The 144,179-nt window shown below is 41.0% G+C and overlaps 3 protein-coding genes across 6 annotated transcripts; 1 reads left to right on the forward strand and 2 right to left on the reverse strand.

Annotated features, from left to right (window-relative positions):
• The first annotated feature begins 29,075 nt into the window (after positions 1 to 29,075).
• Positions 29,076 to 48,347, forward strand: BOD1 (biorientation of chromosomes in cell division 1). The gene is made up of 4 exons (XM_087709611.1): positions 29,076 to 29,403; positions 37,052 to 37,176; positions 45,177 to 45,379; positions 46,686 to 48,347. The coding sequence occupies exons 1-3, from the start codon at positions 29,212 to 29,214 to the stop codon at positions 45,376 to 45,378; spliced, it is 519 nt and encodes a 172-aa protein (XP_087565737.1). The 5' UTR covers positions 29,076 to 29,211; the 3' UTR covers position 45,379; positions 46,686 to 48,347.
• LOC148048081 (uncharacterized) lies at positions 40,409 to 115,190 on the reverse strand. 4 transcript variants are annotated; one of them, XR_015695969.1, is made up of 4 exons: positions 44,308 to 44,587; positions 42,999 to 43,078; positions 41,062 to 41,117; positions 40,409 to 40,964 (listed from the first exon to the last, which is right to left on the reverse strand). XR_015695969.1 is itself a non-coding variant. In XM_087709612.1 (4 exons), exons 1-4 carry the CDS (start codon positions 114,925 to 114,927, stop codon positions 40,590 to 40,592), a joined length of 519 nt encoding a protein of 172 aa, XP_087565738.1. In that variant the 5' UTR covers positions 114,928 to 115,190; the 3' UTR covers positions 40,409 to 40,589. The 4 variants fall into 4 exon arrangements, 3 of the variants coding, with proteins under 3 accessions (XP_087565738.1, XP_087565740.1, XP_087565739.1); XM_087709612.1 differs by lacking the exon at positions 44,308 to 44,587 and adding an exon at positions 114,920 to 115,190; XM_087709614.1 differs by lacking the exon at positions 44,308 to 44,587 and adding an exon at positions 72,083 to 72,224.
• Positions 115,191 to 130,669: 15,479 nt separating this feature from the next.
• Positions 130,670 to 131,374, reverse strand: LOC148048082 (uncharacterized). The gene has a single exon (XM_087708233.1). The coding sequence runs from the start codon at positions 131,372 to 131,374 to the stop codon at positions 130,670 to 130,672; it is 705 nt and encodes a 234-aa protein (XP_087564359.1).
• Between the last annotated feature and the right edge of the window lie 12,805 nt (positions 131,375 to 144,179).

Consider the following 144,179-nt stretch of genomic DNA (forward strand, 5'->3'; position numbering starts at 1 on the left):
CTAGAAAAAACAAGAGCAACCAAAAGAAAAGGATGAGGGAGGAGCATGCAAATAAGCAGAGAACATCATCTATCTCCAGTCTACAACACAGTCTTTTCAACAGTTCGAAAAAGGCTGCAGACCCATTTGCCCTACTCAGGTGACCCTAATGACACAGATAAACCTCCAGGTGGCCTCAATGACTCTCCAAAAGAATGCAAATGACCAGCTATCTGCAAGGAGTATAAATCCTTCCATTCCTCAGCATACAGTCAGAGCTGAAGGAGCTTCTTGGATGAGAAGCGAAACATCTTCAAAGAAAAACCAGAAAGTCCAGTTGCCTCTTGAAAAAGCACCTGGAGGAGGAGCCAATGTCACGACGATATGGTCGTGCAGTCTCAACGCTCTGAGACTGCAGCCAATACTTTTGCTGCTGGATGGTCCAAACGGACCTAAACCATCCCGAAGAGACGGTGAACAGGAATAATACGTCTTGCTGATCTCAGGGATATCGCAAAATCCCTGAAAGAAGCAAGAGAATTTCTTCAAGCCGGCAACAAAAATCCAGCCATCGCTGAAAAAGTCAGGGTGGCTCCAAAACGGAAGGATACGGAAAGAGAAAGTGTTTCTAGCTGGTGAGGAACTTTTACTGTTTTAAAAAGAGACTGTCTATAAAAACTTAAAAATTAATTTAAATTGAAGAATAGGATAATCAAGCAGCGGAATTAAATTTGGAAGAGTTTTGGACAGTGGTTATCTTACTTTTTAAATGCTAACTTCATGGATAGAATTTATGCAAGCCTTTTGAAACAGATGGATTAAGTTTTCTTCTTCTACTTTTTCTTTATTGTACTCTGTAATCTATAGACTAAAGTTTTCCTCTTTAATTGCTGTGGGTATTTTTCTAATTCATTTAAATTTGGACTCTTTTTTCTAACTTGAAATACAAAAAAGATACAAAAGGAAACTTTTTAACAGTGTTACCGCTGCTCGGAGGCTGGAAGGTTTTGTTGATCGGAGCTTTGTGTATTGAAAACAGAACACATTTTTCTTCTTCACGGATTGTTTTGACTTGGCACCACAAGGTTTTACTGCTTGGCTACAGAGAGTGATAAGAAGGGAAGCACACAGATGTCCCTATGAAGTATATTTCTAATCAGAAAAAAGTGGAAACAATGTTCTTTGTGAATCTATGCTTTAATTTTATTAACCTTCCAAGCTAGAGCAGCTGTGTTTGTTAGAATTTCACAACTTCAAAAGAAAATAGAAGTCTCAAATTTGCAAAAGATACTTTCAGAAATACAGAAATTATCAAATATATATGAAAGAACAGAGAAAAATCTGGAATACTTAGAGCACATAACAATAAAATATGATGAAAAAAATGAGGATGTTTATCAAATGCAAAACAGGGTGATTAAAACTCAAAAAATCAAAGTGGAAAATGAATATAAAGAGATTAAACCTGGTGATATTTATGGAAATTGGTTTGTTCCTGAAAATGGAAAGAATGGAATACTAAAAAAGGAATGAAATGGAGAGGAAATCTATTCCAGAGGGCAAGATACAAAAGAAGAAAAAACTAAAGAATCTATGGACTTAAAGAAAGAAATTCCATCAGCAAAAGCATTGATAATAATGCTGACAATCAATGATAAGCTGAATAAGGAAACAGAAAGAGGGCTAAACGATTATATGAGAGATCTTACAAGCAAGGAGTTGCTAAGAGAAGTCTATACAAAGCTGATCAAGAAGATGATTAGAGGATTGGTACCACAAATGGCAGAAGCTATGAGACTGTTTTGTTATTGGAAAGATACAGGTTGATAGATGGAAGAATATAGTTTAAAACTAGTTAAACTTAGTGAAATTTATTGATAATAGATATAGCTTAAATAAATAACTGATAATGTTACTAATATATACAATGTGTAGTGTTATGATGAGTATAAATGGATATGAATATTGAATGGTGCCCATGTAAGGAAGATTAGCAATCCCTTTGAATTATACATAAAGGATAATAACAATAATAATAATAATAATAATAATAATAATAATAATAGAACTAAGTTAGATACAATTAAAGTTTTGATTATCAGGGGAAAAATGTTATGATACAGGATATAGTCAAATAAAGGAGGGATAAGAATAACAACACATATATAGATATGGGTATAACATAAGGAAACTGGATGTAAACTTTAAACAGTGATTTGGAAAGGAGGATTAGAAAACTTTGTTATTAAATATTATGGATGTTTAGCTAGAACAGGACATAAGGATTTAGTGTTAGTGGAGGATTTTAGAAATAGTAATTGAAAGGCCAGTATGTGGTTATGTATTAAATTTTGGTATATTTTATGATGAAAGACGCTTAAGCAATTATAGTCAAATGAAAATTGAGATATAATGATGGTGACATGTATAAATATTTGAGTTAAAATACTTAAGTTAATATGAATTATGTTTGTTGACTGTGGAAGAGATGCACGAAAGTTTTTGGTTTTTTTGCAACCACCGATACACTTTCTATAGCATGTAAAGAGGGATGCTGCATTTGTTTTAAATTAAAAATAATTTTTAAAAAAGCACCTTTGGGGCAATCATGATCTGGATGACTCCATAGACAAGCAGAGAATCAGGACTGTTAGGTTCCATTCCTAATAACATCAGACGCAAGGCTCTCATTCATTTTACTCTAGTATTGTAGCTGCCAATCTGCTCAACTTCCATTCCACAATCTGAGTAGGTGGCCTTTATTGTAATATTAACATCATATTCTGCTAAAGGGGGGAAATAATCAGGATTTGTATTTATATATTCAATTTCTATAGCCATCCATCTCAACCAATAATTCTGGTTTTACGTCAATAACGGAGTAGGCTTTAGCCCGGAGTTAGTTGAAGGGCATATACATTTAAGTTTTCAGTCCCTGCAAGAAAGTGTAATATAACACATGGAACCACTTTGCCTTTTACGCTTTGAAGGAGAATTTGAAATGCTATGGAAGTTCCCCATGTTGAAGATAGACTATATACAATGTGCAGAGACCGTATTCCATGAAATGAGTAACATACCGGAGAGAAGCTTAACTTGGTTTGACTCCATGAGTTTTGGTTCTTTACAAAGGCCGCCAAGGTCAACAGAAACTCTGCATTTGAGGGAAAAGAATTACGAGCTAAGTAAACATCCCCTCAGCTTCTCAGCAGACGCAGAGATTTTTCACTTTCAGAACCAGACTTTTTACTCTGCAAATCTCCAAGTTCTTTTTTAAAAAAACACTTTATTTTTCCTGTCTGCCAAAGAAAAGCTGAGGTCTTTGGATCTTAACCTTTCAGAACATGAAACACATGTTACTTTAACCAGAGAGATGTACAGTTTGAAGATTAAACAGTGTGCATAAAGCATGAAGGATATTCAATGTAAGGGCAAAATGCTTGTTTGTCTGCTGTGGTAGCCCCTAGACTCCACTTCTGACACTTGCCTATTATTGCCACTCCCCCTCTATCAGTTGATGCTAATGAGTGACATACTTCTGTTCATCCTTTGAAAAGTGTCACCTGTTCATTTGTGTAAGTGAGGCACAGCAGCTATGCAGAGTGGAGTTTTTCAGGTAAGCTAAAAGCCTTACAAAACAGATAACGCAATGCATGGTTCCCTCACATGTTGCTGATCTCCTATTCTCAGGAGCTGCCAATGCCAGCAGAGCGAGAGTTGCAGCCCAACAACATCTGATGACCCAGTGTTGCCATTTCTTGCTTTAAAGGAACAATCCACAAAGATGAATGGTTCCTGTCGCCAGAGCAGTCATTCACCTGACTGCTTTTCTGATTGAGAGAAATAACCCTGGAGGGAGTTTAGATCAGAGCTCCAAAGAAGGGAAAATGAAGTCTTGTGCAATTATATCCTTAGGACTTTCTTACAACTGGGCAGCACAGATAGTCCTTGCTTAATATGGGAATAGAACTGAACTGAACTGAACTGAACTGAACAGAACAGAACAGAACAGAACAAAACAAAACAAAACAAAACAAAACAAAACAAAACAAAACAGAATTATTTATTGGCAAGTGTGATTGAACACACAAGGAATTTGTCTTTGGTGCATATGCTCTCAGTGTACATAAGGAGAATAAAATACATTCATCAAAAATCATAATGTACAACACTTATCTATCAAATTGTACTAGTAAACAATAAAAAAAATATAAATTGAAAGATACAAGCAACATGGTTGTAGTCATAAGTGGGAAGAGACTGGCACTAGGGCGGAAGAGAAGAATAATAGTAATACAGTCTTAGTAAATTATTTGACATTGTTGTGGGAATTAGTTGTTAAGCAGAGTGTTGTTAAACAGTCACAGCAGTGACTGTTCAAAGTTATGGTGGTGCTGAATGACTTACGGAGTCTTTGTACTTGTAGCTATTGCCATGATTAGTTGTTTGAGCACATGATTAGTTGTTTGTCAACCAGCTCCCAATTACTTTGTTTTAGTGACCCCCATATCATGTAATCATCATTTGCGACATTCATTGCCAGCTTCTGACAAGCAAAGTCAGTGAGGAAGCTGGACATAAGTTGCAAATGGTGATCACATGACCACAGGGTACTGTAACCATGCAAGATTCTATTAATTTGAGAGACCGCCCGCTGCCAATTACCTCCAACAGACCAATTAGATCCCACAGATTAGGCCTCCTCCGAATTCCATCCACTGGCCAATGCCGACTGGCGACCACCCGGAGGAGGGCCTTCTCTGTGGCTGCTCCGGCCCTCTGGAACGAGCTCCCCGTGGAGATTCGGACCCTCACCACCCTCCAGGCTTTCCGCAAAGCCCTTAAAACCTGGCTGTTCCGACAGGCCTGGGGCTGATGAGTTCCTGTCCCCGCTCGAATGGTGTGGCTGTTGATTGTTTTTAAATTGTGGTATTGTTTGTCCATGTCTTTTTACCCTATTTGTATCCCCTAAACCCCCCCCCCCCCCGACTTGGGTTGTGAGCTGCCCTGAGTCCCTTCTGGGAAAAGGGCGGCATAGAAATATAATAAATTCAAATTCAAATTCTATTAACGATGGCAGTTGGGACTGCTGGGACTGCTATCGTAAGTTGACACAGTCTGATGAAATTACACTTTATGACGATGTCTCTTAGTGATAGAGCTCCTGGTCACAATTACTGTCAGTGTAGTGAGGACCTGAGATAAGACCTGATGAATTCCAAAGCTAGACAAAACAGCAGAAGATTATCATGGAGAGATCATCCTTTCTCATATTAATGAACATAAAAGCGCTCAAAAGAGCCAAATAGAAGGGCTTTCAATCCTAATGCAAAGTAAATGCAGATTGATATTGTGTGAAGAAGTTGTTCAAGGAACTTAGTCTCAGGCAATTTAAGATTTAAACACTGGCGATGACTTTGGTTTGGATTTGGAAATGCTCTGATAGCCAAGGGAGTCTGGAGATCACATATTCCAATTGCCTCTCTCCTATAAAAAGCAGCATGTTGCAGCAGCAGGAGCTAAAAATGTAACCTTTTAGTAGTAACCTAATAGTAACTGTGAGAGGGATCTTGAAATCCTAGTGGGCAACCATTTAAATATGAGTCAGCAGTGTGCAGCAGCTGCCAAAAAAGCCAACACAGTTCTAGGCTGCATAAACAGAGGGATAGAATCAAGATCAGGTGAAGTGTTAATACCACTTTATAATGCCTTGGTAAGGCCACCCTTGGAATACTGCATTCAGTTTTGATTGCCGTGATGTAGAAAAGATATGGATACTCTAGATAGAGTGCAGAGAAGAGCAACAAAGATGATTAGGGGACTGGAGATTAAAACATATGAGGAATCGGGTATGTCTAGTTTAATGAAAAGAAGGACTAGGGGAGACATGATAGCATGTTCCAATATCTCAGGGGTTGCCACAAAGAAGAGGGAGTCAAACTATTCTCCAAGACACCTGAGGGTAGAACAATGGGTGGAAACTAATCAAGGAGAGAAGCAACTTAGAACTGAGGAGAAATTTCCTGACAGTTAAGACAATTAATCAGTGGAACAACTTGCCTCCAGAAGTTGTGAATGCCCCAACACTGAAAGTCTTTAAGAAGATGTTGGATAGGCATTTGTCTAAAATGGTATAGGGTTTCCTGCCTAGGCAGGGGGTTGGACTAGAAGACCTCCAAGGTCCCTTCCAACTCAGCTATTGTATTGTATTGTAGAACCTGGAAACATAGGTCTCCTTGCATGGGATGGGCTTAAAAATCAGCAAGATGATGACAATGCATTGTGTTGTGAGTCTTCCCCCTTTTGTATGTGCATAATACGTATGTTCCAAAGGAGTCAGGCCTCCATTGTGATGGACCATCCTCCATGTTACTGATTTTAACTCTCTGATCATGCCTGTGCTTGGAAACAAGCTACAGATAACTATAGCTAAGATCCATTCCCCTTATTAATGGCGGAGGTGAAGAGTGTGTTCCAAAAATAGATGCAAGTGCAAGCTTTGCACCTACAACAGAAAATGCAGAGATGTCAAAACAAAATCTCTTTAAAAGATACATTGCCTCTAAATAGGATGACTGGTCTTGTTATACCAAAGGAGGTCACCTAAATGTGCTGCACTTGATATTTCATGTTGGGGTTGTCTTAAGATAACTATTGCACCCTGCAGGTGACAGACAGATGCCGTGTGATAATAGAATGATTCATTACAAGGCTTGGTCTCATCCACACTGTGATTCAGTTCTTCTTTTGTTAGGAGTGAGCTTTTCAGAAAACTACCTTTTACAGATACTCATGCAGCAATGCAAGGCAGTGCTTGGTTTACAAACCCCATTTTCTGTCAACTACAGAGAGTTCGCTACAGTGGCCCCATTTTACAGCTTACTTTCCTTCATCCCTATGAAATTCTGCAGGGATGTATTGCAACTAAATACCCCATCTAAGGTTTTTCCTGCCTCCTTCCTAACATAGCCGTTATCTTGCTGTCTCTTCTCTTCAGGGCAGCTAAAGACTTGTTAAGCCTTCCCCAAACTGGACCCTTCCATTGTCCTAGACTCCAATCCTCATAGTCTCAATCCTTTGGGATGTGGCACCAAGTTAGGAAATACTGTTGAACACATGTCTTTCATCTATCCATACATTTTATGTAGACAGCAAAAGTTGTCTGCTCTAAAGAAATTCAGGAAGTTTTGGGGTCATAAGGCCAGAAGAAGCCACATCAGTGGAGTTTCTCATCAAAGTGTACCATCCAAACAGTTCTGTGCCAGTCTTATTTGTCTTCTCTTGTTTCCTGTCTTCTGTTCTCCCTCCAAGTTAGACAATTAGTGACTTGGCAGAATCAAATCCTTATTGGCTGTTAATAGGGCCCTTTTTTTAGGCCTCTGTATCTACATAGCATCCCACACTGTTCTTTCTTGACTTTTTGGAATATTTTCCTATTGGATGAAACTGATTTTCATATTTTTCCATTGACTCTTGCATTTTTATTAAGAAGCACCTGTAGAACCTTCTAGCTAATAGATTGATCCCACATCAATGGAATATCTAACAGTGCATTATTTACTTGCAAATATTTAGTAAATATAGATGATGACTATTTAATGTACATGAAGATTTTTTTTTAAAAAAAAACTTTGCCTAACAAAGAGAAAGTGTATTCGCATGCTCAGCGGAATCCCAAGCTTTGCAAAAATAGAACAAATGTTGATAGGAAATTATTCTGACCCCCCCCCCCCCGGCCTATGAATAAACCAGAACACAGGCTTGGCTATTTGCCACTGTTCAATTACTGAGATAACGAATCCTTTGGCTGAGGGCCCAGGCAACTCACGTTCAATGGAATAGCTCTGCAGCAACCCAGATAGTTCAAACGAAGCAACGCAGATAGCCCAAACGAACAGACACAACTATAATACACAGATAGATTTTCTTAACTACTAATTTGAACAGTTGTTTCCTGCAAATGTCCCCTCCCAACGCCTCACCTATAATCTCTCTTGGGAGGGGCCAATCAACAACTACCTGTGCTTAATCATCTTCTGTGAGTCTGCCTCTGGAGTTGCTGCTTCTGCTTCTCAGCCCTTCTCAATCTAGCATCAGGGACAAACTGCCTTTGATCCTCCCCACTGCTCCATGCCTCAGGCACCTCCTGGTGGCCAACCAGCCTCTCAGGTCCCTGCTCTGAGTCTGAACCCTGCCCAGGGTCCTCCACATTGTCCAGGGCAGACTCATATGGTTCCTCGCTATCCAAGTCCACCAGCAGCTCAACCGGATCCTGTTGGGCCACAACAGGAAACTATATTAAGGAGGCAAAAATCACAAAGCAAGTCCAAAGAGAACTGAATTTGCTTAGTGGTCAGAAAATGCTGTCTGTGAATGGGGGGGAAACAGCTATTCAATCCTCATAGTCACACAACTACTTAACAGCAAAAATTGTATGAACAGAAGTGTAATTATGACTAATTAAAAAAATCTATCTGAATAAAGCATTATTTGAGAATAGTCCATTTTGACTGGTAAACCTTTGCCACCTACAGGGCCAGCCTTACCATTAGACAAAGGAAACGAGGTAAGCAGAAGAATTAAGCTGGCTTTACACCATGCTCTGAAATATTTCTGAATGAATGAACGAGGTAGTTCAATGAAAGAGCAAACAGATAAAGCCCAAGGTTGGTGTCAGAAACTCTTAACTGAAGAAAAGTTCTTGGCAAAGAAAATTGCATTATGCTGAGTCAAACCATTCTACCCTGTAATTTAATATTGCCTGCTAGCAGTGACTCCTCAGATGCCAATCTTTCTAGCCCAACTGGAGATGTCAGTGATCAGACTTGCCACCAGTTCACATGGAAAGGATATGATCTAACATAAAATGACAGCCTACCCAGTGCAGTCATTGAACATGGAAGCTCAGCACACCAAGGTAGAAAACTAAATGAGTGAATTTGCTGTTGAAAGAACAGCAGGCATTACGCTGTCCCTGGTGTACTAATCCATGTGCAATGCAGAGGTGGTATTTAGCCAGTTCTTGCAGATTCTGGAGAACCAGTAGCCGAAATTTTGAGTTGTTCAGAGAACCTGCAAATAAGCTGGCTTCACCCCCACTGCCTCCCAGCTGCTTTTCTTTCGTTGCCCTGAACAGGAGAAGGAAACTGGAAATCAGGTTAGTGGGGTGGGGTGAGGAGGGAATGGGGATTTTGCAGTATCATTCCCCTGCCAGGCCTACAATTCCACGCCCACAAATCCATGCCCACAAATTTTGGTGGCAAACTAGAATTATTTTGATATACAAGAAATTGTACTTCGATGTTTTACTGATTGAGGAATGATGAAATGTTTGCCTTAAAAGAAATAAAACTTTTGAAATGAGGAAAAAAATCCACGCCCACAAATCCACACCACGCCCACAAAGCCATGCTCACATAACTGGTAGTAAAAAGTTTTGAATCCCACTACTGGTGCAATGCATGCGCAAGATTTTTCATGACTTGCCAGAGCAATAGCAGATACAGTGCTGGAACTAGCAGGGAATGGCTGATGGCAAACGTCTTTGTGTTCTCCTCCATTCCTTTCTCTTTATGAGGAAAATTCAGTCATAATTCCAGATTTGATTTAAACAATTGTAGATTGAGAGGATGTACATTACCAGTCCAGATTAAGATTCCTGGGCCATTTCTTCCCCTGCAACCACACATATGTTTTCCATAATGTATTTTCCTCACCCACTCACCCACATTCTGTGCCTTTTTGTTCTTCTGTTTTTATGGCAGCATGTCCCTTTCATTGACGTCGGGGATCCACACAATAAGAGGTAAGTGCCGTATAGGTAACCATCAAGAGGTCTTCTTGCCTTTAAAGCTTTGTAGTCTTCCTGTCCACCTTCTTCCTTGCTACTAGGCCAGAGAGATTGCCCAGATTCACTCATTTGTATGTGACAGATTGTTTCTGTGGGCATTTTATGGACAGAACAGCTTTCTTCTGTGATTTCTTATTGAGTTTCAGCTAGTTTTACAGCAGATACAAGTAGCAAATGAAGTCACCTATTCCAGATTTCTATATCTAATCATTGGCAAGGACAAAGCCCTTTGAAAGTCAGTCACTGGCTTTTCCATTTCATGACCAGAGGTTGTCAAGACAGTTTAGAAAAACCTGCCAATTACATTTCCAAGACAACAATTTTGTCACTGAGGTAAGAAGCAACAGTTCAAAAGGTTTCCTCTGCCTGTGGTTTTAAACAAAAACAAATATTAATTCACATTGATTTCAATTCACTTGATATCAGGGTAGTTAAAAAACCCCATTACTATTGTGGTGTGCTTCCTACATACCTTAGTTAGCTGACTAGTAGATGAACTTTTTGCTAGTCAGCTAACTAAGGTATGTAGGAAGCATACCACAATAATAATGGGGTATTTTAACTACCCTGACATCAACTAGGTTTAGGTTTAGGTTTAATTTATTTGTATGCCGCCCTTTTCCCAGAAACTGGGAAACAAACTCTGCACCAAGTGGAAGATCCAACCGGTTCCTAACAAACCTAGCAGACAACTTTGTTTCCCAAAAGGTAGAGAAGGGAACAAGGGGATCGGCCATATTGGATTTAATTCTCACTAACAGAGAGGACATTATAGAAGGTGTTGAAGCTACAGGAACCTTGGGGGCAAGCGATCATGCAATACTAGAGTTCAACATTATGCAAACACAAGTAGCAGAACAAAGTCAAACTAGAGTATTGGACTTTAAGAGAGCTAATTTCAATAAACTTAGAGAAAGCTTGGGAAGGATTCCATGGATGAGAATCCTCAAGGGGAAAACTACTCAAGAAGCTTGGGAAATTTTGAAAAATGAGATTACAAAAGCCCAGCCTAGCACAATACCAATGAAGAAGAAAAATAACAGCTCCCAAAAGAAACCAGCATGGCTGCATAAAGAACTCTCTGACAAATTGAAAGACAAAAAAGGTAAGTATAAAAAGTGGAAAGAGGGGGACGTAACTAAGGCAGAATATCAGCAAATAGCCCAAGCCTGTAAAGATGAAGTGAGGAAAGCTAAGGCTCACAATGAAGAAAGTCTTGCCAAAAAAGTAAAAAAATAACAACAAAAAGCTTCTTCCAACATGTTAAATACAAGAAAAAGGTTAAGGAAACAATTGGTCCATTGCTGGGAGAAAGTGGCAAGAAGATGACAAGCAACAGGAAGAAAGCAGAACTATTTAACTCACTTTTTGCATCTGTCTTTACACAAAGGGGTAAAACATTCCAACCTATCAAAAACAGCACCACAAAAATCAAATTAGGAACACAAGTTGAAATAGGGAAGAAAATGGTAAGTAAGCACCTGTCTACCCTAGACGAGTTCAAATCATCAGGACCGGATGGATTACACCCCAGGGTTCTGAAGGAACTGGCAGATGAGATCTCAGAACCACTGAACTATATCATTCAGAGATCCTGGCGCACCGGGGTACTGCCAGAGGACTGGAAAAGAGCTGATGTGGTTGCCATCTTCAAAAAAGGAAAAAAATAGATCCAGGAAACTATAGACCTATCAGCCTGACCTCAATACCAAGGAAGATTCTGAAAAAGATAATCAAGCAACGAATTAGCAAACACCTAGAAGTAAACAAAGTAATAGCCAAAAGCCAACATGGGTTTGTCAAAAACAGATCATGCCAGACTAATCTTATTGTATTCTTCGACAAAGTGACAAAATTAGTAGACCAGAGGAATGCCGTCGATATAATTTACTTGGACTTCAGCAAGGCATTTGATAAAGTAGACCATAACCTACTACTAGATAAAGTAGAAAATTGTGGGTTAGACAGCATCACTACCAGAGGGATTCGTAACTGGCTGACCAACCGCACTCAACGTGTAGTCCTCAATGGAACTGCATCTACATGGAGGGAGGTATGCAGTGGAGTACCCCAAGGGTCTGTTTTAGGCCCAGTACTCTTCAACATCTTCATCAATGATCTGGATGATGGGATAAATGGGGAACATCAAATTTGCAGATGACACCAAGATGGTATGAATAGCCAACACTCAAGAAGATAGGCTTAAGATACGGAAGGATCTTGACAAACTTGAACATTGGGCACGATCTAACAAAATGAAATTCAATGGTGAAAAAAGTAAGGTCTATACCACATGTATGTATTATGTGTATATTGTGCTCTTCAAGATTCTTGGCTACTACCTGGACTCGTCCCTGCAGTTTTCTCAGCAAGGGCTTTTTGTTTTGTTTTGTTTTTTGGAAGTGGCTTGCCATTGCCTGCTTCCTAAGGCTGAGAGACAGCTGGCTTTGTGCCTAAGGCAGACTAGAAATTATGGTCTCTGAGATTCTAGTCTGGTGCTTTAACCACTACACCAATCTGGCTCTTTTTATACTATGATGTCATCTAAATGTTAGAGTAAAATTTCAATCTTCCCAAACCAGCATAACCAAGAGTGGTTAATCAAATACATCTAGACAGCTTTCAGGTTGGTTTAGATTCTAATCTTGCCTACTAAGAAAATACTATAGGAGGAATTTCCCAAAACATATTATTCTTTCCTCCATCACACATGTTTACAAAACAGCAATACTTTTTAATTGGAGTCCCAAGCAATTTCCAAAAATAATCTCTTCATTTTAAAGGTGCCCATTGTGGTTTGAGCAAAATGGCTATCCTCTCATTGCTCAGATCTCTAAATCCACTAGAGACTGCTGTCTTGCAGTCTCTGCATGAGGAGCAACTGTCTGGAGCAGTTGTGAGTGATCTCAAGTCCTCTCCTTGTCTGGAGAGAAGTTATGAAGAGGCAGTCCTTTCATCCTATAGAACAGCTGCCTGGCATTATGGGGAGGTGCTAGCTTTCAGCGAGGTTTACCATTGTATGCTATGATTAGGTGATGATCTCCAGCCACTGGTGACATCAAGAAAAGGGACAGCGGCAAACTTAAAGGCTTTTTCTAATTGCCTTGTTTGGCCAATCAAATGCGGAGATAGAAAAATTTGCTGGCATACATTTCTACTTTCATTTTATCTAATTTTACTTCTGTTTTAAATAATTATTGTAATTAAAAACTAGACATTGTTAATGGTCTACTGCAAATTTTCTCTAAGAAATATACCAGTAGATCCTAATTTACTTTTGGGGCATCTGTGTTATAAAGGGTCAGCACAAATGATCAGCTGCTAGGGAACATTAACTGTTCAGAGTAAGTGTGTAGGAAAACCTACTCCCCCACCCTCATGCACACATAAATTGGTATAGAAATATAACGTAAGGCCTTTGATAGTGTTGAATTAAAAGGTCAAATTCCCTTGTCCAGATAAATAATGATTCACTTTTCACATATACTGCTTTTCTGATCAAATCTTGCATTTAGATCAAAAGGGATTTTTTTCGGTATATAACTGTATGTCTTTTTATATGGCTATATTACACCCCACCCCCACCCCCACCCGATTGCTACCAGATGGTATGGGGTAGCTTGCAGTGCTGCTCAGGGCCACTGAATTTTAATCAGGCACCAAGGATGGTGCTCACATGTAGAATTTTGCCCCTTGCCACCTGCTTTCATCCTCAGAGGAGATGTTACTCTAATACTTAAAGGTGTACATTTTAGACTGGTGTTCTATCCACTACAAGCTGAATGCCCAAAGATATGATTATTTCTACAGTATAAGGAGGCCTGAAAGGAGAAAATGCTGTCAGGAAACTGCCACATCCAGGGATAGACGGTGCTATATTGTGTCCATGAGTGAGCCCAGCTTGAGCACATCACTTTTACATAGAGGATCTATTTATTTTATTAAACAAAACCAAAAAAAAGGAAAATAATAAAAAATGAAAACAGTAAGAGAAAAGAAACCAAGGGGAAAAAAATATAGTATAGTGCTTCCCGTACATGTACAATATATAAATTTTGCAAAACAGTTTCAGTAAAGTTCATTACCATATATTATTATTCTTATCCATACATAATTTGCATCTGTAAGCAACTCATTCATAAGTCATGAGTAACATCAGGTCTTTGATTCATTGAATAATTTGGGCTATAAATTTGTCTTTTTAATGCTGAGAGACAAGTGTCTTAGCAATAAGAGGGATGAGAAGAATTCATTTCCATTGTTCAGCCATCAATTTACACATAATGGGTATGCCATTCCAAATAATATAGTTGTACTAAAGTATCAGACCCCATCTAAAAACCCAAGTAATATGTGCAATGACTCCTTTCCAGTTTTTAATAATATTAGGCCATTGCAAAAACATGTTTTAATGCGCATTATTCTTATTCTATCTCCAACAACATGAAGATTTACTCCTCTCCTTGGAATGGGGTCTTTTGCATCTTGGAGCGAGGGGAAAGGACGCGACAAACGGGTATGCAAACAGCAACCTTTATTGAGAACAGAGTGACTACGATTCAACGTGGCGTGGTTCGCACCAAAGATTTATACCTCCGGGTTTGAACGAGGAGCCAATGGGCGTCGAGTAGCTCGACCAATCAGGGCTGAGGATTGAACCGGCTCCGCCCGGGAACCAATCAGAAGGGGGTCCTTTATTCCCGCGCTTGTATTTCCCGCGCTAGTATTCAACACCCCTCCCCCCCTAATCAAAGAGTTCCCTTAGGAAGGGCAAACATAGTCTTGTAAGTAGGTGGGACGGTGACGTTCTCGTCCCGACCTTCGTGGCTCCCCGGCGGTTGTCGTCGGGGGGGAAACCGCCGGCGGAGGTGTGTCCGTGGCAGGGCGGTGAATCTGCGACGCGGCCCCGTGAGATGGCGCTGGCCCCGGGTCCCGTGCCCGATGTCCATTTGTCCGGGGTGGCGTCTCCGTGGCAACAGGAGTGTCCGACAGTGGCCCCGTGCAGTCTGGTTGGGGTGTAGGTTCAGAGTCTCGATAAGGGCTTCGAGGAAAGGAGTAGCCAGGTGAGGCGCGTTTGTCCGAAAGGTTCGCATCGGCTTGTCCCCCGTTCCCCGGGTGGAGGCGGTCCGTTGGGGGGAAGGTCATCGAGGGTGGCTCATGCTGAGAGCGGGTGTCTGAGAGGCTCGGGCCGTCTGTTTCCGCGGGGAGGCGTCGCCTTAACTGGTCCACGTGGCGCCTCCATTGTGTTCCGTCGGCCAGGCCGACCCTGAAGGAACAGGGGCCAGTCAGGGCTGTGATGGTTGCGGGAACCCACCGTGGATCCCCAGAAAAGGAGCGGGCCCATACAGGATCCCCTAACTTAAACGCGTGGGAAGGGAGGGCCCCCAGGTTGCTCGGCAGATCCCCTGCGTAAAGTGGATGGAGCCTGTCTAGGGGGGTTCGCAATCTCCTACCCATCAAGAGCTCCGCGGGACTTTTATTAGTCGTTGGGCAGGGTATGGAGTGCTGGCTCAAGAGGTAAGCCGCCACTCTTTCTTGCCAGTCGCCCTGGTCCATGCGGCCCAAAGCTTCTTTGGCTGAGCGAACTGCGCGCTCCGCCCGGCCGTTACTAGCTGGGTGATAAGGGGCTGTGGCTGCGTGTCTGATTCCTTGTTCGGCCAGGAATTCTTGGAACGTGGTGGAGGTAAACTGGGGCCCATTGTCTGAGACTATCACATCCGGTAACCCATGGGTGGCAAACATCTTACGAAGGGCCCTCACTGTACTCTCTGCTGTGGTGGAGGTCATGATTACCAGCTCCACCCACTTGGAGTAAGCATCGACTACTATCATGAAGTTTCGGCCGTGGAAGGGGCCGGCAAAGTCAATGTGTAGACGGGACCATGGGCCTCTAGGGATTTCCCACTCACGAGGGGCGGCTGTGGGGGGATTCGGCCTAGAGTTTTGGCAGATCCTGCATCGGCCTACGTAGTCTGCAATTTCCGAATCTAGCAAGGGCCACCACACATAGCTACGGGCTAAGGCTTTCATTCGCGCTATGCCTGGGTGGTTTTTGTGGAGTGCGGGCAGGATTCGTGCCCGCAGAGCTGTGGGGATCACTACCCTATCCCCCCAGACAAGACAACCCCCGTGAAGGGCGAGTTCGGCTTGTCGTGCTTTAAATGGTCGGAATCCTTCCGCTACCTTTTCCGCGGGCCAACCCCTCAAAACCCATGAAGCTACTTGGGATAGGACGGGGTCAGCCTTTGTGCAAGCTGCGACGTCCGCGGCAGAGACGGGGAGGTCGGATTCGGCGATGGACAAAATAGAGAGAGCGGGCACGTGGGCTGTGTCCGTCTCTGGCAAAGGGCAACGGCTCAGGGCGTCTGCGTGCCCTAGCTGCTTACCCGGACGGTATAACAGCGTATACGAATACGCCGTTAGGAACTCCGTCCAGCGTGTCATGCGCGGAGACAAAATGGGGGGGGTTGGCTTGTCGCCTGCCAGTAGCCCCAGGAGCGGCTTGTGATCCGTGACAAGGGTGAAATTCCTACCATAGAGGTAGTCATGGAACCGCTTAATGCCGGACACTGCAGCCAGGGCTTCTTTATCGATTTGGCTGTAGTTCCGCTCCGTGGAGGAGAGTGTCCGGGAATAGAAAGCTATGGGGGCCTCTGAGCCGTTCGGGAGGGCATGGCTCAGGACCGCCCCTATACCATAGGGAGAGGCGTCGCAAGTCAGAACTAGGGGCATCCTATCGCTATATTGAATTAGGACTGCCGACGAGGTCAAAATGTCTTTTATAGCCGCGAACGCCTGCGCTTCACGGCTACCCCATTGCCAGGCCGCTGACCGGTCAAGCAGTCGGTGTAGCGGCTCAGCTAGCGACGCCTTGTGGGGAATAAAAGGGGCGTAGAAGTTTAAAAGCCCCAGGAACGCCTGCAATTCCGCCCTAGAGGTGGGTGCGGGTGCGTTTTTGATGGCGGCGACTTTGGAAGGAGTGGAGTGGATGCCTTGGGCATCAATGAGGAACCCCAAGAATTCTACTTTGGGAACAGCAATTTCGCATTCGCTGCGCTTTAGTTTCAGTCCTGCCTCCCTAAAACGTGTGAGAACCTCCCGCAGTATTTTCAGGAGTTCCGAGTGGCTGGGGGCTGCGACCAGGACGTCGTCGAAGTAGGGAACGACGCCTGGGAGCCCGTGGAGCAACCGCTCCATGAGGCTCTGAAAAATCCCCGGGGCAACCGAAACGCCGAATTGGAGGCAGCGGCAACGGAAGGCCCCGCGGTGGGTGACGATGGTCTGGGCTGTAGCCGCATCGTCGTCTACGGGAAGCTGCTGGTAGGCCTGTGCCATATCTAGCTTGGCGAAAATGCGGCCCTGCCCTAAGGAGTGGAGTAGGTGTTGCACTACGGGAACCGGATATGGATTTGCCTGCAGGGCCAAATTGATGGTCGACTTATAGTCGGCACATATTCTCACCGATCCGTCGGGTTTGACCGGGAGGACTATGGGGGTTTCCCAACGGGCGTGATCTACGGGCTCGATTACCCCCTGCTCTATAAGCTTATCAAGTTCAGCGTCTACCTTTGCTCTCAATGCGAAGGGGACCCTGCGTGCCTTCAGCCTAATGGGAGCGACCTGGGGATCGAGGCAGAGGGAAATGGGGGTGCCCTTATAACAGCCCAATTTCCCATCGAACACATCTGCAAACTCATCTAGAACGCTATCTACGGTGAGGGGGACTACCCTGTGCACCCCCTCTATGGTGAGGCCCAAGGCGGGAAACCAATCCAACCCAAGGAGAGCGGGCAGATCGTTCCTGACGATTAGAACTGGGAGTTTCCCCTTAAAGTCTCCGTATTCCACCTGGATGTGGAATATTCCTGCCGTGGGAATCCCATTTCCCTGGTAGTCTAGGAGGGAGACCCCGACGGGGCGCAAATGGCTCTGGGGAACCCCGGGGCAAAGGCGGGAAAACAGGGCCCAAGATAGGAGAGAACGGGAAGACCCGGAGTCCACCTCCATTCGACAAAGCTGACCTTCGAGTCGGACGGCGGTGCTGATTTTGCGATCGCCGGCGGGAACGTGGGAAGCCTGGTAGACCACGCAGTCGGCGCTGGAGTGCTGGTAGGTTGAGTGGCAGTCCTCAGCTCGCCTCGCAGGACGTGGCTGTTGGCGGCGTTGCGGTGCCTGGCGCTGGTCGCTGGGCTGCATGAACGATGGGGCTGGCACGAGAGCCCGGCAGACCCTGGCGAGGTGTCCTTCTCCTCGGCAGCGGCGGCAGACGGCGGAACGGAACGGGCAGGATGCACGGCTGTGGCGGCCGCCGCATCCGCGGCAAGGTGCGTTTGAGACTGGCTGAGCGGGCGTCGGTGGTTGCTGGTGTGGCCTCCGCTTCGGCTGCGTCCTCATTTGTCCGACGGTTTCCTCCTCCTCGTCTTCAGCAGGAGAGAGGTCGTCGACGAGGTTCGTCTGGGTGGAAGGCCCCGCAGCGGTTTGCGCGGGGGTTTTCAGCTGGAGGCGTTCGATGTCGGCCGTGGATTGTTCGGAGAGCTCCGCTGCTCGCGCGGTCTCTACGGCTTGCACCAAGGTGATTTTGTGGTTCCGGAGCATGCGGCTGCGCAAATGCACGTCGCGGACCCCGCATACAAACTGCTCCACGAGGTTCTCCTCCAGGTCTGCAAAATCGCACTGGGCGGCCACTGTGTGCAAAACCTCTAGAAACTGACTGATGGATTCGTTGGGCTTCTGCACTCGGCGGCGGAAGGTGAAGCGGCGTGCGATCAGAGAGGGTGAGGGAGCGTAGTGGTTCCTCAGCCTGGACATCAGCTCGTCCCACCCAAGTTTGTAGGCTGGCCTCGGGGCGGCCAGGGCTCTCGCAGAGGCGAACATGGAAGGCTCACAGCAGGACAAGAAGAAGCTGCATTTCTCCTCGTCGGTCTGTGCCTGGTTCTTCGATGCGATTAAGTAGCACTCGAAACGCTCCATGAAGCCGTCCCATGATTCTCCGGCGGATCCGAATGGCGCGAAAGGAGGAAGCGCCGATGCCATCGTGGTGTGGAGCCAGAGAGGGGGAGGAAGAGGGCGGAGAAAATTTTGCGTTCGCTGCCGGAGTTCTCAGCCTGAGGATAGCGTTCGTGCTGGTTCAGACGCGGTGGCAGCTGGCTTGTTCTTTTCCGTGGTCACGGGAATCGGTATCCCACCCTCGTCGCCAGTTTTGCATCTTGGAGCGAGGGGAAAGGACGCGACAAACGGGTATGCAAACAGCAACCTTTATTGAGAACAGAGTGACTACGATTCAACGTGGCGTGGTTCGCGCCAAAGATTTATACCTCCGGGTTTGAACGAGGAGCCAATGGGCGTCGAGTAGCTCGACCAATCAGGGCTGAGGATTGAACCGGCTCCGCCCGGCAACCAATCAGAAGGGGGTCCTTTATTCCCGCGCTTGTATTTCCCGCGCTAGTATTCAACAGGGTCAAACCTTGAATAAGCTATATTCTAAGAGCTACTGAATTTTTTTTTATTTAGATGTTGAGATTGTTTCTCACTGCTGGATAAAATGGAGCTCTCCAATTCTTGTTTCATTCATTCTTTAAAATTTGTATCATATTGGTTTATCAGTAACAAGTACTTATAAAGAGTAGCTGATATTTTTTTTATCTTATAAGATTTGGTAATTGCTTCTAATAGGTGTCTCTGAATTTTAAACCACTACTGGATGAAATTGGGATAGATTTTTGAGTTGTAGGCAATAGTTGTATAATATTTAACTTTCCACACAGAAAATGATTAAAACTCATTATCATCATCCAATCATTGATCTAAACTCACTGTCCTAATATTTTCCATATAACAGTCATTTTAAAAACAATTTTAAGGTATGGTCCTAACCTATAGAGTCAATTCAATATTCTTTTTAAAAAATGCAAATGCTTTTTTCCAAAAATTTCACTATTTTTGAATCAATATAATAATGACAAGAGATACATTTTTGTAACTCCTCCAGTGCTACTGTTTAGATTGAAGACACTTGGGAATAAATATGCAGTTACAAGGTTTATTCACTTTCCAAAGTAAAGACTTCATTAACTTTCTCTTTCACACACAGAACTAATGACCAACTCAAAATCTGGCTTCTTGGGGCAACTTTGAGTTCCAGAAAAATCAAGGATGGAAGGAAACCACCCATACAAAGTAAGTATTCTTTAAGATGGTGCTGAAATAATATCATTCTCATCCAGTTTCACTAATTCCAACAAGACTTTATCCAATCCTATCTTGGTGCTCTTCATCTCTTGGCCATCTTCCGCTCATCCAAAACCCATGAGAACCATATCATGTTTTGAAATTCATCCCTTTCTCAGAGCTCTCTCTCTTTAGGTATTTTTCCATAAGCCACACAGCTGAAATCTTCCACCACAAAGCTTGATTGAGCCTCATGTAGTCCATCTTTGTAAAGCTCAGTTCATACTTCACGCAAATTCATAGCTCGAATTGGAAAGGGTGTGTGAAAGAAACTGTTACAAATCAATAGGTATAGAGTTACATAGCAAAGCTGGTAGCAACACAGCCACCTCACAATAGATTATACTCTGCTTTTAGAAGGCTGAAGTAGTCATCGAAAACACAGATATTTCAAGTCACATCAGCCAGCTTCTCTTCCAATTGTACTCTTCTACCTGTACTACAAGATTTTGTAACGCCAATATATCAGAAACTGTCACAGGACAGGCCCCTCTTCAGTGGTGGGTTTCAAAAAAATTTAGAACCTATTCTGTAGGTGTGGCCTGTTTTGTGGGAGTGGCTCAGTGGTCATGTGTCTGGGTGGGACTGGCGTGGTGGTCGTGTGATCGGGTGGGCGTGGCCAACTTGGAAAATGTGGTGAAACTCACTTAACAATGCTCCTGCTTAGCAACCAAAATTTTGGGCTCAACAGAGATCATGTTCTCTTTCTTTTTCTTTCTTTCTTCTTTTTTTCTTTCTTTCTTTCTTGTGTGTCTCTCTACCTCTATCTTTCATTCTTTCCTTCTTTTTCTTCCTTCTTTTTCTTCCTTCTTTTCTTTGTTTCTTTCTGTTGTCTCTCTCTCCCTCTTTCTTTCTTTCCTTCCTCTTCCTTTCTTCCTGCCTTCCTTCTTTCTTGTGTGTCTCTCTCCCCCCCCCTTACTTACCACTCCTCCTTCTCTTCCTGCACTAGATTTCTTTTCTTCCAGAATGGCAGAGGGGCAAAAAACCACACCTCACCTCTGAGCTCCAACACTGCAGCTCTGCCACACCTCAGAAGGGGGGGGGAATGGGGGACTCCTGCTTGCCAGCGGGGATTACTGGGTCTTGACTGCCCCCTGCAAGTACTGTAGGTGTGTCATTCCTCTCTCTCCCTCCCTCTCTCTCTCTCTCTCTCTCTCTCTCACACACACACACACACACCATTTCCCTCATGTGTGCCACTGACAGGTCTCAAACAGAAGGAAGTGTAAGGACTCCTGTCTTGGGAAGGGGTTGGACTAGATTACCTCCACATTCCCTTGCATCCCTTTATGTTCTCTGTTCCATTTAGTCACAAACAGCCCCACTCACTTTGAAGTTGGTCGCATACTCCACTCATCCCGCGCGCACCCTGATCCCACCCAAGGAGGTGAACTGTGGCGAGGGGGGAAGGGGGAACTCTGTGGCTTCACATCTCTTGACCTTTTTCTCTGCCTCGGAGCTGCGGATCGGGCACAACCAACTGCCCTGCCCCTCCTGGAGTTTTGCCTTTCTCTGGCAGGCGGGCAGGGGCTGCACCTGCCATCTTCTGCCCTGGAGCTGCGAGTGAAGGAGCGGCTGGTGCTCAGGCCAGCCGAGATCTGTGGGACTTGGTTCCCCCCACACCCCAACTCTGGGTGCTGAAACTTCGGTCTTGCCCCAGCAGGCTTCGGGCACCAAAGGTGGCAGGTGAGGTTGTTGGGTCTCTCCCAACAGCCGAAGAAGGAACAGGAGGGGAGTTCGGCTGTTGGGAGAAGCCCACGTGGCACGGGCTGCTCCCTTCTCTTTGACAGCTGCCTGGTTTCCAATGGGGGGGGGGAATCCATGTGTTTTTCCTTCCTCTCTAACACATGGATTTCTTCCCCCCCCCCATTGGAAACCAGGCAGCTGTCAAAGAGAAGGGAGCAGTGTATGCCACTTGGGGTTCTCCCAACTGCCGAATCCTCCACTCCAGCAAAGGAAGTGGGTGGGCGGGGCAAGCCTGGTGCAGACAGGCGGGGCAAGAGAGTGAGAGAGCGATGACCATTTGGGCGGGGGCAGCGAATGGGGGGGCAGGCCAGGGGAGGGACCGTTCCGGTACGGGGCCTCCTGAAGCCCCGGTACGTGAAGACACGCTAAATTCTTCGATTTAAATGGTATTTAAATGGGAAACATGATGTGACAGCACATGAATTTAATTTCTGGGGAGGGGTGACTTTTAATTTGGTAGCATTCATCCTGCAATTTGATTCCTGTTATTCCTGCCCTTTGCCCTGCTGATTTGCAAGTGGTGAGACTTTAAAATTCTCGGTGATTTTGACAGAGTTTCAGCTTTCTGCCAGGATTCCTTTGCCAATGGCACCAATTCCTCCAATTAAAGTTTTGTTGACCTTAAGAAGCATCTTGTAGGAGAGCATTCTTCTGCATTTCTTCTGCTCAATAACCTACACCAAAAACAGACATGCAAGTAAAATATCTACAAATTTTACTACAAAAGGCAACTATTATATTTCCGGGGTGGGTGGGTATATGCATCGATGTCCACAGAGGGGCAAAAACAATTAATGTATGTGATGAGGTCACCTGGATTCCTATTTGATGCAGCTTTTCCTGTGCATAGAATTTTGCCTCTGTTCTTCTATCCAAAATTTTGACTCATCCTGGAAGGACAAATGATTAGCGGTTGCTATGAGGACTGAGAAATGTCAGATTTGCCCTTCGCTTTGGAACAAAGCATCCCGCTTCGATAGCTTTCACTGTACACATACAATGACGATATTTTGGTTTCCTATGTTAAAAACCTGAAACAATGGCATTACCAGCCAAAACAACCCACTTTTGCATTAAAATTGACTGGCCTGGCAAGCAATTCAGTGTGCTGTAAAATGGAGGTGTACGCCCTTCTGTTTGAACATTCTGCCTTTTTTTTTTCATGCATAGATACCCACTGTTGCAGACTGCAGATTTTTTTTTTATATGTAATTACTAGCCACCATTCAGAAAGGGGTATAATGTGGGCAATGTCCATTTGTGCAAAGCTTGCTATGTTGTGCAGTTGGGTGGGTGTCTGCATTGTATTTGTCTTGTTCCTGCAGCAGATTTTCAGGATTGTTCTCGTGGATTAGTTGCCATGCAACAAGTGCACAGTCATACAGCTCGTGATCATCTGTCTTCCCTGTGGTAATCTGAGTAATGTTAAAATAAAGATGTGGTTTGCTTATGGAGTGGCTGGGTGACTTGCTTAACATCTGTGTAAAGACGGCATCTGTCCCTGACAATTGGAAGATTGCCATTATTGTTCCCTTGTACAAAGGGAAAGGTAGCAAGAATGAATGCAAAATCTTAGAAAGGGCTGGGTGCATCTTAATTTATTAGGTATTTTGGGGGAGATGTTTGGCAGAATTCTGACTGAAAAGCTAAAAGAGGTGACAAGGAACAATACCAGGGAAATGCCATATGGCTTTATGCGTGTATCTTTTTTATATAGTGTGTGGTTGTATGAGAATATAAATGAATTGCAGCCAAGACGAATAGCAACGAGAAACATGAAAAACATGGTTTGACTAAAAAATGTTACACGTTGTACATAGGGCAGGTTGATAAATAGATGTACATTAATGTATACTAAAATAGAGAAACAAGAATTTTAAGACATGCAAATGCTGGTCAAAAGGTGGTGGGTGGCTTATGGTTTGTAGAGAGAAATGAATGTAAATCAAAAGTAGGACAACCACTGTTGAAGAACAGGCTTCCATTTAGCTCATTATATGGAAATGATATTTGGATTTCTCGGGGAAAGAAAGGAAATTGAATGCTGTAGGAATTAGAACTTACATGTGTATGAGAGAAAAGAAGCAATCTTAATGCTTCCTATCTCATATCTTTATTTCACTTCACCAGGTGCCCTGGCAGCATAGTGGTTAAATGCTGTATTGCAAGCAAACTCTGCCCACAGTCTGGAGTTCGATCGTGATGGACTCAGCTTTCCATCCTTCCGAGGTCAATAAAACAAGGATCCAGATTGTTGGGAGCAATATGCAAATAAAGCTGATTTTTGTAAATCACCCAGGGAGAGCTGTAAAGCACAATGAGGTGGTATATAAGTCTAAATCCTATTGCTATTATTATTTCTTTGGCTCATTGTTAATGCTTCTCTGTACTTTGCATAATAGGCATGATAGGTGAAGGTAAAGTTTCCCCTCGCACATATGTGCTAGTTGTTTCCGGCTCTAGGGGGCGGTGCTCATCTCAGTTTCAAAGCCGAAGAGCCAGCACTGTCTGAAGACATCTCTGTGGTCATGTGGCCGGCATGACTAAACGCCAAAGGTTTCCGGTGTTTTCAAACTGCCAGGTTGGCAGAAGCTGGGACAAGTAACAGGAGCTCACTCCATTACGCAGCGCTAGGGATTCGAACCGCTGAACTGCCAACCTTCTGATTGACAAGCTCAGCATCTTAGCCAATGAGCCATCGCGGCCCTAGGCATGATAGAGTATATATAAATGCATGTAAGTTGATTGTGCCATCAAATTAATATTGATTCAACAGAATTTTTTCCAGGACAATAATCCTCATCCTGGTCCTTCAGGTCTTCCTGAGGCACCCACCATAATTGCAACTGAGTCCACCCAGTTGATGCTATTTGTCATCTTCTTTTCTTTTCTTACGCTTTTCCCAGCATTGTGGTTTTCTCCAGGGATCTGGGTCTCGGAATAATGTATCCAAAGTATGATAATCTGAGCTTAATCATCTGTGCCTCGAGGGAGAACTCTGGAGTGATTTATTCAATGGTCCATTTGTTGGTTTTCTTGGCTGTCAGTAATATTCTCAGCAATCTTATTCAGCACTAAAGTTCAAAAGTGTCAATACTCTTTTCATCCTGCTTCTTCAAAGTCCAAGGCCTATACGTAGAATTGACTAAAAGACAAAAGGAAGCATATTGGTTTTTGTGTGGCTTTGAATACTGTAGCTCCTTCCCCCAACTGTAAAATGTTTCTCTACACTGCTTGAAATTAGGGTTACAAGAGAAAAAGCTTTGTCAACTGCAACGCCCTGGTGCCCTCTCATGGCCAGTCTATAGATCACACTTTGCAGCTCCTCTGTAACTGACATTGTGGTGAATCTGAAGTGTTCTCAAATGGCCATATTAGCTGGAGAAATATTAGCATTGGTGGGATTCACCCAGTTCGCACCACTTTGGGAGAACTGGTTGTTAACTTTCTGAGCAATTTGGTAAACTGGTTGGTGGAAGAAATCATTAGGGCAAAAAACCGGTTATTAAATTATTTGAATCCCACTACTGAATATTAGTTATAATCCAACACATCTGAGAGGCATCAAATTCGGGAAAAAGTGGTTTAAACTGAGAGAAAAAATAACAATCAAACAGTGGACGTCCCCAATTCAAACTGAATGCATAAACTCCCAAGACAAGTCCTCCCAACCACCTCTGTTTATTTGTTCATTTTTTTGAAGCAGAGGTGCATAAAGAAAAATAGGAAATAGTGTAGCAATAGATGAAAAAGAAAATATTTAGGTAGCACCTCTGATAGCCATATTTTGAACCAATGCCACAGAGGGATATTACTCAAAGCTTTGATTTCTATGTTAGATGCATTAGGATGTCAGTGGAAGATTGTACACTCATCTGTCTGACACAGCCATCCCAGTATAGACATTAGAACAGATCATACTGACCCTGAAGATACTTTCATACCATTAGATAACCAGGATTCCAAACAGGAAAACTTTTTACATTGTTGAGTTCCGCTTAGATGCATCTTAGGTGGTAATAACATTGACAAAAAAAAAAATCAGAATACAAAATACAAGCTGGGCGGATATGACCTGATAGACAACCTCCACTCTCTCAAGGACCTTGGAATACTCATCTCAAATGATCTAAGTGCCAGAGCACCCCATTCCTAGGAGGTCTTGAAGGGGCGTGCATAAGCGCACCAGCATGCCTATCGTCCCTGTCCTAATAGCCCCTTGTATTCGTATATATTTACTATATTCATAACCATGTATATACATATATCTGTTACCTATTTTATGCTTGATGAAATAAATAAATAAATAAAAAGCGAGTGAGCAAGTAGACCAAAACCATATTTTGCTTCCATCCAAGCCACTCATAAAATACCTGATATTAAGGGCAAGTGCCTCTTTGTCACGTTCTTAGCATAAATGTAATAAAATTATATTATTATTCAGTGGTAGGTAAATCAGTGCAAAATATAAAAATTTTAAAAACCCAAAAACTGGTGTTTGCAAATGATACATATAGTATATTGTGTATATCCAACTTGGACGGCTAGTGTTTGATTTACTCTGTTGTTAGAAGTCAAAACATAGATTAATTGAATAAAGCGTAGTTATAAAAAACAACAGTGAAATATGATAAAATAGCCATGGTTCTGAAAAAAAAAGAATAACATCATAAATATTATGACATTCCAAAATAAAATATAAGTAATTTTCAAAATACCAAAAACCTCTTTTGGTAGAAATCATCAATGAGCAAAACCCCATTTTGGATAACAGGCCAATCTTTATTAATGGAGTCAAAATTGTAGCATTCATCTATGGTTATATCTGGGATGTTTTACATACAGTGGGGTTCTCTGTATCTACAAATCCAGGCTGTGTCCTAAGTAAGTACTTGACCATTTGCCTAAGTGACTTTGTGGGATTTTCTTTTCTTTTTTGTGCTTTCGGGTCAGTTTCTGACTCTTGGTGAATGGCTGGACAAGCCCCTGTAATTTCCTTGAAAGGATGATTAGGTGGTTGGCATGGCATCCTTTTTTAGGGCTGAGCGAGAGTTCTTGGTCCAAGGGAACACAGCTGGCTTTGTGCCTAAGCAGGACTAGAACCACTGGGATTCAAATAATTTAACAACCGGTTTTCTGCCCTAAAGACCAGCAGGGTAGGTGTGGCTGGGTAGTCATGTGACTTGGTAGACGTGGCCAACTTGATGTCACTCACGTCAAGGGGTGCCTCGCCACGCTCAGCCATGCCTCGGCCATCCCCTCCCAACCACTCCTTGTCATGTCCAGGGGCTCACCTCGCTGGAGTAAGTAATTTTCAAATAAAAAGAATACTCACCTTGTGCAAATAAATAACAAACATCTTGACTTCAGGTTTGATTCATCTTGCAAAGAATTACTGTTCATTCTAGTCTCCTTTCCTACTAACAGTTCCATCTTGGATTGTAATTTGCTATAATCTCTCTTGTCTTTTGCATCATTCTATTATTCTGAAATGTTCTGTGATGTTTGCAGCTTTACAAGTTAGTTTCCTCCAACCCTGTTTTCGCATGCATTTTTTACAAGTTATTTTGACATTTCTTCCTCCTTTTTAAACAGAGTAGTGGTTAAGGTGCTGGCTTAGAAACCAAGAGACTCTGAGTTCTAGTCCCATTTTAGGCTTGCAAAAATGGCTGAGAAACCAGTCACTCTCTCACAGCCCAAACCACTTCTTAGATTGTGGTTGTGGGAAAATTAAGAGGAGGAAGGAATATTAGATAAGTTCTCCACCTTGAGTTCCTTATAAAGTAAGGATAAAAATCTAACAAAATAAATAAATCATTTGTGAAAATGATGTTCTTCTAAAGGAGAAGGGGTGCTATTGCCTTTATTTCATTTTTATCCACTTTATTTTTCTCTACTTTTTGGTTTATTCTTTAATGATGGCCGAACCAATGCAAACCAGCTGAATCCCACCACTGAATAGAACTCATGTCTCCCAGTTGCTCGCCTGGGCTTTAACCACTACATCAAACTGGCTATCTCATTAGGATTTACTTTCCCACAAATCTCTACAATTCCATAGGGCACTTAATGGAAATTTTATCAAACTTCCAACAACATATTTCTCAATTATCATGAAAAAGCCACCAAGTGTCAACGCTTTTCCATGCCCTCCTGCAGTAAATTGTGTTATTTTGCTCAGCAATAATTTTTCTCTCATTCATTTGGTGGGGGGAAACCCTACATTGGTACCTTTAAGAAATGTTATTAAGAGAATATAATGTACTGGTAGTATCCCTTATAGTGTGTGATATGGCAGGCTGGACAAACAAAGCAGCTTAACTGCTACTTTGTTAGTGTTTCTCCATGGTGTCTTCCACCCAGATGATTGCCAATTGGATTTTAGTCATAATATTGCTCTGGGAATATCTATACAATATGTGAAAGAGTGCAAGAATGATTTTTCTGTCCACTGATATATTCAAGGGAGTGTTATACATTTTGGGTGTGCTCATACGTGCTGTTGAATGTGCTAATATGTGTGGCCCACTAATGACCACTGCACTGCTGTAGCTTCGGGTTGCTTCAGCACATTTAACAAAATAGAGTAGAGCTATTTGCAGAATAATTTTATTAATAAAACGTGAATTATTGCAAAAGATTGGCAAGTGCTGGGAGGGAGGCAGGACAATAAACAGTGCAGAGGTCTACAGCTAGTACTGGATTACAACTCCCATTATCCTCATAAAAGGTAAATATAAAGGTCCCCCTCGCACATTGTTCTCGACTCTAGGGGGCGATGTCCATCTTAGTTTCAAAGCCGAAGAGCCAGCGCTGTCCAAAGACATCTCTGTGGTCATGACTAAATAGCAAAGGCGCACGGAACGCTGTTACCTTCCATCAAAGGTGGTTCCTATTTTTCTACTTGCATTTTTTACGTGCTTTCAAACTGCTAGGTTGGCAGAAGCTGGGACAAGCAACAGGAGCAGCGAAAAGCCGACGCTAGGGATTCGAACTGCTGAACTACCTACCTTTCTGATTGACAAGCTCAGTGTCTTAGCCACTGAGCCACCGTACCCTATATATAGAGCTTTGCAAGCCTATTTCTCTGCCTCCCTGCAGCCCCGAAACTCTTCCCCCGCGCTTCATCCATACAAATACTACTCCCATTTCTAGCCAGACCTGCTCCTACAATACCCAGCATTCCCGCGCCTCTCCCTGACGCCGGGTTGGAAACGTAATAAACACGCGCCGTGGTCGCCTTTTCTTTGCGTGTTCCAACCTGCGGCGGGAAAGCGTGATGCAGAATGCCTGCGACAGCCGTATGAACGGCGCCAACAGCTGCTGCCGTTCCCACTCGTGCTGTGGCCGCCCCCGGCGCCTTATCTCTTGCCGGGAGTAGAAGGGCGACGCGGCCGGGGGGTGGGGGGATGGCGGAGCCCGGCGGGACATCCTCAGGCGCAGGCGGAGCTGGTGGGAATTCCTCGGGGCCGGGCGGGACCGACCCAGGTTCGCTGCCCCCCGGCGACGCGCAGCTCATCGGCCTCATCGTGGGCCAGCTCAAGAGCCGCGGCCTCTTCGACGCTTTTCGCCGAGACTGCCTAGCCGACGTCGATACTAAGGTACGGCTGCTGCCCTTATAGGGAGCAGGATCTCTGTTTTGGGATATTGAGAAAACTTCGGGGAGACACAAGCAGCCCGTCCTATAGGTATCCCCAACCAGGGACCTCAGGTATTGTTTCGTTTCAGAGCGGAGGAAGCGGGGGACAATAGCAACTTGTGTATCTAATCCAGAAGTCTTCAAACTTGGCAACTTTAAGACTTGTGAGACTTCAACACCCAGAATTCTGGGAGTTGAAGTCCACAAGTCTTAAAGTTGCCAAGTTTGGGGACCCCTGGTCTAATCACACTTGGACAATAGAGAATTCTTATTCTAAATCTCCTCGTGTTTTCTTGCCCTTTCCACCTGTTTCTTCTCATTCCTCTCCCAAACAGTAAATTTATTTGTTGTTTTGGCCCTGGGCTATCCGTCCAGAAGGAGCCCCGTTCACTAGACTGAGGCTGTGCTACTACGCACGGCGATCCGGATTTGGAGGGAAAGCAGGGATAAAAGAGCACTCTAGTCTCTGCCAGTAACAAAGGACTGTGTTTTTAGCTGGGCTCCTGTGTTGGTTTGAATGGGGGCAACTTTTCTCCTTCACATCTGGACCGCACAGCCATACTCTATTTTTCAACTAGAACTAATCTAGATGGGGTGCTTGTAAATGAGCAATAAAATAAAACTAAGCCCATGGGGAAGGTGAGCTTTTGTCCTCTTTCATGGTGCCACTCAGATTCTTTCAGTGTTAAGTCACTTATATGGTGAGATTTAAAATAGGGGACATTGAGAACCAGTGTTCTGGATGTGAGAAATTACTGAACTTTGTATCATATTAAGGAGTAAGACTAGACATTAAATCTTAGGCATTAAATTATTATAATTCCCATAGCCTGGCAGTCATATAGGATCAGACGTCTTAGTGTTCTTTCTGTGCAGAGTAAAATTCAGTACAGAAATTACTGCCTCTATAATAAAGAACTGAAACTGCTAATTTTGTTGGTAAAAGTTACCACATTGTTAAACTACCTATGCACTTAGCATTTATACTGTAATATGGATGGGGAAAGATAAAATTTTGTAAAGTGGTCCTCTTCTTGTAAGCAGCCAAATAAGTTACTGTTTATTTAAGTCAATGCATAAGCCTTGGGTTCATAGTTATTTAATTAGATTAGTGAGTTAATTTGTATGTTTCAAAATCCAAACAGCTTCAAGGCAGCTACCAGAATATAGAAAAATGGAAAATGGATGGCAGGAAAAGAGCCAATCCATTGAATCTGTGCTTTGAGTTTTAAAAGTATTTTTTATTTATTTTATTAATTCATTAATTTTATTTGATAATAGACAAGTATTCCAAGCAGGTTTAAACTCGGTTACTGATTATTGGCCCACTACTTCCCCTGAAAGTTGGTTCTAAAATTTCTCTACTCTTTCTGTGAAGAAATACTGTCTAACCTTAAGCAACAGTAAGAGCAGCATAATAAAACATATTTTATTGTTTATTGTCCAACAGCTTAAGGAACAGAACAGAATAGAATAACAGAGTTGGAAGGGACCTTGGAAGGACACTTCTGACAAATGTTTATCCAACATCTTTAAAACTTCCAGTGTTGGAGCATTCACAACTTCTGGAGTCAAATTGTTCCACTTATTAATTGTTCTAGGAAGTTTCTCCTCAGTTCTAAGTTGCTTTTCTCCTTGATTAGTTTCCACCTATTGCTTCTTGTTCTATCCTCAGGTGCTTTGGAGAATCCCTCTTCTTTGTGGCAACCCCTGAGATACTGGAATACTGCTATCTTGTCTCCCCTAGTTCCTGCAACAAATAAAATAAATAAAACATATGCAATAGAGATAGCCAACAAAATACCTAGAGTACATCTAACATTTAAAATGTCGATAACATCATCATCCAAGATAATTATAGAGGGCTTTCCCATTTTTACTGCTTTCAGGAAGACCTGCATTAGTAAATGATTATCTTTTATAGATATAAATAACTTCTTGTTTTGTATTTGTATTGTAGTTGCTCCTTAGCCACAGTGCTTAGTTTTGACCTTTTGAAAGATGTTTAGCAAACTATGATGTTTTTAACAGCACTTGCACTGGGAGAGTGCATGGGATGTGATATTCTGCATTTAATACATCAACCATTACTGGGTTAATACAACTGAACAAGAGTTGTATCCCTAAATAGTACTGTCTAAAATCCCAAAGAGAGATTGATTTAATTTATATAACACAGCAAGCTAATATAGCTGAACTGGCACATTTTAGTTTCAAAGACCCTTGTTAAGCCTAAGACATTTAGTCAGATGAATGTAATCAATAGGACATTGTTAAAGAATCTACTTTAAATCCTTGCACTGGCTGCATATACACTACATGATCCCCATTACAAGCTCCTTATTTTCCCTTCTAAGCCATTCCAATAGTAGTTGTATTATGACCATTTGAAGCCTTCTGCTCTTTCAGAATCTATTTTGTCTTATAAACGCTTTCACTTTTAAGAATTTAGGCAATATTTCCTGTCAAGTCCTCATCAGCTGTGACTTGGTCAAAACCCAGTTTAGGAAGGCTATGTATGTTTGCTGAAAGTTAGTATACATAGCAAAATACATGAAAAAAATAAACAATACATGTTTTATTAAAACTGTATTGATCAGTAAAATAACAACATATTGAGATTTTAGTTATGGTCACATGACAAAACATGAAGATAATGCACATTAGGACATTTCATTCAGTTACAATGCCCAGATCATGAGAATGTAAAAAAGGAGAGCATAACCAACAATAGTCTAACCAAATATATGCCTTAAATATATTAGTACATGTTCTACAGTGCATGACTGTAGAACGTGTACAAATCAGAGTGCATGACCGTGATATGGCAATGTTTGTGATCAGTGTAAACAAAAGATTGGGTATGATTAACCCTAAGCATCCATTGAAAAATGATTCCTCTTTCTGATCAAATGTCCTAAATCTATTTGTCCTAAAGAAAGCACTAGGTTTAATGTCCTATGTCAGTGACTCCCAATGTGTTTTAAGAAGGGAGAAAGACAGAAACATAAGTGTATTCTAAAGATTTAAATTAGCAGAAATGATTAGTAAAGAGTTTTAAAAGATAAGGAATAAAATGTAAATATATATGTTAGATAGCATATACATTAGTGTACATATTTGATAAATTCCATGTATAATTAATAAAACTTAACAGACTATCAGAGATTGTAAAAAAAAACTTCAGGGAAATACATGACAGTATTAGTCACCGATATAATAGAATATGCTTGGGGTTTACGCCTTCACCACAAAGGTCTCCTGTCAATGCCACCTTTACTGTCACATGTCTGAGCTACCAACTATGGTTAATGAAAGGAAAAAGTATATAAAATAGCCCAAACAAGTGGGGAAATTGATTTAAGACAAGCTAGTAAAAAGAAAAGATAATAACCTTCTAGATAAGCAAAGGTAAAGAATTGAGCAGAAAAAGAATAAAATACCTATCAAAGAGAAGGATTTAATATAAGATAAGAGATCAAATACAAGATCACAGAGTTTTTTCATACTGACCCAATAATATCTAATGATTGAATATATATTATATCATGAGAGGCTAAAAATAAAGGCAAACAGATGAACTTAACCTTTATCAAAAACAGATAATTCAATCTCTAAAACCTTCTAACAACGCAGTCTCTAGTCTTGTGATGAACAGTATACAACTGTTTTTATTATAAATTCTATTTCTAGTGTATATATAATACTATCCAATTTCTGCTACAAGTCTTATTCCCCTCGTGGAGTTGAGTCTTATTTCCTTGTACTACATTTTGTGAACACACTAATAACACAAATAATGTATGTACCGTGTTTCCCTGAAAGTAGGACAGGGTCTTATTTTCTTTTGAACCCTGAAATAAGCGCTTGACCCTATTTTGGGGGAGGTCTTATTGTTTTTGAGGTGCAGGGGGAGGCAAGTGTGGTCACCTCATGGCTGCTACAGTGTTGCAATATTTTGGGGAGGGCTTATTTTCATGGGAGGGCTTATTTTAGCACATGCACTCAAAAGTTCGATTGAGCTTATTATCCGGGGGGTCTTATTTTGGGGAAAATTAATATTTTCTGAACTCCAGATACAGCCAGAGAGCAAAATATACTGTATTTTTCGGAGTATAAGATGCACCGGAGTATAAGACGCACCAAGGTTTTGAAGAGCAATTTTTTTAAAAAAGTAGGTAGGTAGATAGAGGGATAGAGAAAGAGAGAGAAATACAGTAGGTAGGTAGAGAGAGAGAGAATAGTTAGATAGGTAGGTAGATAAAGGGAGAGAGAGAAATAGAGATAGAGTGGGTAGGTAGGAAGAAAGACAATGTGTAGGTAGGTAGAGGGATAGACAGAGAGAGAGAAATACAGTAGATAGGTAGGTAGAGAGAGAGTAGGTAGGTAGAGGGATAGAGAGGGGGAGGGAGAAATACAATAGGTAGGGAGAGAGAGAAAGTGTAGGTAGGTAGGGAGAGAGAGAAATTGAAAGAGAGAGAGAAATACAGTAGGTAGGGAGAGAGAATAGGTAGATAGAAGAATAGAGAGGGAGGAATAAATACAGTAAGTAGGTAGGAAGAGAGACAGAGTAGGTAGATAGATAAAGGGAGAGAGAGAGAGAAATACAGTAGGTAGGGAGAGAGAGAGAGAGTAGGTAGGTAGGTAGAGTGATAGGGAGAGAAATACAGTAGGTAGGGAGAGAGAGAGGGTAGGTAGGGAGAGAGATAGAGAAATACAGTAGGTAGGGGGAGAGAGAGTAGGTAGGTTGGTAGGTAGAGCAATAGCAATAGCAGTTCGACTTATATACCGCTTCATAGGGCTTTCAGCCCTCTCTAAGCGGTTTACAGAGTCAGCATATCGCCCCCAACAACAATCCGGGTCCTCATTTTACCCACCTCGGAAGGATGGAAGGCTGAGTCAACCTTGAGCCGGTGAGATTTGAACCGCCGAACTGCAGCTAGCAGTCAGCTGAAGTGGCCTGCAGTACTGCACCCTAACCACTGCGCCACCTAGGCTCATAGAGGGATAGAGAGAGAAAAATACAGTAGATAGGTAGGGGGGAGAGAATAGATAGGTTGGTAGGTAGAGGGATAGAGAGAGAGAGAAATACAGTAGATAGGTAGGGGGAGAGAGAGTAGATAGGTTGGTAGGTAGAGGGAGAGACAAAGAGGGAGAGAGAGAAATACAGTAGATAGATAGGGAGAAAGAGAGTAGGTAGGTTGGTAGGTAGAGGAATAGAGAGAAATAGAGATAGAAATACAGTAGATAATTTCCAGGTGTATTTATCCATGTGCTGGAGAAGGAAGTCGCTGACAATCTACAGCACCTAACTTTGTTCCTGCTGGCACAGCACTTGATCAGTGTAATTTTCATCTATCAGTTAAAGAGCTTTCCAAAAGGGGGAAAAAAAGGTTTTGCATTATGCAAGCCTCCCCAAAACGGCCCATTTTTTGTGAAAACAGGCCTTTTTTTTTTTCAAATAAAAGGCATGAATAGCTTTGGGGGAGGCTTGCAGAGTGCTCCGGGGGGGGGGGGGACAAAAACAAGCAAAAAAACAGCCAGTTTTTCACGAAAACAGGCCCATTTTTTGTCAAAACAACTGCATGCCTAGCCTTATGGAGGCTTATAGAGTGCTGCTGGGGCTGGGGGGGGTGACCCATTTTTTGCTTATTTCTGCCCTCCCCAGTCCCCAGGAGCTCTCTCAGAACCTTCATAAGGCTATGCACGGCCATTTAGGTGAAAGGATGGGGCTTCATGAGGCAAAAAAATGCTATATTTGATGCATAAGAAGCACCCAGATGTTCAGCCTCCTTTTTGAGGAAAAAAGGTGCATCTTATACTCTGAAAAATACGATAATTGATAAAACTGTACAATAAATATTCACCACCTTATCATTAAATGGCTATTTTAGATAGGATATTAAAAGATTGTATACAATATCAGTTGAATAGAGTAATATTCTGAATTCATGACAATTTGGGGGGAATTATATTCTATTTCAATTGCCCAGCATGATCAGTCTGTATTTCTGTACTTTAACAAATATTGTACAATAAGTATAATAACACTTCTAAATGTGGAAGTTCAGAACATATATTTAGTGAACAAATAGCAGGGTCCTTCAGGGTGCTTCAGTTGAACTCATGAGGTTTTTTTTTTACAAGGGGCTTCCCTGGACGAAAGGGCAAGTAACTAAAGCTAAAGGGATGGTGGGGAAGGGAACCAGGCAGACTGCCTTTACCATTGGGGGGGCGGGAAAGGTAGCAGGCTAGCAACAGGCCTTGCATCCCATTCCCTCCTGCAAAAAGAACACCTCCCACCCACCCCCAATGGTAACGGCTACCTGCCTGGTTCCCTTCCCTGCCATCCCTTTAGCAAGGGGTAGCAGGGGGGGGGGGGAAGAAGCGAGATGCATGTCCTAGCGCTACTAGAGACTGACAGCTCCGCTGTTTTCCTTGCCGTTTTGTCCAGGGAAGCCCCTTGTAAAAAAAACCTCACAAGTTGAACTCATGAAGTTTTTTTTTACAAGGGGCTTCCCTGGATGAAAGGGCAAGGAACACAGCGGAGCTATCAGTCTCCAGTAGCACTGGGACACGCGTCTCACTTCCCCACCCCAACCTGCCACCCTTCGCTAAAGGGACGGCGGGGAAGGGAACCAGGCAGGCTGTCTTTACCATTGGTGCGGGGTGGGAGGTGTTGGGCCGCGAGGCATGCCTCTTTCCTTTCCAGCTCTGTCGTGTTCCTTGCTATTGTGTCCAGGGAAACCCCTGGTTTAAAAAAAAACTTATCGCAAGCTCAAGAAGTTTGATTGAATTCGTGAGAAGGGGGTTTTTTTTACCAACGGCTTCCCTGGACACAATGGCGATGGAGGAATGCGATGAAGCTGGAAAGGTAAGAGGCACGCCTCGCTTCTCACCCGCCCCAGAAAATAATCCCCCCCCCCCGATAATAAGGCCAGGGTCATAACCTGTCTTATTTTCGGGAAAACAAGGTACTATTTCTTCTTGTTAAATGCCAAGCTTTGCTTTCATTCTTCTACTTATTATAGACAGATCTTTTGAATTTTATCAGGAATATATGGGGAGCCTTTACCAGAAATCCTACTTGACAAGAATTTATTTAAATCAATACAGAAGTACTGTACCAGGGGGAAAGGTGCTTCAGAGCACATGGAGGCATGAATTTAACATCCAACTGCAGCCCTTTAAAGTAGACCTTTGCCATAATTGTGTGTCTGTCTTCGGTAGTGAAAAGAGTTTGTTTTAAAAACAGAAACTGACAGGGCTACCTTAGAAGCCTTACATACTCTGAAGTATCTTTTTTCCTTCAGAGCTAAAGCACTGCATCATCTTATTTGAAGAATATTCTTTGTGTGTGCTGTTCCAAAAGAGTGGGTGTAAAGCACGCTCTTAACAAGCAGAATGTGCCTTAGGAGGCATTTTTGTATGCTTCCATGGTTTCCCCTGCTTGCTTCATTTTCTTATGTTTCAGTTTGCTGTTAGGCTTTATTTTGTCTTTCTTTTAGAATTGCTTGTCAAGAGTTTGACCAGGATAATTTTTTATCCCCAGGGAGAGTTTTATAGGAAACCCATCAAGTTTGTTATATTCATTATGCAATTTTGTTTAGCCAGCCTATCAGAATTTGAGACAGAAAGTGGACAACTTTGTATCTACCCACCTGGATAAGCAAGAATGGAACCCAGCAATGAACAAAAACCAACTACGGAATGGGCTCAGACAAAGTGTGATTCAGTAAGTAGAAGGTACTAAATATAAAAATCGTTGAAGATAAATAAGCCCTTTTATTTGGAAAGAATTAGAAGAATTCTTCCTGCTGGTTTATAGGCCTTCATCTATATATGTTTTACCTATTGAGGTGTTACTTAGGTATCTTTGCAGTCTGACAGATGCCTGTGTGGACATTTTGATATGGTGCAGCTATATGTGCAACCAAATGGACATGAGTTTGCTGCCCTGTAAGCTTCTTTAAAAAGACCTGCCTTTTCGTAGGTTCATGCTGTAGTCATACAGTATCAAGAAAACAACAGTCTATAGAGATTCCCATAGACTTGGTTGGATTTTCAAAGAAAAACTGAACATACAGTATATGCAATATATTATACTAATGTAATGTGATGGGGCATCTGAGCATTGTTACAGGTCTCGTGTTTCTAGAGCAAGTGGCTACATAATGGAGGATTACAAACAACCCTTCTTTTGAGAAAACAGCATATTGGTAATTTGCAGCATTTTAAATCTCCTCCTCTTTTATCACCTCCAATCCCAAATAAGACTCAATAGTTTTATCAGTTTAAGGTTGTACCGTGTGCTTTTGTCCAGCAGAGTGCAGTGGTAACATACTTTTTGTACAGTTTCCTGAGTAGTTATTGCACTTAATCAGTTTACACAGCACAGCATGTGTTCTTTGTAAATATATAGAGACTATCCACTAGTTTAATTATATCCTGTGGTTTAAGTAAAATTAGATTTTAAATGCCTTCTGTAACTTTTTAATTTTAATATATTAAATTATTCATGAGAAATGAGAGAAACACATCTTCTGTTTGAAGCATGCAATGAAGAGGAAATAATGGATTACAATCTGTTGCCATACATGTGCTAAAAATGTATATGTACTTAGTAGCAAATATTTTAAAACATAGCCAAGAAAAAAAAAGAAACAGAATAAGAAGAACTGAACTAAAGTAGAAAAGAGATATAAAAGCTATACAAAACTGAATAAAAATTCAAAGTAACATAAATTAGTGTTGCATATTAAGATGTCTTGTATCAGTTTAAGACTTTAAAACCATTATGGAATGAAGCCAATGTTCATTAATTTAAAAAGTGATCAGTGTAATATGAATAATAAAAAATAACTATTAACTGAAATATTTAATATAAAATTGTATATTTATCAAGCTAAAATTAATATAAAAAACCTATGTTAAGAAAAACCTAAACTTCAGATGTAGTTCATATCCATATGTAGAATTATACAATCCACAAATGTTTTTTGAGCTAAATTATGTATCAAAGTTTTTTTTCAAATATAAGATTATTTTTAACAAGATGGATACTTCCATAGTTTAATTTGCTATTCTTCTAAAGAGGGAATTATATGTGATCTCTAGTAAAAGGCATAAAAAATCTGGGCAGCTGTTGCCATATAAAAAGCCAACTTAATGTATTTTGTAAGATAGAGGTTTGGTAATGTTTAATGAAAACAGTTGGCAGAAAAGAGAATTCAGCCTTTAAAGCCGTTTCATTCTGTAATATATCATCTTTCAAAATTGTTGAGCTTTACACCAGTGCCACCAAATAAAAAAATATTATCTGACCTAATTGTTGCATTTCCAGAAATTTTTAGAAAATATGTCTATCTTGGCAATCTTCACTGGAGTAATATATCAGTGTTAAAACTTATTGTATTAGTTTTCTCTGAGTGTAACATTCATTTGTCTTCCATTTAACAGCCATCCTATTGTTGCTTAGCAGTTGTATAGTTTAAATTCTGTATTCATTTAATATATCATCTTTCATTTGTTCAGTTTCTAATCATATTTCAATAACATCTTCTAAATGAGTCCAACAGATGTTCTCAAATAGGTTTTTCACATATTGTCATAACTCTAACCATTCGCCTTGCTTATTTGGAGGTATCAAAAATAATAAAGTGAATCTGACCATTCTAAAGAAAGGATTTTGAAAGATTTAATCTTTGGGTTTTTATAAGAATTGTCTTGCATTCTATAAAATTACTACACATTAAATTTTCATTTTGTTGGAAATTTAACATTGAAACAAAGAAGAATAATCTGACCTGATTATTTTTCTGTGTTTAGATATGCTAAAACATATGTGCCATAATAATGTTTCATGAAGTTCAAAGATGGTGCCGATAAAGCCCTATTTTAAATTCTAACAGAAGTGAAAGATTTAAGGCTCTAACTGGAAATTTTAAAAATGATTTTTTAATTCAATTATATCTAAATGACTATGGAGATTCTCAATCATTTAGGTCATGGTTGTTCCAGAGGTGCTTTTTCAAAAGGCAACTGGACTCTTTGTTTTTCCTTGAAGGTTTTTGCTTCTCATCCAAGAAGCTTCTTCAGTTCCCACCTTTATTTACTTATTTATATCCCACCTTTATTATTTTATAAACTGATTATCTGGCCATAGACAATATAGCATTTGTGGGTAATGTTATTTATTCATCTAATGCTGTTTCAGTCAAAAAATGCTAACAACCTCAGTTATGCTCAAATTGAAAGTCTGTGTAACCAAAAACAGTCAAAAATATCCTCTGTGAAAATACATTGAAACCCAGCATACTGCTGAAATTTCTTTTTAAAAAAATTAAGGGGAAGTACCACCTCAAACAGGTCATCTAATCCCTTTGGAACACCATAATTGATGAGATCCACATTAGCCCTATTTAAATGAGCCCTTAAAACCTGCTACCAAGCAATCAATATTTAACAGTAATTGATTTTTCTTTTGGTGAGGTAATTCTTTGTTTTTACTCTTTTGTTTTTTACTTATATTTTGTAGGTTGCCCAGAGACATTGGGGCTGTTTATGAATTCAATAGAAAAATTAACAAATGTGGAAATGATCAGATTAGCTTTCTCTAGGAAAAAGGCAGCTAGCACGCTAACTGAAAATCACTTCTAGAGGTAGCAGTGAGAAGAGCTTAAATTCACAAAGTAAAGTAAAGCTGTTACCAGATTGTAATGTTTAATGTGACAGAAAAAACTATTTTCCAGTCATGGGTTTAATGTGTTTTATCTATTGACATATTTAATGTTAATTTAATGTTGGCTCAAATTAAATGGACATTAATTTTGCCCTACCTTTATATGTTATACTTTCAAATTCAGCACACGTTGAACCCACCTTGCAGTATAGCAAGTCCTCCAGGCCTCATTTGTATGAAATATAAAAAGAGCAGGAGCACACACTGAGTTCAAAATAAAGTTCAGTTTAGTTTATTAACTGTTGCACAGCTTAATCAGCTCAGAGTAGGGCAAAGACCCCTAAGCATTTCTCTTTATTTATTTCTTCACAGAAAGACACAATATAAATAGATCTACAAATAGTTTGCAACGCCAATCAATACTAGTTACCATGAATTTATTCCAAGATGCATTTTGTAAGCCATCTTTATATGTAGATATAGTCAGTTTGGGAAATCAAGAAATTTTTAATCTGAGGCAAACCTTCTTGATGTAATAGAATAAATGCTAAAGAGAAAACAACATCTGTCTCACTAATTCTTAGTTTTGCTTGTTCTGTGATTATCCTTTTTCTTGTTTCTTGGGACAAACTATGCACCACATAATGCCAGTGGTGGGTTTCAAACATTTTTGGAACCTCTTCTGTAGGTGTGGCCTGCTTTGTGGGAGTGGCTTGCTGGCCATGTGACCAGATGGGAGTGGCTTGGTAGTCATGTGACTGGGTGGGAGTGGCTTGGCAGTCATGTGACCGGGTGGGAGTGGCCAAGTCGATGTCACTGAATTCTTTGCCCCAATGGATGATCTACAAAAAGATATAAAAAAGGAAATTTATTATTTTGTGTACTTACTACTTAAATAAGATTAAAATAAGTACACAAAACAATAAAAGAGCTACTTACAGAAGGAAGATGACTGTCCTTGCCGGTCTTCAATATCACTGACGCGAATGAATGGCCTGCACAAAGAAGAGACACAGAAATGAACTCTTTCATTGCATGCACTGCATTAGGATGAAACCAGTACACAAAATAATAGAATAGGAAGATTACTGTCCTTTTGTGTGTTGAAGTCACCCACTGACCACCTTGCTCCAATGAATGGCCTGCACAAAGAGATACAGAAAGGAAGACTTTAATTGCTTGCACTACTATATTAAAGATGAAACAAGCACACAAAGCAATAAAACAGCTACTTACATAGGAAAGATGACTGTCCTAGCGGTCATATTCTGTTGCCTCTTCATCCTGTTAAATAATACTAACTGTAGAAGAAATAAAACAATATTGGATTCGATTGTAGTTGTAAGCTGAGGACTACACTACAGGTAACAGAAGGGACCACTGTTTTCACCCAACAATGTATAGTCTTTTCAGGAAGGATGTCCCCCAACAAACAGGAAAGATAGTTTTTCATCTAAGAAGTTAGATCAAGAATGAATGTCATAGGTAGATTCACAGAGCAATACAGATTTCTTTTTCTGAAATTTATTCCTCAGTTCAAAAATCAGGAATATATGAATTAGGTTCAGTACTTGGGACAGACCAAGTAGCTATTCAAGAGTTAGTGGTGTCATGGTTAGAAGCAATGGTAAAGCAAGATATGAATTTAAAACCAGTAATATTTGGTTGGACATTTCAAAGGGAATACAATACATATTTAATTTTACACATGTTAACAGCTGCTGGAATTGTGTTTGCACAACAATGGAAAAACAAAGATATGAAAATGAATAAATATTAGAATGTGCAGGAATGAATAAATTGACAATTAAAATCAGGAAGGCTTCGAATACTTTTTCACATGAGATTTGTTTTATCAATTGCTAACTAACAGAAACAGAAATTAGAAATCTAAAAGTATGAAAGAAAACACCAATTGTATAAGGAAAGTTCACTAAAATGTATAAGGAAATATTAGTACTTGATCATTATTAATGTTAGATAATTGCGGGACATTACACATCCACACACACAAACTAAGACAGTGCCAGGAAAACACAAAAAAATAACAATTTTCCCCCAAAAGACTGCAGATGAAATCAGTTTTTTTTTCCCTAACCCTAAGGACAGGAAAGACAAAGCCACTGGAATAAAAACCATCAAGACATTGTGGGAAATTATAAAGGATAGTGCCAGGAAGCTCACAGAACCAGGAACCACAATTACCTAAACAACCAGGTATCACACAGAAACACACAAAATCTGGCAAAACTGCCTTGCACCAACCTGGCCTGCCCATAGAAAAGCAGCCACTTTGAGACACATAAACCATGCACCAACCTGCACACTTAAAAGCAACATATTGCATCACAAATAAAACATTTGCAAAAAGGAATAACATTTCTTGTAATAAACATTCTATAAATAATAAATAAATAAAAAATCCCTAAAAATATTTTAAAATATATTCTATAAATAATAAAAAATCCTTAAAAACCATTTAAAAATATTCTATACACAATAAATTAAAATAAACCATTTAAAAATATATCCACAACTCTTAAAAATATTGAGTATTTGAATATTGAATATTTTTAAATGGTTTGTTTTAATTTATTGTTGATAGAATATTTTAAATAGTCTAAAACAATTTTAAAAAAGATTCTACCAACAATAAATTAAAATAAAACCATTTTAAAGTATTCCACACACAATAATTTAAAATAAAACCATTTTAAAGTATTCTACAAACAATAAATTAAAATAAACCATTTTTTAAAATTCTATACTCAATACTTTTAAATAAAATGATTTTAAAAAATTCTATACACAATAAATGAAATATTCTTAAAAAAAACATTAAAAGCATAAAAGAAAAGAAAAACTGGGTCACTTACCAGCAGGCAGAATCAGCAGCTCTCCGGTGCAATGGATGTAGCAGGGAGCAGGCAGGTGACGAGGCAGCAGGTAAGCTGGACTGAAGGGACAAGGGACAACCGGGTCAGCTAGGCCCACCGCCTGGCAGGCTTAGCCAGCCAGGCGAGGCTGGGGATTGGGGGGCGGGGGGTAGCAGGAAACCCCCTTTCGGCCATGTGGCGTACACCAGCTCGTGGCTTTCGCAAGGGAAGGCCTGAAGGCCTTCCCACACAAAAGCCGCAGGCTGGCATACGCTAGCTTCCCGCCATCGCGCCCCTTTCAGCCATTTGGTGTACAGCCACCGCCCACCCCCTTTTGGCCACGCAGCGTACTCCAGCCCACGGCTTTCGCAAGGGAAGGCCTTCCCACTCAAAAGCCGCGGGCTGGCATATGCTAGCTTCCCGCCGCCGCGCACCTTTCAGCCATGCGACGTACAGCCGCCTCCCACCCCCTTTCAGTCCAGCTTACTCCAGCCCACGGCTTTCATGGGCTGGCATACAATAGCTTCCCGCTGCTGTGCACCTTTCGGCCACGCGGCGTACTGCAGCCCACGGCTTTCACAAGGAAAGGCATGAAGGCCTTCCCACGTGGAAGCCGCGGGCTAGCATACACTAGCCTCCCGTCGCTGCCCTCCCCCCTCGCACTTAGTTGCTTACTTGAGGGTAGCAGCAAGCTGCTGGAAGGTGAAGCGAAGCGAGTGCCCAATCAGCAAGCGCGATGCGACAGCTGCTCGGGATCGAGAAAAACTTTTCAAAAGAGGAATCTTGGCCGTTGGCACCACGCTTTTAAAGGAATGTTAGAGGCAGGCGGGTCGACTCCAGCCCGCTCACTGATTGTCTGGACTCCAGCCAGTCAGTGAGTGGCGGGCTGGGCTAGTTTAGTGCGGATGGGTGGGGGAGCGAACAAGCTGCGATGGAACGGGCGGGGCGAGCGAGCGACAGGGCCGGGGTAGGCGTTCCGGAACTTACTTCCGGGTCCACCGGTGGAACCTCTTCTAACCGGTACGGTAGATTTGATGAACCTCTTCTACTGAACAGGTTAGAACCGGCAGGAACCCAGCCCTGCATAATACCCTTCTTTTTCACTTAATAAGTTTGCCTCAGAAATAAGATAAATATAACATCATCAATTGAATTCTGCCTGTGTTAATCTTGTGGATTCTCAGAGCACCTAGGGATGGTTTCTAGGTATAGTTCTGCTACAATAGAAAACTTTCCCACTATAATAGCAATATTGCAGCCTTTATCTGCACTGCATAGAGCTACTATTGCAGAACAAGGCACGACTCACCAAGTAGGAGGTAGAAAAGCATTGGCGCAGATCGGAGTTCATGCCAGATTAGGCCTGTCCTTCTGAAAGGCTGAGTGTCAAAGAATACTGATCTTCTTAAGTGCCCACATAGCCTCAAAATAGCAGGTACTGTTAGTTTTCTGCCCAGGAGGTAGGGTCACATTAGGTTTGCATTTGCGTTCCCAAATGCTCTTCAGTGTCTGTTTTTGCTTCCTGGCTTGTTGCAGACATGACTTAACCCAACCAGACAGCTGATTCCCTGCTCTCTTTATCCAACACAGCCTTGAAGCAATTTCACTGCTTGGGTTTTGACACACTGTTCTCAAAAAAGCTCTTTGTCATGTGTTGCAAGTGTTTGTTTTTGTCTTGTGAAAAAAGTTCCCATATGTCTAGACTTGGCAGAGGTCAGCGCAATTGACAGCGGTAGAGCCTGGGGTGAAGGCCACCTTTCTCTCCTTCTCTTGTACCAGACAAAAAGGTCACTTCCCTCACCCACCCACCCACCTATCCTTCCCAATGGGTGTGCTTCCCCCCTTCTGCTTTGTGTGAAGGCATGTTTTTATTTGTTCTTATTTGCATCCCACAAGTCACCCTAACGCAACGTCTAACCACAATAATTTTAAGTGGTTGGCCGACCACATATCTGTTGTCCATTTTGCAAGCACCCGCGAAAGTGCAGGTTCAGAGCCATCTGGGTTTTCTTTACAAAAGTTTGGGTGCTTCTCCCATGTAAATGCTACCAAGAATGCTGTCATTCTTACCACTGTAAGACTAATTGCAGTTGACATGATGGCTCCAGAGAGCTCTAGGTGGGGGCAGCAGGGAAGATCTTTGACCAAAGCTGAATGGCTCTTTTGTCTCTGCCCCAGGTCAGGGATGCTGGAAGCTGGAGTGGACAGAATTATTTCTCAGGTGGTGGATCCAAAACTTAACCACATCTTCAGGCCACAGATAGAGAAGGCAATTCATGATTTCCTGGCTGCACAGAAGAAAGAGGACATGGTGCCAGCTCCTCCTCCTCCCCCAGAGCCTGAGACTCAGAATCCTTCTCCACCCCAAGATGCCTCGTAAGGTCTGGTATTGCGGCACATCTTTCTTTGCACACATTTGTAATCCATTTGTGAGCCACTCGTGTAAATTAAATAGCCAAAGGACAGTATTTGATTGTCAGGTCAGTGCCAAAATTACTGCAAAATTAAGAACAAGCTGTGACTTCGAAGTCTATAATATTTGTCATTAAAAGCACTGCAGTATTGTACTTGGTCCTCTTTGTTAGTAATAGTACATTTTTTTACCAGGCGAGGCAGCAGTTTGGTTATTGAGTAGCTACTCAAAGACAGGAAGGATTGCAGCTCAAATTATCCTTGAGTAAAGGCTTAATTATTAAGACACCATTAATCCTGGGGTGGGGGTGGGGGAGAGTGGACCAGTCATTAAATATGTGAAGAAAGACATAGATTCATGTATAGAGTGCTGTTTCAGCTGAGCCTGAATTATCTTAACTAACCAATTTGGGTAACTTACACAATTGATTAGGAGCCAATAGCTATCTCTCAGGTAGCTCTCATCTTTTAGGACATTGATATGTTTTGCAGACTCCAGATTGAGCATCCCAATGTTGGTAAATACTAACCATTTCTATTAGGTGCCCCATATAACACAACTTGTCAACAATTACGGTAATGGCAATGAATTTGAATGTGCATTGCTTTGCTATCATGAAGTTAGAGATTTAGGAAACCTCTTTTAGAACTTCGAGAACTAGATCTACAGTCCCTATTTTTAGCAAAGCTCCAACTTGCTCAAAGACAGGAATAGAAAATCTGCCTTTTGGTTTTTGAGCTTCCCTTCTTCACCAGACTCATGAGTTGCTATCCTGTAGGCTGCATCATAGAGAAAATCCGGCCTTTACTGCAGAGGGTTTTCTCTGTCTTCACACGTGGTGTGCATATAAAGTTTAGTGTGGTATTAAGGACATACCCCACCCCTTACTTAGACATAGAACTAGAATAGATTCTCTTTTAAAGCTACGTCTCAAGGCATTGGAAAGCACAAGGTCTTGTTGCTTCTAGGATTCTTTTAAAGGTAAGTCAGATGGCGAAGAAAGTCCACTTTTTAGTGTATTACATAAATCTGTATTTTAGTCATTTGTCAAGAGAAAATACGGCTCCCAAATCCTGATACAACATTGCGAACACACTCCTTAATCTTTGTTCTGTTATCACAGCATATTAGCACATCAATATTACCATTGATAAACCTAGTAACCAGGTTTATGCTGAATTTAGAGCCTTTTTGTTTGGCTATTAACTAAGTTGACGTAGCAGCTGGCTTAATGACAGTATCGCAAAACTGATTTTTATCTTTTCCTTTTGCAGTGCATTTCTGGATTTAAGGTGGCTACAGTTTCAAAACCCAGGCTGACAATTTGGCAACGGGCTACATATCTGCAGGAATACAGATTGTCAGCTATTATCAACTGCGATTGAGGAACAGGGTTGGCAAAAGTCACCAGTGGTTTCTGTTTGGAATGGAGGGATCAACTAGATGTGGAAGAGTATTGCTATTTGCTGAAGTAGCATCTGTTTTGCTATTTCTGTGTTTGGGGAATGGCCTCTTTTAAAGGAGCCACAATAGGGGAAAGGGTTTCGGGTGTGATGTTAGTGGATTTGGTGGTATTGGGAAATGTAGCAATAGGAAAGGATACATTTTTCAGTATGCTTGGTTTCCTTAGAGGCCGCTGTGTCAGAATTACCCAGAAGGCTAGGTAATTGAGCAGTGAGCATGCAAGTATAAAGCAGTTCAATTTACTAGAAAATGATTCTTGGGTCTAGATCATTATTGAATTTAAGTAATACCTCACTTGCAGTGCCTATCCAAGTCTCTTTCAACCACAAGAATTTTTCATAATTGGCTTTTTACCAGTGTCCAAAGCAAAGTCTCTGCCAGATTTCTGGAGGTGATATCTTTTATACCGAGATGCTCAGTTTCCTTACATTCTGATCAAAGAAATTGGCATGGGACAAGAAATGGCTTCTTCTGGGGGCTTTGCAGTAGGAGACTGTTGTCTCGTTTGTGACATTCTTCAGGTGCCTGTTCAAAGCTGCTTAGAGAGCTTCAGAAACTCTCTGATAGACATTTGTGCACAAATATTTGGCAAGCAAATATCTGAACACTTTTAATAATAAAATGTTAGAAAAAAAATCTCAGTTGTGGAAGTGTTTTTATATATGGATATCTATTCCATTACAATGAACTGATGTATCTGCTCGGTGGCATTTGTTGTCCATTTCTAAAGATTTGTTAGGAATTTGAAAGGGTGAGAAGACTTTGGAAATTGAATGTTCTGATCATATTGTGCCTCCATAAAGCAGTCTCTTAACACTAGTTAAATAAACTAGTTTAATGCAATACCAGGCCAATAGGTTAAGGACTATTTGTATTGTTTTTACTCTGCAGTAAGTATTTGTAATGTTTTGTTTCACTTTCCATATTTTACATGCAAAAAATAATACTAGTTCTATAATTGCTAACAATGTAGCTTAAACTTACATTCATTCTATATTTGTTCTTCAAATTATAATAGAGGTACAGTAAATTTTTAGTTTTTTAAGAAAATATCCATTATCTCCAAATAATTCGTAGAATATTTTTTTTGCTTTGAACATATTGAATTTATCAACTTCCAACTGAGGAGTAACAAGCTAACACATCTCCAAACAAGTAGAGATGATGTAACAGCCATGACCCTGGGACGGGTGAGTAGGCCAATCTATCTCACAGAATCTCTCTGGAAAAGGAGAGGAAAGGCGATTACCCATTTGTTCTCCGGATGACTGCTCCTCACAAGGAGACCATGGGACAGCAATTTCCCATGAGTTTAAGCACAAGGAGATGAAGAGAAGCCATCAAGCTCTCAACAGTGGTGGAGTCATGGATTAAGGACACTAGATTTAACCTCCTTCGAATCGCTTTTGGAAATTAACTATTTAACTATCTTAAGACTAATAGGGAACTTCAAAAATGACAAGTTAGCAAAATCATCTGGTGTGCTTACCTTCATTGCAGAATAAAAGAAAAATTAACTATAAATCTAAGATTTAAAGAATTTGAAATAAACAACAAAAAGCTAAATAAGAATTTAACTCAAAGTTATAAGTGAATTAAGGGACCACACAAATTTGGAATACTAGTGCTTTTGTGATAAGATTTTGGAAATAATTATATATAAATAGATAACACTTTTGTGGGAAGCAAATTGTTTAAAGTCATAAGAGAAATTTGAGACTTTGTGATTTCAGAAATTGGACACAAGAGGGAACTAAAGATTCCAGATAGAAAAGGAAAAACAAAAAGAGAAAAGCCTGCCTTTTCTTTTAGGTCAGTATTAGTACTATTTTTATGGTTTCTGTCCATTTAGTTTTTATTTTATACCCGTTCATTGCTAGGCCCTTAATTTTTGGGGAAATTCTGCAGTGACTGATTCTAGAATTGTCATTTTTAGCTTCCTGAAAGCTGTCTGAAATGTATTAGGAAGATTACTTTGAGTGCTATCCTGATACCTTTCTGTTGTGGGGTCCTTAGTGCTCTCTGAGCTTGGTTGTTTTCTTGCAGATGTTTCATTATCAAATTATTTAACATCATCGTGCTAGAAGGAAGTGGGATTTGCTCTTATTTTTATATATTAGTGGCTTAGTCTATCAGCCTATCTATTTTTTTCCCATATTTTTTTTATTTTCCATTTTCATAGCATATAATTACATGTATACTATTACATAGTCAATATCATGTTGTAATATTAAGTAATTACATCAATTCATCTTGCCATCAACTACCAAAGGGGGAAAAAAACAGTTATTGGCTCTTCTGCTTTCCATACACCATATTTATACCTTATCCGACACTTTCTTCCCCCTCTCTCCTCCCCCTCTCTACCTCCTTTCTCCCCTCCATCATCCTTTTCTACTCTACTTCCCCTTCCTTTCTCCTTCTCTCTTCCCTTACCACTCCTCCTTATACACCTCATCTACCCTCCCTCACCCTCTCTCCTGTCCCTCTCTTCCTATCTTTCTTCTCTCCTCTGTTTCCCACTCTTCCTCTAATTCACTTGGTGTATTTCAGCTTCTGAGCAAACTCCCTTTTGTGTTGATGGTATTTATAATTCCATTTCAATATACATAAAAAAGAAAAAATAGCAGTATACATATACAATCATGTTACCTTAAAATCCAACACCCCTCCTCCAACCTAGTATACTCCCCTCCCTCCCACCCTTCCCCCCCAACCTTCCCCCCCCCCCCCGACTTCCCAGAACCAATACAAGGTATAAATCTTAAACAAAAACAGTTTAAAATATACTTAAAGAGAAAATTAATAACATCTTTAAATTGAACTTAGCTCCTCCTTGTTAGGCTAACTATAAACAATTTGTATCATTCCTCATCTTAATCATAAGCTATCTGAAATTTCCTAGACCCATATTTATTTTGAATATAGTCAATCCATTTTTCCAGTTTCGTTTATATATCTCGTTTGAATAGTCCTTAAGATATGCAGATATTTTAGCCATCTCTGCTAAGTTTGTGACTTTCAATGTCCATTCTTGGAAGTAGACAAATCTTCCTTCTTCCAGTATTGCGCCACCAACAATCTAGCTGCAGTTATCAAGTGCAAAATCAAGTTAATCTCTACAGCTGTACAGTCAGTAATTATACCTAATAAAAATAGCTGGGGGGTAAACTTTATCCTTTTTTTAAGAACATTTTGCATAATCCACCATATTTTTATCCAGAATGCCTTAACCTTTTTGCAAGTCCACCATATATGAAAATATGTAGCATCCATACAATCATATCTCCAGCATTTAGGTTGTAAATTCAAATAAATAGAAGCCAATTTTTTAGGATCTAGATGCCATCTGTAAAACATCTTATAAAATTTTTCTCTCAAGTTTTGGGCCTGTGTAAATTTTACATTTCTCACCCATATCTTTTCCCATGTATCTAACATTATCAGCCTATCTATTGTTAGGCGTAGTCTTGGTGATTCCTTGATTAAGCTGTTGTATACTGTGAGCCTGTTTGTCTGAGTTGATAGTTCCTTGATTGAGGTATTGTTTGGAATAATAAAGAATGAAGCTTTCTGATATGTGTGTATGTATCGTATATATCAGAAGACAACACAAAACCATTTTGATAGGCATTTGAGTAAGCATATATAGCATTTCCTGCTTATAGTTAGTATTTATGAATCCCAAAAGGATAGTGCAGATGCTAACAAGAGCTTTAAAAGTTTTGAAGATTTGTCTCTTACCTTGAGTTTGGCCACAGTCCCAGAATAAGGTCAGGGGTGTGATTATTATTATCTGGAGGACTCCTATGGGGAACACTCCACTGTGAATAATGGATATTAGGTACTATTAGTGAAATTGGGAATCAGTTTGGACTGCTTCGGCTATGCCAGCTTCCCCAGCAGATTTGGTCAAATTTGACCAGATTAGTGGTGGAGTGTCCTAGTGTTATGATGCTGGTATAGTTCAAAACTGCCTTTTCTGGATGCAGAGTGAGAAGTGTTTTAGGAATGTATGTTCACCATGGCAACCATAGATGTAACCTAGATTATTGAGGGCCTAATGCACAGCAGAGGTCTCTAGAATTGTTTTTTATATTGGGATTGTGGTAAAATAATTTGGATATAGGGAAAATTAGAATCAGTCCCTTGTCATAATGAGATCACTTTTAGATGACTTTGAAGTTCTCTACAGCCATCTCCCATTTTAAGGAGGTAAGACCCATTAGATTATTCCACCCAAGTGGACCTGTTGAGAGTGAGTTTGAGATTTATTCTGAGGCTGCAGTAGAGTTTGGCTGAGATATTAATCACTAATTGAAAAGAGGGACATTTAGACTTGGCCACTGCTTGAAAAAGCTGGTAGCTGCTATAGCTTGGAAGGCTTTTGTATATATCCTTTTAGGTGCTAATTATGCATGCTTCTAGATTGAGAGGCACTATTTACCATCACTTATGCCCTGGTCACCGTCTGTCAGGGTTGTGGCAATGCTTTCTAGTAAGATTGACCTTGACGATTGTTTGAAACTAGCAAGTGATCTTGCAAGCAGAGCAGACAATTCTGGGGGTGCCTCAGTATTCCCATGTAGCCTCTATATTGTGAGCTGCATTGGGCTTCTGGGTGCAATTCAAGTTAGTGGTGTATCATCTGTAAAGCACTTCATGGCACAAGGTTGGGTAATTTGTAAGACTGTCTTGGGTCCAATTATTATTTCTGCAATTCCATGAGATCTAACATTGTGAGCATTATTAAACATTGTCCTCTGATGGGAATCCAGAAGTATGCCTTCTCTGTCATAGCCCTTGCCCTGTGGAACAGCATACCCTCTGAGATTCAGATGGTCCTGAACCTGTTGGCCTTTTGTAAAGTGTTGAAGACTAGTTCTCCTCTGGACAGTGAGCTAGACTGTCTGTCTTTGGTGATGTAATTGTATATCTTAAGAGTCATCCTGAGTGTGATGTGTTTTTTTAACCTTTTTTATTTGCAGTTATTTTAAGTAACAGTTGTGTCAAGTGGGCAGTCATAGAAACTGAGGTAATAGTTAATTAATGATAATTCCTCAGGCGGCCTTAGGCTATTGTATAAGTATTCTGATACCCCATAATGCTGCATCGAATAGCTCTCTTAATTATGATTTCTATTTTTAAAAAAATACCCTGCAACTTCTAAGAAAAGTTGGGCTTTGGGTGGACTTTGTATTATGGCAGAAATGAGAGGCATGAATTTTCAGGGAGAATAAGTATCTCTAAATAATACAAAATGCATAAATTTGCCTAATTAATATGAATATCCTTAAAGCTATTTTTTGTCCTAGTTTCATTTGGGTAGCCAAGGGTATTCTTAAAAACAAAATTTACATTGAAAATTGTCTTTCTTAGAGAAAGGCCTGTGACACTTGAACAGTAGATGTTATCCTTTAAGCATCTAGGAGTAACAGAGAGAAATCCACCAATTTGCCTCCTACTAAAGGTGTGGCATGGGGGGAGTTGACAATGGCCACTGCTTGTTCAAATGACTGGTTTTGTGATAGCGCCAGCAACATCCTCTCAAAATCCCAAAGTCCCTACTGGAACAATTGCTTAGTCCTGCCATGAGCTAAGTAAGTTAATTTGAGGAAGGTTTGAAACATTTCTGCTGGACTTCGCTGTTGTTATAGTTCGGAAGGAAGCAGCATCTGCTCAACCTTCAAAGGAAATTGTATCACAGGAAGCAGAGGTATCTATGGGTTGCGATCAAAACAATCAAGAAGGCAGCCACGATGATACAATCAAAGCACTGCTTGTTCTTTTATGTGCATTGCCCAATATCTTATGGGCAGCTACCCAATGAAACATTGATCTTGTCTGCTCATCTTTGAGAAAAAGCCTAAATTTAAAATGACCAAGCAGAAACACTATAGTTTGTTCACTCAAATGATGTAACTTGGGGAAGAAATAAGTGGCTATCCTTCCAAAAAGTGTCCCAAGAAACAGGAGGATATTTCAAATGATGTGGCTCATGGGATCAAATGGGCTGCTTCTTCCTAGAAGACTTCATAGGTTTTAATTGAATTGGTTCCTGTTTCTTGGAGCAGTCATTTAATACCTTGAATGTGCTCTCTTGGAAGGGTATGCTAGTGCCATTAATAGGCCTCAGGAAATTGCTGCATTTTTTCATCTGATACATTTATAATGTGAAAGAGCTTAAAAGATTTTCTGCCTTCTCAATTTTCTTCTGCTATGATCATATATATATATATATATATATATATATATATATATATATATATATATATATATATATATATATATGCACTTCTGCTATGATCATATATATATACACACACACACTATCCTGCTTAGTCATGAGAAACCAGCTGTGATTTAATTTTTAATTTATAAATAAATTAAACCTTGGACACAAACTGAAAATTGTATTTTTCAAAAGGGTTTCCTTTGAGGGTTTAATATGTATAAAAATAGGAAACAGCAAGACATCGTTGATATTATAGCTGCGGATTTTGCTAGCAAGTTTTTAGCAAAAGGGAAAATGTAGTTTTACTGTATCTCTTCCCTACATCTCCATTCCCTTCAGAAACTTCTTGGGCCTTTTGACTTTTTAATTTACCATATTTAAAAGTAGCTAATGTGACTGAGGTTAATATATAATCTGTTCAAAGTACGTTATATACTCAAATGAACTCTGCTTGTATTCATTTTCAAGCTTTAACTATCACTCTTTTAAGGAAGGAATGGGGTGAAAAATGTTTTATGCACCAGACTATTAGAATCCCTTTTAATTTAAATGACAAAGACAAACCCGGGGTCTTTGATGAGTCTTGTGATAGGTCAGGTGTGGGTTTGTCAAGTGAGGGTCATTGGGAGGTGAAGTGTTGGCGGGGTAGCTTGTGTGAGTTGGTTAAGGGTCGGTGCTATCTCTGGTCGGCTGTGTGGTTTATTTAGATTCTGAGGGGTTCGAAGGCTGGTTGTAGGTCAGTGTGTCTGTTGATGAAATTGCTTGTGAATGCTGGCTTCGATGAACTCACGAGCGTGGCATATGGTGCATGGCCGGTGATTTTTGTGTTGCTCCAATCAAACTGGTGCTATTTATAAGCTAAGGAATGGTGTGAGGAAAACTGTGGAATCCCATCTATTATCTTTGGATCAATTATTACCCTGTCCCTTGCCATGAATTTCCTAGGGGAGCCGAGCAAGATTTTTTTTTTTGTCTTAGGCTATGATTGGCAATTTGAATAGAGGAAGACTTGTATAGGAAGACTTGATCGTCGGTAATAAGGATTGTTGAATAAGAAGGACTTTGGCCACCACAAATTTTGCTTCTAAATAAGAATGTCCTTTCTTCTACCATGACCTCATAGCTTTCCTCTTTCTCTTTTCTTCTTGAGATTGTATCATCTCTGCTTTAATGAACCTTTCTGAGCCACCATTCCCAGTGGTAAAAGAGGGAAATGAGGGGAAACGTGTCTGGACTATTGTTAGCCAAATAAGTCTCCATGTTTAAGAGAAAAGCTGTCTCTCCCTTCCCAGCTTTCATCATAGTCTTCTGTTTGAAAGAAGAGAGGTGTTTTTTCTTTCTCAATAAGTCTATTTCAAATGCAACTACTAGCATTCACTGAGAGTTGGGCTCTGTTTTATTTTGCATCCACAACAATGGTTCTTTGGTTATTATAGTTTCTGAGATATCCTGCTGTTTAATCACTCAGTATCTTTTTAATACTCAGCTTAAGTCCAGCAATATTTCCTTTTAACTAGTTTTTTAGACCCTTAGATAGGTTCTTTCTGATCGTTTAATTCTTGGAGGGAACAACTTAGTCAGCTTTTACATGGTAAATAATAGTCAGGAATGGCAATATTGACATAGGATCATGAATTGAATATATAATATATAAGGGAGTAAATAGAGAAAAATATTAAAACAGCTGAATGAGGGCTTACATGGTGATATAGGGCAACTTTGAGTCCTTCCACACAATTGTTTAATTCACAAAAAGTATATAGATTGTGTCATTTTGAAACATCCAAGAAATATTCTTGTAAAAGGACTATGGAGATTTATTCACATTCCTTTCCCTCAAAGCAGTAGCAAATAAAACCCAGCAAAAGAAGAGAAAGCAATTGGCAAGCACTTAAAAATTTCTTCCTCTGAAGTGAGTGCAACATTAGGAGAAGGAGCTCCAGTTTTGTCTTTTTTAACAGGGAACTTCCAGACATCAAGAAGTTGCAAAAGCCATGGAAGAAATATGTGTTCACATGTGTTAAAGCTAACGAAGTGGAAGGGAATGGTTCCAGTTCCAGACTAAAATAGAATCAAAGCTAACTTCTTTCACCAGAATGTAGGTGCAAGATATTCTATCTATGGTCACCTGGTCCTAATTATGCAATGTGCTTTGCAACTCTCCCCCCCCCCCCCAAATATAGATGATTCTAGCCCCTGTGAAAACTGTTCCCACAATTGCAGAACCTAGGCAGTAGAATTGCAAGATGTGCCTTGATCTGTTTTCCTGTCCAACTGGCTCTGGTTCTTTCACTACAGTCCTGGGTGGTTTCTTGACCAATACTATATACCTTTAGTTATAGAAAGTATATCTTCAGTTATTTTAAAAGAAAAAGAAAAAACAGGCCGTCTCAGTTGTAACTAACATTAAAACCAGGAAGTGGGATTAAGTGAAAAGATACTAGCAGGTTCTTTCAGTAATTTAAACACTGGATATTTATTCAAGGATGGGAAAGGAGGAAGAGGAAAATGCCTACTAGTCTTGCCAAAAGAAAATGTAAGAAGGGCCTCTGTTATGGATCTCAAGAAAGTATATACAGTATTAAGTATAGTCCTCAACCTAGGGCCACAGTTGAGCCCAAAATTTCCATTGCTAAGCAAGGCAGTTAAATGAGTCACGCAAGATTCTACAACCTTTCTTGCCACAGTTGTTAAGGAAACCACTGCAGTTAAGTGAACCATGATAATCCAGTGTATCCAGCTTCTCCCATTGACTTTGCTTGCCAGAAGCCCCCTAGGAAGCTTACAGATGACAATTTCAGGACCCCAGGATGCTGCAATCATAAATGCATGCCAATTGCCAACTATCTCTAACGGGAAATGGCATGCAGCAGGAAGCACAACTTCCAGGATGGTACACGTGATGGCTTTGCCACCCCATTGTACAAACTTTTACACTTAATAATAATAAATAACAATAATAAATAATAATAATATATGTATGTATGTAGAAATGCAAGTAGAAAAATAGGAACCACCTTTGGTGGGAAGGTAACAGCATTCCATGCACTTTTGGTGTTTAGTCATCCCTATATATGCGAGGGGAACCTTTACCCTGTTGTGTGTGTGTGTGTGTGTGTGTGTGTGTGTGTGTGTGTGTGTGTGTGCGCATGCTGCCTAACTCCCAGCAACTATGGGCACTGATTTGGATATTGGCTTTGTTTAAAAAAAAATGTCTCCAAATCCCCATCCCGGTGCTGTAACCCTTCAGCAGGGAGGACCTATAAAACCCTTTCCAAAAATGCTCTGGCAGTAAACTTTGAATTGAAACAAACTCGAAAACTGGATGATCTCGAAAGGGCTTTGGAGAAGTTGTGACCTTTGTTGATCCTACTGAACTGCACCACCGATGAAGTCCCAAACTGGTTTTCTTTATTGCCCTTGACTTTCTCTTTTTGTGTTGAGTTCCTTATAAAGAAGAAAGTGTCTTCTTTCCGTAGGTACTCTAAAATGATAGCTCTACACTATATTTATTCCTTCAATTTATGTGATTACCCATCTGAAAAACATAACTCTGGCCAATTATCCATTAAAAATAAGATAAAAACATAACAAGCCAATTAATAACATAGACCATCGCGAAGATAAATGACCAAAACAATAACACAACCATGATACAGGCTTAACCCCAAATCCAGTGGCCCAGGCTTGGTAACAAAAACCTGGTCTACAGAGTCTCATGGGAAGCCAGTAGAGTCGGAGAAGTTTAATTCTCTGAAGGAATGATTTTTCAGAAGTGGGTGCCACAATAGAAAAGAGAATCCGGGAGAGATGGTCCCACAAATGACCCAAGAATGGGGGGCTTGAAAGGTGACCACCAACACTCTGAGTTGAGCTCAGACGTATACTTCAGCTGGAAACCACTGCAGTTTGTGGAATAAAGGTCAATGTGCCAAATGAGGAGTGCATGTAACTGCCCACCCCACCGCATTTGGTAACCACTGAAGCTTCTGAGTACTTTTCAAGGACAGCCCCATGTATAGCAGTCCAGTTGGGAGGTGACCAAGGCATGAGTAACCATGATCACGGTCCAGGAATAGGCATAAGTGGTGCCCAACATGTAAATGTGCAAAGGGCCCTTGTAGCCACAGCTACTATCTGCTCTTGGAGCAGGAGCCGTAAATCCAGGATGTCTCAATAAGTACTCTATCTGGAGTACTTGCAAGCTCATCCACAACTCCAAGATGGAAAATCTCCTGCTCCTGCTACAACTCAGCCGGTTCGGACAGGTTCAGGTGAACCAATAGTTCCGGCGATTAGAAGGCCCCGCCCACCCACCCCTGAGGTCTCTCCTATATTTTCTTTGAAGCCTAGCTGATAGGCGCGGCAGAGCGGATTGCCGCACCTCATCTGTTTTACTCACCAGGGCTGCAGTAGAAGGTAAGTTTTAGAGCTGTTATCAAATTGACTGCATGTGTGCGGTGCATACGTAAAGTGTGCACTCAGCGAACCGGTTGTTAACACCAGTTGAATCCCACCACTGGACCAATTGCTTCTCGGTGTTTCAAAATAAGATTGGTCCCTATAGAAAAGAAGCAGGTTTTCATGCAACCGGCTTGTGGCAACTCATGAGTAAAAACAAACCTGCACCTTTTGTTATTGGAAGCAGTTCATCTACAAGCATGTGCTGACTCAGCTCAGTTGCCAGGTGCAAGTCAAGCAGCCCACAGCAGGTTGTGATTTGGTCAAGGATGTCACAATGATAGCTGGGAGAGTGTGCTAATTAAATTTCCCCAGCTGGTTCTCCTGGCAAATATAATTCTTCAAGACATGAGTCAGCTGGATTCCAAGCATTTGACCTACATTTTTGTGGCATTCTTGCTGAGCAGAGTTTCCCATAGTTGCGAATTCCAGCATGCATATCTCTGAGCCTTCAGTTAATTCAAGATTTCAATTGTCTGCTATAATTGAATATTGATTATTGAGTGTGGGAATTGCCTTGAAAGTTAGTCAAAGGAAATATGTTTCAAATATATCACTTTAGTGATGAAAGTAAGCTAAATAGCAATAGCAGTAGACTTATATACCGCTTCATAGGCCTTTCAGGCCTCTCTAAGCGGTTTACAGAGAGTCAGCATATTGCCCCCAACAATCTGGGTCCTCATTTTACCCACCTCGGAAGGATGGAAGGCTGAGTCAACCCTGAGCCGGTGAGATTTGAACCGCTGACCTGCTGATCTAGCAGTAGCCTGCAGTGCTGCATTTAACCACTGCGCCACCTTGGCTCTTGGCTCTAAAGTAAACCACGTGTTCAGATACTGGGAGAAAGGATGAATTCAAGGTATTTCGTGTAGAATGAAATGAATATACAGTATTTAATGAATGCACAATTAAGTAAAATGTCAATATAACATCCTCATATAGATATTAGATCCTGAGTGTGGGATTAAGATTCATGTTAAAATTGTAATATAGCTATAGTGTATAATATATTCAAAAAATTGGAAAAGAAATGCCTTTGCTTCAAATGATATCTATGAATTCAAGCTGAAGTAATAATATTCTAATATTAGTATAATGTTCTGATATTATGCACAGTGGTGGGCAAATAACAAGCAAGTGGTGATAATTATCACTGTTTTAAGATTTATGATCAAAGTGGAGAGTTTTTAGTTTTTTTGTTTGCTTTATAGTAGACCTGTAATAACTGACACGCAAAAAGTTTAAAAAATCCCAAATTCCTCAGAAGACACATTGAAAACCTCCCAATTTGACTAGTTCATGAGAAGTTTTTCAAAGGTCTACTGAATTTAGGATGTTTCCCGATGTGGGTTTCAACAATTATTTTCCTCTGTCTCGCTCACCATTTTTTCTGCCTATCATTCCTGTCTTTTTGTTTACCAGAAAGGAACTGAGGAAGAATAATATGGAATAGCTGAGAAATATCTTTTGACTGGTAGCACTGGGACATTTATATGTGAAAGCTTCTTGATGTCCATAGTAGCCATTAGGTGTAGCTATATGAATGGGATCAGTCATATACATCTAGAGTGAAGGTAAGATAGCTATCACATATTGGGTATGGTATTCCATTAAGTTGAATAATCAACCTATTTTCCAAAGCACCAGAAGGCAAGCCAAGAAACAATGGATGGAAACTAATTAAGAAGACAAGCAACCTAAAACTAAGGAAAAAACTTCCTAACAATGAGAACAATTAACCAGTGGGACTGCTTGCATTCAGAAGTTGTGAGTGCTTCATTACTGGAGGTTTTTAAGAAGAGACTGGACAGCTATTTGTCTGAAATTATATAGGGTCTCCTTCTCGAGCAGGAAGGTTGGGTTAAAAAACCTCCAAGGTCCCAACTCTTATTCTGAATTATCCGGAACCCAAACTTTGAGTTCACTTGATGCATTCCTTAATCTATGGAGTCCTAATATGAAAGGAACATACTTCTTCAGGTGGTCTAAGAATATAAAATCTATATACTGTATGAAGTGGAATAAATGTGCACTAATTCCGCATTTCTCTCCCTGTTTGTGGGCAGGGAGATTAGTGTATCAGTTGGAGATTCTGAAGTGGTTGTTGGTTTTATTTTGGCTGATTGTACATTTTGTGCTTGTTGCTGGTTTTAAATGTTATTAGCCTTACAGAGTTTTTTGAGATGAGCAGCCGAATACATAATAATAAAACTAAATAAAAATTAAAGAGAGAATGGAAACCCATTCCGAGAATACCCTCTTCCCATATCCCAATTACTTTCTGCTGAAAACTAAGCTAGGTATGCTGCTGTAAAAGATAGTAGAATTGTTGAGGCTATTCCTCCTTTCAACCCTTTAATTGCAAATGCAGCCAACTGTAAATGGAAGTTACCAAGTCCAGGAGTCCCTGGTGTGTGTGTTTGTGTGTGTGTATGCATGCATGCGTGAGAGAGAGAGAGAGAGATCCATTTCTTTGCCCATCATCCTCAAAGATTAAATGCGCGCGCACACACACACACACACACACACACCCTCCCACTTGCTGTGGGTTCTTTCATCAAGTAGTGGGCAGATAGACTATCTAAGCCTCCCTCAAAATGCCACAGGCTTGGCACGTTAAGTTTTTCTCAGCAAAAAGTATTGAGGAAATCCTTAGTGGAAATCGTTAACAGGAAGAGGAAAGGAGAGGATGTGATGAATCAAAGCACAGAAGGAATAAAGGAAGGAACTCTTTATTTACTCCCACTATTGACTTTCAAATAATTCACACAAGTGTTGAAAGTCACGCTCACGGGACACTGACTTCAAATTTCCGCCACCCACCTTATCTTAGGAAAATATGAGCTGTACGGGTAGGATCTGGCAATGGTTGACCGCTGAGAATTGCCAAAATTTCTAAATATACTCATCTGACAATCTTAAGCAAAGTAAATTCAGTTACACTTTCAAATCATTGTAGAAAACTAATTGGGAACTTCTGTGATTACTTGAGTAACTCTCCCATGAGTAGATCCCTTTGACGTACATGCTTAACCTATAAGGTAGATCCCTTTGACTACATGCTTAACCTATACTTTTCCAAAGGAACTGAGTGTCCATCATATCCTCACTCACATTTCTGTGAAGTAGATTATGTTCAGAACGGTGGCTACTCAATAGTCACCCTTCCCAGCTGAATGGGATTTTAGTCCAGTATTTCCCTCCTTCTTCAGATTTAACTGGCCTACACTAGTTTTGTCTTTAGGTCCCCACAAGAAGTAGAGACTCCCTTCCTACCATGTTTCCTCGAAAATAAGAGCACTTGGCCTTATTTTCGGAGAGGTCTTATTGTTTTTGAGATGCAGGAGGCTGCAAGCGTGGTCACCTCATGGCGGCTGCTGTGTTGCAATATTTTCGGGGAAGGGCTTATTTTAGCACATGTGCTCAAAAGCCCGATTGGGCTTATTATCCGGAGAGGTCTTATTTTTGGGGAAACAGGGTATATAGTTACATTTAAAATACTTGAATATGAAATAGATCTTTTGCTTTTCCAGCAGGCCTTCAAGACTATGGTGGAAATAAGGGTGTCCATGCATTTTGCCATTTTGCTCAGGAAATATATTAAAAGAACAGCAGAAAATTGCAGAAGACACTCCCACACAGTTGCCAAAGGAGAAGCGGGGAGAGGTAGGGGGTTTGAGACATATAGCTTGCTTCCTCTTTGCCCACTCTTGCTTCAGTGGCTGCTAAGGTGAGAAATTTCATCATGAGCCCTGGCCTTTGACTGAATCACAAGAGACTTGCTAGATATGGGGAAACAACCTGCTATGTCATTTGCTCTGAATTTTGCTGGTAAGGTAATCAGCTTTTGTCTAGCAGATTTTTAGAAACTGTACAATTTTTAGAAGCTATACAAAACCTAGTAGATATTTAGAAGCTATACTCAGTACCAGGGTGAAGCCCAAAGCAGTATCTTCTAGCTTGTCTCACTCATGAATTGGGGAGAAACAAAGGCAACATCATACAGACTTGGCCACAAAAAAAAAAGTTTGTATTGTGGTTAGGTGCAAGTGGGGAAGGGTCGTGCATCTAACTCTGCAGACCTTTTGGAGATGCACTCAAAGTCAAGTTCAGTAATGACTCTGTTTATATTTAATCGCAGTTCATCAGATAAAATGTGGTACTCCACTTGATTTCCCCTCTCGTACTCCAATCTTGAAGCCAAATAAAGGTTTTTATCCAAAGTAGGAGAACTAATTAACAAGAAATAAGCACCACGAATTAAAAACATGAAGGTCATTCCACATGTAGAACATCAAGACCATATCTATTATAGGTATGCCAATTAATCAGCCTTCCAGTTCAGAATGTCCTCACCAAGGTACAAGTTTTATGCACACTTGGCCAACATGCAAAATCTAAGAATATATTCCAAGAAGCAAAGGGCAGCAAAAAAAAAAAAGATTTCTGTATTATTTGTGGTCTTGCATGTGAAGAGTAAGTATTAACCTTGTAGGCATATACTATGTAGATATTACTTAGGACCACGAACCATGTTCTTCATCCTCCTCCGAAGGAGATAACAAGATATGGACAACTATTGTTACATTCTTAAAGTTTTAAAGATTGTGGTTTTTATGAAAGGGTTATTTTGCCATCTAAAATATTCTGCTTGATTTCGTTGGCAAAACACTTTTTCCATTATGAAAAAGGTTCCTTTTCATCAAGAACAGGAGCATGGCAAATAATTTCGGTCAAGTTTTGTGGTCTACTAATTTCAAAAGAAGACAATTCCCTGACAGGTAAGGTTGTAATTTTGTACATTTTTACTGAAAATTTTGAAATAAATATCTTAAGAATGGGCTGCAGTTATTTGAATTCTGATGGTGACATCAAATGTGATCATGCAGTAAAAAAACACCTTTGAACTATGGTGATGTTTTTGCATTTAACCGTTTTGGCCTTCTACCTATGTTAGAAGGAAGGTTATTTTTATGTTTTGATAGTGGAAATTGAATTAGACATAAAGAAAAAAATTAACATTTCTCCTATAACTTGAAGAAGAGAATGTGGTCTTGGACGTCACTGAGAAATGAGGATTGTTTTTTCTGAGTGGAGATATTGACTGTTTTACATTCTTTGCAAAAGATCAATCCTTTATAGCAGAGGATTTCATTTACTATTTTGAAATACAAGATTATTTTTTTCCTAGCCAAATATAGCCATTTAATAGGATTTTATGTCAGGGTTTGGCAGTGTGAAGATAAAAACTCTTCTGTTTTTCAACTTCTGATCATCTTATTTCTTATGGAAAATGGGAGTTTCAGTATACAACATCCATTTTAATCTGTTTCTCAGAGAACTTTATTGACTGTAATAATTACATTTATGAATCAATTCATTCTGCCATTTTATTTTTTAAAAAAATTAAGCATTTTAAGTTTTCCCCTGCCTTTGATCCATGACCTCATAATTTCACATCTGGAACTGACCTGGAACAAACCTAAAACCTCTGGATGTACTGGACTAGTTCAAGTAAGTTTTCTTCTGTGTTTTGATTTTTGTTACACTTTTATTGTTACCCAAATTGGCCTTTTCTGTGAAACTAAAATATTTAAAACAAAGGAAAGATGCTATATAATCTATGCAATTTAAATGTCCAATTGTTATAAATGTAGGGTACCTTGCTAGCAGAGGTACCTTCTTCTTAGACAAAATAAAGGTAAAGGTTTCTCCTGTCCAGTTGTGTCTGACTTTAGGGGGCAGTGCTCATCCTCATTTCATAGCCGAAGGAGTCAATGTTGTCTGAAGACATCTCTATGGTCAGGTGGCCAGCATGACTATTATGCCGAGGCACATGGAACGCTGTTACCTTCCCAGAAAATTGTTGTTAGTTGCGAAGTCATGTCTGACCCATCGCAACCCCATGGATAACGTTCCTCCAGGCTTTCCTGTCCTGTACCATCCTCTGGAGTCAATTTAAGCTCCTGCCTACTGCTTCGGTGACTCCAGCCAGCCACCTCATTCTCTGTCATTCCCTTTTTCTTTTGCCCTCAGTCTTTCCCAGCATTAGGCTCTTCTCCAGTGAGTCCTTCTTTCTCATTAGGTGGTCAAAGTATTTCAGTTTCATCGTCAGGATCTGGCCTTCTAAAGAGCAGTCAGGGTCCTCTTCTAGGACTGATTGGTTTGATTGCTTTGCAGTCCAAGCGACTCACAGGAGTCTTCTCCAGCACCATAGTTCAAAAGCCTCAATTCTTTGGCGCTCAGCCTTTCTTATGGTCCAACTTTCACAGCCATGCATTGCAACTGGGAAAACCATAGCCTTGACTATACACACTTTTGTTGGCAGGGTGATGTCTCTGCTTTTTAGTGTGCTGTCTAGATTTGCCATAGCTTTCCTCCCCAGGAGCAAGTGTCTTTTAATTTCTTGGCTGCAGTCTGCATCTGCGGTGATCTTGGAACCCAGGAAAATCTGTCACTATCTCCATTTCTTTCCCATCTATTTGGCAGGAATTGAGAGGCCCTCTCAATTGCCATGATTTTAGTTTTCTTAATGTTGAGTTTCAAGCCAACTTTTGCACTCTCTGCCTTCACCCGCATCAAGAGGCTCTTTAATTCCTCTTCACTTTCTGCCATTAGAGTGGTGGTATCTGCCTATCTTAGGTTGTTGAGATTTCTCCCAGCAGTCTTAATTCCAACTTTCGATTCATCTAGTTCTGCCTTTCTCGTGATGTGCTCTGCATATAAGTTAAATAGGCAGGGCTACAGTATACAAAAGTGGTATCTATTTATCAATTCCATTTGCATATTTTCAAACTAGAGATTGGCAGGAGGCGTGTCAAGTTAAAGAGCTCATCCGATTGCACAGCGCTTGTATGGAATCATCACCATTATATTACAATATGAAATTGCCAGTTCAAGCTCAGCATCTTTAAATACTACTTTACTCAACAGGCAATTTCATATTGTAATATAATAGTGATGATGCATTTCTAAAGAATTGATTGGCCTTCTATTAATTCAGAAGCTAGAAGAGGCTTTGCTTGCATTACCCTGAGTTAATTAAAGGGTAATGTGACCCCTGTGGGTCACAACAAAATATATGTAGTGTATCCCTTCTATGGATATAACAATGACCCTAAACATGACACAGTTCACCTCCCGACTGCTTTAAAAACTGGCACAACAAAGGCGGCTTTAAAACTGCTTCTGGAAATATTTGGAGTGAAAGTTACTTTGTAAGTAGCAAGGGCACAATCATATTTGCCCCAGGTTTCTTTCCCATAATGTTGAGGTAGCTATCACCTGTGGAATGTTTTTAGACCAACCTGGCTCTACCGGCCCTTGTTCTTTTGGAACGGATATGGTTAACATCTTAACTTGGCTCTCTCAAAGCTGATTGGCTGATTAGATCAAGTCCAACAGTACAGGAAGATTTTAGCCTCACGTGGTGAGCACTACTTGATCCACCTCAAGATTGAGTTTCATCGGGAGGATTTCAAATATGTGACCCCAAACATTTGGCCTCATATCAGGACACGGAGCTCTCGCACTGAGAATCTTGGCCGCCTGTAATATGATCCATTTAATGGAACGTGTAAGAATTTTCAGCTGTCCCAACCCCATAAGAAATACTAAGATTAGGTCATGGGTTGTCCTATATGTGTGTAGGACAAAAAAAATATGTTGAATCTGTTTTCTTCACTTTATACATCCAGCAGGCCTTTGTGTGCACAAGACATCAAATAATCAATTTCTTTTAAAACTTTGTGAAAAATTGCCAGTGATTATTCCTGGGACTCTTACTAGCTTCCTGGCTAGTAGAAACATCTGTATCCTCATCTCTAAGATATACCAGGCAAATGTTTGCTCTGATTTGCAAGCTGGGGCAGAGATTCCCTGACAAATCTTGAGCATCTCAGAAACTATCAACAATAATTCCATTTCAGATCTAAATCAACAACATTGCTACAATGAGTTCTGATGTTTATGAACAATTAATTCACCCATCCTGAAAGACATGTTCGCACAACACAATTTCCTATGGTAATTCTGAAAGTACATAGTCAGACTTTTAGTGAGAGATCCCTTTCATTTTCTACAGAAAATGCCTAGTTTGCTGTAAACCCTTGCACCAGGTGAATTAACCTTGTTTTGTGATACATAAGACTTTGACCAGCCTACAGTAGTAAGGCTACACTTGGAATATTGCATCCAGTTCTAGCCACCATGATACGAGAAAGATGTTGAGACTATAGAAAGAGTGACCATTGTGATGAACAGTTGCAGAAATTAATTTTTTTTAAAAGAAACTTAAGTTCAGGGCATTTGCAGATGATTTTGAATTAGTTTTAGACGATCCACTAGAGGGTGTAGAAGCATTAATTGGAAAATTAAAGGACTTTGGTATGTTATCAAGTTTTAAAATTAATAACCAGAAGAGAAAAACTTTAACAAAAATAAAATACTATGATAAATAGGAATTGTATATTATTTTACAGTAAAATAATTGTAAGACATGAAATTAAGAAAGACATGTAGGTGAAATTGAAACAGTCACTACTAGGGAGAACCTCTGTAATAAAAATGAATGTTATATATAAATGAATATAAATTTATATGACAAGGGAACAAAACCATGAGTTAAATATAAAATGTTAGAAGTTGCAAAGAAAAGTGGAGGATTGGGCTTCCTAGATCTGAAATTGTATTTTACTGCTTGGTGTTTGATCTGGATGGAAAAAAAAATAGATGAGAAAATGCTGGGAAATGAGACTTTTAGAGTTGGAAAAGCATGGTCTGAGGTTTGGATGGCATGGATATTTATGGTACAATAAAATTAATGTAGATTTCAAAATCATTTCATTCAACAAGCCATATTGACAATATGAAATAAATATAAACCCAGCAAGACATTTTTAGCACGTTTGATGGAAATTTTAAAAAGTTAAACAGTTTTAGCTTCACATACATATTTTGATACAGAGGATTTTAAAGCTTAATATTCAATTGAAACCAGAATGTGTCCTTTTATGATTAAAAGCCTTGGGATTGTTTCAATATATGATTATTGAATCAAGATTATTATATACACAGAGATTAAAAGATATGATACTGCTCATTGTCAAGTCAAGGACCTTTGGTTTTGGTTTCCCTTGTTATGGATCCTGATTTCTGAAATTGACAAGCAGCTACAGGTAGTCCTCGAATTATGAGCACAAGTGAGCCCAAAGTTTATGTTAAGAGAGACATTTGTTAAGTGAGATTTGCCCCACTTTAGGACCTTTCTTGCCACAGTTGTTAAGTGAACCACTTCAATTAATAAGTTAGTAACATGTTTGTTAAATGAATCTGGCTTCCCCATTGATTGTTAGAAAGTTGCAAAAGGGGATCACATGATCTTGGGACACTACAGTCGTCATAAATATGAGTCAGTTGCCAAGCATCTAAATTTTGTTGACATGATCGTGGGGATGCTGCAAAGGTCACAACTATGGAAAGCAGTCATAAGGCACATGTTTCAGTGCCGTTGTAATGTTGAATGGTCACTAAATAAACTGTCACAAGTCAAGGACTACCGTATTTTTCGGCGTATAAGATGCACCGGAGTATAAGACGCACCAAGGTTTTGAAGAGGCATTTTTTTTTAAAAGTAGGTAGGTAGATATAGGGGTAGAGAGGGAGAGAAAGAGAGAGAAATACAGTAGGTAGGGGGGGAGAGAAAGAGAGTAGTTAGGTAGATAAAGAGAGAGATAGAGAAATCCAGTAGGTAGGGAGAGAGACTGTAGGTATATTGGTAGGTAGAGGGATAGAGAGAGAGAAATAGAGAAATACAGTAGATAGGAAGAGAGAGAGGGTAGGTAGGTAGGTAGGTAGGTAGGTAGGTAGGTAGGTAGGTAGGTAGGTAGGTAGAGGGATAGAAAAAGAGAAATACAGTAGGTAGGTAAGGAGAGAGAGAGTAGGTAGGTAGATGTTTCCAGGTGTATTTATCCATGTTCTGGAGAAGGAAATTGCTGACAATCTGCAGTAACTAAGACTTTGTTTCTGCTGGCACAGCACTTGATCAATGTAATTCTCATCAATCAGTTGAAGAGCTTTCCAAAGGGGGGGATTTTTGCACTCTGCAAACCTCCCCAAAACAGCCCATTTTTGGTGAAAATGAGCACATTTTTTTTTTCAAAAAAAAGGCATGAATAGCCTCGGGGGAGGCTTGCACAGTACTCCTGGAGGGGGGGCAAAAACGAGCAAAAAACGGCTCATTTTTTGTCAAAAAAATTGCACATATAGCCCTATGGAGGCTTATAGAGTGCTGCTGGGGTTGGGGGGACATAAAACGGTCCTTTTTTGCTCATTTCTGCCCTCCCCAGCCCCCAGGAGCTCTCTGAAAGCCTCTATAAGGCTATGCACGGCCATTTTGGTGAAGGGGTGGGGCTTCGGGAGGCAAAAAAATGCCATGTTCGGTGTATAAGACGCACCCAGATTTTCAGCCTCTGAAGATTTTTTCCTCTTTGGGGAAAAAAAGTGCATCTTATACTCCGAAAAATACAGGTTCCTGTATTCTGACAATGATCATCTTGAAATATAAGTATATATCTGGGTTGCAAAACTCCAGTTAATCACCAGATGGTAATATCATAATGGTAGCCTTTTTTTTCTCTTTTAGTTCAGCTATAGGGCCTGTCCAAAGAGGAAGTTGCTTCTCAAAGATACAGAACAATTCCCCTTAAAGTATAACTTGTGCTCTCTCTGTACAAGAGAATGATTGGCACAAACTGTATAGAAATATTATTAGCAAACATAAATCAATAAGTTACTGTTTTCACATTCCATAGGGCTAGTTACTCTTTTGCAAAAACATTTTTTTTTAAACTTTTATTATATTTTTAAAGATACTTTAATAGTTATTGGGGAAAAAACCATTTTATATCAGAACATTTGAAGGGATGAAGTCTGCCAATATTTGAAATTCTTGACTCTTTTAAATGTTACAGTGTCATAAACTTTTCATTTAAAAAAAAGAGATTTAAAGACATGTCCTTCTGTATAATCAGCACTAAATTTCCAATAAATAGGAGTGGGGCTTTTGCATTACCTACTACTGTCAAGATTAACCTTGGGTCAAGGAGAAGATACTATAATAAAGGGATTTCTTTACACCCCACCCCCAACTCCATGCTAGAGTTAGGAGAGCAGGGGAAGTATTGGATGGGTGATAGGCCCATCCCAATTCAAAATTAATTATATGGTCATTGATGATACTAAATACAGCTTTTTGTGTGAGGATGGCAAAATCGTGTATATGTGAAGAAATAGAAATGCATGTTTGTTTTCCCTTGTAATTATGCCTCGCTGTCTTTTTGAGTCTCCTTTGGAGTGATTCCATGTGATGGCACTTTCCCTCTTGGGAAGAAACAGCTATACTCTTTCATCACCCTCATTCCATTTCTCACTGGACTCATTCTCTCTTGATCCTCCTTCAGTCATTCTCCAAATCATCCAACTTTCCACTTCTCTCGATTATCAGCTGAAGAGAATGGTAACTTGGGCAGACCGCTTCTGCCAAGGGATTTCTGATAAAGATAATTATTAAAACAGTCAGCAGCCAGGCTGACCTTTCCAATATAATCTCACTTATTTAGTTGAGGAATGCTATTCCCTTTCATCAAGACTTCTCCCTTCAACCCAATTGGGAGGGGAGAATAGAGGAAAAATACTCCTTTAAATTTCCCCACTCAAGGCCTAGATATACTGGACAGAATGAGCCTTCGGTCAAGGGCTTTTATCTAAATTAGGCAGAAATCTTTTCCAGCAATAATTCATCCTGTTCGTCTTTCAAAAAGAGAAATATCAAAATAGTTAACTGGAAAATTCTGGCAGGGGATTCTCAAACTTTGCTGTGCTACGTGCTCCTAAAATTTGAAATACAATTTGCTTTTATCAACACTTTGGTATCACAAATTCATAAAACTATGCACAACAGATTTTTTGTGTGTGGAATACATACTTCAACCAATATTTTCTTTTATTTAAAGAGAGTAATTATCTATTATGATGTTTCCTTTGAAATGGTTTTTCACTTAATCTCTTTCCCATCTGCATTTATTCCTCATGTAATTTCTTCACATAAAGAAAAAAGCACATAATTGTAAATAACATAAGTCTTCTTCCTATCCTTTATCATCAACTTTGCTATCTATATAGGGGCAATAATTGTCATCGCTCATGTAACTATTAACAACTGTAGCCCTGAACACATAAGAATCCAGTTTTACATTAGCATTTATCAAGAAGAAACATCTTTGGCCTCTTTTAAAAAGCAGCAGAAGATGTGTGCTCAAGAATCTTCTGTGTAAATAAAATAAATCTGTGAATAGACATAAGAACAAATTTAAGTCCAACTAAGTGCAGAAAGAAATTCAGAAATGGCTTCTAGATCCAGATGATGTTTTGAACATTCAGTGGCTTTTCTCAGAACTGATGAGAAACAGGCAAACATATTATTTATATATAAATAGAACATCATATAAATAAACAGTCCCACAAGTTGGTGATATCATTTTTAAAAAAACACGATGGAGTCAGTGCTAATTAAAGCATCCAGGGCAATCTCAAGGCAATAAAAATTGCTCTCAGAAGAATCCATCAGGGAGGCCAGCTAATTTTAAGATGCATCCCATAAAATACAGATTTATAGAGAATAAAGCCTTGGTAAATTCCTTAGTAGGAGGCTGACAAGAAGCCTGGAATGTAGTTACCCGAAACATAAATGTTGTGTGATACATCTATGTGATCTCATAAGCTTCATAAAATAGTGTTTTGCAGGAAGGAAGGGTTAGATTCTTTCTGAACCAAAGAAACATCTTCCAAATCATGATTGTATCTAGCCTCTTATGTCGTTCGAATTGTTATCGCCTGTTCTTAACCTGGAAGACTTCCAGAGGCAAAACATTACATGAGCCAAAAGATGCCCTGATATAGGTTGGTCATTAACCCAGAATGGAAGGAACCATCTTGCCCAGCAGTATTAGGTAACTGACTTCGGGGGGATTTCACATAAACTTCCATGTGAGAAATGAATGATAGGTTTAGCTTAATCCATCTTTCATCAGTTGAATTTATAGATCTCAAGCAACAATGCAGATAATCTTGTATATGTGATATGTATAAGAGATTTAGTGGATTTGAGTGCGAGAACAGATTAGTGATGGACTATGTTTATCCAGACCTTTCCTGGGTTCTAGGCCTGCTTAAAATATGGATTTGCAAGTCTTTCTGGTGTCTGAGTCCTATTGGTTCTCACTGAAATGAAGAACTCAATATTTAGCCGCAAGTATCCCTATTATTGTTATAAGAATAATCCTATAAAAGACTCACTGAGTCATTAGCAGCATATATTATAGTGACATGACTAAAATCTTTACATTATATATTACTCAGTTTCAGGTCCCTAAATTTCACCCAAATGTGGATAACTACATAGCTTCCTATTAATGCAAAACAGCATTGTAAATCCAGCAGAAATATTATACATATTAATTATTTCCTGGACATTATATACCATTCAGTTATTCACACTCTGCTTGCAATTGTTCTCTTGAATACATTTTTCTAAGCACATGCAGACAGGTGCTCACTAAACCTCAGAGAAATTAGACATTATCTCTGAAAATGACTATTACTATACTCTTACTATTAATGGTCTAATTTTCTTGCATTTCCTTCTAATGTCCACTGGAGGGCACTCACTTCTGGCTTTAGGGCAGAGATGGCTACTACAGCTATAGCTATCTGAAAGAAAATGAAAGAGAATGTCTTCCATTGAATGTACTTCTGGAATTAGGAGTTAGAGACAAATAAGCACTCAGGTTCCAGAGCACTGGTGGAGTTGGGGAGTTTTACACTGTGAGTTTTAATAATTTTATGCAGGTAGATCTTCAATCAACATTGTGCAATCTGTAGACTTCTAGATTTTCTGAACTACAAGTCCCAGCATCCATCAAAACTGGTTCTTCTGATTGAGCTTGAGGTATTGGCTCATCAGGTATGCCTTAAGTTGCCCATCCTTACAGGATGATTAAGGGACGTGGTGGCTCAGTGGCTAAGATGCTGAGCTTGTCAATCAGAAGGGTCAGAAGATCGAATCCCTAGCACCACGTAACAGAGTGAGCTCCCGTTTCTTGTCCCAGCTTCTGCCAATCTAGCCATTCAAAAGTATGTGAAAATGCAAGTAGAAAAAGTAGGAACCACCTTTGGTGGGAAGGTAACAGAGTGTCCGTGTGCCTTCGGCATTTAGTCATGCCAGCCACATGACCACGGAGACATCTTCAGACAGCGTTGGCTCTTCGGCTTTGAAATGGAGATGAGCACTGCCCCCTAGAGTCGGGAATGACTAGCGCATATGTGTGAGGGGAACCTTTACTTTTACCTTTTACAGGATTATTAAGGGTAATACTTAATTGACTTTAAAATATGGTCAGCCCAACCTATTCATAACAGGATTTCTTTCACATTCTGGACTTTTGCCCTTCTTACCTTAATGGCACCATTATCGGAACAAGAATTCTTCATCCCTTCATCACCATCTGTGGCAAAAGCGGGATTAGAATTCACCATCTCCAGGTTTCTAACCTGGTGTTTTAACTACCACACCCAATTGGCTCTCATGGATATTTAATATCACAGAGATAAAACGGATAGAGATCGGTGGGGGAGGGGGTTTGAGTTAACAGCACAATTGTGTTCTAAATATATGCATAGTTTTCATCATAAAGGAACTCTGCTGCATATACATTCATTCAGTAATCATCTGTAGTTATATACATCTATACAAATCAGAATGATAACATTTCTAAAAGTTGCAGAGAGTTCCAAAACTGATAGTTTAAAACCTGAAGAAAGGAGGTTGTATAATCCATTGTTATATACCTACCTCTCTAGGTCAACCTTCAAATTCAACCATTCTCTCTCTCTCCCTCCCTCCCTCCCTCCCTCTCTCCTTCCCTCCCTTCCCCCTCTCTCCCTCCTCACTCTCTCCTTCCCTCCCTCTGTGTGTGTGTGTGCGTGTGTGTGTCTTTAAGAGAATCTGCATCTTCAATTCACTTTCCAGCAGGTTCTGTCCAAAGTGGTTTCTCATATTGAGAACTGCTTTATACAAAGTTTCCCACAGACACCCAGGCCCCAATAATTGGACACCTTCATAATGAAACATTTTCATGGGATTTCAATAGCACCAACTAGATTCTAATCTGGCTTATTGAGAGCTATCCCCACTCCTGGCTGGATACTGAGTTCACATAAAGCCACAGCAAACATGGAAAGTTTAGGTCCAGACATACCAAAGAATAGGCTCACAATTTTACCTATTTTCTATCATGATCAAGCAAGTGTTCCCCTGAATAATACATAGATATTTTAATGATACCTTAACCCTTCATACAGAAGGATATCTACAGCAGCATTGGTACCAGAGGTGGTATTCAGCAGTTCTGACCAGTTCTGGAGAACTGGCACCAGAATTTTTTTTTATTTTTTGGAGTATATGATGCACACACACCCCAAAAAAGATGGTGAAGATATGGGTGCATCTTATACACTGAATACAGCATTTTTGGCCTCCCAAAACCCCGCCCCCTTTGCAAAAATGGATGTGCAGAGGGTTTGAGAGGCTTGCAAAGTGCTCCTGGGGGCTGGGGAGGCCAAAATTGAGCACAAAATGGCCCGTTTTTGCTCATTTTTGCCGCCCCCCAGCCCCCAGGAGAACTCTACAAGTCTCCCAAAGCTATTCATGCCTCTTTTTTTTTTGCGAAAAATGAGGCATGCAGAGGATTTGGGAGGCCTGCAGAGTACAAAAACTTTTTTTAAATAATTTACCTCTTCAAAATCATGGTGCGTCTTATACAGTATGCATGTGCTGAAGTGAAATAGATAGCACACAAGCGTTGCCTTCTGTACCACACCTGGCATCTTGAATTTATAGAGGCACTTGGCTGTAAGCTTCCGCACCTTCCTCAGTCAGTGATTACAGATCAATTGCTACAAGACCAATTTGATGAATCGTTTTGGAAGCCTGTGAAATTTTTAGCTGTAGCAGTGGCCATCAGAAGCTCTTGGATCTGTCCTACAACTAAATTTGGAGATTCAGTGTTCTATTTTGTTGCAGTTTGTTTTATTTTGGCTGCTATTATCAATCCCTGAATAGGAGTTTGCTTGCCATTGCAACCCTTACTAGAACTTGTGGGATTTGATTCATCAATAGCATGCTTGATTTCTAATATGTCTATGTATACATACCAGTGGTGGGTTTGAAAATTTTTTGGAACCTCTTCTGTAGGTGTGGCCCGCTTTCTGGGTCCACTGGTGGAACCTCTTCTAACCTGTTCGGTAGATTTGACGAACCGGTTCTACCAAATAGGTGTGAACTGGTAGGAACCCACCTCTGATACATACATACATACATACATACATACATACATACATACATGGTCTATGAATGTGCAACCAATAAATAAAGGAACACGGAAGTCATGCAGCTCACTTTCCTCAAAGATTTCCTTTATATGTGATAAAATCCGATTTTAATCTTGCATGTTGGTCAGAATGCTCTCTCTCTCTGTAACAACATATTTTAACCTGTAACTAAAAACCTTTCATAGCTGTAGCTTTGTCCAAAGTCATTATGGTTCCTCAAGGAGAAAATTGTTAATATCGCTAGTTGTTAGTATTTGGTGGTACGTTCTGATGTCTTATGTTACATTGTTTTTATCCGTATATGTAGTTTGGAACTGGAAGTTACTCAGTGTCACATTCAATTAAATACAAGGCATGGTAAAATAATAATAATAAACAACTATATGAAATTTGAAATAAACTCTTCAATTTGCCTTTCTGCCAGTCCCTTTAGCCTTGTATAACCTTCTTCTCATATAGCTGTGCTACCCTAAATTACTGTTAATGTGTTATTTAAGATAATTCTCCCTGCCCATTCCATTCCATCATGCTAAAAAATGGCATTAGATCTCATTAATCTAAATAGGAGTCACTATGTCTGTATTATATACTTTAATTTTCTTTTAGTCTTTTCATGAAGATTGAAAATTGCATTTTATAGTCAAGGTTGAAAGTTCTTCACACAGTTATCAAACCAGGGTTTGAAAAGTGGGAGAAAACCATGATACTTAAAATGGTGTGTGTGTGTGTGTGTGTGTGTGTGTGTGTGTGTGTGTGTGTGTGTGTGTGTGTATCTTTAATTGAATCTGTGTAAGTGGTTTTCACTTCTTACTCCAGGAAATGCAACTGTCAATGAAAAACATGTTGAAATTATCACTAACAAGTTGTACTATTGTTGTTATTGCTGTTCCCCCTTCACCAAAAATGATTGAATTTAGCAATGCAGCCCCCTAATCTCTCAGATTCTGTGGTCTGTCTGACATAAAATACATGCTGTACTTTTTTGGTGCCAAGGAGAAATACTTAGGTCCTTATTATATGATAGAGAGTGTGGGAGACCAAGCACAACATAACGTCATTGGCAGAAATGAAATCACATATGTGGTAGAAATAATAGTGTTAACAATAGCCACATAGGTAAATATATTACATCAGAAGGCCAGAGGGGGTTGGTCAGAGTTGGGAGAATGTCCTCAAGCTAGGCAGAAAATCAAGTAAGCCAAAACAGGATTCTCAATTACTGGGAAGCCATCACTGGAAATATCCTCTCCTTGGCAATCAACCCTTCACCCACCACAGCTCATAGGGACATTCAGAGAGGAGTTTCAGTTGAAGAACTTTGTGTGCATAAAGACAGGATCCCTCCAGACTGGTGTGATGTGATTCTAATGCCTCATCTCAACAATCTAGAAGCTGTGATTTCATTTTCTAAATAGTCTTCAAAAACAATCCATGAATGGTGCCTTCCAGCATCCCCTCCAAACTTATAGGGCCAGAGAAGCTGAACAATCTTGAGCCTAAAAGGACACTAGCTGAGATGTACTAGTAAAAGACCTTCCATGGATCACTACTTGTTCCATTCATTTCAACAGAATATATACCTATTTTGTTCTCTCCTGATTTTTAGATTGGTTTTCTGCTGATTAGGCTGGGCAGTTAGATATTACTGTCGTTCATTGCTCCTGAAAATTGTATTTCAAACCTACTTACCCATGGCTGAAAACTGTTGAGAAAATCTATTTCAGTTCCCACTTAGACTGCCCACCTAGACACAAGCAACTTTTTTAGGACTCTGAAAGGTCCAGAATGTTCATTGAAGAACCTGGCCCATCCCAAATCTTCTTCCCTCTGCATCAAATGTTAATGTGATTTTCCTTCTTTCCCTTACTGAAGTCAACGGTCCATCCAACTGAACTGTGCAAGGAAATTTAAGTACTGAAATAAGTCTTGGAATTATATTTTTATATCCTTAAAGGAAAGATATTGATCCATCTAAACATTTAACATCCTTTAGATGTGATTCTCTCTACATGTGGAGTCCAACATAATTACTTTTCTTGTCCAACCCAACACAGTTTCATACACCTCGTGTTTTTAAAATCAATTTGTTTCATTTTTAATTGCCTTTTCCTTGAAATGTAGGAACTTTCTGGTGTTGTCTTAAATAGCCATAAGAAATAGACTCTGTTAGATTTGTTATCTTCTTTCACATAATTAGACTAGAGTATCTGGCTTCATTCTTCCAGGCTTAATATAACTACCTTTGCCTTCATCTTAAACCACCTGATTCACCTATCCCTTCTTTTACAAGCCATTGTCATTTGCCAGCATAAAGTAACAATATTTTTTATGTTGTAGGTATAGGTATAAGTCTGTAAATGTTGAAAATAGGTCCTGCAAGTGGGAAAATATGTCAAGAGAGAAAAGCTGTATCCCACTTCCCTTCATTACCCTCCACAAATAAATGTTGGATCATCACAATTCATACATCTCCATAAACTATATGTATGAAATAATTCTCCAAAATAATTTGGTGTCCACCTCAAGAGATTTTGGACATCCACTCCCATCAGCCTCTATTAGGACAACTATATTGAAAACTCTGAGAACTGAAGTCCAAATTGCCTACAGGGATACATTATTATTCCTGCTCCTGTTATGTCCATATTGACATGTACATACAACAGTCAGCCCTACCTTCCCAAGGCACATTTTACAAATGGGGTTAAATTCTGGATATATAACCACACTGCTTAGCCATGATTTGTTGCTGGCTTTCCACATATATAACACCTAGATAATGTTATATATGCTTGAAACATATATTCAATGCCTAAGTTAACATTTCCATGGTTTACCCAGATAGCTATAGGACCAGCCACTATTAAAATCATTCCTGCCACATTGGACTTTACTGTTTCTGTTATGGTTAACCTTCTGCAAATATGCAGGGAGTTGATTGATCAAAACAAAGGGGCTTAATGAGAAGGTTAGTCTCTCTCTCTCTCTGCTGCATCTTGTTATAACGGGGCCCTCAATATGCCTAAAGGAAAGGGCACATAGCTTGTTTGTACTGGTGGGTGCACGTATATATGTGTGTGCATATCTCTATCACTGTAGCTATATTGGGAGAAGTAAAATGTGTTGATAGCCGGGGGGAAAGTCGCAAACAAAGCGATTCTTTCCCATGGTGCTTTAGGAATTTATATTGGCTCACAACCTTTTAAGAATAACCACCCAAACAAGTTGGCACAACTTGAGAAACAGCTGATAGCCTACTGCCCTTTTGCATTTTAAAGCGGGATCACTATGTACTAAGAGAACTGGACGGTGATCGCCCATTAATCATGCTTTAAAAGCATCACCAATGAGGCCCCCTCCCTCCAATCAGCAAGAAGGAGGGTTAGTGAACCAAGCTTTTCCGCCTTCGAGACAGATAATATACTGAAAAAGCTGAGGGTTATAAGAACCCAGGGGAACCATCTAATTGTCAGCATTTGAAGGTTTGCATATTGAATTTAATTAAGATTCTACGACGCTTACATCATAAACCATTATTGATATAAATTGTGTTAATCACATAATTATTGCTTTGAGGCAGAGGATTGGAGGGTGGAAGAAGTATCTGCAGAGAACCAAAGCTGGTGAAAGTGATGCAGGATGCAGAGTTGGTTGTCCTTGTATAAATGTGCCAGTCATACCCCTCTTCTTTTTTTTAAAAAAAGCTGAGGAAGTCCTGACATGTTGACTTCTCAGCTTCCTGTAATGCCAATGGAAGTAACTTTACAGACAGGGATTCATACTTCCCATCTGTTGTTGTTTTTTAATGAAGTAAATGTACATTCCTGAAATCAGTGATTTATGAAAAATGTGCCGCCTTCTCCAGGAAACATCAGATCAGAACTGGTTCAGAGTTGGCTATGTGGCAGGCTGGAGCCTTTCTCTGTTTTACCTGAAAACAGTGAGGTTTGAATAAGGGCCATTTTGCACATCAGCCAAGTTTTGCCAGTCAACTCATTAAGATGTGACACTGAAGATTGATTGCTCCGTCGGAGTAATTTTTCTTGAAATGATTCTTTTTAAGAAAACCAAAAATCACTATTTGATTACAGAAAGGTTATCTCGCTCGCTAGTTAAAATATAGCAAATGGTCTTATCTAACATAGGGAAGGGTCCAGTGAAGAAATGAGATTGGCATGTTTTCCCATCAATTCCAGAAGGCCAGTCCCATTTAGGGATTGGTTGTCAGGGTAAAACAGGCTAAAGATGCTAGACGTATATTAATTTCATAAATAAATTCCAGACTGCAGATATTATTTTGCTGCACCTCAGACCAAGGATATAGATTAATAACCAGGCTTCTTCAGGCACTTGTCTGCAGCCATGCTGAAATTAAGTCTCAGACAGAGGCAGCAGCTGCCAAAGGGAGGAAAAAAAACCCCTAAGATTGCACATAGCCAGTTAAAGACAATTGATGCTCGACTTGATTGGGACTGATAATCTCTCTGGTCTGACCAGCTGCCTGCTTCTTACAAAAGTAGAAAAAACAGTAAGGGAGCACCCATTGCTACAATAGTTTGGAAACTATAAGAGTAACTCATTCAATTTCTGAAATATTAGCACCCCAACCTATATCTTGCTATTCCTAAATAGTTACTGAATCCATGTACTTCTTCCCCGATAAAAAAGTTCATTGCTTTTACTTTGCTCAGTATACTCAAAGAAAATCAGAAGCCAATTATAGTTTCTCCAGCTGGCCAACAGGAAGTAGAAATCATGTTGTTAAGTCTGTTTCTCCTCCCCTCATCCAATAAAATGAAATTGATTTGCTAACGCCATCCACAAATCCCTTTTGCTCTGGTGGAAAGTTTTTCAAGAAGACATAAAGATCCTAGCTGTCTTGCAGCCATTTTCTTACTACAAGCAAAAGATCTTGAAAATGAAATGGGACCATACTAGTGGGTAAGCCGTGAGTCGCCATGAGCAGATAGGTGGAATATAAATTTTCTAAATAAATGAAAACCAAGTCCATGCAGTTATTTTTGCATAGAGCTAAGTTCAGAAGAGCCACACATTCTTTATGTAGATTTATATTACTTGGAAAGGTTGATTGCCAGAGTTTTGTAGACTACTGCAAGGGATAGTTTGAAAATTGGTGTCAGCGTTCCAAATATCATGCAGAATTAAATCAGAGTCCACGGCAGAGCTATCCTTAAAGTTCTAATTTAATAAGACAGACATGTTGGCAATGAACTGTGGAATCCCAAATCTGAAAACTTCCTGGGATTCCACTCAGTTGAAAGTTCATGAACTTATCACCACACCCATAAATCCATCACATGGTCCAATATTCTTTGGCCATGCTGGCATCTCCACCCAGCTGGTTCCGGTCAGGTGCAGAAGTGTGGAGACAAAAGATGACCTTGGGCTTCTAGAAAAGAATGTCAACAACACATTTCACAATTCTATTCCTTTCTATTCCCCCTCCCAATTACTTCACTAATGAAACAGCATAGGAAAATAATAGTGTGTGGCAGGCCAAAGATCTTAAAAGGGATATAACTGCAAGCCTGACAATTGTCATATTCGTGTTTTGTCTGTGTTTATTCAAAAAAAAATCTTTATTAAAAAAAATTAAATTGGTATATTTGAGAAAAAAATTCTTGTTTTGATTTATGGAAGCTCACTAGATTAAGGTTTGACAATGTTAGTTACAAAGGTAATCCACCAATGCACACCATTATAATTGGGGGGGGGATTTGATAGATCACAGATCACTTATCATTGGTAGTTATAATGGAAATCCATGCCATAAGTAGACCATAGCAAGAGAGATGGGAGATCCTGCAGAACATTTGAGAAAAGGTATGTACAAGTTCTCAAGCGCCAGGGAAATCAAGAAATTCAGGCAGTTGAAATGAGTATAAAAATGTATCACAAGCTTAAATTCTCTACAAGAATCTGAACTACTAATGGTCAAGGGAAATTAGCAGGAATTAAGAATAGAAATGAATTCAAGGTGGGCTGGACTTAGATCTCTGGTGGGCATGCAGGGACTCATGACTGATGAGGTGTTTGAGCCCTTCCGTCAGGTTCAGGCAGTTTAAAAAGTGCAGTTTAAAATCAAAAACTTAGATATTTATTTGCAGCTACATGCTGAGAATAAGTCTCTCTTGCTGAAACAATAATTGTCAATGACCCACTTCTTGCAAAAGAGGAGAAACTGTAGGCCAGGCCAACCACAACTATCCTGTCTTCATAAGCTGTCTTCTGTCTCGGGTCAAATATAATGGTGGGGAAAATGTTGCAAATGAGTTCTATAACTTTGTTGATATCACCACAGGAATGAAGAACAATATTGTGCTTTTGCTACACAGCTTAATATAATTTGGAAACTGCAATAAATACAAGTCATAAAAGTGGCCTGAAAATTTTTTTGGAATAGTCCTTGAAGAAAACAAAATAATTTGTCATCTGCAAGCCAGAGATTCCAGTGCAATGAAAGAGGGGACGACCATTAATTTGATAGGTCTGTTTCTATCTGAGACTGAGCTTTATTTTCCCAAAGTTACAAGGAACAAATTGCTCTCTGAAACACACTTCTATTTTCATTTGTCATCTGCATGCCTCTTTTGTATGATTTGAGATAGCAGAATTTCTAAGTTTCTAGTTCCTCACTCCAACAGCTTCTGTGCTTCTATCTAAATGGCTTTACTGAGAGTCAGTCAGGAAAAAGGAACAGCCTGTGCATGATATGCTACATATGCTTCAGGTTGACCAAAATGGAAGAACAGAAGACTAGTAAAGCAGCTGTAAGATACAAAGAAAGAATATTTCTTCTCATCCACAGTGCATGGGCCTTGGAGGTATGGGAATCCTTTACACCTTAATTGAAGTCCCCAAATGATATTTTTTTTAACTGAAACTCAATTGCTAAACAGACACACGTTTAATTATGAGCTTTCAGCCGTTCCCTGTGACAGCCAACTTCCCTAGGTAGTTTGATATCTTAATATCCAGAAGGTTTTTAATATCTAAAAACTGGAGTAGTCACATAATTATCTTGAACCAAGCAAGCCCTTTGGAGAACTTTTAAAAGTTCTCCATGTGTTTAGTCTTCACAAAATGACTACAAGAAGATAGGAGTCTTCAGATTTTCAAAAAAGAAGGAATGGGCTTATTAATCAGGAGGAATTTGTTAAATATATAAGTGGAAGAGGCTGCCAAAAGAAGTCATGAGTTCTTCACTAGAGTATGGGTGGGTCATTTTTTAAAAATATGCTTAGGGATCCTGCACTGAGCAAAAATTTGGACTAGATTTCTTCTGATATGTGTTTCAACTCTGTCTGTAATCACAGTGACCAGATCGAGACATACAAAAATCCAGATGATCACTAGGTGGCAGTAATAATTTAGAGCAGTGTTTTCAAACTTGGTGTCTTTAAGATGTATGGATTTCAATTCCCAGAATGCTCCAGCCAGAATTCTGAATTCTGAGGAGGCATACCTACATACATAGATAAATGGTGCCTTTAAGCAATGTATGTTCTTACCATTCAACTGTTCTATCAGATAGCAATAACAATAGCACTCACTTTATATACTGCTTCACAGTGCTTTACAGCCCTCACTAAGCAGTTTACAGAGTCAACATATTGCCCCCAACAATCTGAATCCTCATTTTACTGACCTCAGAAGGATGGAAGGCTGAGTCAACCTTGTTAGCCAGTGAGAATCGAACTTGGTAACCAGAAGTAGCCTTCTAATCACCACCACCATGGCTCATCATGACAACTAAGGCAAGGAGGGAGCAGCAGTTCATAATCTTTTTAAAAGCCAGATAGGGTAGAATGTAGTGAGTTTGACGGGTGCAGTCCAGAGAAATAAGAGGCAACTGAATCCAGATGTTACTTCTGAGAGAAAGAGGGTAAAGATAGCCCCTCTCTAATATCTCACAGGGAACACTGTAGATGCAGACCGTAGAGTCCTCAGTCTGGCAAGATTTAGTTTTTGGGTGTTAAACAATAAAGAACTCAGCTTGGAAGAACCAACACATGTCACATTTGGTTTTGGACCTGACACTAGCCATGCGTAAATGGAAGAGCTTTTCTCACAACTAACAGAAAGTGTGCACCAGGGTCTACAGACAGAATCCTGAACATTACTTCATTTATAATGGTTTATGGTGGGAACCATGAAGATATAGATGAATGGTTCGATGATAAGCAATACATTCAGAGAAGGTCCAGTTTGGTTGTTCTACACAAGTCCCACTGCTCTGGACTGGGAAAGATAAACACCACCAATGCCACAAGCATGTGCTCTGTTTTCACAGGTGATCAATTATGATATGCAAGTGGGATAGAAATCTATCTACCCATGTTAAAACAGTTGCCTTATTATAATTATTACAATATGTAATTATTATAATGTATAATTATAATAAGTTGCCTTATTAGAATTATACATTCAAGTTAACATGAAAAGTGTGTGCAATCTATAAGGGGTGGAGCAGAGTGATGAGCAAATGAGTAGAGAAAGACTGGAGCAGAGGAGGTAAAAGAAAGGAGTCAAGGAAGAGAATTTGGAAGTAAAGATGAGTGACAAAAAGGAAAACGCCATCTTGGAAGTGGCCATCAAAAGAGGGTGGAGCAAAGGCTAAGCAACCCTGAGAAGTAAATCTCCCTTCCCAATCTCAGTATAAACACCTGATACTACAATATCAATTTGCTAAATCTTACTAGAAAAAAACCAGTCCCACTTTATAACATGTCCATAGATAGTACAAATGCTAGAAGCAGCTGCTCAAATATTATTGCCTCTAAATGGTCTTTATAACACCCTGGCCTCTTGTTCTCTTATGTCCACAGAGTCTCTTCCCCCTCCCCCCCCCAATAAAGGTTTAAAAATGGATCGGTCAATAGTATCACATCATTACTTTGCTGGAAAGCAATAGCCTCTTTTATTATCATTTAACTAATGTGCTATTTCCAGAGGGGTAAACAAGCGAGTTTGCTAGAGGCAAAACAGCAAGTACCTTGTGACATCTGCAAGACTAATAAAGGTATGGTGGCTTAAAAGGTTGAGAGTGGAAGTCTTTTTCATCTCTCCAGGCATTTAATAAAATTGATTATGCTCCATGAACCCGTATAGCAATATAAATTTGAAGGTGCTGCCATCATTTTTGTTAGTAATAGAAGAGGAAAAGAGAGACAGAAAGACAGACAGAGACAGAGAAACAAAAAAATAGGGAGGGAGGGAGAGAAAGAGAGAGAGAGAAAGAGAGAGAAAACTCAAGATTAAATAACTGAAATTGCTAACCTGCTAACTCAAAAAAACAGTTTTGAATTTTAATTATGAGCAAAGAAGGAGCAGCCATGTTTCCATCCCTTCATCTCCCAATTCTCCCACAGTATTATTCTAACCACTGTGCATGATGGCACAGTGGTTAGAATGCAGTATTGCAGGCAAACTCTGCTCACAACCTGGAGTTCAATCCTGACCGGCACAAGATTGACTCAGCTTTCCATCCATCCAAGGTTATGGGGACCAATATGCTGACTCTGCATACCACTTGGTGAGTGATGTAAAGCACTATAAAGCAGTATATAAGTCTGCTATTGATATATCATGTTGTTCAAGTTCTTGCCAAAAATCAGAAGGGACTAAGACACAGGAAGCCTTCCTTCCCCATCCAACTCTCAGTTTTAAAATGTTTTTTAAAACCACTGCTGCTTTAAAATTCTCTGCTTTGCTGACTGTGGCCACAGCAACAGCAGGTTAATGACGTTACTTATTGCAAATTGCTAATGTGGAAATTGCTTCAAAAGCTTTGTTTAAAATTAAGCACACACATCTGTGAAAGTACAATTTTTTCCTTGCAGTTTATTTAATCAAGGTGGATACTTCACTGCTTCTGACCAACTGACTATTATTCATCTGGGACCTTATACCTCCTAACAGTGATGAGTTTCAGCCGGTTCAGACCGGTTCGGGCAAACCAGTAGTTGTAGTTGCAAAATGCCCCGTGCTATGCTGCCCTATTTAGCCTTGTTTTTGATGCCACACACATGTGCTCAAGACACACACATGAGCGAAGCCCATGCACAGAAGGCCAGGCACATGCACGGATAGTGCGCATACACATGAAGCGAGGGTGCTCACATTTTTGCTGCTGGGCAAATCGGTTCTTAATTCATGTGCCGCTTACCTGTGCCTTCCAGTACCAAAAAGAACATTTACAGAGAGGAACTGCTTCTTCTTATAGGGCAATGCTATTTCTGCTTTCCTTGTTTGTAATCAGTTCTGCATTTGATGTGGAGAACATCTTTTCACAGAACCAAGGGCAGTTTCCTTCTTTTGTCAAAAACTTGAGTTGAAGAGTTTTCATTTGAAACTTAAACATAGAGGGGGAAACTTCCCTCTGGCTGCTTTTGCAGCCGATCAATTCACTCATATTGAAAAAGGACTTGGGGTGGGGGGGAATGGAAGTCTGACATTTTTGCTAGATCATGCTTCAGGAGCTACATCAAGTCCTTATGAATATTCATCACTCCTCGAGGGAAAAGATTGCCAGAAGGAAAGCTTTAAAATATACAGTATATAATAAGAATGAATAATTATATAAAAATGTCAGAAATGTCACATTATTGCATTTGCTCACTGAAAATCTTACGTTGCGAGCAAGAAAAGATTAGCAGATTTCCAAACATCCCTCCCAAACCCCGATATCATTTATAAAGTATTTCTTCTATTTAAAAGTGCCATAGACATGATTAATGTGTACTGCTGCAAACTTTAATTGGTTTCCATCAAAAACTGTCAAGTATGATATTCCCATTTCTGCACTGGAAATTATTTTCCAGGAACCTTCTTTGCAAGTTAATCAGGGTTCCCGCCCTGGAAAGCAATGCAGATAGATAGCTTGGTCTCCATTACTAATCTTTTTTTCCCAAGAAATGCACTCACAGGAAACGATATGCATGTGCCCTATTCAAAATGGGCAGTGTTCATTGCCCTGAATGAATAATTGAGCATGCATTACTATTCATTCATTCATACACACACACACACACGCTCCATTATTTTATCCAGTCTATTCATAATGAAAAGATTCTAGGGCAGATATCAGTGTTGACAATTAACCTGAAGGTAGAGTATATCACAATTATTGTGGTGCTGGAAAAAAATTAAGGAAAGAGGATGAGCAGCTACAAGGTGGTTTGGTTAAATTTCAGCAGTAGTGGAGACATCTGAAATTTGGAGTAGATCATCATGGAAGAGGTCTATTATGTGGCCACCGGAAATTGACACTGACAGAATGGCACATAATCAAGAATTAACCTAATAATTCCCTATAGTTAATTTGAATCAGGAGAAGAAATTAATAAGCTGTCAACACTCTTACTGAACCAAGAAATCAATTGTATTTATCTACTGTTCAATGATGCAAAACATATTTGGGGTAAAGACAGGGGTGGGATTTAGCTGGTTCGTACTGGTTCGGGCAAACCAGATCCTAATTTTACATCAGGTTCGCCGAACTGGTAGTTGCAAGGATCAGCTAGCCCTGCCCGTCCCATCTTGCCTATCCCAGGCGTCTCCACGTGGCCCATTATGGATGCAGGTAAGTGCACAGCCCATGTGGAGGCTCTGAGTGGGTGAAAAATGGGCCTCCCAGAAGTCCAGAGCCCAGGGGAGACCGTTTTCACCCTCCCAGAGGCTCGAGGAAAGCCTCTGGAGCCTGGGGAGGGCGAAAACGCACCCACCACCACCACCATGGTTCAGGAGGCTGAGTAGGCCATGCCCACCATGACCATGCCCACCCAGCAACCAGACAGAACCGGTTGCTAAAAATTTTGAATCCTACCCCTGGGTAAAGATTATGGATATCCAGTATTCAGGGACAATACTGAGGCTATTTTAGTTCTTAAGAGGAATGGTTGACACAAACAGCTGTAAAGGAAAATTTTGAAAATTTAGGGAGTTAATTTGTTTTGGCTCTGAAAGCAAGATGACTTGGGCTCCCCAATGCTAATTTTGGATATGGTAAGAGCAAACGTTAGGTGTGTTCACTAAGAATGTTGTGCTGCAAGCCAAAACAACTTGAAAAATCACTCTCTACTTAGGAGAAATTACTTGTCTAGACTTTGCCTTACTAAAATAGTGAAATCCTACTGTGTGAAAGGAGGTAGGAATCCATTAGCAATTGCTACATACCATTCATAAATGACAGGAAGAAAAGATTTCAGGTATTCATAATACAACCTCCTTACTGATGCCAGGATGAATGGTGCAGAGCACAAGAAGAAAGTTAGTCCCCCCCCAAATCCCTGCCTGTCGGAGAACAAACCAGGCAGTGATGAAGGTGATAGAAGCTTGATCTTCTCTGCCAAGGAAAAAGAAGGCAATTCTGACTCCTTCATTCTTGGTCCAGCTAGGAATGTCTGGAGATGAATGCAAACAATTTCTGGAAGCATTTAGAGTTGTCTTCACTTGAACAGCTGCAGCTGCACAACAGTGTAATGGATGGTTCTTGTCAAATCCGAACTGTAAAATTTCCTACAAAACTAAAACCAAGTGGCTGATGGAGCCACATGAACCAAAGGCCCGAACGAGAGAAAGGGAGGGAAACAAGATAAGATAAACCTTGGTTTAAGCAATTGGCCGCATGACAAGTTATCAATCGCCCTCCTGCTCATTTTTTAAAGCCCTGACTTTAGCTCAGTTGCTTATGAAAGCTTTATCAGACACTGAAAGCTGTAGATGTATTAAAGCCTCAAGATAAAACACTATTTGCTAATCCAAGGTATTTCTGGTAGTACTAACATCCAAAGCTAAATAACGTCCATCCTTTTAGAATGTTATTGGTGTAAATCATAGACCTCATTTTAAGAATTAGAAATAGCAGAGAAGATATAGTAAGGGCAGAGGTGGGTTCCTGCCAGTTCGCACCTATTCGGTAGAACCGGTTCGTCAAATCTACCAAACCGGTTAGAAGAGGTTCCACCAGTGGACCCGGAAAGCAGGCCACACCTACAGAAGAGGTTCCAAAACTTTTTGAAACCCACCACTGGTCCTTGGATATGATTATTCTACACTATCATGCTCATATTTATAAAACTCAGTGCCTCTGTGAAAGGTAAGGATGACTACTGCGTTTGTGGTGCAATCAGAACATTGCGTGTGTTGAAGTTGTTTTAACGCAAACCAAAGATGCCTTTTAAAAAACAAGTTTACATCACATTCTTATGCACGCCAGTGCTGTGTGTGAGGTAATTTAAGGTGGTTCTGACAAGTGTAATCGGCATCTTCATATCCAGTCACATGGGCGGCAAGCCGCTCCCATCCGGTCACATGGGCGGCAAGCCACTCCCACAAAGGAAGCCACACCCACAGAGTAGGTTCGAACAATTTTTGAAACCCACCACTGAGTAAGGGAGACCTTTTCTTGCTATGGTGGTCCCTCCGAGATGACTTTCTGAAACTGCTATTTACATTTGGAGAGAAGCTTCCATTTATGCTATATTTGTATTTTTCAAAACCTATAGATAGAAGGAAAGATTTCCTACTGTCTGAAGAGGGAATGTCCACTAAACAAAATTAAAATTGTTTAATGAACATTGACAGCAGCAGTAATTGCTAACTCCATACAGTAGTTACAGTGGTCAATTTTCTCTATAAAAATAAATACCTGCATGGATATAGAAAACCATTGTGATTGAAGTCTAAACACACTGCCAGGCTTTCTGATAGGTTCCAGTTCAGGATTTCATAATAAAGTCAACCACTGATCAGTCACAGTGAGCCTTGGAAGATTGAAATGACTTGTTCCTGGATCTAGTCTACTAGATGCTTCTCACCTCAGATATCAGCTATTGATGGACTGTACCATGTGATTAAAAGAAAATCACATCCCATCTCTGCCTAGAAATAACTAAAGCCTTTTTGAAATGCAAATTACAAGTTGTTTCCAAATTGGTCTCTGTTAAATGTTGGAAGTCAAGCATAGAGTTAGCATCAAAGCTGGTTTTGATCTTAGCTTAAAAAACGCTAAGATGCAATTTTCCCCAGATCTGATCTTGCTTCTTCAAAATCCATTTTTTCATGCTGTACTAATAGCCCTTCTCCTAGCTTGGGTCCTTTTTCAAGAGCAGTAACCTGCAATGACCCTCTATGATTGTAGAGTGTAAGGAAGATGCCCTTAATGGATGTATGCAAGTACTATATGATACTTGTATGAGCCATAGTGGTGCAGTGGTTAGAGTGCTGTTGACTGCTGGCTGGCTGCAATTTGGCAGTTCAAATTTCACCAGGCTCAAGGTTGAGTCAGCCTTCCATCCTTCCGAAGTGGGTAAAATAAGGGCCCGGATTGTTGGGGGCCATATGCTGACTCTGTAAACTACTTAGAGAGGGCTGTAAAACACTGTGAAATGGTATGTAAGTCTAAGTGCTATCGCTATTGTTAGCTATGAACTATTTTTCATAATTTAATTCCAGAGAAAGGAGATCATATTTGGAAGCAACTCAGATACTGCCCACCACAATTCACTACAGTATAAAAAGGGGGGGGGGAAGATACAGCAGAATCAGACTTGCAATATTTTCTTATTGTGGCTTAATAAAAGGTTATTTAGCGTTCCTGTGGTGTTGATTTTTTAGTCTGGTCTATTTAGTGGGACTGACAATGAAGTAATCTCTCATGCAATTTATACAGGTATTCCTCAATGTATGACTACGATTGAGCCCAAACTTTCTGTTGTTAAGTGAGACATTTGTTAAGTGAGCTTTGCCCCATTTTATGACCTTTCCTGCCAGAATTGTTAAATGACTGCAGTTGATAAGTTAATAACCTGGTTATTAAGTGAACTAGTTGCCAAGCATCTGATCATGGGGACGTTACAAAGGTTGTAAGTGTGAAAAATGGTCGTAAGTCACTTTTTTCAAAGCCGTTGTAACTTTGAATGGTCACTAAATGAACTGTTGTAAGTTGAGGGCTACCTCTTCTCTCCCCAATGATCAGAAAGAATTTTTTAAAAGGGGGAGTCGGGAAGGAATAGGAGCTTTGGCATTAGAATTTGCCAGCAATCCACATGCTGAAGGAGGCAGAGCTAACCAGCCAACTTTCAAATGGTTTCCTTACTTGCTGACCTGGATTTATGGTCATTTATATATGGGGGTTTAGTTCCTCAAACCCCCATATCATTAACCTTAAACTGTCCACCATGGACCTCACATGTTTCCTAAGAGGTCCCTAAAGGGGCGTGCATAAGCGCACCAGCTATCTACCGTTCCTATCCTACTGTCCCCATTGATATGTACTCATTTTATGTGTTCATGGCGATGTTATACTTATTTATATCCATCTATTTGTACCAATCTCATGTGATAATGTCCATGTCTATACTAATACCTGTTGCCTTGAACATGATGACAAATAAATGAAGTAAAAAATAAATAAATGTTGGGCGACTCTTTAACCAACGGGATCATTCAAAAGCAACAGCTCTACACCTGCATATGAATGCCCAGCATTATTTTTGACTGCTGCCTCAACAGTACCCCAAATGTCATGGGCTGCAGCTGGTGAGGTTAAGGCCTAAAGCAAAGACTTGATGCGAACGCTTGTTCAGAATTTGCTGACTTTAATTTATGCCATTCCCTTTGCTTTCTTAGGCAGAGCCCGGAACTCACTTTATATGCACTCTGCTCATGGGAGAGAGACAGGAGTTTGAAGTCCTGAAACAGCTTATCCCATCCCTTTCCCCCCCCCCACTCCCGCCCCCCCAAAATCAGGGTTGTCTGAATGCTCGTTGTCTTCTGAAAGGTGACCTTAGCGGAGATTAGATAAACAAGGCTAAAAAAGAATCCTCCAGGCTCTCAAAAGGCGGTGCTCAGTCACCGCTTCCAAATCCCAGCTGCATTCCAGGTCAAGCAAGGGGCTAAGGTGGCTGTAGTTTGTACAGCTGTGTGGGTGATGTGAAGGGCCTTTCATTACAATGGTTCCCAAGGGAAGCTTCAGCTTGACCCGAGGGCAACAAATGGAGAATGATGAAATTAGTATCAGCAAGCACTTGCCAGCCAGACAGCTGCTCCCCCTCCTCCTCTCCAGCACAGGTGACAAGCATCAACTTCTGAAGCACCTGAATAAGAAGCACACAAGGGGGATCTCCAGACAGACCAGCCATTCATCCCAGCCAGTTTTCATTAGATTTGGTCGACCTCCCTCCCTTCCCCTCTTCATTTAAAAAAAAAAATAGCCAAGTATAACATTCACCATTTGCCAAAAAGAACTGGAAAGCATATTTTCCTCCTGCTACAATTCAGTTGCTCTCTTTGCCAGGACTTGCAGATGTTCCTAGATCCTCCAAATGGAGGCAAGGAGCTTCTCCTGAAATTACAGATCGATTGCAAGTTTATGCGCTTGTTTGAAACACATTTATATGTCATCAGGAGGGTGACTTGTTCTACTGGTGGATTTCATTTTGATAATGGCTTCTTTGTGAATAGAAGGAATGATGGATAGCTGCTAACTATGTTTCTTTAATTTCAGAGAATGTAGAGAGTTTGGGCATTTCTGATATTTCACATTCAGTTTAATTATATTAAATTATATTTCATATGTATATTAAATATATTAATTATAATTTCATAATGATATTGTTGTTTCCTACACATTTGTTTCATAGCTATTGAAGAGAATATAGTATATTGCAACATGAATGTTAAAAAATGAACTTGATATTGCTCCCTCATAATCATAATAGTATCTGACTAAATATAACAGATAGGAAGTTTGATTCAACTAAATGTCCATTGAGAACCAGTTTGGTGTAGTGGTTAAGGCATCCACAATTGCACTTAGACTTATACACTTTCATAGTGCTTTACAGCCTTCTCTAAGTAGTTTACAGAGTTAGCATATTACCCCCAATAATCTAGGTCCTTATTTACTGACCTCAGAAGGATGGAAGGCTGAGTCAACCTTGAGCTGGCAAGAACTGTGTTCCTGGCAGTGAATTAGCCTGCAATACTGCATTCTAATCACTGCGCTAGAAACCAGGAAGTCGTGAGTTCTGGTCGCACTTAAGTGCAAAGTCAGTTGTGTGATTTTGAACCAGTCTCTCTCTTAGCCCAAGGAAGTAGGCAATGGCAACCACTTCTGAAATTGCTGCAGGGACTTGTCCAGCCAGTCGCCAGTGGAAAACTGTTTTGAACAAACACAGATACACACACATAAATTCCCATAACAATGTTATCTAATCTAATCATCTGTGATCTTGATGTGCTGTCAGTCCTTACACTGTGGACCTTAATAGAATTCTCTTTACTTAGCTTTTGCAAGTTGTGGCCACTCCAATTCACTTGAGTAATAATACCCATGAGCTTAGTCTAGGGGCATAAATCATTACCATAAGAACCACAGAAACTGTTGCATGTTGCAAAACATTGAAAAATGAATTATAATTCCAGTAATAAGTTGCTGAATGTCTCAGTCATAGACACAGAGGAAATGAAAAGCAGGATAAGAAAATATTGCCAAATCAAGTTTGACAGGTATTACCCTTTTCATCCATACAAGTTTAATAATATTATGCCAGTAGTGCAAAATTAGTTACTGCCATAGGGAAAGCACATACATACACAGCAATACTGATTGAAATATCTGAAATTGATTTGAACAAATAAATATAAAGGCAGATACATTGCCCAGGGACAATGATTTGGTGAATTAGCTAAACACTACAGTAATTAGGGACAATGATGTTATGGTGGCAAGAATGTAAGTATATTATGCCTCTAGATTAAATATAACATTAACCCCATCCCCAAAAAATTAATCAACAGACTAATTTGTGAAGAAACATTGTTGGTTTGCATGTATAAGCTGGGACAAGTGTCAGAAGAAAATATTGGCCCAGCCAATATTACTCTATTATTAGATTTTTCAAATAACAGCATCATGTGTGCCTGTCACACGATTAATGGCATCATCTCAGAAGGTGATGCCAGATCTAGTGAAGTTGACTATGATGATAGTAATGGCAATGCATTTAGTTTCAAACTTATTTATAGCCATAGGCCATTACATAAAATAAGGAATAGTTCTAATCACATGCAACTAACCAAGGAGAGGAGGAGAAAAAAATAAATTTCACTGCACACAGAAAGACTGAAGCCAACATAACTCTTCATCTTTATTCTACCTTCTAGGCTACAATCTAGATGCAGCTATAAAGTGATGAGCCAGTTATTCCCTTTTTTCCCCCTCCTAAAAATGCAGAGCCCTCTTTTGAAAGTTTAATATTCAGATCACAAGAAAACCAGCCAGCTGTTGCTCAGCATGACTGCTTTTATTAGTCAAAACGTCCATCCCACTTAATGTGTTCAGCATGGCAAACTGACTTCTGTGGCATCTTTGACAGGGAATCATTAGGCAACAATGCGCTTGTCTAACAAAAACTGTCCATAAACTGACATTAAAATGATTTGTTTAAGCCCAAATTTACAAGGGCAGTCAGATCTCACCATTTTATTGTGATATATGGCACCACTCTGAAAACCTCAGTTCTCGGAATCATGACTAACCCAGTTTCACTATTACTGTTGTTGTTTTTTACAGCCAGTATAAAGAAAAGTTGGAAAATTACAACTGATATGTCAGATGCCAAAACACCAATAAAATATTTTTTTTGTCTAAATATATGGACAAAAAGTGTCTATGAAGCTTTTTTTTTTCAAACCCATTCTATGTGTACTTTATACTGGCAATACAGAATGTGCAAACTATAACCACTATCCAGCTTGCCTTGGGCTGCAAATACTTTATATTCTAGGTGTCTGTTCCCTGCAGAAGAAATACGTTGTTTTCACAACTTCTCTCACTGACAGACAGAAGATAGTTTATGATAAAAAAGGTAAGTATCTCTTCTTGAGTTCAGATCTGTTTGAGGTATAACGTTTAGTTTTAGGACTGTACATGGAATCACCTATTCTTACTGTTCCTGATTTCAATCAATGTGCAATGCACATGTGTTTTAGTTGAGAGGCCACTATTAGCTGGAATAATGAAAAAAGAAGAAAAAATGCCTCATAATATCATGTTGCAAGCTCCTAATAATATGATGCAAGCTTCTTTATTTAAGAGCCTCGGTGCCACAGTGGTTAGAGTGCAGTATTGCAGGCTATTTCTGCTGACTGCAGTTTAGCAGTTCAAATCCCACCAGGGTCAAGGTTGACTCAGCCTTCCATCCTTCCAAGATGTGTAAAATGAGGACCCAGACTGTTGGGGCAATAGGCTGATTCTGTAAGCTGCTTAGAGAGAGCTGTAAAAGCACTGTAAAGCAGTATATAGGTTTAAGTGCTACTGCTATTTGCATACTGATGATAAACACAAATACCTATGCCATAGAGCTCACATCATGATGTCATTTGCTCTCTCTCCCCATTGTGATGGCTCCTAGGACACACCATCTACCAGAAAAAAACACACACCAACCGCTACTTAAATGCACAATCCCATCACCATCTTGCACAGATCAACTCTGTAGCCAAGACCCTCATCTCCAGAACCAAATGCCTAGCCGACAAAGATCACCTGAAAACTGAATTACGCATGCTCACAAACGTATTAATCTCCAACGGATTCCAAAGAAAAACAATTACCAACCTAATCCAAAGGGAGACTCCCCCCAAAAACCAAGATCCAGAACAGGACAATGGCATCGCCCTCCTCCCTTACATCAAAGGCACCACAGATAAAATCACCAAAATTCTCCACAAACATAATATCAAGACAGCCTTCAACACTGACCAAAAAATAGCCAACATCTTAAGAAACCCCAAAGACAAAATCCAGCTAGAAAACCAAGGAGTCTACTAAATACCATGCAAAATATGCCCTGCAACATACATAGGACAAATGAACAGGAGAATAAATGCACGCATCACAGAACACAAGAATGCAGTAAGAAAAAAAGAAAAAACTTCCTCCCTTTTCCAGCACCTTAAAGCTACAGGACATGAAATTAATTTTGAAGGAACCAGGTTAATCTCTAAAACAGAACACTTCAACAAGAGAATAATTATGGAAGCTATCGAAATAGAGAAACACCCCCACAACATGAATAAATGTGACGATATCTCCGCCTACCAGACATCTGGAAACCAGCCCTAGTCAACGAACAAGCCCCACTCACCACCCAGGCCATTACAACACGAAACAACAATAGACACAAAGCCAGCACCAATCAGCACCAATCTACCAATCATGATACCACCACACAACCAATCATTTCACTTACTGAAACAAAGCCAGCACTCCACACATCCCCACCAAGATTTATAGAATATATAATACATACACACACACACACACACACACACACACACACATATTTAAATGTGCTTGATCATTTCTAGCCACATAGCTCATTTTGCTTTAAGAAGACCAGGCATGTGGCAAATTCATGGATTCACTTATTGACAATTTATTGTAATTTTTGTGAAATTAAAATGCCTTTATCAAGAAGCTGAAGAAAGTAGAATACAAATTCTAAGATTCAGTCTTCACTGGATAAACTTTGCTTTGTGAACATCATAGAAGGAAAAGGGAAGTATATCCGATGTGTACATCAGTTCACTGCACATCCTTCCTAGTGATAGGGTTCAGAGGGTAATATGTTGGCTTTCCAAGTAATTTCCAGAATTCCTAATTTACATAGAATAGCATGAGTATTTGTGGTAAACTGGGCTTTAATTGTACACACTTGGTCATATTGCCCAAACATCCCCAAAACTGCTTTAAGTCTTTTGTTGTACACTTACAACAAAAGTTGTAGCCTGCAACAACTATTGTAAACTACCCTTGCAGACTTGGTGGCAGGAGTACAACTAAGGCTGGTAGTCTAGATTATGCTTTCCTTATATTACTGAAAAGGATTTTGTGAGAACTGAATTTGCAAAACTACAATGACCAGCAATAACTGAGCCATTCAGAGACCCAAGAATGGATAATAGTGACTATTTAGAACATGTTTTTTTAAAGAATAGATCTAATTGTATGTATACATGGAAAAGGAATGAATATAAATCTTAAGAGCATGACTGAATTGAGCATTCAGGAGGAAAGATATAAGAAATTAATGAAGGGCAAATGAGTGGATAAGAAGTTCTGAATATACACAAGGAATACTTGTAGCAAAAGTTTAGCTGTGTTAGATTGGGATGCAGATATATTGTAATTCTGCAGGCAGGTGCTGCACTGTAGTTGACTGAGAACCCAAAAGAATTAAAGCAAATGTTAGGCACCATCCAAAGAGTATACATCTAAAAGTTAATGTGTTGTGCCAGGAAAACATGGATTGAATACCGTATTTTCACCCATATAACCCGCGGGTTATATGCGTTTTTTACATGCACAGCGCCCCCCTGCGGGGTATAAAAGTGGGCGGGGTATACGCAAAATATTTTACACAGATTAACTACCGGTAAAGGGAGAGCTTGGGACCACCACTTTCCTCGCGGCAGTGGGCTGGCTCGGCGGCTCGGGCTCCTTTTCTCCCTTTTCCTGCTTGGGTTTCGGGACGCCTTCGTGAAAACCCCACCCCTGGCTATGGGCGAAGCGACCAGGAAGAAGCAGGAGGTGAGAGGAAGCCCAGATTCTGCAGCCCCTCGCCTTCTCTGGGCTTGGAAGCAGGAAGGGAAGGGGAGGAGGCGGCGGCGCGGCTGTGGCTCCGTTTTCACACACACACACACACACCCCTCCCTTCTTCTGCTTTGCTCTGTGAAAGGGCTTCACTGCCGAAGCATTTTGGTTTTAAAAAAAAAAACACCGTCCCTTTCTCTCTCCAGTTAACAGGGCCAACCCAAGTGGTGCATTTTATCTGGGAGACGCCACGCAACGAGGGAATCTCCTTTTGGGGGGGGGGTGTGAGACGCTGACAGAAAAAGGGCAAGCAGTGGCCGTGTGAGGCGGCCTTGAGAGCTCCAAACGACCTACCGTACTGGCTGGCGAGGTTAGTTCTCTAAAGGCCGTTGAAAGCTCCAGGGAAACCCCTTTTTCCGCCCTCGGAGCCCCCGGTGCTTCCTCACCCCCCCACACACTTTTTCCTCTTTGGTTCACCCCACCCCCGCCCTCAAGGGCCCGGGACTCTGGGAAAGTGTGCAGCTGGGGGGCTGGGGAGGAGAGAGCGTCTACCGTTCCTCACGGGAGGCACTTCGAGCCCCACCGTATCTGAGAGGCTCTTAGTCGTCGTGTGGGAGAGGAGAGAAAGGTTAAAATGTTTTTGAAACATAAAAAGAATCCTTTGTGGGCAAACTTAAAGCTGCTGGGCTGCACGGGCTTGCTGTAAATTGAGGGCATGTTTTGCCTTTATTTATTTTGCCGCCTCCCCTTCCCTTCCTCGGAGGGGAACGCTCGGAGCAAAAGGGACCCCCGCCTCGTTAAAGCCGCATCCGACGCTTCACCTACAAACGATCCCGATTCTCCCGCGTCCTTCCTTCCTTCCCTCCCTTCAATGTACCGTACTCTTCCTATAAAGAGAAGGGAAGCGTGAACAAACTCCGGGCAGGAGATGGGCTCGCGTAGAGGTACCAGAAGTTTAACCGTTTCACCTAAGCCACAGCTCGTCCTCTCTTGGGACAGCCTTCCGCCGACATTAAAACGATGCGTGAACTTGCGAACAACTGTGGCAGGCACGGAAGGGAGGGAGGGAGCGAAAAAAGAAGCGAGAAACGGATATTTTCTCCCTCTCGTGAAGGGGGGAGGATCTGGTGCTTTCCGGCTCGGGCTCCTTTTCTCCCTTTTCCTGCTTGGGTTTCGGGACGCCTTCGTGAAAACCCCACCCCTGGCTATGGGCGAAGCGACCAGGAAGAAGCAGGAGGTGGGAGGAAGCCCGGATTCTGCAGCCCCTCGCCTTCTCTGGGCTTGGAAGTCTGGCAGGAAGGGAAGGGGAGCAGGCGGCGGCGCGGCCGTGGCTCCATTTTCACACGCACACACACACCCCTCCCTTCTTCTGCTTTGCTCTGTGAAAGGGCTTCACTGCTGAAGCATTTTGGTTTACAAAAAAAAACATCGTCCCTTTCTCTCTCCAGTTAACAGGGCCAACCCAAGTGGTGCATTTTATCTGGGAGACGACACACACACACACACACACACGACACGTGCGGCAGGAGGAGCGGCGTCCTCCGCGCTCTCGGCTGCCACAAACGCCACGCAACCAGGGAATCTCCTTTTGGGGGGGGCAAAGCAGGGCAGTTTCTCGCCGTTCTGCGAAGCTGGGAAAGGATGCGGGAGTTTCCTTCTTCTTCCTGCCCCCCTCCGTCTCCCCGCTGCCACCTTTCAGTCTCCCCAGCCTCGTCCGGGAGAAGCGGCTTGGTGGCGTCTTCCTTTCGTACCCCGGTGCGCCTCCCTCGCCACCGCAAGTCGCCTTTTGCCCCCCCCCCACCCAAATAATAATACTAAATAAGCAGGTGCGCCGCTTGGGCTGGCTTGGCTTCTCGGTTAGATAAGACCAGCCGGTGCCCCCCCTTTTTTTTGCCGGTTTATTTCGTCGTCATCCGCCAACCCCAGAAATCCGTGCAGTTCGAAAGCTGAGCGAGGCGAACGACCCCGGCGAGGGTAGCAGTAGCGTCTGAAGAAGAAGCCTCCCCTTCGCAAAGGCTCTTCGGCTTCAGGCAGCCAGCGGCTTCACGAGAGGGAGAAATCCGTTGTTATTTTTTTGCTCCCTTCTGGCAGGCGAGAGAGCATCTACCGTTCCTCACGGGAGGCACTGCCGTATCTGAGAGGCTCTTCGCCAGAAGGGAGCAAAAAAATCCTTTCCCAGCTTCGCAGAACGGCGAGAAACTGCCCTGCTTTGCCCCCCCCCCCAAAAGGAGATTGGGACACGACACGTGCGGCAGGAGGAGCGGCCCTTTCTCTCTCCAGTTAACAGGGCCAACCCAATCCCGCGTCCTTCCTTCCCTCCCTTCAGAGCGAGGAAGCGGCAGCTCGTCCTCTCTTGGGACAACTTGCGAAAAACTGGAGGAAGGGAGCGAAAAAAGAAGCCAGAAACGGATATTTTCTCCCTCTCGTGAAGGGGGGGGGATCTGGTGCTTTCTCCGCTCGGCGACTAAGAGCCTCTCAGATACGGCGGGGCTCGAAGTGCCTCCCGTGAGGAACGGTAGATGCTCTCTCGCCTGCCAGAAGGGAGCAAAAAAAGAAGCCAGAAACGGATTTCTCCCTCTCGTGAGCCTGCTCAAGCGGGGGGGGGGGAGTTGGAGGAAGGGGAATATCTTCCCGATTCCCCCATCTCCTCGCCCGTAGAACTGAAACAAGAGCTGCCCAAATATCTCCCGGCCCTTCAGGGCTGCCGTAGCGTGGAAGAATATACCGCACTCCTTCACTTCAGAGCGGGGCTAGGAGAGCTTTTCCTCCCACGGAGTTCAATAAAATAAAATAAGGTAGATGGAAGGGAGGGAGGAAGGGTCCCTCCCTCTTACTTTCTGCCCATTGAGATGAACCAGAGTCCTTCTCCCCGTAAAATCCCCCATTTCTCCCACGATCCTTGCAGGCAAAGCGTTGAATTCCCTGGCAAAGAACAAATGGCAGGAAGGGAGAATCCGGCTCCTTTATCGTAGGGAGAAGAAAAACCAACCAACCCCCCAACTTCTCCCTTCGTTTTCATTCCTTGCCCTTTCCAATTGTCAAGCTTTTTGCCTCATTCTTCCTACTTCCCACGGAGAAGTAGGAAGAATGACTTGACTTCCACAGGACTTCTTCTCGTTCAAACACACACAAACACACAAGCACGCGCGCACACACACACACAAAACACAGAGGCGGGGACGCGGGTCGAGTGCCTCAAGATATCCCCACCTAGCAGCCTTTTCAGGGGAGGGAGTGGGGGGGATCGGGACTTCTACGTATCTCTAATTAGGCTGGTTTTGAAGACCTATTCAGCCCGTCTGAAAGGCTCTGAAGATAACCGGGGTAGGCTTTTAAGGCACCTCCACCCTCTTCAACTCCTCCCCCCTCCCTCATACACACATAAAGTGTCCCGCTTTGCCTTCCTTCCCCCCCCCCGCCCCCAAACGTGTCTGCTGCTTCAGCTTCACATGCCTCAACTCTCTTCCAGCTGCATAATTTTGGTTTAGGACCCAGGGCTTTTTCTTCTTCTTTTTTTTTTTAAGGAGAGGTGATATGTGTGTGTGTGTGTGTCTCCTTTATCGTAGGAAACGTTTCTGAGGTTTATGGAGCTTAAAGGTTCAAGTGCTTTTTGCCTCATTCTTCCTACTTCCCACGGAGAAGTAGGAAGAATGACTTGACTTCCACAGGACTTCTTCTCGTTCAAACACACACAAACACACAAGCACGCGCGCACACACACACACAAAACACAGAGGCGGGGACGCGGGTCGAGTGCCTCAAGATATCCCCACCTAGCAGCCTTTTCAGGGGAGGGAGTGGGGGGGATCGGGACTTCTACGTATCTCTAATTAGGCTGGCTTTGAAGACCTATTCAGCCCGTCTGAAAGGCTCTGAAGATAACCGGGGTAGGCTTTTAAGGCACCCCCACCCTCTTCAACTCCTCCCCCCCTCCCTCATACACACATAAAGTGTCCCGCTTTGCCTTCCTTCCCCCCCCCCCGCCCCCAAACGTGTCTGCTGCTTCAGCTTCACATGCCTCAACTCTCTTCCAGCTGCATAATTTTGGTTGGCTGCGTACAGCCCACAAATCCCAACTACCCATTAAAACTTGAATAAACTAACCTGTTGCGTTATTTGAATTTTTTATTTATTAAAACAACGTTACCATATTTTCACATCAATATAAAAGAGCCCTATACAACCCAAATTAAACTTTAAAACATATTTGTCCTATTACTATAAATTGATTAAAATACTTTAATTGTCCTCTTCTTCACTCGATGAAGAAAAACCCTCAAAGGCATCGTCGCCCGAATCATCATTAAATGCCGCTAAAAGGGCCTCTAGGTGTTCTGAGGTGACAGCTTCTTGTCGCAGATCGTCATCTTCGTCTGCGTCTGAGTTGTCGCTTAGGTCTGAAGCACCTTCTTTTTCATCAGCAATGATGCCCGCCTTTTTAAATCCATTCAGGATAGTATCAGGAGAGATTTTTTTCCATGCATTAAGCACCCAATTGCAGGCTTCTCCATGGGTTGCACGACGCAAACGACCAGACGGTGTAAAAGTATGAGTCCCAGACTGCATCCATTCATCCCATTCAGCGCGAACATAAGTTTTAAATGGATGATTTACTGCAATATCAAGTGGCTGAAGTTTGGAAGTTAAACCACCAGGGATAACAGAAAGATGGGCCCCAAGGCTGTTCAGTTTCTTTTTAACGTTTTCGCACTTATGTGCAGCCATGCTGTCAAATATTACCAAAGATTTCTTCGAGAAAAATCCGCCTGGTCGGGTTCGGAAACATTTCTCTATCCATAACAGCATGACTTCATTGTCCATCCAACCATTTTTGTTGCAATGTACGAAGACACCAGGTGGAAATTTTTCACGGGGCATCGTGATTCGTTTAAATATAACCATTGGTTTAAGTTTTATTCCGCTTGCTGTACATGCCAGAACTACAGTAAAGCAGGTCCGCTCATGACCAGTAGTCGATATTGCCACCGTTTTAATTCCTTTTTCAGCGACTGACCTCGTGGCAGGAATGTCGAAGGCCATCGGAACTTCATCCATATTAATTATCTCAGAATGCAAAATTCCACGTTCTCTAATGTTCCCAATGGTAAAATCTCTAAAGTTAGCGACTAGTTGCTCCCAATCATTTGGTAAACGTTGTCCAACTGTTGTGCGCATACGCACGGATAAATTGTTCCGTTTCATAAATTTGCCCACCCAGGTTAAGCCACATTTGAAATTGGATATTTTTCGTTCAACGGCAATAAGCCTAGCTTTCATTTGGATGGCCAATGTAGAAACTCCTTGGTTATTCGCCCGCCTGTCTAAAACCCAGTTCTTAAGCTCTACCTCTAAATCCGGCCATTTTGCTCCAGGACCTCGTCTGGCACGTTTCCTAGGATTCATTTTCTCCAAGGCAGGCTTATCTTTTCTCCATTCTCTTATTGACTTTTCGTCAACTTCAAATTCTCGGGCAGCAGATCTGTTGCTGGTTGCTTCAGCACGTGTTACTACTTTAAGTTTGAATTCGGCGGTGTATGACTTTCGCTTAGGCATGGTTACCGGTACTTGAGGTAGCTTGAGGTAATATAATGAAATGGCGCCAATGTAGGTAATGTTTGAGGATTGGTTATAATGGGGAGGTCCGATGGCTAATGTAATGTTTGCCGATTGGTTTTAATTGGGAGGTCGATGGAATAGAGCTAACGTAATGTTTGCCAATTGGTTATAATGGGGGGGGGTCCGTTTGCCAATTGGTTATAATGTGGAGAGGCGAGCGGAAGAAAGGAGGAAAGAATGGAAATCCAGACGGAAATGGCTAATGTAATGTTTGCTGATTGGTTTTAATTGGGAGGTCGATGGAATAGAGCTAACGTAATGTTTGCCAATTGGTTATAATGGGGGGGGTCCGTTTGCCAATTGGTTATAATGTGGAGAGGCGAGCGGAAGAAAGGAGGAAAGAACGGAAATCCAGACGGAAATGGCTAATGTAATGTTTGCTGATTGGTTTTAATTGGGAGGTCGATGGAATAGAGCTAACGTAATGTTTGCCAATTGGTTATAATGGGGGGGGGGTCCGTTTGCCAATTGGTTATAATGTGGAGAGGCGAGCGGAAGAAAGGAGGAAAGAACGGGAATCCAGACGGAAATGACTTTTCAAGGGATATTTCCTTCCTGCGGGGCGAGAGAGGGGTGGTCGAGAGGTGAAGAAGAGGGTGAGGCGTTGGGCTCCGGTTGGTATGGAGAAGGGTGAGCAATTGTCTTTTGGGGTCTTTTTGGGGGGGGAGATTGGCACGGTTGGACTCTCCTTCTTCCTTCTGATCACCTCTTCAGCTGACTGTTCGGGCTGTGCAGTTCCGCCCGCAGGTGATGCCCCTTTGATCCGAACCGCGCCTCCGCGGTTAATCTTCAGAGCCTTTCAGATGGGCTGAATAGGTCTTCAAAGCCAGCCTAATTAGAGATACGTAGAAGTCCCGATCCCCCCCACTCCCTCCCCTGAAAAGGCTGCTAGGTGGGGATATCTTGAGGCACTCGACCCGCGTCCCCGCCTCTGTGTTTTGTGTGTGTGTGTGCGCGCGTGCTTGTGTGTTTGTGTGTGTTTGAACGAGAAGAAGTCCTGTGGAAGTCAAGTCATTCTTCCTACTTCTCCGTGGGAAGTAGGAAGAATGAGGCAAAAAGCACTTGAACCTTTAAGCTCCATAAACCTCAGAAACGTTTCCTACGATAAAGGAGACACACACACACACACATATCACCTCTCCTTAAAAAAAAAAAGAAGAAGAAGAAGAAAAAGCCCTGGGTCCTAAACCAAAATTATGCAGCTGGAAGAGAGTTGAGGCATGTGAAGCTGAAGCAGCAGACACGTTTGGGGGCGGGGGGGGGGGAAGGAAGGCAAAGCGGGACACTTTATGTGTGTATGAGGGAGGGGGGGAGGAGTTGAAGAGGGTGGGGGTGCCTTAAAAGCCTACCCCGGTTATCTTCAGAGCCTTTCAGACGGGCTGAATAGGTCTTCAAAGCCAGCCTAATTAGAGATACGTAGAAGTCCCGATCCCCCCCACTCCCTCCCCTGAAAAGGCTGCTAGGTGGGGATATCTTGAGGCACTCCCTGCCTCTGTGTTTTGTGTGTGTGTGTGTGCGCGCGTGCTTGTGTGTTTGTGTGTGTTTGTACGAGAAGAAGTCCTGTGGAAGTCAAGTCATTCTTCCTACTTCTCCGTGGGAAGTAGGAAGAATGAGGCAAAAAGCTTGACAATTGGAAAGGGCAAGGAATGAAAACGAAGGGAGAAGTTGGGGGGTTGGTTGGTTTTTCTTCTCCCTACGATAAAGGAGCCGGATTCTCCCTTCCTGCCATTTGTTCTTTGCCAGGGAATTCAACGCTTTGCCTGCAAGGATCGTGGGAGAAATGGGGGATTTTACGGGGAGAAGGACTCTGGTTCATCTCAATGGGCAGAAAGTAAGAGGGAGGGACCCTTCCTCCCTCCCTTCCATCTACCTTATTTTATTTTATTGAACTCCGTGGGAGGAAAAGCTCTCCTAGCCCCGCTCTGAAGTGAAGGAGTGCGGTATATTCTTCCACGCTACGGCAGCCCTGAAGGGCCGGGAGATATTTGGGCAGCTCTCGTTTCAGTTCTACGGGCGAGGAGATGGGGGAATCGGGAAGGTTTTCACGAAGGCGTCCCGAAACCCAAGCAGGAAAAGGGAGAAAAGCAGGCTTCCTCCTCCGTTTCTTTAGCCCCCACCGATCTCAGCTGTTTCCCTTCTGCGTTCCTCCAACTCCCCCCCCCGCGTGAGCAGGCTTCCTCCTCCGTTTCTTTAGCGCGCCCCCCCCCATCTCAGCTGTGTTTTTTTTTTAAACCAAAATGCTTCGGCAGTGAAGCCCTTTCACAGAGCAAAGCAGAAGAAGAAGCCGCACCGCCGCCTGCTCCCCTTCCCTTCCTGCCGGACTTCCAAGCCCAGAGAAGGCGAGGGGCTGCAGAATCCGGGCTTCCTCCCACCTCCTGCTTCTTCCTGGTCGCTTCGCCCAGAGCCAGGGGTGGGGTTTTCACGAAGGCGTCCCGAAACCCAAGCAGGAAAAGGGAGAAAAGCAGGCTTCCTCCTCCGTTTCTTTAGCCCCCACCGATCTCAGCTGTTTCCCTTCTGCGTTCCTCCAACTCCCCCCCCCCGCGTGAGCAGGCTTCCTCCTCCGTTTCTTTAGCGCGCCCCCCCCATCTCAGCTGTGTTTTTTTTTTAAACCAAAATGCTTCGGCAGTGAAGCCCTTTCACAGAGCAAAGCAGAAGAAGGGAGGGGTGTGTGTGTGTGTGTGTGTGTGTGTGTGTGTGTGTGTGTGTGAAAACGGAGCCACAGCCGCACCGCCGCCTGCTCCCCTTCCCTTCCTGCCGGACTTCCAAGCCCAGAGAAGGCGAGGGGCTGCAGAATCCGGGCTTCCTCCCACCTCCTGCTTCTTCCTGGTCGCTTCGCCCAGAGCCAGGGGTGGGGTTTTCACGAAGGCGTCCCGAAACCCAAGCAGGAAAAGGGAGAAAAGCAGGCTTCCTCCTCCGTTTCTTTAGCCCCCACCGATCTCAGCTGTTTCCCTTCTGCGTTCCTCCAACTCCCCCCCCCCCCCGCGTGAGCAGGCTTCCTCCTCCGTTTCTTTAGCGCGCCCCCCCCCATCTCAGCTGTGTTTTTTTTTTAAACCAAAATGCTTCGGCAGTGAAGCCCTTTCACAGAGCAAAGCAGAAGAAGGGAGGTGTGTGTGTGTGTGTGAAAACGGAGCCACAGCCGCGCCCCCGCCTCCTCCCCTTCCCTTCCTGCCGTTTCTTCCCCCCCCCCATCTCAGCTGTTTCCTTCTCCCGTAATCGTCGCGGGTTATATGCGTGGGCGGGGTATACGGAAAATATTTTACACGATCCTGAAAACCTGCGGGTTATTTGCGTGGGCGGGTTATTTGCGTGGGCGGGTTATATGGGTGAAAATACGGTAGTTGAAAGTTATACTTATAGTAAAAGGCAAACGCCTAGAGCAAGTAGATGAACTGATAGAGTCTTTATGAAAATGAGAAAATAAAGATGTTTTAAAATGTGCAAACAGTAGTACAAAGGTATGCTTTGCAAGATTGGGTGGGATATGTAAATTGATTAAACGAATACAGAAATGAGAGTTGGGTATGGCAGGAGAAACATAAAGGTAGGTTGAATGTATTGGGGATGGGATATTTCTATAGGAGTGGGATTCAGCCAGTTTGCACCAGTTCAGGCGAACCGGTTATTAAATCACTCACCCACCCACCCTGCTATCAAAGTGGATCTTGGCAGTAGTGAAATTCATTTTTTTTACTACTGGTTCTGTGGGTGTGGCTTGGTGGGTGTAGTGTGGCTTGGTGGGCATGGCAGAGGAAGGATACTGCAAAATCTCCATTCCCACTCCACTCTGGGGCCAGCCAGAGGTTGCATTTGCTGGTTCTCTGAACTACTCAAAATTTCCGCTACCAGTTCTCCAAACTACTCAAAATGTCTGCTACCGGTTCTCCAGAACTTGCTGGATTTCACCCCTGCATCTTGGGCACTGTGCTGTAATGGAGAAACAGGCAATGAGCAGCCAGAACGAGAGAGGAGAAGATCACTTTCCCTCCTCCTTCCCTCGTGCTGGCCACTCCATTGCCCATTTCTCCATTGCAGCACAGTGCCCAAGATCCACTCTGATAATTGGGGGGGGGGTGTAATTTAACAACTGGTTCACCCAGGGTCAGGTTGGTTGTTGCAGGAGTCTCGTCCCACACGTGTAGGAGAGTTGGAGAACAGGGATGGGCCATGCTTCCCACGACAGCCAACCTAACCCTGGGTGAACCGGTTGTGAAATTATTTCAATCCCACCACTGTTTAAGAAGTATGAGTGGTAAAACAAGAAGAGGTAAGGTGAAGAATGAATGGGCACTGAACAAATCTGAGCTGAATATTTAAGTGATGATGAGTATGAAAGACAGATGTTGACGTGCTTTTGTCATACAAGAAGAAACCTAAATCACTATGAACCTTATTTCAACAGAGCTATTTACTTGCTTTTGGAGCGTTGTTAACACTTTATGTCAAACAAAGGGCACTTCCACTCTCGAATGAGCACAAAAACAAAAGTGCATAATTCAAGTTTGTACTCGGGGAACAACAGGACATGGCTGAAAGCACCAGTGATTGATTCAGCAAATGACGCTTGGCATGTGCCTTTCCATTTCTGATTGTTAATTAAACCTTGTCATGGTTCCATGTATGAACCTGTTGCCTCAAAACAGTCTTGCACCATGGCGGCAAAGATGAAATGGATTGTGTAAACAGCTTCGTTTTATAATTTGAAGGAAGCAAAGCATGCAAAATCTACATTGGCTTTGGGTTTATTCTCATAAATCACACCCTCTCTTTCTTAATAAGGTTTCTGAAAACCACACATGAGGAGGTGAATTTAAATGGCATACGCTACATAAGTAAGAAAACATTTCTAGTATTATTAGACCAGGAAAAAAATCGGTGTTTAAAAACAATAAAGCTACTTTCAATTCTTCATATCAAAATCAGCTGGAGGAAAAGGCTAATGTGACATATACACATTCTGCATTCTTCAGATCCCTAAACTAAGCAGAGGTTCTGTAGCTTAATAGTCATTTTATTTGATATTTCCATGGTGGAAATATATTGCACATATTCATAAACATTTATAAAAAACACAACTATTAATCACTTACTACATTATGATGGAAAAGCAGCAATAGCAATAGCACTTAGACTTATATACCACTTCACTGGTCAGCTAAAAGGTATGTGTGCATACACATGGCATGCTAGCAAAAAAAAAAAATCAAGGTTCCTAGAAATACTGTAGCACTTCATAAAACGGGGGCAACCTGACTCCCAAAATTCCCCCATCACCCCATCCATAAGATGTAATCTAGAGCAAGATTGCAGAGGTCAAATGATATTAAGTGCCAAAAAGGCTCGGGCAGAAGGTAATATTTATTAAGCCTTTATAGTTTGAAATTTAAGAAGTGGAGTATTGCATACCATCATACTGCGCTCTAGCTGAATTTTTAAAAATGAACTTGGGAGGCAGAGACCGCCTATTTGAGATGTTCCCCCCATAATGAATTGTAGTCGAATTAGTTACTTAGGATGCTGTTTAATAGAACACGCTTTTTCAGAAAATGCTACTAGTTACTATTAAAATGGAAGCTGGCCTCTTTATCTTAATTGCCCTTGAAACATTGGTCTCTCCAGCTGGATTTCTTTATGTATGTGTCTGTCTTTTGCCTTGAACATTTTAGAACTTTTCTTTCATCAGAATCTTAACTCAAATAGCATCTACTTACAGCCGAGAGTCAAATATTATAGCTCGGATGAAAATTAATGAGAAATTAATGGGTGCATAAGCCAATAGCTCTAAACGAAGTCCTTTGGGGGAGGGGGAGTTTCGTTGCTTGCCAACCCTGCTCAGATTGTGTCTTCGTTTCTCTGTCCTTGCAAAAATTTGCATTTGCTGTTGTGTATTATTGACAGACATCATAAAACAATATTGTGCAAACCTTATAAAACTATATTGGACTTGAAGTCTGGAGTTGTGATTCAGGTTCTCAGGAAGCTCAGCTCAGTTTAAAAACAGCCTCTCGGACTCCAGGTCCTGATGTTCCAGGCATGCAAAACTCTGCCTTCCCCCCCCTTCCCTTCCCACCACCTGCTGACGTTTCCTCTTGCAATCTTAGGGCAGCAAGGGTCAATGTCATGCTACTCCTTATCTTCCTCATCTGAATGCTTGGCTTAATTCCCCACTGCATGCTTTCCTATCCCTTGAAACATCTGGGACAAAAAGAGGCATCACCACATGTGGGAATCACCTGCTGTAGAGGATTTCTATTAACCGTTTCGAGGCACGTTCGCAGCATTTCGCACAGAAGAAAGGAGATGCCATCCCAAAGAAATGTATGGATTTGCAAGAGCTTCTGGAATGTTGCGTGCACTGTGATGTTGGTTGGATCTTTACCTTCTGTTCATACAAGATGATGAAGGAACAAGGAAGGACCGATTAGATCTCACAGGTTAGGTCTCCTCCGGATTCCATCTGCCAGCCAATGTCGGCTGGCGACTCCTCGGGGGAGAGCCTTCTCTGTTGCAGCTCCAGCTCTCTGGAATGACCTCCCCGTGGAGATCCGGACCCTTACTACCCTCCCGGCCTTCCGCAAAGCCACCAAGTCCTGGCTGCTCCAGCAGGCCAGGGGGCTTGTGAAACATCCAGCCCCACGGAAATTGTGAATGTTGTATTTTTTAAAGTGTTGTCTTTGTCTTTGTCTATTTATCCCCTTTCCCTTGTCTATTGTGAGCTGCCCGGAGTCCTTCGGGAGTGGGCGGCATACAAGACAAATAAAATAAAAAATCAAAATCGAATAAAAAAAAATTTTTCCTTTTAAATTTACCCATTGTTCAACCTTGTTCAAAGCTTGCCCCCATCAAGCTTTATTAGCAATGGATATGGAGTTTGGATTTCAGTATATCCTAACATATAACTAGACTGATATGTTAACTGCATCGTCGTGCTCTACAGCAGTCATCTTCCAGCGACAAAGCAGGCATTGGAAGCAAAAGGTATAGCTTCAGACCTCAGTACCTGTAGGAAAAGAATCAGGAGGCAAATGGAGGGGAAAAGCTATGGAGGAATGAGCTGTAAATTCCCAAATAGAATAGGACTGGCATGTCTCATTTTGAGATACATTGCAATTGCTCACATTACTGTTGAATTAAGGCAGCCCATAAGAACATTGAGTCCAAACTATGTTTGTGCTTTTAGATGGGACCAGAGGTGGTATTCTACCAGTTCGAAGCGGTTCACCTGAAACAGTAGCGGAAATTGCGGGTGGCTCCGCCCATCCGTCCCAGCTCTATGGCATCTCATTTAGGCCATTTTTTCTGCCAAAAGCGCATGCACGGAAGGCCGTGTGCATGCAAGCAAAGCAAGCCCCCATGCACACACACTCACATTTGCAAACCGGCAGGGAAGGTAAGTGTATACCACCCCTAGATGGGACGCTTCTGTCTTTGAAGAAATTTATAGGATTCCAATTAAAGATATCTTCCTTTTTTTAACTCCCCACAGTTCTTTCTTTCTAAAGAGCAGGATAGGGGAAGAAAAAAATCATTCTAGCATCCTCATAGGCACCATCCAACTGGAAACACTCTAGAACATGGGTGTCAAACTCATGGCATCGCGTTGCTGTCATGTAACATTTCACGACGTTTTCCCATTATCGGAGCGGGTGGGCGTGGCCTGCACATGACGCATCCGGCCCTTGGGCCACCAGTTTGACACCCCTGCTCTAGAATTATCTAAAGCCAACCCTGCTTGAACATCAGTGCATTGTTTCAGGTTCTTTGACAGATTTGTCAGTCTGCATATTTGATGGGTTCCTAACTAATTTCATAGCCTCCTGATATGATCAAGTCAGGATTAGAAATCACAGGGAAAGAAATATATTTCTGTGGGGCAGGTGACCTGTCTAAGAAAAATGTCGAAGAAGTCACCAATGAGAGGGCACGAAGAACAGCGCATCCTTAATTGGGGAAATATAGCTTCTATTGCCAGGGCTGGCTAAGTAATTAGGGCATGGGAAAAACCTCTGCTCAAATTGCAATGACCTCACTGTAGGATAAACATTCTTTCTAAAACCACCAATACAATCTGGGCTTAATGGTCTCTTTGGACCCTGTTAAAAACCTATGTGTATTACTCCTATTTACCGCAAACTGTAGCAAACGAGCTTTGGGATGTTTGTGTTCCATACTCATTCCTCCAAGTGTAAGAATGAAGTAGATAGAAAGTATTAACAATATTGAATAGAATAGACTAACAGATTGGAAGGGGCCTTGGAGGTCTTCTAGTCCAACCCCCTGCTGAGACGGGAAAGAGGAGGGGAAAAGTGAGAAGGGGGAAAGAGACAGAGAGAGAGAGAGACAGGGAGAGACAGTCAGGTGACTGGGTAGAAGTGAGTGATATTGAGTTGGCCATACCCACCCAGGTTTTGTGGCTCCCAGTGTTTACTATTCTGTGGGAAATGGGTCCCAATGGCTCTTTGAGTGTTTAAGGTTGCAGACCCCTTTTTTAGTTTTTATTTTAAATATGTTTTTATTTTTAATTTAAAACAAACACAACATCCTTCTTTACATGCTGTAGAAAGTGTATCAGTTGGTTACAAAAAGACTTTCGTGCATATCTTCCACAGTCAACAAATATAATTCATATTAACTCAAGCATTTTAACTCAAATATTTATACATGTCACCATCATCATATCTCCATTTTCATTTGACTATAATTGTTTAAGCATCCTTCATCATAAAATATACCAAAATTTAATACATAATCACATACTGGCCTTTCAATTACTATTTCTAACACTAAATCCTTATGTCCTATTCTAGCTAAACATCCATAATATTTAATAACAAAGTTTTCTAATCTTCCTTTCCAAATCACTGTTTAAAATTTACATCCAGTTTCCTTATGTTATACCCATATATATATGTTGTTATTCTTATCCCTCCTTTATTTGACTATATCCTGTATCATAAGATTTTCCCCCTAATAATCCAAACTTTAACTGTATCTAACTTGGTTCTTTTTTATTACCTTTAATATATAATCCAAAGGGATTTCTAATCTTCCTTACATGGGCACCATTCAATATTCATATCCAATTATACTCATAACACTACACATTAGTAACATTATCAATTATTTATTTAAACTATATCTATTGTCAATAAATTTCACTAAGTTTAACTAGTTTTAAATTATATTCTTCCATCTATCAACCTGTATCTTTCCAATAACAAAACAGTCTCATATCTTCTGCCATTTGTGGTGCCAGTCCTCTAATCATCTCCTTGATCAACTTTGTATGGACTTCTCTTAGCAACTCCTTGCTTGTAAGATCTCTCATGTAATCTTGATGCCCTTCATCTGTTTCCTTAGTCATCTTATCTTTGATTGTCAGTAGTGTTATCAATGCTATTGTTAATGAAATTTCTCTTTTTAAATTCATAGATTCTTTGGTTTTTTCTTCTCCTGTATCTTGCCCTCTGGGATAAATTTCCCGTCCATTTAATTCCTCTTTCAGTATTCCACTCTTTCCATTTTCAGGGACAAACCAATCACCATAAATATCAGCAAATTTAATCTCTTTATATTCATTTTCCACTTTGATTTTTTGGGTTTTAACCACCACATTTTCCATTTGATAAGCATCCTCAGCTTCTTCATCATATTTTGCTGTTATATGCTCTAAGTCTTCCAGCTTCTTCTCTATTCTCTCATATGTATTTGATAATTTCTGTATTTCTGAAAATATCTTTTGCAAGCTTACAATTTCTGTTTGCTTTTGAAATTGTGCCATTCTCTCCAGCTAACAAACACAGCTGCTCTAGCTTGGAAGGTTAATAAAATTAAGCATAGAGTCACAAAAACGTTTTGTTTTCACTTTTCTCTGGTTAAAGATATATTTCAAAGGGACATCTGTATGCTTCCCTTCTTATCACTCTCTATAACCAAGCAGTGAGACCTTGTAGTGCCAATCCAAAACAATCAGTGAAGAAAAAAAAGTGTTCCATTTCCAATACACAAACCTTCCAGCCTCCGAGCAGCAGTGTTATTGTTGCAAATTTCCTTATATCTTTTTGTATCTTTTTTGTATTTCAAGTTAGAAAAAAGAGTGCAATTTTTAAATGGGTTAGAAGAACACCCACAGTAATGAAAGAGGAAAATTTTAGACCATAGATTACAAAGAATAATAAAAGAAAAAATAGAAGAAGAAAATTTAATCCATTCATTTTAAAAGGCTTGCATAAATTCCATCCATGAAGATAGCATTTAAAAAGTAAGATAACCACTGTCCAAAACCATTCCAAATTTAATTCTGCTGCTTGATTCTTCTGTTCTCCAATTTAAATTAATTTTAAGTTTTTTATAGGCAGTCTCTTTTTAAAACAGTAAAAGTTCCTCACCAGCTGGAAACACTTTCTCTTTCTGTATCCTTCCGTTTTGGAGCTGCCCCGACTTTGTCAGCCTTGGCTGGATTTTTTGTCGCCAGCTTGAAGAACTTTTCTTGCATCGATCAGGGACTTCGTGATGTCCCTGAGGTCAGCACGACGTATTCCTCCTGTTCACCATCTCTTCAGGACGGTTTAGGTCCGATTGAACCAGCCAGCGGCAAAAGTATTGGCTGCGGTCTCAGAGCATCGAGACCGCACATCCGTATCGTCACGACGTTGGCTCCTCCGCTCCCCCTTTTTTAGTCTATTTTTGTCTACTTGAAGTTGATACAGTTCCCTGCATTTAAGATAATAAGCTTTTCCCATAATATTTTGATTCTTTACCTAGTAATGTTGAGGACTGAACTAAGCTCACAAAACACCATTGCCTTGTGAGTATCTATCTAATGGCTGGACTAGAAGACCTCCAATGTCCCTTTCAGCTCTCTTCTGATTCTGATTCTAATCTATCTCTCACAATTATTGCAAGAAGAAAATAGGATAGTATATAATCTCATACATTTCTAACCCCAGATACTTTCACTTTAGTAGAATATTTAGTAGATGTACCAGCCAGTTGTATCCATATATTTTCAGATACAGAGCTCTGGTTTAGTCACATCAGCATGCCACTACACCTATCTACCTCCATAAAAACTTAACTCTTTCATAGCCCTCTTTTGTAGATATGATCACACATATTGGCCTCACAGTACTAAGTTGCATCAGCAAAAACAGCACAGAATCTCATGACTTAATTAAATCTGATGAGTCTATAGTCACAACACCCTCAACTTAAATACTATGTTCATTTCTGGTTGCCATAATATAAAAGGAGAGGGAGGAAAATGCAGAGAAGAGCAACAAAGTTTGCAAGATGCCTGAAGGCTAACTCCTACAGTAGTTAAAAGCATTGCATATTCTTAAACTAAAGACAAGGGGAGACATGACAGCATTCTTTCAATACATGAAGGGATATTACAGGGAAGTGGATAATTGGTGGGATTCAAAAAAATTTACTACTGGTTCTGTGGGCTTGGTGGGCATGGCTTGGTGGGCATGGCAGAGGAAGGATACTGTAAAATTTCCATTCCCACCCCACTCCAGGGGAAGGATACTGCAAACTCCCCATTTCCTCTCGATCAGCTGGGACTCGTGAGGCAGAGAATAGATGAGGGTGGGGCCAGTCAGAGGTGATTTATTTACTGATTCTCTGAACTACTCAGAATTTCTGTAACTGGTTCTCCAGAACTGGTCAGAACCTGCTGAATACCACCTCTGAAGTGGATGTAGATTCATTCTCCATAATACCCGACGGCTAGGCAAGAATGAAGGAATGAAATCTTTAGAGGGAGAGAAGCAAACTTCAACAAAGAAGAAACTTTTTGACTGACAGAGCTATTAAGCAATAGAACAGCCAATTTCCAGAAGTTGTGTGTGCTCCATCACTAGAGTGCTAAAAAAAAAAGGACAACCGAGTGTCTGGCATGGATTGTAAATTCCTGCACTGGGCAGGAGAGTAGACTAGAAAACCTCCCAAATCCCTTCAAACTTTTTGGGACAAATCTTTGTGAAATCTGCTTTAAGAGAAATCTGACCCTTGGTGATAAAATGCTTATTAAAATAAAATTATTCCAAAGCATACTTGAATAAAATATAAAGAGCATTGAAAGTTCTTCCAAAAATCAGTCAAGTTTTTTTTATGCAGTACTTCCCTATAACACGATAGAGAAAAGAATTCATTCTAATATAGATTTGGCATAGATTCCTCAGCTGAGTGAATTTCTTAGCTCCTGAGATACCAAACAGGTGTGGCCTGCCTGACACAGACTGAATCTGATTATTGGCTTCCAGCTCTTATTTCTCTCTTCATTAGTTCTACTGCAATGCAGAGTCTGGAAAGCTTATTCTGGCAAACTAAATTGTGACATTGTTTTACCAAGAAGACTGCACTGGGGCAGCCAAGTCTTATAAATATAAACGTATGTTAACAAACTGATATCTGTCTAAGTGAATTACTGTTTGTATCCCCTTCTTCCTTTCTTTAAATCTCAAATTTCAGATATTCAGAGTGCGAAAACTAAAAGTGGACAGGGGGTTTCAAAGAGCTAGGTGCTTCCTTGCTTATTTGTTTGTTTGTTTGTTTGTTTAATATGCTGCCCTTCTCACTATCCAAAATGACTCTGACTGGCTTTGGGATCAGGTTGATAGATAGGAAATTAAGAATTGAGGCCACACATACTTGTTTAAAAAAATGATAAAAACTGTTTCTTAAATTACCATGGGGCTGATTTGGTCATATCCTGTAGGCAATAGAACAATTTGTAATAGCTTGTGTGTGAACTGAGGATCCTGTTTAGGATTGCCACTGTCAAAATGTTTGGATAAAACAACAATCTGAATGGGGTTTTTTTTCCTCTTTTGGTGGGGATAAGAACATTATTTGAGATAGAAAAAAGTAATAATTGGGTTAAAAAGGTTAAAAACTACTGTCATAGAAGGTAGATGAAGTGGTGATTGTGGTGTCAGCAGTGGCAAGGGCCCTTATAAGAGGACAGTACAAAACATTATGTAGCATTCTATGATTCTCTGTTTTTCCATAATATTCCACAAATTTTGCAGCTGTTAAAAGCTAACCTAAAGTGCTGAGAAGGCTTGCTTATGGGCTTGAGAAGGATGTAGGAGAAAAGTAAAGAATTTACAAGGATCAGGATATGATATTAGTCAGTCTCTCTTTAACAAAAGATCTAGCTGGAGTCAGATGCAATATTGAATTTTAATTTTTTTTATCCTGTCTTTATTATTTTTATAAATAAGGCAAGAAATATATATAATACACGTTCCTCCTCCTTTTTATCCCACAACATTTCCGTAAGGTGTGCTGGACAGATAAAGAGTGACTGGCCCAAGGTCGCCCAACCAGCTTTCATGCCTAAAGAGGGATTATTAACTCACTGTTCCCTGGTTATTAACCTGTGTTCTCTCGTTCTCTCTCTCTCTCTCTCTCTCTCTCTCTCTCTCTCTCTCTCTCTCTCTCTCTCTCCCTCCCTCCCTCCCTCCCTCCCTCCCTCCCTCCCTCCCTCCCTCTCTCTCCCTCTCTCTGTGTGTCAAAAATAAGTTTAAAACAAGAGTAATACTCAAAGTATGTGCATTTTGTTGTGATCCATTTTGCTCCAGATGCAATCTCATTCTACAATACAAATAACTTTGGAAAATCAAATTGATTTTCGGGATATATACAATCCTTACCACATCATTAAAATCGCTGCAGTCCACAGACATTCAGTGAATCCATTTGTTTTTTCAGTTCAGATAGGAGATTTGATCTGGAGATCTGATCTGGAGATGTGAAGCTTCACATAGTCTTCATTGCTATGGCTTGACATAATGCAATTCATTAAAAGCACTATAAAAGTGTTACATTCAACCTTCCAGGTTGCCTCTTGCCAACATTTCCTTGTTTGAATTTAAAAAAGGATGTCAAGAACAGACTGTGATGATCTGGCTCTTGTTTTCCGGGTTGAGAGAGATTAGCCAAGGGTCCTGGGATAATGATCTGGGCCTTAAACGGTATTGTTGTCCTCATTGTTTTTGCCTGCAAAGCTCCTAAAGTAAATACCAAATAATTATGGTGTTCTGAAGTGACCTTGGGGAGCATGTGCTCCAAACCATGGATCTCATCCAAAGCTACTATTGTTGATTGAAGGCCAAGACTGAGAGAATCCTGGCTTCCACTGACTGTTTTCTTTGGCTGGGCTTTATGGATTCTCTGCCTGGCAAGAAAGACCCATTTTAAAAGTACTGGCAAAGGCTGTGTAGTTTGTCACACCACAACTCAAGATTTAGGACCTTGATTTAAGGCTCCACATTGGATTCTTTTGTTTAGCTTGATGTACATCATCTTCCACTTTGTATTAGTTCATAAATGTCAGTATGCTAAGAGTGCATCCTAGTCAGTAAGACAGGTGAGGCTTTCCCCTCGGATGTACAATCCCTGGTAAAAGTAAGTGAGCAAGTTTGACACTGTTTTGCTTTTTCAGGGTGGGCCAGAAACCTACATGAATAAGGGTTTTGAATACAATGGACTTTTCAGCCGTAAATCTAAAATAATTGGGCAGTTAGCCGAAGCAGGAGAATTTCTCAAGAGTGCCGTGTATTGCTACAAATAAACACACATCATTTCTGATTCTCTGCATTGCTAGAAACTGACTTCATCACTGGATCTTGCACACGACATGTATAAATGTACTAACCTAGCTATACAAGGGCATAGCCAGGCTTTGTCCTGAACCTGGAGGCAGAAAGAAAAGTATCTCTCTCTTGAAATATTAAAAAAATCTGGAGCATAAACCATCGCAGAGGCTCGTCACCCTTCCCTCCACCTCAAATATGGAATTGAAGTTGCAAGGGGCTATAAGAAGGAGAGTCGCCTTACAGGATAGATGGGCAGCATAAACATTTAACAAATAAAATAAATAAAAATGAAGGAAGAAGTGGGGGAAGAAGTAACTTGAAGCTACCTCTGTAGTCCCTGCAGCTTCTTTCAGTCACAGTGGCTTACAAAGGATGTCTTGGCTACTTGATACTTTGAAGTGTCCAGTAGCAGGTTTAGGTTTAGGTTTATTAGATTTATATGCCACTCTTCTCCCAAGGACTCAGGGCGGTGTACAACATTAAAAGAAACACATAATACAAAAGTTCAAAAATAATTAAATAGAATAACCCAAACAAACACAATAAGAATTGACAATTTTTTTTAAAAAAAAAATCAAATTAAAACTAACAATGACCAATAATTTATTTTGTTTTGTTCAGGCCAGGCTGGCTTGCTGGAAAAGCCACTTTTTAGGGCGCGTCGGAAAGATCGGAGGTCGGGGATTATACGAAGCTCCGGGGGCAACTCATTCCAGAGGGAAGGCGCTCCCATAGAGAAGGGTCTCCCCCTGGGGGTCGCTAGCCGACACTGTCTGGCTGATGGCACCCTGAGGAGGCCAACTCTGTGGGATCGCACTGGACAAGTAGCAGTAGTTCAATCAATCAATCAATCAATCAATCAGTCCGAATAGAGGTGGAAGGGACCTTAGCAGTCTTCTAATCCAGCTCCCTGATCAAGCAGGAGACCCAACACCATTTCAAACAAGTGACTGTCCAGTCTCTTCTATAAAGCGTCAGGTGATGAAGCACCCACGCCTTCCAAAGAAAAGCTTTTCCACTGGTTAATTGTCCTCATTGCTAGGAAGTCTCTCCTTAATTCCAGGTTGTTTCTCACCTTGATTAGTTTCTATTCTTTGTTTCTTGACTTGCCTTCTGGTGCTTTGAAAAATAAGCTGATCCTCTCTTCTTTATCGGAGTCCCTCAAATATGGAATATTGCTATCATGTCCGTCCCCCCACTCCACCCCAGTTCTTTTTTTCTGTAGATTGGCCATATCCAAATCCTGCAACCATTCTTCATATGTTTTTATCTCGAGGCCTTTAATCGGCTTAGTTGCTCTTCTCTGCACTTTTTCAAAGCCACATCTTTTTTGTAATGTGGTGACCAAAACTGGATGCAATAGTCCAAGTGTGGTCTTACTAAGGATTTATAAAGCGGCACTATTACGTCATGTTATTTTGATTCTATGCCTCTGTTTATACAACCAAGGATTGTATTAGCTTTTTTGGCTGCTGCCACATACTGCTGGCTCATGTTTAAGTGATTGTCCACTAGGACTCCAACGTCCCTCTCACAGTGACTGTTTTTGAGCCAGGTTCGAAAGATGGTGGTGCCAGTTACTATTCTGATTTCTTTTACCCCCTTCATGATCCCCCCAGGTGCCTTGGTAGAAAACCATTGAAAAAAGAGTTCCATTGCTAAATTTCTCCAAGCTAAGAAAAACTCTCACTTTGTGTATGACAGGGATTTGTCTGCTAAATTGTAAATTAAAAAGGTTCCGGGAACATTTGCACTTTTTTAATGATAGAATCAAACCCTCAAAGATTCAGATAGAAATAACTAAGATGAGGGGTAAAACAACATATGTAAAAAGTCAGAAGAAGCTGCAATAGGAGGTGCCAGATCAATCATTCAATGGCAAAGAAGAATAGGAAACTGAGTTAGAATGTGGAAATGTCCACATGAATCTCTACAAGATAAAGATAATATGTCTGAAATGTTATCAACAGCAGTAGTTTTGGATACCAAACAGGCACAGGAACAACAGAAATTAACTTTTCATTACCCAAAGCAATTTCTTTAACACCACAGAAACAAGAGAGGTCTACCATGAGAGCTTGATAGTACCCACCAACCTCCCAAACTCATCATACAATCTACCCCCCCCCCATTGACCTAGCCCATTCCAGACACTGGAACAATTTATACAGATCAGGCATTTTCAAACTTTCTCAAGTTATTAGTTTAAAACCAAAGGAGAAAAAATGTCCTTTGATCAAAAGGAATTGCTCTATTCTACTGCTATTCTAGCAACAGCAATTTGCAAGAGGTGCTGCAAAGGTAGGGAAGCAGTGGGGGGGTCAGGTAGTTTGCGCAAGCAGCATACGTTGGGAAGGATGCCTGGGGGTGCACAAAAGGTGCTGTGTGAGTTGTGTAGAACATGCAAGAGGTTGTGTAGGCCACCCTCTTCTAGAAACCATACTCCTAGTTACATTAAAATGCTAATGATGTAATTACTATTTCAAACATGATTGGTACAGGATATGACTCTGTTAAGGACATAACCAAAGTTGGATGTGTATGCTGCGCCAAGGATATATGATTTTATGCCAAAATAAATCAGATCCTGCTATTCTGTGTATATTAAGAAAAGCTGGATACAGTGCTTGTTGGGCTTTGTAATTTTCAACTTGATCACAGTGGAAATGAGGGTCTCTGCTGTGTTCCTCATTACTGACAACTTTCTTCATATTCTGTCCAGCTTTACTATATCAGGAATCCCAAGAACTAAAATGTCTGTCTGTCTGTCTATCTCTATTATCTGTCTGTCTGTATCTATCTATCATCTGTCTATATCTCCATCCATCATCTATCTATCTATCTATCTATCTATCTATCTAATCTATCTATCTATCTATCTATCATCTCTGTCTATATCTCCATCCATCATCTATCTATCTATCTATCTATCGATCGATCAATCGATCTCTATTATCTGTCTGTCTATCTATCTATCATTTCTGTCTATATCTCCATCCACCATCTATCTATCTATCATCTCTGTCTATATCTCCATCCATAATCTATCTATCTATCTATCTATCTATCTATCTATCTATCTATCTATCTATCTATCTATCATCTCTGTCTATATCTCCATCCATCATCTATCTATCGATCGATCGATCGATCAATTGATCTCTATTATCTGTCTGTCTATCTATCTATCATTTCTGTCTATATCTCCATCCACCATCTATCTATCTATCATCTCTGTCTATATCTCCATCCATAATCTATCTATCTATCTATCTATCTATCTATCTATCTATCTATCTATCTATCTATCTCTATTATCTGTCTGTCTGTCTATCTATCTATCATCTCTATCTCCATCCATCATCTATCTATCTATCTATCTATCTATCTATCTATCTATCTATCTATCTATCATCTATCTATCTATCTATCTATCTATCTATCTCTATTATCTGTCTATCTATCTATCATCTCTGTTTATATCTCCATCCATCATCATCATCTATCTATCTATCTATCTATCTATCTATCTATCTATCTATCTATCTAATCATCATCAATCATCCAGAGGTGGGTTGCTGCTACTTTTACTGCCGGTTCGCAACTCGCCCGTGCGCCAGATGCATGTGTGCAGTCACTAAAAACCAAAATGGCAGCGGCTCAGTGGTGGTGAGGTAACCCGTGCGGGGGCATGGCAGACCTGGGTCGCTGCCGGTTCTGTGACCCAGGCCTGAATTTCATTACTGGTTCGGCCGAACCGGGAGCAACCCACCTCTGCTATCATCACACAATACTGAATCTTGTGCCAGCTTCCAATGTCTCTTTGCATTATTGCAATGAAAAAAATTAGGTAGTGATCCTAATTATTTTCCCCGGCTATATTAAGTTATGTTAACAAATGTTTCTCGTCCGAAAACGTTTTCAAATATTTAACTGAGGGATTTGCATTTCCAGACTAGTCCTATCAAATCCAATCAGCTCACCTAGCCTTAACCCTGAAAAAATGGTATCTGGAGTCAGAAGTAGCCACAATTCACAGACAGGGATCAAGAAAAGCTTACACATTTACCGTATCAAAAAACTAAGGACGTTATTGTTGGAAACTGCATTTTGCATCAAATAACACCATGCTATTTTGTTTGGCAGTTTCCTTTTAATACCTTTCCTTTTATTTCCTCCTGATAAATATGTGACTGATGTTTCTTTTTCTTTAGATGGCCAGTACCTTACATTGACCCCTTCCTCCCCCCATTTTTTTTCCCCTGGAGCCCTGGTGTGCTAGACATTTGGTTAAGAGCATTCTCGTCAGACTTCTGTGCTTGCGATGCTCATAAAAGCCGACAAAGTTATGCCTCTGGAATTTTGATTTTTTTTTTTTCATACCTTAACCATGTAGTTAAAAACTCCCTTATAAAGCAATTCAACTGGGATTTGGAAAACAAAATATATTTATTTTTGCTAAGAGACAAAGAATGATATGGTAATGCCAAGTTACTGGAGAGCAACTAAGACCTGATTTGATGTATAAAGCAAAGGATAAAGTGGAGAAGCCCATGAAAAATTCTGAAGTATGCCAAGCAAGTAGCTTTACTGAGAAAATACATATTTCTGGTGGAATTTAACCTATGATCTTATGAATGGTTATGATGTTTAGCACTTTGGGATCCTATATCTTAAGACAGTGGTACTCAATATTTTCTTCACCACAGACCCTCTTTAAATACCTTTTGTACCTCCCCAAGAGTTAACTCAAGATTTAAATCATAACATTCCTTCAAGCCTTCACAGACTCCCCTGTGATGACATTATAGCTCCCCAGGAGTCTGTGGACCACAGGTTGAAAACCACTGTCCTAAAGTACCCAATCCCTTGCATGCCTTCCTCCTACTGTGCCAAGTTGACAAAAAAAAAAACATCTATCAATACACTCTTAATGTTCTCAGCATGCATCACTTGGGCCATGAGAAATGAAGAGGCATATCATACCAATCCAAGATTTTTGAGGAAGGCATTTATGACTCTTCACCAGCATGGATTGAGAGCATGATGGGAAATGTCATATTTATTTTCAGGTAGTATGTTTGTTTTGCTGGGGTATGCTTATATTTATATAGGGTTAAGTACATTTATAGATGAGTTTATATGAAAAAGGACATGTGGCTACTACACTTTGATTTAGACCAATCCCTAAATTAAAATTTCATCTCAAGATGGAAGGTCAAATGTACTGGCATCTGCCCAATACAAACTTTGTGATTCTATGAAGGAGTCTACCCCCCCCCTTGAATTTCTTAGTGTAGTAGATACTGTGTCATATTTGAGGGGCTGCAACAGAGAGGAGGGGGTCAAGCTTTTTTCCAAAGCACCTGAAAGCCAGACAAGGAATAATGGATGAAAACTGAACAAGGAGAGATTCAACCTGGAAATAAGGAGAAATGTTCTGATAGTGAAAGCAATCAACCAATGGAACAGCTTGCCTTCATATGTTGTGGGAGCTTCATCACTGGAAGCTTTCATGAAGAGACTGGACTGCCATTTGTCAGAATTGGTGTAGGGTCTCCTGCTTGGGCAGGGGGTCCCTTTCAACTATGTTAATCTGTTATCTGTTATTTATATTTTTTGACTGGAGCAAAGCAGTGTATATTCCATTTATCATGAGTGAATTATTACAACTTATCTTCCGAAAGAATGACAGAGAGAAGCAAGGAAAAATATACATGGGCTAATTTATGTTTCTTGATAGTTACCTTTAAGGTGTAGAAAGTACAACAGACAACTTATAAGAATGCAAAATACTGCATACTATGCAATGATTTTCTAATTTTTGGTTATTTTAAAGATTTCTTAAATGTTTGGAGTGAATGGTATTATGATTTGCTCTATGTGCTTCCACTTTAAGGATAAATATGATCCTTTGCACAAAACATTGTGCCACCCTGTAGCATATAGCATGAAAAATCCTGTACAATTATAATTTCAGACATCTACCGCTAGAAGACACAACTTTGAAACACTGGGGCTGGGAAGAATGACAACACTTAGCATATAACTCTCAATATGCCTAATTTTCATATAATTCTCTCATATAGTGGGTTTATGTCAAGAATGTGTGTTATGTGTCCAAAATAAAAAATGTTAAAAAAAAGAATGTGTGTTTATGGGCAATTCTAATTTATTTTTCATTTGCTAGTTCAGTGTAACATTTAATGTGAGTTAACTGCTTCATCGGCACCAATATAGAAAGCAAATAATAGGATATGGTTTACTGAGTCTATTTTAATTTATCAATTTGTTGCATTGAGAAAACTCTTTGCCAGGTGTTTCCTAGAGCACCTTTTGATGTTTAGTGCTAGATCATTCTTGGAACTCTTTCTTTTGGGTTCTCACATGAGCTTCCTTATAGCAAATAGCAATAGCAATAGCAGTTAGACTTATATACCACTTCATAGGGCTTTCAGCCCTCTCTAAGCGGTTTACAGAGTCAGCATATTGCCCCCCACAGTCTGGGTCCTCATTTTACCCACCTCGGAAGGATGGAAGGCTGAGTCAACCCTGAGCCGGTGAGATTTGAACCGCCGAACTGCAGATAACAGTCAGCTGAAGTGGCTGCAGTACAGCACTCTAACCACTGCGCCACCTTGGCTCAGTGTTGTACCTTCCTTACATGGTAAGGAACATCTCACCTATATCATCCAAAACCTGCTGTGTGTAATTACATTCTTGATGTAGATACATGTATTTATGCCGTTGACACTCAAAAGCAGAAGATTTGTAGCAGGTTCATATGGTGGGAAACATGGTCTGTAGCATCTTTATCCCTTAGCAGGAAATGAATCTCAGATGTCTTCTTGAGATTCAAAAAATGTAATCATTTGCAGGGAGAACAAACATGAGACGTTATAAAAAGTTCTTGCTGTATGACTCAGACGCCAGAATTACAATACGCTCTGTAGTGATCACTTTAAAGTTAGTAACATTTTCCATTTTATATTGCACAGAAAGCAAAGAGGTGAGCTATTAGGGTGAGCTGTATGGGAAAGATCAGCCACAATGGAAAACTCTAGTGATATGGAGACATTTGCTGTTGGTATAATAAGGACACAAGCAAGTCAGCTAATTGCAAAATACACAAAAATGACCAGTTCTTGGTGAGAGAGCATATATAGATAGTTTTCATCCATATATTTCTAAGATAAGATAAGCTTTACCAGCTATGCTTATACAGTATAACATATAACCCCCCCCACCCCACCCTACAGGGGTACAATGGCTTCGCTGTTAAAGACATTGTGCTGGCTGGAAAGCTGACAGACCAGGTTCAAGACCCAAGCACTGTGCAATGCCATAAGTTTCTTTTACTTGCCCCAACTCCGGCCCACCTAGCCATTCAAAAGCATGGAAAGGTGAGTAGATTAATAGGTACAACTTTGGTGGTAACAGTGTTCCATGTACCTTGATGTGTAGTCATGCTGGCCATATGACCACGGAAATGTCTTCAGAAAATGCAGACTCCCTTGGCTAAGAACAGAGATGTGCATCATTCCCTATGGTCAGACACAATTGAATAGAGGGAAGTTTTATCTTTTTATATAAGCTCCCTAGGATTTCAACATCTTGAAGAAATAGAGAAAATCAGGAAGAGAGACACTTCTTTATTCCAATAAGCCAATAAAAAGAGAGAACCATAAAATCATCTGAATTAGATGTGAGCATGTTCAACAACTACTGGATTTTCAATTTTGTTGGAAAAAATAAAACTGGGGGAAAGGAATTATATCACTGTTTCCTTTGCGGGAATTACATATAATGAATAATGCAAAGTGACTATGCTTATATAATATTTTCAAACCTGACTTCCAAACCTGAATGCTGCCAATATGAAAAAGGAAATCCTACTCCACACTGAATATGACAGAGAAAGAGGGAAACAATTTGCTGTGCAGAATTTATAGAGACACAAGACTGCGTTATTAGGGTTTTAAATGGTACTCAACAACTACACAAAAGTTAAACAAGGGCGCTCAACTACTATGCAAAGTTTTAAGTGTTCTATTCCTAATGAAACGTCTGTCTCTATTTTATTTTTATTTGTAAAGGTCATGGTGTCCTTTACCATCCAGACTTCTCTTTCTTCTCAGAACAAAGAAAAATATTTATTTGAAGGAAAAAGAATTTCTAATGCAACAAAAACCATTAAAGGCATAGAAAAATTTCTTTCTTTCTTTTTCTTTCATTCTTTCTCTTTCATTCTTTCTCTTTCTTTCTTTCTCTTTCTTTCTTCTTTCTTTCTTTCTTTCATGACATCTCAAGTATTTCCATTTTTCAAATATATTCTCAAGCCTTAGTATGAAGCATATATTCAAATTACTTTAGTTGAAGACATGCTTATACACTCTCTGATCCAGATTCTTTCTTTTGTTTGCAATTTTAATTCTCTCCCCCCAATGTAATGAATATATCAATAGAATGTTATAAATTATTGGAACTTACTAAAATAAAAACTTTAGTTGCAGTGGAGAGAAATCTCAACCTTTTAGCTGTTGGTAGGCAATGGTTTCTAGCTTTCCTTGATATTGATCACACAAACTAAGTTACTGGAAGTGGGACTTTAACAACCTTTAAGGTAAAGGTAAAGGTTTCCCTCAAACATATGTGCTAGTTGTTCCCGACACTAGGGGGTGGTGCTCATCTCCATTTCAAATCTGAAGAGCCAGCACTGTCTGAAGAGACATCTCTGTGGTCATATGGCTGGCATGACTAAACAAAGGCACACGGAACGCTGTTACCTTCCCACCAAAGGTGGTCCCTATTTTTCTACTTGCATTTTTACATGCTTTTGTTCTGCTAGGTTGGCAGAAGCTGGGACAAGTAATAGGAGCTCATTCCATTATGCTGTAGTAGAATTAGGAGACAATGAAGCCAAGCGATGCAATATAGGAAAAGTTTATTGAATGCGCAGGTTCAAACATGCCAAATCAGCATAAGAAGTTTGAACCCCGAAGGGTTCTTAAAGCCATACATTTATAGTGCAAATCACGTCATCATCTATAGAGGCAGAGTTTAAGCATATAAGGTCATGAGAGGAACCAAAAACTGTCTATGCCAGATGGCCAACAGTTACTATTCCTAAAATATACATAGTCAGCACCCTATAGATCATGAGTGGGTGACATAAGCGACATAAACAGGACACATCTTGCAAGATAGCAGGAAACTCCCCGTCTGGGCCGACTTGTTCCCAGATGTGTAAAAATATTTATTGCTCCTTCAGCAACTGTCAGCAATTGTTTTCTGCTTAATGGTGCAAAACCTCAGCTTTAATCAGAGTATTTGATATTAAACATTGCCTATAGAACTATGGTTCGCGATTGGGCCTTTTAGCCCACCTTAGTCCCCCCTTTGGGACTCATCTGACCTGTCCAGAAGAGTCACATACTCAGGTTCAGTGGATAGTTCTCCCACTGGTTGCATTCTTTCATATTCCCATAAGGCCATTACCTGTGCCGTTGCTTTTCGCTCTGCTATTAAGGAAAATACAGCTTGCCTTCTCCCTGTGGGCTATTTCTAGCACCCACCTTGGGCAGGCCTGTCCATAGGGTTACATTGAGGCGTACTGGAGTGTTGGGATTATAACATACAGTCTTTCCTTGCAGGGTGCACAAACTATACATAGTTTTGGTATGAAGGCAATTCATTTTAGTAGACTTACACCCCTGGGGTGACTGCGTATACACAATCAATACAGTGGGCACAACAACAACATCCACATTCACAGGTACAGAATCAGCACATATGGTTAGTAAAGATGATAAAAGACGAAAATAATTAAAGGTTAGTATGCTGGTCCACTATTCTTCACCCGTGCGTAGAAAGTCAGCTTCCGGAGTGACTTAGCAAGGGTTCTCCACTGCCGACCTTTGGAAAATTCGCCGGGGGGAAGGCTGCGCTGGCTCTCCGTCTTCCCTTCCAGGTGCGGGATCTGCTTCAGGTGCAGGGTCGGCTTGGATTTCCCTTAAATTGTCTGTATGCAACTGTCCGTTAGCGAATGGGACACCAGCAAATGGCCACCAGTCAACCGCTAATTGACTGTTCCGCCAATTGATTGGACCGTTGGACCGTTGGGTTGGCGTACTTCACAATACAAATAATGCACACAATAAAAGCAAGTATCACAATACCTATAGCAATACAACAAAGGATATAATTGGACGTTATTGACGAATCAATTTCAACTTCAACGGTTGGTCGCTGGGATGTGTGGTCCATTGTTTGTCAGCGGCTCTCTTTATGCGAGTCCAATGTATCCAGGTTTTAGACTCCGCAATCTTAACAGCAAGTGGAGATGTCATAATTACCTCATAAGGTCCCTTCCACCTCCCTTCTAATTGTTCCTTTTTCCAATGTTTTACCCATACTCGATCCCCTGGCTTAAAAGAGTGACACTTAGTTACCAACCTGGGAGGGGTCTGTTCCAACACATAATTCCTCAATTTTTCAACCTGTTTATTTAGTTCTTGCACCATTTCCATGGCCCAAACTCCTCCCTTATGCCCCAAATCAGGCCATCCAGTCAAATTACGTCGTAACAACGTTGGAGGCCGACCAAACATCAACTCATATGGTGAGAGTCTATGTTGTCGTCTGGGGGCACTTCGAATTGCATATAAGGCAAGAGGTAAAGCATCTGGCCACTTCAAGTGTGTTTCCGCACAAATTTTGGTTATCTTTTCTTTTAAAGTCCTATTCATCCTTTCCACGGGAGAACCAGATTGTGGGTGGAAAGAAGAATGGAAGCGCCATTTCACCCCTATAGCTTGTGCAATGGCTCGATTAATATGATGGACAAACTCCGGGCCATTGTCTGATGAAATAAAGGAGGGGTTGCCAAATCGAGGAATGATCTCCTTAAGTAAAACCTTTGCTACTTCCTGTGCCTTTTTCGTCCTAGTAGGAAATGCCTCTGGCCATCCTGTGTACAGATCCACAATAACTAACATAGCCCTATAAAACCCACTCCTTGGCATATCAGTAAAATCAATCATAACCGTGTCCATAGGATAGTAGGCAATAGGTATAGTTCCTGGTGGAAGGGAAGGACCTTGCCTAGGATTAACTCTAGCACACGTTTCACAGGAAGATGCCACTTTTACCGCCATTCCTGCCAATCCATCTATATAGTAATCCCTCATAAGAGCGGATTCCAAAGCTGTTTTCCCCATATGGGTGGTTTCATGAGCGGACCGAACCAATTGCCATGCCACTGTGGAAGGCACATATATTCTTCCATCCGGAAGAACGTACCAGCCCTTATCGATGACCGCCATCAAATCGTTGACTGCCTTATCACATTCAGCTAAAGAATAGGAGGGTTGGATGTCTACTGGTATAACCCCTAAATCCAAGGCCACATTAATATACATGTCTGGTAGAGGCTCATGACGCAATGCTGCAGCTCGTGCTTCAGCATCTGCTGCCCTGTTCCCTAAAACAATTCTATCACTTCCTCGTTGGTGACCTTTACAATGCATAACTGCCACCTTTTTAGGTTTTTGGACAGCATCTATCAACTTCTGGATTAAATGGCTATGTTGTATATATTTGCCAGCTGAATCCCTAAATCCCCTTTCCTTGTATACAGCACCATGAGCATGTAAAGTTAAAAAGGCGTATTTACTATCCGTCCATACATTCAAGCGTTCACCTTCAGCCCGTTCCAATGCTCGAATGAGGGCCCACAATTCCGCCACTTGTGCACTCCTTCCTGCTCCCAACGGCCCGCTTTCAACTACCCCCTCATCATCTACAATGGCATAGCCTGCAACTCTCATCCCCTGGTGTATATAACTAGACCCATCGGTAAACCAGTTATAATCCACTTGAGGCAAAGGTATGTCAGTTAAATCAGGTCGTGTGGAATACACGGTTTCCAACACTTGTACACAATCATGTTCCACCTCAGTTTCTGTGGGCAAGAGAGTGGCAGGATTTAACGAGGTAGATACCACTAGATGAACCTGGGGGTTTTCAATCATCATGGCCTGGTATTTGATGATCCGTTGGTTACTAATCCATAAATGGCCTTTCCGATCAAGAATTGCTTGAACAGAGTGTGGGGTGTGGACCTTGATGGGGCAGGAAAAAGTGAGTTTGTTACAATCTTGCAGCAATTCTGCGATGGCTGCTAAAGCTTTCAAACAATGCGGCCACCCTTGTGCCACCGCATCTAGCTGTTTTGACAGATATGCAACTGGTTGTTGTCACTGGCCGAGCTGCTGAGTCAACACCCCTAAAGCGACATTCTTTCGTGTATCCACATACAAATTGAAGGGCTTACTCAGATTTGGCAAGGCCAAGGCCGGAGCTCTTAACAGAGCTTCTTTAATTGCATCAAAGGCTTGATCCTGCTCCTTTGTCCAAAGGAAGGGGTCTGTCTTACTTCCCTTGGTAGACGAATAAAGTGGAGCCGCCATTAGTGCGTAATTTGGAATCCAAATTCTACAAAAACCTGCCAAGCCTAGAAAGCCTCTCAATTGTCTCCGATCAGTTGGCCTCGCCAGATTAAGCAACGCTTGTTTTCTCTCTGGGCCTAATGCTCTCTGCCCTTGTGTTATGTCATAACTTAAATAACGGACCTTCTGTTGGACTAACTGAGCCTTACTTCTGGACGCTCGATATCCACAATCTAACAACAAACACAACATACGTCTCGTATTTTCCCAACAACCGTCCCGTGACTATCCAGTAACCAGCACATCATCCACATATTGTAAAACCGAATCTCCCTGTTGGAAGGGGATAAAATATTGTAAATCCTTGGCTAACGCGGTTCCGAAGAGAGATGGGGAATTTTTGGGGAATTTTTTGAACCCCTGAGGTAACCTTGTCCAACTATATTGGCTCCTTGTTCCAGTATACGGATTTTCCCATTCAAAAGCGAACAACGGCTGGCTAACAGGATGAATGGGTATAGTAAAGAAGGCATCCTTTAAATCAATCACTGAAAACCATTCAGCATCAGGCGGGATGAGGCTGAGTAGAGTATATGGATTAGACACAGATGGGTGAATTGTGACTGTCCTTTCATTAACCACGCGCAAATCCTGCACTGGTCTGAAAGACCCATCTGGCTTTAGGATAGGCAAGATTGGGGTGTTCCATGGGGATTGAATAGGGACTAACACCCCAGCATCTAAGTATGTTAAAATACAGTCGTATATGGACAGGATGGCTTCCCTCCAATAGGGTCGCTGCTGTCCAATATGAACAGGAGCTGCCAGGGGCTTCAATTCTACAATAATAGGGGGGTGATGTGCTGCAAATCCCGGAGGGTTATCCTCCGCCCATAATCCTGGTACATCAAATTCCCTCCATATGTCCAGACAATCTTCCTCAGAAGTCCTAACCACCATCAACCTCCACATTTCATCTGGCCGGTGACTCACAGTGAGATACTGCTTTCCCTCATCAAAGGAAATAGTAGCTCCTAACTTACTCAACAAATCCCTTCCTAACAATGGGACAGGACATTCAGGTATATACAGGAACTCATGTTGAATTTCGGACCCCTTAAAAGTACAGGTGACTGGTTTTAAGACTTGACGTCCCACGACTTGTCCAGACACTCCTTGTACTTGAATTTGGTATGGACCAGGAGTAGTTATTGGGTTATTTATCACCGATCGTCCAGCCCCTGTGTCTACTAAAAAGGTAGTCTGTTGACCCCCAATATTTAGAGTAACCATTGGCTCGGGGGGAGTCTGCTCCAAGCCAGGTCCCCGTCAATCTGACCAACCGACTCCTGCCAATCCAATTCCCTCTACTCCTGCATTTACTTGAGCATTAAAACCTCTTCCTCTTGGTTGCGACCCCCATCCACGACCTGGATGTCTGGGTGGCCCCCCTTGTCCTGTCATCATCCCTCGCCCAGTCATTCCTCGACCTGCCATGCTGCGGCCCAGCGGGCGTCGCCCGGGCGGACCCCTAAGCACTCCACGTCCTCTAAGAGTCAACCTTTTTGGACACTCTCTCTGCCAATGACCTTCAGATCCGCAATGGGCACATTGATTTGGCCCCAATCCTGTCCTTCCTCCCTGTAAGGCCAATGCCAACAACTCCGTCTTCTTATGCATACGATCATCTTTATCCTTTTTCTCAACCTTATCCCTATTCACATACACTTTCCTAGCCACCTCTACCAACCCGGTCGTATTCTTTCCCAACGCTCCCTCTAACCTTTGCAATTTCTTACGAATATCCAACGCACTTTGTGCAATAAACCTCTCATTCAACATCCTCACATTCTCTGGAGCCCTCGGGTCCATCTGAGTATACAACTCATAAGCCTCAATCAACCTTTGAAGGAATGCTCCTGGACTCTCATCTGCTCCCTGCATAACCAATGAGGGCTTAGACAAATTCACAGGGGGTTTTCCTGCCTTCTTGAGAGCTGCCACTATCACGGTTTGATACGTTTGTATCTTTGCCATGTCACCTGCTACCTTAGGATCCCAACCAGGGTCCCGTTCCGGTGCCTCTTCCAAAAGTATCCGAGCCCTAACTGCTTCTGTATGATAACGTTCTCTAAAAACCTCTTGCATTCCTGCTTTGCATTTCTCTCTCTCCTCTGCTGTTAGCAACGTAGTTAACAGCTGTTGTATATCTCGCCAATTGGGGTTATGACTATGCATAATGGTTTGAAACAAATCTGTCATTTCCGTGGGCTTCACGGACAATGGACCAAAATGCTTCCGCCAATTCAATAAGTCCGTAGTTGAAAAAGGGATATATTGAAAACAAGGGCGGTACTCAAGATCTCCCTGGGCGTTGATGGCCACCTGTTGTTCTGATACTCTTAATGGAAAGAGTCCTTCCTTTTCCTCTAACAATGTACTTTCCTCTTTCCCGGCTTCCGCCCTCTCCGCCTCCTGCTGTCCGATGATCTCCTGCCCCCACAGCACTTTCCTTATCTCCACTACCCGCAACAGCAGCACCCATAGCCTGGGGCACAACAATGCCTACAGGTGCCGATGCATAGGGAGGGGGAGGTCTGAAGAGTTCCCCCTCGTCTTGGGCAAAAATCCTTTTCTTCTCTGACTCCTTTTTCTCTGAAGCTGCTACATTTTTGACACATCTCGACGCTAACCTCAACTTCCCCTTTTCCTTCGGTCTAACCACACACAGGCGAACCATTTCGGCTTGACACTGCAATAATTCATCAGCCTGTCCTGCTACAGCGTCTCCCCACTGATCTATATATGGAAACTGATTGGGATAGCGTTCTTCGTCTGCAGCAATTAACGAAGTTAAATCATCTATAATTTGATTTCGAAAAGTTCCTCCCATTGGCCATCCTACCCCCATATGTGGCCACTGGTTCTGACACAAGTAAATAAGCCTATCCTTGGTCAATTTTGGGTAAGGGACTCTATATTCAGTGTGGTTAAAATATGAATCAAATCCTTTAATCATGCAGTCCAGCGGTGTGCTGGGTATGCTGCTTCCCCCACCCATTCCTAACACACTACCAGCGACCTGAGGCCCCAGAAGCCGGAACTCAATGGCCACCTGCAGGAAATGCGCTGGTTTAACCACCCACACAACCTATACGGACTTCATTAGGAACGCCGTCCCGAGTCCAGGGGGGTGATCAGGCCCCCTCTTCTATCTTCAAACGAGATAGGTACAATACAATTATCAAGATACTCGCCTGAGACGTCTTCTCCCCACGGATCCCGGCCAGGAAACACCACAGCTCCTTTCCTAAGTTTGCAGGGTTCTTGGACTCACGATGCGTGTCCCCCTTGGAGGAGTTGGGCTGCTGTTGTTGCTTCCCGGGGCAAAAGAAGACCCGTGGCGCCTGGAAGCCAAGGAGCAGCAGCCCCACACCCCAACGGGGCAAAGTGGCCCTCAGCAAAATATTGCCTTAGCTTCTCTGTCCCATCTGGGGTGCCAGAAAATGTAGTAGAATTAGGAGACAATGAAGCCAAGCGATGCAATATAGGAAAAGTTTATTGAATGCGCAGGTTCAAACATGCCAAATCAGCATAAGAAGTTTGAACCCCGAAGGGTTCTTAAAGCCATACATTTATAGTGCAAATCACGTCATCATCTATAGAGGCAGAGTTTAAGCATATAAGGTCATGAGAGGAACCAAAAACTGTCTATGCCAGATGGCCAACAGTTACTATTCCTAAAATATACATAGTCAGCACCCTATAGATCATGAGTGGGTGACATAAGCGACATAAACAGGACACATCTTGCAAGATAGCAGGAAACTCCCCGTCTGGGCCGACTTGTTCCCAGATGTGTAAAAATATTTATTGCTCCTTCAGCAACTGTCAGCAATTGTTTTCTGCTTAATGGTGCAAAACCTCAGCTTTAATCAGAGTATTTGATATTAAACATTGCCTATAGAACTATGGTTCGCGATTGGGCCTTTTAGCCCACCTTAATGCAGCACTAGGGATTCGAACCGCCAAACTGCTGACCTTTCTGATCAACAAGTTCAGCGTCTTAGCTTCTGAGCCACCGCATCCCTTAACAACATTTGAAGGGACACAAATTGCCCACCTGTGGTCCAGCTTTCCTCCCTTATTAGCAGGCAGTAAAATGGGACATTCTTGCTATGCAGTTGACACAAATGCAGCATCAATCCTTGAGAGCTGCCAATTTGAACAGCAAAATACATTAATGTGCTCCCTTCAAGGAAGCAGATTTTGGCAAAAAAGAGCATAACTTTCCTAATGTTGAGAGTGTCTCATCACTGGGACACAAAGCCTAGAGAAGCAGTAAGCTTTCCTTTGCAGGGCAAAATCATTGGTTGAGGATGGTTGCAACAGCTCCTTCATTTATTGGAGAGTTGGATTAAATGCAAAGCTTTGTGATGTGGAAGGTCTCCAACAAAATCTTATCAAAACTTCTGCCATAGTCAAAGAAGGTAACAAAGCATTCTAAAATACCTTTATTCCAATATTATATAGTAAGGTTGCTGAACTCTTTAGGCAGACAATAGCTTCTCCTAGTCAAGTGAGACTTTGCTTTTGCTTGAACATTCTAGCTATTTCCAAGGCATGCTGGGGAAATGAAAATACATGTCACATGCCAAGTTCTCTTTATGACCCCTTCATTATAATTCATTATAAGAAAACTAAACCTGTCACTATGTCTCAGAAAATGCTATTGCACATCTTCCATCTCTTTGAGTCAAAAAAGGACATGCATTTGATCTTTTGGAGGGATAGCATAACTTATCTACTGCAATGTTATCTCTTTCCAATTTAGCCTTTCAGCTTGTTTAATAATATTCTTTAACATGCCATTACTGTTGTTCAAAGTTGTACATGTGTAACTATTATGTTAATTCCAGTTTTACTTCCTTCGCTCTGCAACCAATAAAATCAAGCAGAGTAGGCCCTTTCTCTTATGGACTAAAGGACCCCACCATTTAAATATATGGTTCTTATTCCAATTATCTGAATTAATCTACAACTTGAGATCTGACTAGCTTCACCTTGAAAACTGTGAAAGCTTGTTAATTTAAGAACGTCCTAAGAGGAGCGTTAGAAGCAGGGGTGGGATTCAAAAATTTTAGCAACCAGTTCTCTGCCCATTTGCTGGGTGGGTGTGGTCTACTAAAGCCTCCTGCATCATGGTGGGGGGCATTTTCACGCTTGCCAGGCTCCGGAAGCTTTCCTCAATCTCCCTGAGGGTGAAAACGGCTTCCCCCAGGCTCCGGAGGCCAGAAACAGGCTCGTTTCCAGACTTCCGGAACTTCCAGGAGGCCCATTTTTTGCCCTCCCTAGGCTCTAGAGGCTTTCTTTGCACCTCCAGGAGGGTGAAAACATCCTCCCCCAGAAATGGGCCCATTTCTGAAGTTCTGGAACTTCCGGGAGACCTGTTTTTCACCCTCCCAGAGCCTCCACTTGGGCCCTGCACTTACCTGGCATCCAGAATGGGCCATGTGGAGACTCCTGGGAGGGGAGGGGAGAGGTGGGCGGGGCCAGCCAGTCCTTGCAACTACCGGTTCAGCAAACCAGATGTAAAATTAGATCCAGTTCACTCGACTGGTCCAAACCGGCTCTATCTCACCCCTGGTTAGAAGTCAATCCTTTTAGTGCTTAAATTAGGAGGAGGGCAGCCTTTAGTTTCTTCAATAGTAATTTTTGTTGTTATACTTTTATATTATATTATATTACTTTTATTATTTTGTGTTGAGTTTTGGCCCTTTTACTGTAAACCTTTCTTCTGCCCACCTAGAAACCATGTAAATGAGGGAAGATAGATAGGTAACACTTTGGTGAGAAGGTAACAGTGTTCTGTGCACCTTGACATATAGTCATGCCAGTTATATATCCATGGAAGCATTTTCGAACAACGGTGGCTCCCTTGATAGGAAATGGACATGAACACCAGCCTCTAGAATCAGACATGACCAGACAGGGAAATCTTTACATTTTCTTTACTGTAAAAGGGAAGGTCAGCCATTCAGAGTTCTACAAGATTGGTGAACATATTATCCCCAGTAAACTAATCATCATCAATACTGAAAGATTATATCACAAATCAGCCATGGTGGTTCCAGTGATTATTGGTGCACAAGACGCCATATCAAAAAAAAAACTTGGACAGCACTTAGAAAAGCTGCGCATTGACAAAATTTCCATCTATCAATTACAAAAAGCCACACTGCCTGGACCTGCATGTGTCCAAGCTCATACATTACAACATTCTAAGTTCTTAGGAAGAACTCAATGCATATGAAGGCCAACACCAGCCAAAGAACTGTGATTTCACATTGCTGGATGCATAATAATGAAAACAGTTTGCCTCTTGCAATGATACATTTAATATTAATAATATTAAATCTGCTTCTCCCAGGGTCTTTGGGAAGACTTGATAGCTAGATAAAAATGCTAAGTGTAGTCTAAATTTCAGCCTGACTGTGCAACCCTGCATAATAATCATAATCGTGCCAAATGTTATTTTTCTTTGTTGTTAGTTACTTTCTTTAGTTTGAAAAGTGACCTACAAAACTAATTTAAATAAGAGCTGAATGCCATTCCCAGAACTTTTGAGAAAAACCAAACATTGGGACCTACCACAATCAATTGAAGCCATACAGCAACAAAATTAAATTAATTAATGAATATGTTTACCATACATATCAATTTGGAATTTCTGTCTCTATAATTTTAGCTATTTGTTTGCTTAACTTATCACTTAAAGAAGAATTGTCATTTCTGGGAATGTACAAAGAAAATGAGGAACCAGACATGATTTTTTATTTAAAAACATTTTATCAGTTTCTGCAAATGTTACTTTGGCAAAATCTTTGACTAATACACGTACATTCACTTCAACACCCTGATACCTACCAATTATTCTATGAAAGATTAGCCACTGGAAGTTTTTTAGTAGGAATTTCCTTCTATGATAGATTAATCAAGCTAGTATTTGATTTATTTCTGCCTTATCTGCTAGTGTTGTCTTTGTGAGAATTCCAATGGTTGCCACTAGTATTTAATCTACAATTAAGATTACCTTGACGTGTTCTGAATTAAGCTGAATTAGATGTTTTCTTTTCTTTGCTTAGGGCTCTTGGCTGAAACATATACGTATAAATTTATTTCCAGTCATCAAATTACTTCTTTCATACATCTCCTTAAGAGTTCGCCACAACAAATAAAGAATAGAAACAGTACAATTGTACAGAAAGGACATTACACACAGACAGCATCTCTGAATCTACACTTCCATGATCTGGCATTGTTTAAATGCCGTATCCTAGAAAAGCAATGTTTTCCCACAGGGCCAAGGTTACCTCCCCCCAACGCCCCCGCCTTCTGCTCACATGTAGACTGAGAAGAACATTATGTTCCCGTGCACTTGTTAGAAGAGAATTATGGGGCTGCTGGCCCTAAGGGATCATCATTAAAATGCCTTGGTATTGAAATGTTCTCAGCAGCTTTGACGTCTGGGAAAAGCCATATGGGAAGGGTCACACTTCCCTGTGAAACAATTTCACCTTAAGAACACAAGACAAGCTGACTTGGCTTTTCCTGTTGCCATTTCCTCATTCCTCATTTATTTGCTACCTTCTCCTTACAAAAACACCTCTGAAACTGGGTCTACCAAACGTCTATTATTGTGTTTACTGATCTGCTATTTTGAACTGTACCACATCCTTCTAGGGGGAAGTACAAAGATCAAAACAAATTATAAACCGGCTAGGCCAAGATCTGCAAACAAATCAAAAGTAGGTAGAAGAACTGAAGTGGAGTGGAGTGAAGTGAAGAAGTTGAAAAGAGAAAACAATGGTGTTCTTCAATATTTTTTCAATCTACTATGATTAGAGAAGATGTATAAGATTATGACTTAAGATCCGTATTATTTGTATACAAAGGGAGAAAGAATTCCTTTTAACTAGAAGGAGCAAGTGTAAAAAAGATCCTGATATTTCCCTCTCCTGCAGGCACACATTATATCAGCCTTTATTCCTGTGTTCAAAAACTCAAAAGTATCTAGCTTTGATATCAGAACTTTGTAAAGAACAAGTAAGAAAATGTCTGAGGCAAGTCATTAAAGTAGCTTCCACCGCCTAGTCATCTCCAAATATGTTAGAAACCTCAATTTCAACAACTCTCAGCTAATTTTGGCTAGAGCTAAGTTGACAAAAGCTGAATTAAGAGAACTAAGGTTCAGCAGACTTCAATCCCATCTCCCTTTTGCTGTTAGGAGTCTCTCTCACACACACATGTTCTGCTCTTGTCATAGTAGATCAAGCCTCATGTGTCCCTGCTGCTTTATTTAATTAGCTTCAAAACCTGGAGGAAAAGATTTGAAACGAATCAAGGAAAGAAGCAACCTAGAACTAAGACATTTCCTGATATGGAGAACAATTAATCAGTGGAACAATTTGCCTCCAGAAGTTGTAAATGCCCCAACACTGGAAGTCTTTATGAAGATGTTGGATAGCCATTTGTCTGAAGTAGTGTAGGGTTTCCTGCCTAAGCAGAGGCTTGGACTAGAAGACCTCTAAGTTCCCTTTCAACTATTCTATTCTATTCTACTTCTGATACCTCTCCATTCCTTCTTGATCCAGAGTATTTCTGGAGGCCAGAGACTGGATCTTATACAATACAATAGCAGAGTTGGAAGGGACCTTGGAGGTCTTCTAGTCCAACCCCCTTGCCCAGGCAGGAAACCCTATACCATTTCAGACAAATGGCTATCCAACATCTTCTTAAAGACTTCCAGTGTTGGGACATTCACAACTTCTGGAGGCAAGCTGTTCCACTGATTAAATTGTTCTAACTGTCAGGAAATTTCTCCTCAGTTCTAAGTTGCTTCTCTCATTGATTAGTTTCCACTCATTGCTTCTTGTTCTACCCTCAGGTGCCTTGGAGAATAGTTTGACTCCCTCTTCTTTGTGGCAGCCCCTGAGATATTGGAACACTGCTATCATGTCTCCCCTAGTCCTTCTTTCTATTAAACTAGACATACCCAGTTCCTGTAACCGTTCTTCATATGTTTTAGTCTCCAGTCCCCTAATCATCTTTGTTGCTCTTCTCTGCACTCTTTCTAGAGTCTCCACATCTTTTCTACATCGTGGCGACCAAAACCGAATGCAGTATTCCAAGTGTGGCCAAATGCTTAATCTTCTCTTAAGCATGAAAAGTAAATAATGCTGAAGCAACTCTAGGAACAAAGGAAGGTGCAGAAGGCAAGACCACTTCATAGAATCCACTGTTTGACTTGCAGAAAATGTCCTTAGCAATTGGCAAAATTGAAATCTATTCCTCAGGCCCCATGTAAGAAAAAGACCTCCAATGGCTAAACACCGCCCTCCCATGGTGAATGTCTCAAACTCGGTAGCTGCTTAGAGCCTAGGAGGTCCAGTCTTTTAACAGTCAGCAGAATGGGTCCTGTGAGAGGAAACATTACTTAAAAGAGGATATTTGGGGAGGCTGGTAGAAATCAAATTGCTTCTGCTCAAGTCAAAAGAATTAGATAACCCAAACTCTTTAGAAACATCTCTTCTTAGATTTTTTCCTGCATTTGGGCCATGGTGGGATCCCCAGGAAGACTTTACATTCTATATTGGAAATATTGTTTCACAGAGATCAAGTTTCCACAAATGTGTGGTGAGAAAGGGATTGCCGGATCCCAATCTACTAAAAGTATCTATATATCTTTAAATATTCCAGGATGCAAGCAGGAACTGGCAGATTAAGGCTCACTGGGTGCCCTAAGCACTGACAAATCTTGGTGCCCCCCTCCTTTGTACATACTGTACAAATCTTCGTTGGTTTTTTCTTTCTTTGTCAACTTTGGGCCTGGTGCCCTAAGCACGTGCTTAGTCTGCTTAATGGTTAATACACCACTGTAAGCAGGCAACTGATTTCATCCCAAAACATCTCATTCTTCTTTTTCCTCTCTTGTACAAAGCTGTAGTCATGTCCGGGGAAGTTGACGCAAGACATTAAGAGTGCACAGGAGTGGGATCCTACCGGTTTAACAACCAGTTTGCTGAGTGCACGCTTTGTGCACGAATATGCACCTGACATGCCTGGCACGCTCTGTGCATGTGTGCACAGTCCACAGGAGAATAGCTGAGGCGCAGAAATCCACTTTGCCACGCCTATCAGCTGGCCTAAAAAAAACAAAGAAACATAGGTGAGTATAGCCCAGGGACAGGTGGCGGGGCCCACCTGAAGGTCGGAGCAAACTGGTTGGCTCACAGCTGATCTTCGGAGCTACAGGTTTGCCTGAAGTGGGCCAAACTGGTAGAATCCCACCCCTGGAGTTGCATTTAAAAATATAATAAATCATAGGAGCCACCAGTTTCAGCTGCATTTTAAAATTTACCAGCTTGCTATATCCAAGCTAAAAGGTTTTTTTTCAATGAAAATAAGACATTTAGTTATAAAACATTCCACATGGAACTGGATTCAAAAGGGATGCATAACTCTTTTACGTGTCCAAGCTTTGAACGAATGTTCATCAGTCTAGCCAAATGTCAGATTAATCACATCAAACTAACAGCCTGTAATTTGCCTGTTCTCCTGGTAATTTGTCAGGCTTCTGGAAGCAGTTAATCTCTCTAAAAAAGCCCTGCTGAGATTTGATTGGTAAGATTTATGTAGAAGAAGATTGAAGCAATAAGAATCCAAGAAGGACTCTGTTTTCAAAGGAGGAAATATTGTGCTGATAAATAAATAAAAGGGAGACTAGTATAGATCTATTTCAAGCTATTTAGCTCTCATCAGCTAGCCATACCCTTACTGGGAATCGAACCTGTGCTGTATTGCATCTTAGGCAGATGTGTTAACCACTAAGCCACAGAGTTCGACTCCTTATCAGCCAAGCCAGGGTGAAAGGTATCTATTAGAGTTACAACCCCCGGTATGCCCAAATATGGGAGGAAGATCACTACTTCCTACATACATACATACATACATACATACATACATACATACATACATACATACATACACACACACACACACACACACACACACACATATATATACATACAGTATATATGCAATATAATATATACAGTATATAGGCAATATAATATATACAGTATATAGGCAACTTAAGCTTTTGTGAAGGAAGAGCAAGTTGTATCTGTTAATTCTTCCAGAACTTCTTATTAATCTAGTAAGAACAATCAATGCCTATTGATTTTCTGCTCAAAGATAAAGTTTTTTTCATACAACCTCCAGTATAGTGTTGCAAAATTTTCTTATCTAGCTTCAAAGCTTTGGCAAAGGATCCTTAGTCAGGTTTAAGTGTGCTTATTTGTGTTTGACTCTTCGTTTCCTTTTTGTTTTGTTTGTTGGCTAAATGAATAAAATGGATTCATTGCTTATTAATTTGTTGCTTTCTAATCTAATAACCAGCTCTAGCAATGTACGTGCTTTGAGAGGAGCATTTTAATAATGTTTATGCACTCTGACATTTAATGACCCCATAATCCCTTGAGACTTGGAGTCTGGGCAATTGAATGGAGCTGAGTGTTTACTGGCCAGGTGCCCTTCCTATCGCCAATGCGGAGTTTGCAGCAGATATATTCTCAGTATGCCCAGAGAGAAATATCTGCCTCTACCTAGGATCGAACTCATAGCTTCCTGATTGTGAGGCAAGAGCTCCACCTCTAGGTCATAACACCACTCAATGTTTATGCACTCTGATAAGCACAAAAAAAAAGTGTCAGCATCATCCTGCAGTAGAACTGACTACATATGATATTTAACCCTTACTGAAGCTAAATAAATGTAGGCTTTATCAGATAAAAGGCTGTCTAAGAACATTATCAGTCAGTCCATTGGGAATGTGAATTTAGCATGAGTTGATAGTGTCACTGAATATTCCCCATTATGCCTACCTTAGGCTTTTCCCACCTGCATGTTTTGTGAAAATAGGATAGATCTGTTGCAAGAGAAAGAGAATATCACCATCATCACCATCCCCCCATGATAATATTAATAAATATGCAATGGGCTCAATTTCCTCTAAAGATTGAAGCCCTAATTTGGCAATGCTCTAAAAATGCTAATGATTATTCCATGAAACAGTTGGAGGAAAGAAAGTTTATATAGTAAATAGGTAAATTATTCACTTGTTAGAAAGTTTATACAGTAAATCTATATATATAATGGCTGTGTGTGTGTGTGTGTGTGTGTGTGTGTGTGTGTGCTTGTGTGTGTGTGTGTGTTCCAGCATAAATCAGCATAAAACGCCTCAAGCAATTTCAACCAAACTTGGTACACAGATGACTCTCTGGAAAAAAATACCATGGAGGGGGAGACACCCCTAACATTCCTCTAGGTGTGGGTGTGAGGTGTGTCTAGGCGTGTGTGTTCCAGCATAACTCTGGAACGCCTGGGCTGCTGAAATGAAAAGGAATGAATAATATCTATAGTGTCAAATCACAGTACTTTTGACAGTGATAGGTGCATTTTGGATTCAAGTTCTGTTAAGATACCGCCTGTTGTGCCTTAAAATGGTTTTTACTGTACAGCGTAGTGGAATTGCCATGGTAACGGCTTCACTATACTCTACAAGGGGGCTCCCTCTAGTAAGGGCGATTGTTGCTTTAAAAAAAAAGCAAGGGAGATTGGTTCCAAGCAATGCCAGGTTATCAGCTAGTAGGTAAATAATTCCACTATGGAAGAATCACTTGTTACATATGGATCCACTCAATTAACCCCTGATGATTGGTCAGAGATTCCAGAAAGCCATGCAAGTATTTCAATTTACTAGTCGTCAGTCCATATAGGACTCAGGTACATAAATCAGCTTCAAGTGATCTTGCAGGTCAATTTGTGGAAAGCTTAATTTGGATGGGGAGGGGGACACCAATAAAACATATTGATCAAAACTTGTGTTCCCATCAGCCACCTAACAAAAGTATCCATATACAACTAAAACTCTCATTTGTTGATCTGTTTGTTTATACCTTCAAATTAGCCCAAATGGTGCATTATGCCACAATGTCAGTCCTCCTAGGTAAACAGACAGGAAACATGACCAGATGAGCTTACTTTATTGTAAGGCTACATTAGCAGAATCTTGCAAGTCGGAAAGTACAAACTTCCCTCCACCACTTTTAATTGTTTGGTCCATTAGACTGTGTTCTCCCTAAGTTTCCATCTCTTGACTGTTAGGCCACTGAATAGTCCTGCCTCTCTTGTCTGATTGTTTCCTAGGCAACCTCTCTCCCTTTCATTCTCCAAAGTCATCCATACATTCCATTACACACAACCATTTTTCAATCAAGTTACCTAAAACCCACTAATTTAAAGAATGTGTTAAAAAAAATCTGGGACTCATTATTCCTGAGGAATTGAAATTTCCGTGATGTTCAGACCAATTGTTTTTGCAAATTTGTGGCCATTGCAGTGTCTTCCCCCTCCCTTTCCGGTCATGTGATCATGATTTCTGATGACCCTGCCAGCTTCCCTCAAACAAAGTCAATTGGGAAGTTAGCAGGAAGTCAGAAGATGCTCCTGCTCCCATTGCTTTTTTGCCTTCCTGTGGTCTTCCTATTTATCTGTTTAGGTAAATATGTACTGATTTATTATTGAAGTTCATGCCACTAAAATTATTTTTTTCTATTGAAAATAGATACCCCTGGTATGCCCCAATTATGGGAGGAAGCTAACTGCTTCCATTATCTGTCCATCGGCTCACCACAAGAGTCCATCACGACAGAAACCAAATATTTTTACTGTTGCCTTTGTTATATTTGTGTTATATTTGTGCTGATAAATAAATAAAGAGAGACTAGTATAGATCTATTTCAAGCTATTTAGCTCTAATCAGCTAGCCATACCCTTACTGGGAGTCGAACCTGTGCTATATTACATCTTAGGCAGACGTCTTAGCCATTAAACCACAGGTCTCCTCCTTATCAGCTGAAGCCAGGGAGGAAGGTATATATTTAGTGTCACAAGTATTAGTGTCAGCTGACACTAACACACACACACACACACACACACACACACACACACACACACACACACACACACACATATATATATATATATATATATATATACATATATATATATATATATATATATATATATAGTCTTCTTAGCTGATCATAGGGGTTTAAAAAATGGTCAACCTAAAATTTAATGTTCATTCTGGTCACATCAGGCTGCACTATCTTTCTCTCAGAGGGGAACCCAACAGCTTCCAGGGATGTTTAGTTTTTTTATAAAATATATCCTCCAACTGCAAGTTTTGCTTTGTTTAGATAGCAACAGTTGATTTAAAATATTAAATGCTGAAGCCTCAGAATTCTATTGAAGTAAATTAGGAAGAAATTGCTAAAAGCATAAGCATATATAGGTAGTCCTTGACTTACAACAGTTCATTTAGTGTCCGTTTGAAGTTACAACAGCACTGAAAAAGGGACTTGTGAGTGTTTTCACACTTATGACTGTTGTAGCAGTCCCATGGTCACATGATCAAAATTCAGGTGCTTGGCAACTGACTCATATTTATGATGGTTGCCGTGTCCCCGGGTCATGTGATCACTTTTTGTAACCTTCTGAGGAGCAAAGTTAATGGGGAAACCAGATTCATTTAACAACCAGATTACTAATTTAGCAACTGCAGTGATTTACTTAAGAACTGTAGCAAGAAATGTCGTTAAATGGAGCAAAATTCACTTAATGACTGTCTTGCTTAGCAACAGAAAGGTGGAGGTCAACTGTGGTTGTAAATTGAGGACTACCTCTGTATTCCCTTTCTGCAATCCTATTCAAACAATATAAAAGAAATACTAAGCCCATTCCTGGGAAAGATCATTGTTAAGCTCTCTCTCTGTGTGAATGCAGCCGTCTTCTGAAGACAATATAACAATAATTAGTCACGTAAATTGTGCTGTCCAGTTGCAAAGCCAGCTACGTGACTAGATGCCCGGCTAATACAAAGTGAAGGTCTTGCGGAAATGTCACACATTGCGTGAGAACATATGGCCCATAAAATTCTATGTATAGATGCTCCTTAGGAATACCAAGCGTGCATGGAGGAAACATAGAGCACATCTCTAAAATATATTTTTACCAGTTAGTATTGTGGCTAACTTACCAAATTGAGTTATAATTAGCCTCCTGCCTCTCTAACCTGTGTTTGGAGCTTGCATCTCTGAAATCCATGTAGACTTTTATTTCACCAGCTCCGTTTTAAACATTTCCCAAAATATCCTTTATTACAGATCTGCATCTTCTCCTGATAATTTGCCTTGCTATGTGGCAGGGAGCGGCTCTGTTTTTAGTCGGGTAGGTCTGGCTAGCACTGCTCATCACGCCACCAAGACATTGACTTCAATTCCCAGCACTTGGGATGCAAATTCTTGGAATCGGTTTCACTCTTTGGTTTAATGTGTTTGATGGTGACCAAATTTCCTCACTTTGATTTCTGTACCAAGTCAGAAGTGCTAGAAATACACACCACATGTTTACATGACGCAGGTAGCTCTATTCTTAGACACAATTGCACAAGTCTGTTGGCTGACTTTGTTCTGTTAACATCCTTGTCCACACCCACCCTCCTACGTTGGTGACTTGGCTTATAATTTCCTAAATGGAACCATTCAAAAGATTAAAGTGAAGCCCTCAATGAAACAGCAGCAGCAGCATCCAAAACTTCCAAGTCATATTCCTTTTTTCCAGCTCCTAGAATAAGGCGCAGATCTTTAATCTTTATTGCAAGTCATTTGAAAGACTAGAAGAAGTTGCATTGTTATACGGTAAATATAAAAACAGAATGTGGTGCCTTCTATTCCAGAACA

The sequence above is a fragment of the Thamnophis sirtalis genome, unplaced genomic scaffold (assembly GCF_051295495.1).
Source record: "Thamnophis sirtalis isolate CommonGarterSnake01/CBP01778 unplaced genomic scaffold, rThaSir2_p1.2 scaffold_3, whole genome shotgun sequence".
NCBI lineage: Eukaryota > Metazoa > Chordata > Lepidosauria > Squamata > Natricidae > Thamnophis > Thamnophis sirtalis.

Excerpts from the sequence above, each read along its gene's own strand:
- BOD1 (XM_087709611.1), top strand. The coding sequence starts at position 29,212 with ATGGCGGAGCCCGGCGGGACATCCTCAGGCGCAGGCGGAGCTGGTGGG. Across the intron at positions 29,404-37,051 it reads TAGCCGACGTCGATACTAAG|CCAGCCTATCAGAATTTGAG; the intron begins GTACGGCTGCTG and ends AATTTTGTTTAG. Across the intron at positions 37,177-45,176 it reads CTCAGACAAAGTGTGATTCA|GTCAGGGATGCTGGAAGCTG; the intron begins GTAAGTAGAAGG and ends TCTCTGCCCCAG.
- LOC148048081 (XM_087709612.1), bottom strand. Across the intron at positions 41,118-42,998 it reads GCTGCTGATTCTGCCTGCTG|GCCATTCATTCGCGTCAGTG; the intron begins GTAAGTGACCCA and ends TTCTTTGTGCAG. Across the intron at positions 40,965-41,061 it reads AGGACAGTCATCTTCCTTCT|ATCATCCATTGGGGCAAAGA; the intron begins GTAAGTAGCTCT and ends ATCTTTTTGTAG.
- LOC148048082 (XM_087708233.1), bottom strand. The coding sequence starts at position 131,374 with ATGGGTGGGGGAAGCAGCATACCCAGCACACCGCTGGACTGCATGATT.